This window comes from Pleurodeles waltl, chromosome 4_2, assembly GCF_031143425.1.
Source record: "Pleurodeles waltl isolate 20211129_DDA chromosome 4_2, aPleWal1.hap1.20221129, whole genome shotgun sequence".
Lineage (NCBI taxonomy): Eukaryota > Metazoa > Chordata > Amphibia > Caudata > Salamandridae > Pleurodeles > Pleurodeles waltl.
In genome coordinates, this window is record NC_090443.1 from 909317090 (window position 1) to 909461268 (window position 144179).

Consider the following 144179-nt stretch of genomic DNA (forward strand, 5'->3'; position numbering starts at 1 on the left):
ATCAGGCCCAAGAAAACATAAAGACATCTTATACTCAGAGGCATAGAAATGAGTCCACTGCCACACCTCCGCAGCAGGGGTCAGGAAATTGGGCCAACGGATGGCAGCAGCAGCCACAGCCAGAGAACCAGGCCATCATGGATTGGGGCCTTAACCGTGACAGGTAGAGATAAGTGTTTGCGGAAGCAGTGCTTTCGCGCAGACACAGACTCCCAAATGCACAGTAAGCCTTAGCACCCCTGATACAAGTTAGACATTTTGAGCACACCTTAAAGTTAATTGCAGCAGGATTCAAAATAAAAGGCAAATTAGAGTAACACTAGGGATTTAAACCTTTTACTTGTACTTGGGAAACTCAGGGCTGTCGACCGGGTGTCCTCGCTAGTTTCTGCCATCCCGGGCTGCCGCGTGGCTGTCAATCAAGAATCTACACCTGAAGTGCCCACCAGAGCCTGGGCCCCGCTCTGCTGCTGGTCCCCCAGGGCGAGGCTAGCCAGCCATCCCCAGGGGGAGGGCAGTCTGACTGAGGGGGATAGGGCAGCGCCCCAACCACTGCTTAAAGGGCAGGCACCCGAGGTCCTCAAACCCATAAGCAAGTGGGATGGGTTCCCCTTACCTGTTCAGAAGGTCTCCATTTTCGGACCCCCCAGCCAGGACCAAAGTGCCTTTGTTGCATAGCCCCAGCAGCAATAACATCCTCAATGGCCCCCATTTTTTGTTCCAAAACAAAACTGTTCTCCATAGTCAGGGGCCACGTCTTCCGTATGCTTAGGGCAGTAAAGACCCTGTAGGCTCACAGCGCACACATGCACTCCAGCGACTCACCACACGGCATCAAATCAGCACAGTCAAGACATCCAGCCACCCCAGTCCATCACCGTAATGCGGGCAGAAATTCCTACAAGCTCCCAGCCTTGCTCCTGACTCCCGACATGGGGATGTCTTTTGCCACCTCCTTACCCTCAGAGTACAGTATGCCCAAAAGGACATGGCCTGAGGGAGAGTGGGTTGCTAGGGAGGGGAGTCCAAAACATCCAACGCAGCCCCAAGCAGAGCAGAACGTAGAATTAAGCTCACACCTGCAGCAGATTTAGTAATAGGGTGACACACAAGGCCTCATACTGCTCAACGGAAGCAACAAGTCCGATATTGCGCTCAGCAAATCAGAGACACAGGGGTCATGGAGCCACACTCCAACCCCCACCAGCACACAATGGTAAAAGTTCAGCGGTCTGAGGAAACGCTCAAGAACAGAATGAAGAAGCCCAAAGCTAGCCCAAATAAAGTCAGGGACTAGTGGGGTGGACACGTGATCTCAGGGCACACTGTGTTCACCGACCAACATTCCCCTTTTGCATCCTCCACACATGTGTAGGTTAGAAACACAACCTTGTGCTGTTGGCCCTGCCCCAGGCTCACACCAGGGCACTGAAGGGCTGGCAACTCAAACATATCACAGATTAGAAGGTTAAAAATCACCTGTTTCAAGAAAATACCCTTGTAAAACACACCATCTAAATGTATACTTAGTTAATCGTGGAGGGGGAAGGGGGCGACAATGTGTAGAAATGAAATGTTTTATAAATAGCCCATTTCATCCAGAACCAGGTATCTCGATTGAGACCACCCCCTGGTGCCACACCAAAATACAGGGAGAGCGTTGAAATTCTTAAGGGTCAAGTGGCAACGTACAGATATGCAATGTTTTTTCTTTCATAACGACCAAACGTAGCTCTTGCCCATCAGGTCTGCAGTCAAGCTGTTAAGTGCACCACTGCTATACTGGATTTTCATCTTTTCGGCAGCCGCTTCTGAATGTACAACAGGATCAAGAGCCTCAAGGACTTTAACATCCATACCCCCAACGGGATCCCGTAGCACACCTTGCCCCAAGGACTCTTTCCAAACTGTACTTTCTTCAACTGTTTGTCCCGGTCACAGAGAAAGCTGTATGACATCTCAGCTGGAAACACCTCAAGAAGTACAATGATGCCCAAGGTATGTGTAATAATGTGTTTATATTTCTCTTGTTGCTAAGGATGCTACTGCATCCATGTATTTCCAACGTACAGTCTGATCTACTGGAGTCTGTTTAAGAGTTGTCATGCATATGCAGGGATCCCACTCCTATTACCTTTAAATACACTTCACTCAACACTAGTATCCCACATACACTACAGAGTGCTCTTTTACACAACACGTGGTATCAGCACATGACCGCTGTAGGCATTAAGACATCAGCCGAGTCATGTTATGTCTGTTCGCTAATACCACATGCAGTAGGCGCAGATAGATTGTACTTATCAAAGAGATAGCACCAGAAATGGTTCTTCAATCTGTCCCTGTGTAGAATTAGGGCATTAATGCAACCTACTAGAGCTCCATAAGATAGTAGTAAATATGACCCTTTATGAAACCAATCCTACACCACTATATTTTCTCACCGAGCCTAGCAACATCTGAACTGAGCTAGACAGGATACGCAAGAAAGGGGGCTAGAGGGAAGTACACCATTTGGCCCCAGGATTTTCATGAGAAGAGATTCTTAGAGGTAGCTAAATTACCTAACCGGTGCACAAACGTTTCTGCTCCCACTTCCGTCTGCGGTTCCAGGGTGACCCTTAGTGTGTCTGGGGTTGTCTTCATTAACAACAAATGGACCCCAGACATGGAGTTTCAGTGCAGGACCATCCCCCTCAATGACATGAAGGGAAATTGGTCTCGCAGGGGAGGGGTAAACAACAGCATAGACACCCCATGTCAGGAGATCTGGGACACTCAGGTAGACAGGTACACGTGGATAGAATGGAAGGGGCAACCCCTAATTGTACGGAAACTCACATTGTATTCCTTATGTTTCAGAGGCAAAGGAATCATTCCACTGGGCATGAACGAGCATGGTGGCACAATACTGCACATTCTGGATCTGCAAAGGGGCATGCCACGCTGATGGACATCTCTTGGCAGTGCGGCAAGTTTGCTTATACCAGCTCATCCCTGGATGGCATGGCCTCTGCTCCCTCGTCACCTTACACACCCAACACTGGTCATCTCCTGGAGAAGATCTGTCTAAACTGTTCCAACAACCGCTGAGGAAGGAAACAAACTTGTTGCATCAGACTCGAAGGAGAAGAACTGCTGATTATTTTGGTTGGGCTCAGTACAAGGACATTCCTGAGGTGTTTAGGCTGTTCACCGATGCTCGAGTATCGGCAGGAGGGTCTAAATCCTTCACCTCGCAGATAAAAGCAAATGCCGGTGGTTGCAGATAACACAGTGGGAGATGCTCAAAATGATGAACAGTACTTAGCTCGGCTTCCGTTCCATTAAAGAAGAACTAAGAGCCGTTTGCCTCATGATGATGCAACATCGGTGATGACTGCAGTGGAGGGTGGGGTGTGTGCCAAGATCAGCACATCCTGCTGCACCTAAATACCTCACAATGATATGGACAATGGAACTTTGATACTTGCCATTCAAGCATAGCACAGACTGCAGAGAGGCATGTGTGAGGAAGGAGGTGCCCCTGAGCTGGAGTGGTTAACAAACTGGTTCTCCTGGCTCCGGCGATGGCTGACCGGGTTATATTTGTCATTGTTGCCTGTTTTCATCATGTTACTGTTGTTGTGTGGTTTCCTACAATTGGGGGTTTTCTTCAGTAAAAATGCAGTTCCCAAATTGGGTAGTATACAAGTAGTGAGGGAGGTGAAACAGCAAAGTATCACCATTGTGACAGATGGGCTTGATGGTGTAGTTGAAAATTCAACCAGAGCGGAGAATGTTAACATCGGTGTTGACATCAGATCAATCAATACACATGACAAGAAAACACCATTATACACAAATGATACATTTTCATACACAAACAAAGTCTCATCACCCCTGTTGGATTCCCCTGTCACAAACTCTCCATCAACCCCAGCACATAGGTACATGTTCAGACAGGCTCTGCAGCCGAGACCTGAAGGTTAATGACTGACAGGTCACATGTGTGGTAACACTTAGCCAACAGCCAAACACACAAGCTCAGATTAGATCCCACAGATAGGCAGCAACACTACAGCGGTCCCTGGAGATTGGCCCCAATAAAGGACAAAAAAACAGTAAAGTCAGATACCACATGTAGTTAGGTACACTCAGCCAATTAGGACATAGCACACACAGTGACCATGTGCCCCTCAGGCCGGACATCTGGACACATACTCACTGTCCCACATGGTGTCCACGCCAGATCCAGGCCCTTCTGCATTCCTTATCTGGAAATTGTATCTATGACTCCTTGTCAATAGTTCACATATTTCACCAGGAGAAGAATGTTTACATGCTTATTACACTCAAAGAAATGTATAAAACATGGGCCATTTTATGTGATACAAGTGATGGTCCTCAGACCCCAGTGTTGTAACTGCTATCCCGGCCGTAATATTTAATTAAACTAACTGTTTCCTGTTTTGCCAGATGCTTCTTGTCTCTTGTTTTTTAAGGTAAAATGTCATTTGAACAACATCTTCTTTCAGTCTCTTGGTATTCGTTTGTGATAGCAGTTGAGACAAGTATTGTTTTTAATTTAGTTTCATAAAGCTCTACATTTCACTTTTCACTGGTCACTCATAGTGCTTGCCAGGAAATAGAAAAAGAATCTTAGAAATTCTGGTAACACGAAAGGACGAGCCCAGCCCTGTGCGTGAGATTAAGCTTGTAAGGATAGTGTGGGTAATTCTTCTAGAAATTACTGGTTATATCTCGTAGGATGGTAGATGATGGTGAGAGTGAATGAAGTATTTGAGTTAATAGTACTACATGATAGCACACTGGAGGGTAGAGAAACTCAGTAGCCGAGCATGAAGTGATAATGAGGTCTAAGACTCAGTGTCTCCATTTGAGTGCAGTATTACTAGTAGAATCAGACGCAAGCAGCATTTGCTCCCCATCTTACACTGATTGGTGTCACCCGAATTGCACTGATTTGGAGGGTCTTTGCAGCTGCAGTCATCAGCAAGCTATGCATGCAGAACATCGCTTGAACAAAACAGTGAATTAATGAGAATTACCGTACAGTGAAAGTGGTCACAAAAAAATCCTTATGTTATTCCTCATTGTGCAGAACAAAACCCGGATTAGAGCACAGAAATCAACCCAGTGCTGCTCACAAACAGTGTTTGCCAGGGCATTTTATGCACACTATGCTAACATCCAGATTGAGGCCATAAGAAAGAATTCAGTTTAAAAAGTCATATGCTTGGTCTCTCTTGTCTTGCAAAAGAAAATTACTGGGGAGGCTAAGGAAAGGGGATCTATTTTCAACTTCATCTACTGGTCCAGAGAGACCTCTATAACAATTTTGAAAGGGGGTGTTGTATGGACATCCTGGCCCTAAATAAATGTTGCATCGCTGCTTTGTCTGCTTTCAGCTGCTGCTGAACCAGTGAATACCTTGCATGCTCTCATTGCACTGGACTTAAACTGCATGATATATATGAATATTTGCGATTGCACATATGACATAAGGAGAGCACTCTATTTTTAAATGACTGCATAGCACTTTCTCAGGCTGCACTGGTGTGTCATTTAATTCTCATGCCTCTTCATATACCATAATTCCTGGCAACCACCAGCCACATCTTAATGACTACATGAGGCCCCTTGCTTCATATTTTCCAGTCCCAATATGCACTGTAATGTATGGAACATTTTAAACATGCTCTATTTTCCCATTAGGTATCACATTTATCACAGGGTAAACAGTATGCATTATATATGGGTAACTCAAAATATGCCATTACCAAATAGGTCGGTCCCTCGGATGCACAGCTCTATCACATTCATACTTGCTGATACAATATCAGTCCAGGCAACCAGATTCATAATTTTCAATTTACATTATTTTCAATTTTCTATTTGAATACCAATTTGTTCTTGCAGTCATCAGCAATGGACCTGCATGATGTACAGCTTTATTCATTTTCGCATCACATTGCTTGTTCAAAACTCTCTAGGGATTATGCTACACTGCATAAACTTACCTTTGCCCTCACCACCTTCTACCGCCACTGTATGGTTAAAAGCTTTTATAACTCTTTGGTGCAGAATCTCTATTTAGATTTAATTGCTGTTTTAACGTGCACCCAATCATTTATTGTGTACTTCCTGGGCATGCACCTTGTCTTCCTTAATTGTCTACACAATACTTTTCCTGCTTTTCCCATGCCCTTCCACAATCTACTTCCTTGACTCCTACCCTCACCCTACTTTTACCCCTTTAGCCAGGACACACTTTACTGTATGGAATCTTTCCTCTTAATAAGCAATCAGGGATTCAACTGGTGTAAAGTGTAGGGTAGTTCTATAATTCCATAGCATATTCCATATTTCTTCTTTCCGCTCCAAACCACTTTTTGTGTTATGTATGGTATGCGTGCCTTCACAAGCATACTGTCTGACTTAATACAGCAGATCAAGGCACCCTCAAATTCTATCAACTTCAGTTCTCGGGCCTTAGACGATACACGTCCTATAATAAAGAGGAAGCACCCTCCTGAATCCACAAAGTAGTCGCAATGTCAGCAAAGTCTATCCTCACAAAACAGAACGCTCCGGGGTAGGCAGAGGGACTCGATGTATTACAACATACACTGATACAGGTTGTGCAACAGACAGGAGGCTAGCAGCTACATGTCACACTATCCCGCCATGTGCAACACAAGTATATGTTGTACAGAGTCGTCACTGGGAGCTACACAAAGGACATGTCACCAGCTTCACTGTCAGACAGCAACTGCTAGTCCTAGAATGTAATTGTATTTATATAGTGCTTACTCTCTCTGGGCTTTGAAGTGCTTTTCGGCGGGTAGCACACTACTCCAGAACCCAAAGAATTATAAGTTGTTCATTTTAGTAGTGGACATGTGAGTCTGTTAGTTTAATTGAATAGGATAAAGTAGGGATAGAGGCGGGAAGAGTCTAGATAGTGTTATTTGGGAGTTCCTATTAGATGAGGTTTGGGATGAGTCAAAGGAGAGGTACAGGAGAGAAAAGTCTACTATGCATTATCTTGGAGATCATAGTAGTAAAATGAGGTTTGGGGTGGGTCAAGGAGGGATAGAGAAGGGTAGAGTCTAGAAAGGGTTATATGGGAGATCATAGTAGTAGAACGAGGTCAAGGAGGGATAGAGGAGGGAAGAGTCAAGTAGGAATCTTACGGCAATCATAGTAATAGAGTGAGGTTTGGGATGAGTCAGAAAGTGGAGGTAGAGGATATCTTGAGAGAGATCTTGGATGAGACATAGCATAGTACATTGGAGGGAGTTGAATATCTTTGTCTTTCTTTCTACATAGAGAGGGTATATATGTTTTAAGGAAAATAATAAAGAGATATAGAATTGTACTGCATAAAGTTCCATACGGTCAAGTATGGAAAGATAGTTAGAAATTCAGGCATTCAGGTGTTCCTGTACGTAAAAGCTATTTATTTGTGAATTTGTAAGAGAGATTTTTGTATTTTATTTTTATGTTTTTCTCATTGTTTCAATAGTGAAGCACTTATAGATACAATAGATCATATTGACATATTGTGATGGATAAATAACATAAGCAGAAACATATGTATATATAGTTAACTATAAGTAATATATACATTTGTTAAGTAGACATAAAGAAAAGAACATCTATATATTTGTAAACCACTAGTAGTATATATATTTGGAAAAAGAGATGGACATATCTAAATACACACATATAATCAAATTATACATAGTAACATACATAGGCATATGTTGTGCGTTTGTGTCTGAGTGTGATAGTCATGTAGGAAAGAGCCAACTCTTGAGTAGTTTTCTGATGATAAGATAATTATCCGTGTCTCTTATGTTTGCGGGTAATGAATTCCTTAGTCTGGCTGCTTGAACCAAGAAAGATGTACCCCCCCCCCCATGTTTGTTCTTGTGTGCTGAGGTTTTGAGGCAATGTGTCGACCGTGAGCAGAGGTTCCTTTGTTGTTTGCATTTAGTGATTTTATTCTGGATAAAAGTGGTTGTGTTCCATCTATTGCATTTTAAGTGATACAAAGTAGCTTGAAGGTGGATCTTCTGGCAATTGGTAGCCCATGCAGGGCCCTAAAGAGAGAGATGTGGGCTTGTTGTTTTATATGTAAGAGTAGTCTGGCAGCAGAGTTCTGAATTGGTTGTAGTTTTTTCATAGTTGAGAAAGATGATCCATGGTAGAGTCCATTTGTGTAATCTAGTTTAGACAGTACAAGAGAGATAGTAGCTTGGATCTAGTGTGATCCTAGGTGGGGGAGATGTGTCACAGAGTTTTCACAGTAATGAAGCTTGATCTTGCTAACTTGTCCACTTGAGCATTCATTGATAATTTTCAGTCCATGGTAATTCCAAGGCTTCTTACTTCCTTAGACACTTTAGGAGGTGATCCCAGATCGTCAGGCCAGATGCAGAGTGGGTCATAATTTTTTCAGTCACCACATGTGAGTATTTCAGTTTTGGAAGACATGATAGAGCCTTGAGGGACCCTTGTTTTTGTGAATATGGTGTGGATGAGAAAGGAAGAGTGTGGATGACATTTGTCATGTTTTAAAGGTAGGCTGTTATCCAGTCGAGAGCAATTCCCTGTTAACTGGCTTCACAGAGTTTTTCGATTAGAGTGTCATGGTCAACTGTGTTGAAGGTAGCTTAAAGGTCCAAGAGAAGTAGTGCAGCGACCCCATTCCTGTCTGTTGTGTTTTTAAGGTCATCCCAGATGGCAATGAGGGCAGGTTCTGTGCCTCCTCCTGGACAGAATTTTGTTTGGAAGGCAGAAAGCATGGAGTTATCTTCAATGATTTGTGACATCTGGGTGAATCCTGCTCTTTTTATCAGTTTGCCCAGGAAAGGTCCATTTGTAATCGATCTGAAGTTGTTTGGGTCATGCGGGTCCAGGTGAGTTTTCTTCAGTAATGGGCATATGTATGCCTTTTTTAAGGCTTCTGGAAAGATTCTTATAGTTAAGAAATTATTCCAGATTTTTCTTACTTATATAATAGACTGGAGCACTCTATTGCACACAGTTCCAAACAATGTAGCAACATTTTGTTTGCATTTATTACAATTTGTGGGATACTTAGGGCCTGATTCTAACTTTGGAGGACGGTGTTAAACCGTCCCAAAAGTGGCGGATTTACCACCTACCGTATTACGAGTCCATTATATCCTATGGAACTCGTAATACGGTAGGTGGTATATCCGCCACTTTTGGGACGGTTTAACACCGTCCTCCAAAGTTAGAATCAGGCCCTTATTGTTAGAAATTGGGTTTCTGATTGGCAGAGGTATGCACCCTGTCTAAGCAGGAACCACAGTACCAGTCAGGGTAAGTCACAAACTCACCCTAGGTTAACCTGTGCTCACCCTCTGGTAGCTTGGCATGGAGCAGTCAGGCTTAACTTAAGAGGCAATGTGTAAAGTGTTTGTGCAATACGTCAAACAGTAAAACAGTGAAAACATCACACAAAAATAATCCACACCAGGTTAGAAAAATAGAGCTTACTTTCATAAACAAAACAAGACCAGAACGACAAAGATCCAATAAGAAGAAGTTGCAATATGAATTTTTAAAGAATAAATGTAAAATAGTAGTTAGAAGCAATAAGTGCTTAAAAAGGCAATCTGGTCATGCTAGACTGGGGCAATTTAAAAGTTAAGATGTCCTCTAGGCACAACTTATACCTATTGTACCTTTTGTACTAATAGGTGAGTGTGAAAAAACCTCATCCATTGTGGATCGCAATTCGACCTACCTCATCAATATTTACGAGGTAGGTCACAAATTCCAACCCACTATGAATTACAGATATCCTAGGGATGGCTTCTGCTGCAGTCACAGAACACCATGTCTTTGATCTCTGTTAAAGAAAGCATTTTTTTCTTTAAATGCAGCCCGTTTTCCTTAAACCGGACCCACCCACCACTGCACCATGCAGTGCACCTAAGGGCACTGCTGCTCAAGTGGCTTTAGTGCCGCTCAAGTAGATTTTCTTCTCGAGCACAGCTTTCCCAACGCGAATGGTCACGAACAACCGCAACGTGAAAAATTCTCTGGGTGCTATTCTGGTGCCCAAAAATAGCGCTAGGAGACCCCAATATTTGCTCGCCAACTCCATCGGAGAGCTGTGCTCGAGAAAAAAACTCCACCAGGCGGTGGTCAGCAGAATTTGTCCAGAACTCTGCATTACTTGCGTAATGCGTAGTGGCAAAAACTCCGCAGAAGGAGCAGAGTTTATATCCACCCCTAAAAATTAGGTTTTATAGAATGGAAGATGCTCTCTGAATGCAAGATCTAACATTGTATTCTTTAAAATGTCTGGCATCACTCAATTGATGCTCATTAGAGAAATAAGGACAGTTAATACCTGTTACATTAGTTTTCATTCTTCTTGAGAAAGACATTTATATTTCTGAAGGTCAAAGAACCTCCAAAGAGATCTAGAGCTCTCTTGAAAGGAGGCACAGAAACAGGAATATTTTGCAGGCACCTTTAGAGAGGCTGAATTGCCTCCAGACTAGGAGTTTAGCCTAAAGTTGAGGTCTGCGTGAAGGAATGTCTGTTTTTTATTGTTTTTGCTCATGCCATGGGCTTTGAGAAGTGAAGTTCACTGGGTTTAGTTCAACAGCAATTTATTTTTGCAATTTGTATATAGTGCAAACTCAACCGAGGATATTGGATCGCTTCATATGAGCACCAGATACATTACACAAGGACGCATTCATGTGTTATGACATAGTTTTAGTGAGATAACTAGGGTCCGAGGCTAGAAGCTGGTTAACCATCTCCATAGTCGGCAGCTCAAGCCGTTACACCACATCCTGTCCCCAATTTTATCTTAAAGCAGGAAGCAAGGAATGATAGAAGCATTTGGTCTTGTTTAATATCAGACACAAACATAATATTGCAGTGTTTTATGTACAATATTCTGCTTTGCGATGTCTGGGCTGCAAGTGTACTGAAAATAGCAAAGACTGATGAATGGAAGTGTTTCACAATTTGACTGGTGCATTCCATTCCGAGCGGCACCTACTTGATGGGCCTCAAACACACCAAAGTGTGTCTCTCTTGGAACGGACTGTCCTTTGCATCTGGGACAAGTCTGATTTGCATATGCTTGGTTTTCTTATAATGATACACATACAGCATAAAAAAATGGAATGGAATGCAGCCTGAGTAGGTACTAAAGTTTCTCATTCATTCCATTATCTCCATCCGTTACTTTTTTGCAGTTTAATTGAAGTAACAACATTTTCATCAGGCTGAGTCTGAATTTTCAAGTAGTATTATAGGCAGGGCCACTGAAATTATGAGATTGTGCGGTAGCAAATTTCACATAATTTTATATTTATCGCATTTGCCACTTAATCCATCATCTGTTACATAATCGGCAGATTTTAACAAAAACAATTGTTTGTAGCTGAAACAGTTCAAAAGTTACTAAAAAGGCAGTGACATGTTGCCGTGCATTGGAAGGTCCTTTGGAAAGCTAGATTGGTCAGCTTTCTCTTGCTTTTTGCCCTATTTGGGTATTAAATATGAACTAATGAAGTGCAGCCAATACCCAGACAGTGTTACTAAATTAAAAAATGACTAAATAATGAAGTGATACTATTGCAAAATGTGCACCATTATACCGCATAATTAGTCTTTTCTTGCTACATATTTTACTCAGCCTTGCCACGTAATTCTGCCCAGTCCTGCCGCATAGTTCTAGTGGCCCTGACTATAGGACTAGTCAATTGCAGAACAAGGTTAAAATTGTCAAAGCAGAGCGGGGGTGGGTCTCTGAGGAGGGCTCATTTTATCAAGTGTCTTTTGTCGGTAAGGGGAGAGATCATACACAACGAGACTGTAATGCTTGGAAAATCCGTTGCCTTACTATCGTTTAACAGTGTTATTACACGGGCCCGTTTGAAAAAAGTGTGACCGCTTTGTAAATTGTTCTTGAATTATAATTTTTCATCTCTCACTGTTTTCTTGATCATAATGATGGCGTTACGTGCCACAGGAAGGCAAATATATTATTAGTCTGGCTGCTGAGCTGTGGCTCGAGTCTGTGACATTATCTCCAATCATGCATGATCAGTTTAATATCTGCTTTGTATGTGGCTAGTGCACGCTATAATTATTGCCAGCAGGCAAAAGAGGGAGCAGTGTAGGAAAGCTAAGAAACTCATGGGGGCGTGCTGAAGGAGAGAATTGTAATTGTAATTGCATTCATATAGTGCTTACTACCAGTGATGAGGCATTGAAGCGCTTTAGGCTGGCAGCACGCTGCTTCGGAACTCAATGCTAGTAGTTAGTCCAGTATTGTTGTTTATTCTTTGCTATTATTCTTATTATTGTGTACCCAAGCAAACCTTTCCATGCACTCACTGCAGTTTCTTGGTGGTGGATTAAATTAACAGGAGTTATTTGTGACCATTATTGAGGGTACGTGACACATTCACATTATTGGTGGCATTAATAGACGAGCTAGAGGAGGGTAGGTATTGTTAGGCTGCAAGGGCATGGCTTTCAGAGGAGGAGGGGTTGTAACCATATAAATGAGTTATGGGCAGTTTGCAGAAACTGAATGATAGAGATTAAAGTAAACATGCATGTAACAGAGTAGTTTGTGCTTAGAGAAAGGAGGCATGTAGAGGGGGAAGGGAAGATGAGGGACATTTGAAACAAAAATTTAGAGATGACAGAAAGACGTTTTAAAAAAAGGGCAGCTTTTAGAGTTACAGAGAATATCTTTTTAAGATTGCACACAATTTGAGGATGCAAGACTGTACAAACTAACAACATTATTTGCATGTCAGCATTAGGTGTTTTTGATAGGCATTGGAATCAGACAAATAGTCTATCCGCTGCTAGGCTTCTGCTAGACCACTGCTCCATGCTAAGTCATCAGATGAGCTCAAGGGTTGAAAGCAAAAAGTAATGGCTGGACACATGCAGGGAAATATCAAGAGTTTGGGCTGCATTCAAAGGAAGCAGTAACCTCAAGATCATAGCAATGTAAGAAAATATATGGGCACTGAAAATGCTGGAGCAGATGTTTTCTAACGTTCACCCTGAAGCGTGGCTCAGAGTATTACTTTTAAAAGCAAAGTTGGATCCATGTAGATGTATCTGGGTTGGCATGGTACAAAATGGAGGGCGACGACAGGTCTATTGTCTGCATTCCTGTGGCTGGAGTGTGCAGATCCAGACACTGAAGTGTAATGGATAAGGACTGGGTTCGCTTTGGAAATTCAGTGAAGGCTTTGATAGCAAAGGGCTACTGATTAAACTTCCTAAACCACTCTCCTTTTGTAAATAGTAGAGGTGAGAGGGTGGAACTGCAGATTCTGATATGCAAGGTGAGGGGGTCTTTAGGTGAGGTCGAGCCTTGTGCCATCCTCAATCACACTGTCATTTAACACATTGTGGGTGCTAAAGGCTGGAGACAACAACCAGCTGTGAGTGTCATCACTCAATAAATGCTGTGTCTGCAGAGCACCCTTGATTTTTGTGCACAAAAGTGATGTGCTTAGGAGGGCTGTCTGATCGAGGTGCTATGTGCATAGAGGGCTGCGTGCATAGGTACAGTGTGTTACCAGGAGGGAGGTGTGCACAAGCTATGGGCAGTGTGCACTGTGCACCATGGGTGGGGTGCATGCATAATTAGGGCCGTGTGTAGAGGTGGCTTCTGCGCAGAACTGACGTGCACGCATGGAAAATGTGTATACAGGCGATGTGTGCGCACAGGAATAGATGTGAACAACAATAATTGTCTGGACATGAGGGGTAGTGTGTATAGAGATGTGCATGCTCAGAGACTGCATAACAAGGAAACAAGTAGAGCTGTGTGCACATGTGCAAAGAGTTCTCTGAAAAGGACCACCTCACTCAGTACACGGGATGGGTGCAGTGCTCTCCTACATGGGAGCTTGCTTCTGTGTGGCAGGCACTGCTTTATAAAACCTAGTTTCCACCTTTGCAACTGAATTGTGCTGCTTTTTTATGTTTCTATAATGACGGATATTTTTAATTCTGTGGTTTGCTTCTGTTATGTTAACTCGTCAGTCGCATGCACTCAGCGAGCTGGCCACAGTGACTGGAGAGAAGACCTGACATGTCGGTGGAGGCCCCTCAACCTGTCACTGAAGACATAGGGGCATATTTAAGAGCCCGTAGCTCCACCTTTGTGCCGCCGTAACTTAATTTTTTTTTTACAGTAAAGTGGCTTTTCTGCTCCCCATATTTACAAAGTGGTGCAATGCATGCATTACACCACTTTGTTACCCTTTGTACCACATTATGCCAGCGCCAGGCATAATGTATTCAAGGGGGCGTTCCGGCACTAGGAGGCCCGCAAAAATGGCACAGTGAAATTTAAAAGATTTAGGCGCATATTTATACTTTTTTAGCGCCACGTTTCCACCATTTTTTGACATAAAAGCAGCGCAAACTTACAAAATACATTTGTATTTGGTAGTTTTGAGCTGCTTTTGTGTTAAAAAGTGGCGCAAATGTGGCGCTAAAAAAGTATAAATATGGGCCTTAATTGCACCATTCTTGGTGTTATTTTTAACACCTGCTCAGAGCAGGCATTAAAATGGCACTCCCATAGTAACCTATGGGCCTCCCTGCAGTTTGCTGCACTAGCGTCATCATTTTCACACAAGAAGACACAACTCAAAACTCGTAATTATCTGATCTTCGCCCTGTTGTGAGCTTCTTTAGCGTAATCTGCTGACATTCTGTTTGTTCTTGGGCTGGAGAGCGACATCGCATGCACGACTACAAGGCACGGTCTGGTTATTACGAGGGCTGCATCTTCATTACCGTTTTGTGGGCTTCTATGTAAAGGGGTTCCATATCAACCATATTTCGAAGCACATGGCGTGTCTTTTCTCACTTGGCGCTAAGTAAGTTAGATAATGTAGCAAAAGAGTGCGACAGCAGAAATATTATCTTTTCACTAAAGAGAGACCAAGAAAGAATTAGTTTTGGAGGCCTTTTGGTTTAGACATTGTCACAAGACTGAGTAGTATACTGATAATTTCTTTCCTTTGAACCAATGTCCAGATGACATGACGAGGTAGCAGTGACCACTTTGGCCCCCAAGTGCACAAAATGGGGCAGGTGTTTTCCCCAGGAAACAGAACAACCCCAAACCAAACATCCTGTCAAACAGAATGCTGGACACTTGAAATAAGCATTAAAAAGGGGAAAACACGATATAAGGAGGGTCCCTTTGAAATGAGCATCTGCATCGGTCGCGGTTGGCGATGGAACAAAGTGGCGAGGCAGGGGGGCAAAAACAACAATAAAAAATAATTTTTGACCCCCGCCTCACTGCCGCTCTTCTGCTCTCCGCTGCACTGCAGGCAGGCATAGGCTCCCAGCCTGCCCTGCGGCCAATCCTGATGCTGCTTCTGAGATGGCCGGCCAAGCACACATGCACTGAGGGGCGTGCACACCACTCCCCTCTATGGCTGTCATCCCCCCATGGCCCTGCCCCTTTATTATCATTTTATTTTGAAAGTTTTGCAGCTGCTGCTGCTGGCGGGCGGTGATGCTCCTCCGCCATAGCGGATGAGCCGCCGATGATCTGCATTAAAATGGTTACCCAGTGGAGGGAGCGGAGACACCGAAGACAGAGTGTTTGTTTAAGGGAGGAGTGAAAGGACTAACGGCTCTCTGGTGAGTAAGTGCACGTCAAATAACCCCACCCATCCCGGGTTAGGTCTGGCTAGAGCAAACCATTATCATCCTCTGGCCCCTTACGCAAAGGGAACCGGAAAGGGGGGCTCTAAAAGAATGCGGCTTCGGAATTAGAACACAGTTTATTTGTTTTCACCACTTAAAAACACGATCACTCCTGTTCCCTCATGGCAGCTTCATAGCGCCTAGAGTAATGCACAAGCTATTAATGCATAGAACAAACTGGACATCACCAGTGCTCCAAAGTCCAGTCAGCTTACACATAAAGGAGTTATTGAAGGACACACAGTTCTCTTTGTCCCACGGGACTCTTTCCTTGTCCCCCTAACAGGCAGGAGCAGCTCACCAAGTACAATCACACTGCCACCTGCCATGTTCAGGTTCTTCACCCAACAACCCTCTCCACCAGTTGGATTTTCAGTGATATAAAAATTCAAAAGCACAATACTGCTTTGCAGTCGCCGTGACAGTGTGGCATACCAATATCTGACTTACAAAATGGAGGGTAAGAAACTAACTTTTATGTCCTTGGCCTCGTTAAAACTTAAATAAACTGCTCCTTAAGAAAATATACTTGAGGGCTTATTCTGTGAGAGATAAGCAGATGGAAATGAAATCAGTTGAAAAGAAATTAAGACTAACCTGCCATCAACCCTACCTTTATCTATTGCCTTGATTAAAATTGTATTTTCTTCCTTTTTGTGTGAAGGGCTGCATTTTACTATTTTATAGAACAACAGACCACCCAAAGTTATGTAGCCCATGTGCCTCTGGTAAACAAAGACTCTCACTGTGTAAGGTACTGCCCAGGTTGCCTACTGGCTATGGGTTTAGGATATCGCACCTCGAATCACTGCACTCCATTCATTAAGTTGTGTTATCTTAAGCAAGTCGTTGAAAGTCACCATACCTTGTTTCCATTATTTGTCAGAGCTGGGAGTGCCTAGAAGCAATTTAGTTTGTGTTTGAGCTTAACTATCATCAACATATTGCAATAAGCGCACAAGGCAAAGTCTCTCCAGGAGGTGGAGGGTGGAATTTGCTCCCACCTCAATTTGGACACATGGTACCAAACCATGTAATTTATACCATGATTTGTAAAATAAATTGGCAATTAGGTTGCACAAATGGCGATAAAGGCATAATTTATGAACATTCAAGTATTTGAGGGGATGCCAGAAGCTTTATTTCTCAGCATAACTAATATTGGATGTGGCTTTCAGAAAGTTATGTGCTAAATAAAAACGGGTAATGCACCAAAAAATATATATATTTCTGCTGCAAAAACACACTGCCCGGTTTGCGTTCGTATTATTAGCTCCTTTCAAATTATTAGGTCCTGAGGATGTATAAACCCGAAAATAAAATACCATCAGAATTTGTTTTTATAGTTGTGTAGTGTTACATTGATATAACTTCTTATCACATTTATATCCTTTCTAAGCATTTTAAATAGCAGATGTTACTGCTACCTAATTTATGATGCTCAATTTAACAACCCCGTAAAAGTAAGGATGAGTGTGCTTTGCTGTGATACAAACTTTTGACCTCCACATCTCTGCATTTGTCAGCAGCAGCTGTTCTATTTACTAAGCTCGCCTCACTTGCATAATAATAGCAAACCTGGGGTTATGGTGTTGCAAATTCAGTCGCAGTATGATTGACAAAGTTTCAGACTATGTGCTGTGAATCACATTGCTATTGTGTGTGTGTGTGTGCAGAGCCTGTAACACACTCAGGGGCATATTTATACTCTGTTTGCGCTGAATTTGTGTCATTTTTTATGCAAATCAGGCGCAAGCTTAACTCTATATGTACGTCTAGCATCAAGATATTGGAGTTTGCACCATTTTTGGATGCGCAAATCTACCTTGCATTATGAGATGCAAGGTAGGCGTTGCCATTCAAAAAATGGCGCTATCCCCATACTGCCATATGTATCCCCCTGTGCAAAAATGACGCACGGGTGGGATGTGGCCCCAAATAATAGCAAGCAAGCACCATTTTTAACGCCTGGGTCAGACCAGGCGTTAGGGGACCTATGGACCTATTGCCATGGTCAAACACCATGGGATGGGCCCACAGGTGCCCACCCCAAACCCCAGGAACACCCACACCAGAGGGACACCAGACGATGGGGGACCCCATCCCAGGTAAGTAGGGTAAGTATGGATAATTATTAGGGGATTTTTTTTAAAGTGCCATTGGGGGCCCTAACAAGGGACCCCCTGCATGGCACTGGGGGCAATGTCCCCTGTGCTGGCCATTGGGGTGGTGGGCATGACCCCTGTTTTTTTTTTTTTAAGACAGGAGTCATGTTTTAGGATGGTTGTGCGCCTGGAAATGACGCAAGGCTGGTTATCTGCATTTTGTTTGCCGCTAACCAGCCTAACGTCATTTTTTGGTGCACAACCTCCTCATCCCATACCGCCACCCCATACTGCCAGCCTCGCGGTGGCTGTCAGAACCGCCGCTGCTGTGGTGGTCCGACCACCACATAAAGACCCTGGTGGTCCGATCACCAGGGCTCCGCCAGCACCACCGGGATCCATGATCCTGACGGCTTGGCGGTGGCGGAGTTCGTAATACGCCAGGGCAGCGTGCATGCAGCACTACCCTACGTATTACAACCTTTTTCTCCACCAGCCTTTTCATGGCGGTTTGACCACCATGAAAAGGCTGGCAGAGAACAGGTGCAGTGGGCCACAGGGGGGCTACAGCGTTGCCACCAGCATGATTATGTGACGGAGACAATGCTGTGGCATGTTTCCTGCGAGGCTGGTAGGTGGAAAACAAGATTTCCGCCCACCGGCCTAGGGGGACACTCCTAATAGGTCTGGTGGGGTGGTCACCACGAAGGCGGCAGCAACACTGTCAGGAGTTTGGCTTTCCTGTCTGCCAAGATCAAAATGAGGCCCATAAGTAGTATGAAATCAGAGTGGAGGAGAGCCTTCAGGCTGGGTGAAGGGACCTGAGCCAGAGTAGAGTGCAGGGTGATACAACAAGGTTTCATTTGCTGTAGGGTGCTGGGTGTGCTTACTTGGTTCCATGTCCTTCTCTCAGTCTATGTTTGAGAGGATGCTTGCCCATTCTCTTGCTGTTAGACCACTCTCCAGGATTATGCATGGGACTATCACAAAGACAGATGCAAAGGCTTCAGATAACCCAGGGAAGGGCAGCTACGTCACTCCTCTGATATCATATCATGTCCAAATAATCCCCATTAGTCACCAATGTACTTGATTTCAGAGCACCTCTCAGCCTCCTGTGAACATGGGCTGGAAACATCCTCCTTATACAAATATGTAGTGAAAATCAAGGTTACATCATATTCATCCATATTTGCCCTTGAATAAATTGTTTGAAACTAAGGTGTGTCCTTGAATTTACAGACAAGAGGTTTGCAATTTTTCTCCATACATAGATTTACTAACTAACCCATTGTGAATGTTGTGAATGTTGTGGATCTCTTTCTCAAAGGGCATAGTGTGGGGCCACATCTCGCATTGCTCCTAAAGTGTGGAATGACCTGCCGCTACACATAGGAGCCTCGTCCTCACTTCTTGAATTCTGCAAGAAGCCAAAGACCTGGCTTTTCAAATAGTCCCACTAGGCCCTATGTGTATCTAGACCCACACCTGCTCAGTGTCAGGATACCCTCCCAAGTCATAGTGCGCACCACAAAACTGCATACCATAACATTTCTCCTCAACCAGATACCTCTAAAGTGTTGACCATTACGTTCCCGTCCACAAGTGCCAAGACCTCTCCTTACTAACGCAATCCACTTTAATCTACACAACTTAATAGTTCCTGTAGAGACACCCTCTGACACATGAAATCATACTTCAAGACCAATATAATTGGCCACCCAGTAACCAAACAATCGAATCCCTGCATATTCAACGAAGAATTGACACCTGTTTGACCAAAAACCCTCTAGTGGCTCGAAAACCTTCACTCAGTTCAAAACAGCACTGGCTATTATTGTCTTTCACTGTTCTATCTGCGTTTTTAGGTTAGACGGTGCAACGCCCATGGGCGCTCATTTCTTAAGTATTCCATCCAACCACCTTCACATTTCTTACTGCAATTAAATAGGAGCTGTTTTGTTCGTTCCTTTATACAATTGATGCTGGGTTAGTCTTTTACAACTAGAGTATAAATATATCCTAAAGGATTGTGGTGTATGGAAGGAGGAATATGTAGGGAGGAGTGTGAACCGAGTTGCCACATTTCCCAGGTCCGTTCATGACTTTCTCCTCTAGACCAGGTTTTCAATATGCATTCTGGGACTTGTAGTCATGGTTTTTAATGAGCTAAACTGGACTACAAGTCTCAAAAAGCAGAGGAAAATCCTAGACTGGAGCAGCAAGGAACGAATAGACCTGGGAACTTGACAAGGCTGATATCCTGTCCCGCACACAGCAGTTACAATGATATGAGTGACCAATGACACAGCCCGAAACACAGACTATAATTTCATTCACATGTACCCTGAAGACCACAGGCTGGCCTCTGCATCAGATGCTAAACCCACTGGGCTATCTTACCACTTCTGAGAAGAGGACAGGCTGTGTATCCCCAGTTAATCATTGAGTCTGGGTTTGGTAGAGCCTGTTTTGATGGCGGTTTCCTAAAAGATTATGAGAACAAAAATGTAGTTCTGGAGCTGGCCTTTCTATTGTATTAAACCATGCTTACAAGAAGAAATGGTACGGCAAAGGAACTGCCTTTGAATGTAACACCCCGCACACCTGAGTATCGCATGCCTTATGAGGGCTTGTGCTATATCCATCGTGCTCCTACCTCAGGATATTCACCTGCCCAGAGCCACTCTCAGGTGGCAGCCGCATCCTCCCTATGCACAACTGCTGTGCCCTTCGATATTAGATGTGCTGTTAATAGCATTACGAGTGACATCTAATGCAGATTTCGTAGTGGCCTGACAGAAGGGCACTTCCTGGATCTGGGGAAGCCAAACGCACAGAGGCAATCTTTCTAATACGATTTCCTCCGTTGTTCTGCAGCCAATGCCTGCGGGTGAAAGTTACGAAAGACTAATGAGGCACAAAAAGTGAAAGTAGTAGGTGACGCACGCGCAGTGCGGGTAGACGAGTAGGCCTCGCTCCACCTCAAAGAGAACCAGCCCCCTCCGCCCTAAAGACTGTAGGAAGGAGCGCCAGCGTCCCATCCACCCTCCATGCCTGTGCCACACCCACCCTCCACGTCTGTGCCACAATGGTTGAGCGCAGCTGATGCTTCCATGTGGCGGTTGTGTGCTACGACATTGCACTTTTGCAGAGGGAGCTAAAGCGGGGCGTGGCTGCCGTTGGTGCAGTGGCACCGGCGCCCTGCGGGTCCGACAGAACCCTGATTATTACTGTATTTCACAGTTCAAACAGTGGCCAGGGGGCCATTTCCTTCCTTAGACAGGTCCTTTGGCACACTCGCTACGCCACTGACCTAAAGGGAACCCTCCCGGATGGAGAAGCCTGCCGCCCCGTTCACCTCTCGGGCTGCGTGGCCCTTTGTTATGCCTCTTTGTAGCAGAGTACAGACCGACAAGGTGGGACGATTTACCCACATCTAATGCGGAACAGCTCCTTTCCTGCTACCTCGTGAAAGTGTCCCGGAGTCGCAGCTCGAGCCTCTGCAGGGTCAAGGTATGACCCGGAGCTACTTACAAGCATTTGGCATCAATTCACTGATCATAAAGTGAGAGACTGTAAAATTGTCTAAGGCTTATATAAAGCAGTCACCAAATGAAACGTACAATGAGAGGGCTTGTATACTTTGAAACTGAAGATACAACCACCAACCATTGGCGAAGCCAATACGTCTCGCCCATGCAAGTTATTGGATTGGTCAATGTTTTTAGCCGTGTTGCACAGCAGCAAGGTGATTGTGAGGTCGAGAGTGGAGATCGAGGGGAAACAAGATGGAGGTGAGCTGCACTTTAGTGTAGGTGAGGTGAGGCTTGGATGATGCGGTTGAGGTGGGGATGAATTTTATTTGAGGAGGAAATGTTTGGTTGAAGTGTGGGCTGAGGCTGTGTGGAGGGTGAAATGAGGCCAATGTGCAGTTAAAGTGGGGATACAGTGATGGGAGGATGGATTTTTACATTAGAGTTGGGAGGCGAGGCTGAGATTAGGCATAGGTGAGGTAAGCAGGAAGTTGAGGTGGTTGGGGGAAATGAGTGGGTGAGATGAAGGTGTGGATGACGATGTTTAGATGAAGTGACGTTAGGGTAAGGGTCAAGTGAGAATGAGGTGAGTTTGAGTCTATGTATTGTTGAAGTAAAGGTGAGAAAATATGTGGTGTGGTGAGTTGAGGTGATGAGTCGGTGAAGTAGAGGGGAGGCTAAGGGGAGGAATAGGTCCTGATGTCTGGGTGAAGAGACACATCACAGCAGTCGTCTAAAGGACCAATTCCAGGTATGAGGCAGCGTGGGGCATCCGCACAAGTACAGCAGGGCTTGCTGAATCCAGCATTATCGCAGCATAGCAGGGTGCAGTCTGAGTCTTTAGCAGTCTCTCCCACGCCGCTGCCTAAAGCACCCTTCAGCTGCAGCAGTCCTGCCTGGACAGTTCCTGTTTCTCTTACAATTGATCTGCCCATCTGTGATTTCTGTTCTTAGACACTCAGTAGTGGTGGGCAGGCCTGCAGGGAAAAAGCAGAGCATTGCTAGGGCAGGCAGTTCTGAAGGGCTGCTGCTACTGTCTGCCTCCTTTATGTTGTTCGGAAGAGGCAGGAGAAGCGGTCCTTAACTAACTGCTACTGTGAGAGCGGAAGCAGGGGTCCAGGGGGACATTGAGCCCTGCCGAGTGGACTCCAGCAGCTGATGTCCCACTTTCTATCAGAAGCTTAACAATGCTCATGCACATCCTTCTGAAGTGCCTTTACAGCCTTCCTCTCACTTAAGTGCACTCTACGAATTGAAATGTTTTGCCATGCCTCCCTCAACTGACTGTAAGAGAGCAGAAACAGTCGAGTGACAGTCCAAAACATTTGACTGACTGATCTTGCCTTGCTCTGCCCTGCCTCATGCTCACACCACAGTCAGAGACACAGCAGGGGACAGCACCACTACAGTTCACACACAGCTTAAGCCCTCTTCTGCAGGGGATGACAAAAACTCATGTAGCTCACTTGTTAACTTGGCCATTCAAGCCTAACCCCAGGGGGCATTGCAGGCTCCTGCAGCCCATGTAGCCCCAATCCTTCAAGGGGCCCCTAACCTCCATATTAAGCCACTGCATAGCACACTAGCACAATATCTCACTCACGTGCCACCAGTTTACTCGGTATATCACACTTCATAGCTCACTCATCTCAGTTACCTAATATTGCAATGATTATCTCACTCCCTTATTCACCACTCGTTTCCTCAGTGCGTCAATCTCGCTTCCTCTCAAACTCAATTCATCAGTCATGTAGTGTCAGGGTCGGACTGGGACAGTAAACAGGCCTGGGCACCAAAATAAAAGCAGCTCCCTTTTGTGAAAGAGATCGCTAAATAAGTGGCCCACATTTGCAAGCCAGATTAAAACATCTACGAAGTACCTTACAGAGTCTACTCACGTGTGACCAAGGACTATCCTTTTGAGTACCACAGGGGTTTATGACGTTCTCCCAGAACCAATGGTGGATTAGGCCTTTGATTACCAAAAGCTCCATTATAGGGCTCTGTGGGAAAAACTCTAACACTTTCAGAACAGTAGTCAGTCAGTGAGATCCACCAGATAGTGCTGGGTGTGCAATCCTCATAAGTGAACTATAATATAGGTATTGTGTGGAAGGAAAAAAAAAACATTGAGGCCATGGTATATGGGGCACAAGGTGGCTGAAAGAGGAATTGATAGGGATGATAAAGGGATAGCCATTTCGTGGCACTACCAGGCCCAAAATAGTGAAACACCATAGGAGGCCCTTACCCTCTCCGCCCTATCCTGGAAACTGAGGCTGGGTGTACTTGGAAGACAGACTGAAGGACAGGCATTGACTCAAAATTGCATGGACGGTGCAGCAGTGAGTGAAGGGTAGGTGGTAGAAGAAAGACAGGGATGAGGCCAGATCCTGGGGAAAGCTTAAACACCTGCCACTGGGTGACTCACAGTACAAGGTAACACAATAAACTACATATATGATTAAAGAAAATGCCCCCTAGAATAGACTAGGGACACCACTCCTATATTAAATTTAATTGCACCTGAAGAGTGGGCCACTCTTATAAACACTGGAGCATGGACCAACTACAGATTGATTCCTCTTGATTAGTGTCCATCCGCTGTTGGCACTGTGATTGAAGTACTATTTCTTCTTTCATGTGTTGCACTGTGCACCTCCCACCCACACCTTCGCTGTGTTCCCTCTCATTGGTCCTGGCTTGTACTCCCACCCCTTCCCCCATCCTTGCTTGCTCGTCCCGCATGAAAAAAGCAGTATGACATGCCAGCTCTGGCCACGTCATTCTCGTTGGCGAGAGCTACTGCTTTGTCAATGCTTGTGATACATAGAGGACAAGTCATAAAGAGAGAACAACAGCATGCCAAAGACTCCAGCTTCTGTATGTTTACAAAAACTATATGTAAGAGAGTGGACTATTAGGTTGCCTCTCCTCTGCAGAATGCAAGCTGCACGCAAGTCACAATCCATTTACAAACACCCTTGAGACCATATTTGAATGTCACTCATACGAGCAATATGTGTTATGCAAAATATTGTTTGTACAGTATTGTCGCAATATTTGCAGTACTTTTGCTTCTGTTTCTACACAGAATGCAGCGAAGTGCAGACGCTGACATCTGATTCTTTTCTTTCCTCACAGTTATGCTCTGCAAGCAGTAATTATAACGTGCTAAACACACGCCTTACCAGATGCAGCCTCGTTGCACAATGAAGCAATACAGCACCATTCACACGCAACTCAGTGGGAGGTGTACAATAAATGGAGACGGTAAAAGACGTCACATATGGGCACTGAATATTAACACTTATTCTGTTTTTGCAAACCGACCAATGTCCTAATAAGTGGGTTGGCAAAATCCGATTGGCAGTTGGTCACAACTCGGCCTACCTCATGAAAATCAATGAGGTAAGTTGCAAATTGCAACCCACTTTGAAACGCTGCTGAAAGAGTGATAGCGGCCTGATGAGGTCATCAGACACCCATATCTCTGACTGCTTTTAACTACAGTAATCTTTTTTTTAATGCAGCCCATTTTCATTCATAGGAAAAGGGGAAGCTGTTAAAAAAAGTTTAACTGATAGGGGTAGGCAGTTGTCCCATGAACCACTGCCTACCCTTAAAAAATATTTTTTCAATATTCACAAAGGAAAAGGAGTTCCTTGGGTACACCTTCCCATTTTGAGATGCCTTACCACTACCTTTCAGTAGCTGGTAAAACAATAATGTTTTGCGACTGCATCTCAGTTGCAAAACATTAATACATCCCACTGCGATTCAGTATTTGGAAGAGATGCCCTAAGCATGCCCTCTTCCAAATGTCAAATCGGTATGTAGTCGCAAACACAAATTGTGAATTTGTAATATGTTACTGAATTGCAATTTGGGTTTCTTACATACCAAAATGTCTTTTTGCTGCCGTACACGGCCCTGTTCTGCAAATTCAGCCGTTTGCAAATGTACAAAGACTTGGTACATCTGGATCTTAGTTACAGTGATCATTATCAGAAAACAATAGGCCGAATGCAAGAATGGATTGGTTAAAGGCTCCAACGAATAAGATTCACTAATGATTTCTCCACCTGACCAGTGGGGGATATTTATCTAATTAGCCTGGCTCACTGGTCACTACCCGAACACTGCACGTAAGTGTTAAAAAGTTTTGCCTTAAAACAAAAGGTATGTGAAATGAAAATCAGAGCAATTGTTTTAACTATGTTTTCCCATTCAGGTGTTCATGCATAATTTCCTCAGTGCCATCTCCTTTGTTTCATAATTGTGATTTTTTAGCGCTGTTTTTAACTTCTTGTCCTTCACACCCCTTCCAGTGAAATACTTTGTTTGCCATACAAAGACCTTTTGCAATATTTTATGAATTAAAAGTGTTTGATTTGTTACAATTTATGATCAGTCTGGGTGGTTAGTTTGTACAAATATTATTTGATGTCGTTGATGTTTCCTTATATGTGTGGTGTGTTTCTCATAAAATGGCTATTTTCGACATATATTACAATGTAGGGATGACTGTTGCCGTACAGCCAAGCATGCATAAACGCAATACACTTGCTGGACAACAAACCATTGAGCTTATGCCAAGCACCAAAGTCAAGACTTCTGTGTTGCGAGGACACAGGTGCATGGTCTTAATGCTGATTATGACACTCTCAATACAAACATCTCTGTCACTGGTAACGAGACAAAGGAAATAGATGCATTGCTTATTGTCTATGGGATGTGAGAGGACTACATTTAGGGGGTCATTATGAGTTTGGTGGACGGAAAAGGCCGTCAGCCAAACTTCCACCGTCAGGTTACCACCAATAAGGTGCCCTTCCTGTGGGCACCGTTAAAAGTTTCCTGCTCTGTTTCTGCCTGCTGGCCCAGCAGGAAACGGCCTACAACATTGATGTTGGATCATAATAGAGCAGACAACAGGGCTGGCTGGGGGGTCCTGCACTGCCCAAGGTAAGTACATGGGCAGTGCAGGGGCCCCCTTGGGGCACCCTGCACCCCGTCCGCACCAGCCTTTACATGGCGGGGCTACCGCCATGTAATCGCCGGTGGAAAAGGGACTCGTAATCCCAAGGGCAACACCTCCAGTGGAGGAAAACTGGTGCTGCTGGCGGTCTGACCGTGGCACAACCGCCATGGACGTTATGTGGTGACGCTCCAACCGTCATCGTGGCTCTGGTGGTCTTAAGACTACCAGGGTTGTAACGAGGCCCTTAGTGTCACACATAGCATCATAGTATTAATGATGATACACTGACCACCCATCTTGAGGAAGTTACACTGTAACAGGTATCGATAAAATAAAGCCAAAGTGCGAAACCAGGTGGTCAAGAAAACGCCTAAAATAACCTGTATGTTTCAAACAACAATCAACATCATACTCACTCGACAACAGAACTCAATGAAAAATTGAAATAAAAACTTGTTTCCATTATAACATGTTGACTCATAACAGCACCACAGTGACCACAATATAGGACAATTGATCAACATGTGTGGACACATACCATGCAGAGGTGAGAACTGTTACCTATTCATGCATTTAAGAGCAGTACGCAGAAATACTCACAAATACATGCAACAACCAACATGAACGCTGCTATTTCAATGGAATTTCTCATGCTCACCAGATACGGATTCTCATTGCACATCCCATGCTGCTGGAGGATGAGTGCACAGCTCTAAAGGTTCATTTTGGTCTAGAGGAAGCTCAGGATAAGGCTCAACACACCTAAAATTACAGAATTTCGGCCCTCACAACCTATTGTTTTGACACAGAGACCTCACACGGTGAGAAATAGGGTTGCTGGTGGAAGAGGATGTAGGGCCTTCTCAAGCAACAGCCACAATACTTGTCAGGGTGAACCACAAAAGGTCATTAAATTGACCTGTGGTAACCTCTGTGGTAGCTTGGCACAAAAGCAATCAGGTTTAATTTAGAGGCAATGTGTACAGTATTTATGCAGTACTTTTACAGTAATACAGTGAAAACACAACACATGGACAATCCCATACCAATTAAAAAAAAAAAGTAAAATGTAATAAGGTATTTGACACCAAAACAACAAAAACTCAGTCAGTTGAACCGGGGTTATGAATTTTTAAACTTTGAAGAGAAAAATAGCACTTAAAAGATCAAAGCGCCAACCTCGGACATCTAGTTGTGTGAGACCTGGACAAAGTCTAAAGATATGCCTAACCACAAGGGGGTGCAGTTCGGACACACAAAGTGGACTTAGATCGGTCTCTGCTTACTTTGAGAATTTAAAGAAATTTTGAACAAAAATGTCTGAGAAGGTAAAGTTCAGCGGGGCAAGGCAACCTGCGGTATTCAAGGAGGAGGCTTCATCATCGTGGAGCCGATGGACTAAGTTGTGGTGAAGGTTTCTACATTCGGATTTACTCTCTCTTATGGGAGTCCAAATCTACATCAGGATGAAGCTGCAGGCTGTAGCCGATGAAGGTCCCACGTGGCCAAATACCTCCTTCTGCGAGGAGACACTGAACAGGATTTGCTGCTGCAGAGAAAAACGTAGCTAGAGCTACCACAAAGCCAGGACAACCCGCAATGCACTTTGGATGGATCGGCGAGCAGTTGGGTATCGATCTACTCTTGGTTCTTAGAGCACTTTTTGGCTTAAAAATGTTTAAGTCCCAAATTTTGGATTTGGGCTATCTGGGCATCTTTAGCACCATTTCCAAGGGTCCAGGACTGGAAAGGCACTACTGAGAGAATCATGACTCACTCAGGCTGGGTCTAAGTGTGGGTTCAAGATGGTTGAAACCCCTTCTGTCCCTGAGGCTCTAATCAGCAGGCCAGCCAACTTGTCCATGAAGTCACTCTGCAGGTCCAGTAGTCAAGCTAAAAAGCAGCTATCAAGCAACAGGGCAGTCCTTTAAGGGCACAAGGCAGGCTTCAGACAGCGGGGCATTCCTCTTGGTGCAGCAGGACAGTCTTTTGAAGTACACAGTAGGCAACAGGGAAGGCCTCTGAGAGTCCTTTCACAGGTGCAGAAGTGAACTGAAGAGTGAGTCTGAGGGTCCTTATTTTATACCTGGTGCCAACTTTGAAGTGGAAAAAACTTTGCAGGTTTTACCCTCACAGAAGTGTCTGGAATTTCTTGCCTCCCTGCCCAGGCTGCCTGCAGTCACAATAGGCTAGTGTAACTGTATTTGTGTGTGATCTGAGTCAGTGGCTTTAAAGTTCAAGTCATCGCCATTCTGCCAACACCTGGTGCCTTTTTATGGCCGTCTAGGAGAATACACAAAGGCAGACTGCCAACTACAAGTAGTCATGTGACCCAGGTAACAGGCTGCAGGCACCAGATGGTTAGAACAAGAAAATGCTAACTTTGTAAAAGTGCCATTTTCATTATAGTGACTCAAAATTCAAATTTATCATTAAAGAAGATTAAAAATATAATTCCTTAGACACCAAACATGGAATTTCTTCATGCACCCAAACAAACATCGTCACTGATTAAATATAATGAGGTAAGCCAGTGTTATCCAATGAGAGAGGCAGGCCTAACAGTAGTGAAAAATAGATTTGTGCATTTTTCACTACCAGGATATGTACAACTTAAAAGTAGACATCCCTCTGCACCCTGCACAAGGGCTGTTTGGGGCCTACCTTAGGGGCAACATATGTATTAAAAAAGAAGCTTTAAATTTGGAAAGGGGTTCATTTTGCCAGGTTGAATCGACAGTTTAAAACAGCACACAGGATGCAATGGCTGGACGAAAACATGTTTTAAGAGGATACTTAAGTGTGTAGCACAATAAGTGCGGCCGGCCCACTAGTAGCATTTAAATAACCAGCCCTGGTATACCACTTTACCAGGGACTTATAAGTAATTTAATATGTCAAATAGGTGTAAGCTAATTTTATGATTTTTTAGGGAGTGAGCACAAGCACTTTAGCACTTGTTAGCAGTCCTAAGGCCAACAAAAACTAATCCAGAAAAACAGGTGGGGAGTAGGCAAAAGGTTTGGGGGAAGACCACCCTAATGCTGAGAGGTCTAACATACACCTTATCACATCTGCCATTGGGCAGGTGCTTGAGCCAAACATTGGCATACAGACTGCCATACCTCCAAACATCACATTGCTAAAGAAATGCATTTTTGGTAATAGACTCATACCAGCTTACAGTCACATGGCACCTGGATTATCATTTATTTTTCAGAATATTTTCAGAAATACACTTGCAATGTGTGATTGCACTGGTGAACATAATTGACCAGCACATCATGTTTCACATGGGCACACAGACAGCTGATGCAGTGAGGACAAAGATTTACGTCATGTACAGTTTACCAGATTAGCTAGAGGCCATAGTTGCTCGTACACATACCTTTTCCTTCACAAGGACTAGGGAGCCAGTTTTACCCTTTACCCATGTGACGCATTATGCATTGGGGATAAGTCTCCTTGTTGAGAATACCCCACTTCACACCATGAAGTAGACATTGTTGAGCCAATCGTTGAATGTAATGTAATGCATTTGCTTAATTACCACATATGCGTAGTGCTTGTTTTATTGTATTATTGTTGAAATGGAATAGCCCAATTCTAATCAAAATGGCATTGTTACCAGAAATTATTTACAGTACTTTTACATGTGGGACCACATTGGTAGTGACAATGAGGAATCATATTCACTTTGCACCCCCTGTAAATGTGCTAGGATGTCATTCACCCATAGGACCCAGCTGTTGCTAAGGCGAAGGCGTACCAAATGGCACGTCAGAACCAAAATACAAGAGTGTGAATATGAACTACTGAAAGGCCATATCAGGTGTCTGGAAGGCTTTGGTGCAGGGCTGAAGTGCAAGTCAAATAAGATACCGAACATGGTACTTATATGTTGTATGCTGCACAACACTGCAGTAATATTTCATGTACCAATGCCCAGTGAGGTTGATTCTTGTGTAAGATGTAAAGAAAACCCTAATGACTGATGTTGAAAGTGACCATTTTTTGGATAGTGTACCCCCACATTTTTGCCTTGACTGTTTTGCTGGCTGTAGAACTCTGTGCACTTTACCCCTGCAAACCAGTGGTAAAGTGCCAGTGCTTCCCCTGATATTAGTATACTCCCTAATAGTGTATTTAATTTACCTACAAGTCCCTAGTGTATGGTACAAAGTGTATCCAGGACCTGTAAGTTAAATGTCACTAGTGGACATTGTGCACTCACTACGGTGGTGGTGTAAGCATGACTGCAGGCCTGCCATTTGTAACATGGCTGTGCAGGATTTAAATGTAAATGTAATCTGTCAAAATATCCTCTTTTGGCAGGCCTCAACCTTCATTTTTAATATTAATAAGTCAACCATAAGTGGTCCTTACTGCCCATAAGGCAGAGTGCATGGTGTTTAAAAGTAGGTAATGTAGACGTTTGATGTTAAACATGTCCATACAGTGAAAAGGCCCTAAAAGTATTTTCACTGTTTCAGGGTTGGATGTTCTATAGGAAGGTAATGGACTAGACTACTGAATTTAATATTGTTATCCCCTGCTAAGGAAACACCAACAACATTTATTTTGTTGGTGTTTCCTTAGCAGGGGATAACAATATTAATAGTATTTATCACAAGCCTGATTCACTGGTAAAGTTGTATTTGTAATAAATATTTTGGAAAAGGTACTTTTAAGAAGTTACCTTTTCTATGTCTTAAGCGTCTACAGTCCCATTTGCATGAGCTTCAACTGTCACCCAGGAGCTGAATAGCTCCTTTGTTGAGTTGTGAACTTGCTCCCAAAGCTGGGATAAAGACCTTGGGTGTGAGGAAGTGCTGTGTTCCTCTGGTATGATGACCATCTGGGCTGTGCCCAGGAATGTAATTAACTTCAAAGAGGGCTACTCTGTCACAGGTAGATATACCTAACATCTGACTCTGACCTCTCTTTTGTCCCTTTAGTCAGCCAGGCACCAATCCTAGTGGGAGAGGAACTCTCCCCAAAACGTTTTGAATGACTACAGAGGAGTGGTTGTTCATTTTTCTGACTATGGTGGGCACAGGAGCTCTTTACTGGGGAAGAAGGTTCTGCCATTGTTTTAGGACCTGCTCTGTGCCCTTCTGATGGCCTCTGCTGAAGTGAGTCTTGACCCTCCAAATGCTATCCCCAAAGGCCCTGAACCCTTGGCTGGTATCAAAGTGTACTCCTCCCAAGTTTTCATGAAACCTGGGACTTAGAAACTTCTAGGCTTCAATCACCTCCAGAGAACCAGGACCAACCTGCCATGCCAATCTGACAAAGGTGCATTGCTGCTTTGCGAAAGATTCAGGTTGTTGCCACTCACAACTTTTCAGCAGCAGCAAATCCATTTCAATGAGACCTCTTGGAGAAGGTATCTGTCCTCATTGAGCCCTCTTTGGATAGAGCCTGCATCCTTGCCTCACTGGAAGAAGCCGAGCTCCAAAGTGACTAAGTCTGAAGGTAGAAATCTTCACCAGACAAAGGTCCGAAAAGTATCGTCCGGCGAGGATTTTTTAATTCCATTTCAAAGACTAAGGGCCTCATTACGACTTAGGCAGTCGGACGAGCCGACAACCAAAGTCGCAGGGAGGAGCCTGCCGTCATGCCAGCAGCCTCCCCCAGTCACATTACGATATTTGTACGGGACTGACTGGTGGAAACATCTATGAAGACGTTTTGGTCTCTCGGCCCGGTGGAAACAGTGCCAAGTCATTGGCCTCAGCTCCCTTAAGTGAGCCGAGGCCAATGCTGTCGCACAACAGCACCCTCGGAATGCGCACTGTCTGTACAGCAGATAGTGCGCATTTCGAGGATGCTGGCGGGGGGCCTATACTGCCCATGTGATGGGCATAGGCAGTGCAGTGCCCCCTATGTGGCCCCCAGCACTGGCTTTCTTCCAGGCTTTTCATGGCGGGGACCCTGTCATGAAAAGCTGGTGGAAAGAGGACTCTTGATCAGCACATCGGTGCTGAACTCAGCGCTGACATGGCTGACCACGAGTCTGATCACTGCCACCCCGTCAGGATCCATAATCCTGGTGAGGATGGTGGTTCTTGGCATTTCGACCAACAGCCACTGCTGGTTTGGCTAGCCTCAGACTGCCAAAATCGTTATAGGGCCCTAAGTCCGAAGGCGAAACTTCCAACCGGGACGCACCTGTTTTCTGTATCCAACCCATGCTCCATAGCGGTTGGTCTTATCTTACTCCGAGGTGCCAGTCAGGTGCAAACAGATGACTGCTGTTGCTGCTTGATGCATTTTAGTGCCTTTTTCAAACTTAAACTTTAAACATTCATAACTCTAGTTTCCCTTTTTATTTTTATTTTTATCATATTAATGTCATTGTATTTATTAAAATTGGACTCTAATTTTCTAAGCTAGTTTGGGATTTTTCTCCTGTTGTAGTTTGACTTTAGTACTGTTTTGGTATTGCATAAATAATTTACATATTGCTTGTAAGTCATGCCTGCCTACTGTGTGTGATAGCTACCAGGTGAATGAGTTCAACTTAATTCAGTGACTTTAAGGGTTCACTCTGACAAGGAGTGAGGTTATTACTTGAGTTGAATACTTACTTCACTTCAACTAATACCCCAGTTTATACTGTTCCTATCCGACACAAACCAGCCCTCCTCCTACTGTGATTGACAGATCCATCCAGCTCCTATCCCAGACCTCACCTATCAGTCCCCTAGCTGCACAGTCTGAACAGTCCTCTGCCCACCCTAAGCCAAATGCACCTGGTGCCATTACAGCTCCATCCCACCGCCACACTGACCTCCGACTCCGACTCGACCTCTGTCCTAACCTCGATGCTCTCTGTTCCCCAGCAGCTCAATCTTTCACCTTCTCTAATCCCAACTGAGTCACCCTCTAGTTGTACAATCCTAACGCCCATCACCTAGTCGCACAACATTACCCCTGCTTTAAACCCAACACCCTCTGTGCTCTGACAAACATTCCCAAAGCATGAATTCATCACATGTGGTTCGAATGGTGCGCTCGAGAGTTGGGCTGAGTGCCTTAACTGGCTTTGGGACATTTAGGTCTAATGAAAGAGGGTGGAGGAGAGAGAACGGGGGGATGGTGTTGTATTGTTCTAAGCAGGGGCCCTAGGCAAATGTGGAATGGTCCTTGTCACCTAAAAAGCCAGTAGCCTTATAAGACTCTAAAAGACTACCTTTACCTGGTAATGCCCGTCTGATATCTACCAGTTTATGGTGAAATTAAAAGCTGTGAGCCGTCTATTGGAACTACCGTCTCTACCCCTGGTTTCAGTGTTATGCCCTGTAGTGGTGAGAAGATTCCACCTCCTCCGTCCCTGACAGCGGCCACCTCTCCTTTTCCATGCCTGCACAGATCTACAGGAGGTTGGTTAAAATGGCTACTGTTGACCCCTTGCCTGCTTCAAAGGTGGTCATTCTGCAGGAATGTTCCTGTGCATATTATGCTGATGTGTTAGTAGAGGTACACTTTGAGAAGTGCAGGTGTGACAGCAGGATGACAGCTGTGATTCATCCCTTCCCCCATCCACTGCTGCTGGATCTGTAGAGTCAACCCTTGTATTCTTTTAAGCATGACGGGCTCGTGCCCCCCTCACCCCATCCATACTTTTAAGATGGGTGCCATCTGCAGATGTCTGTGGATATGTTTGTATGCTTCGTATATGTGCGTGCATCTCACTCATGGTCTCATCGGATAATTACCAGTAAAAATACCCAGATAGAATGCCATCAACGCATGGGTGTGGTCTTACCTGGGTGGACTTACCACATGAGATTGGAGGACACTGAGCTGTAAAGGGCTTATTAAGTGGTGAAACGGGTCAGTATTCTCTTTTTCACTGTTTTCACTACAGGTAATTCCTGGCGGGATATAAGTTTGAAAAAACACTGTTGCAGGTGCCATTTGTGCTGCTGTTGCACCTGGAATTTTCCAGGTTTCAGTATCTCCGGACCAACCACAATGTGCTCCCTGCATGGTGAGCTACTTATAAAGAAAGTAGACATACCTTGGTATAGATGGCAGCTGCCTTCAGATTTAACCCTCCCTGTTACTCCAGCCAGCCAGAGAGGCCCTAGATGGACGTGACTCTCTCCTCCCAGGTTTGGAGGGCCGATTGTTGTGGGGAGCCATCACCTATTTCCAGGCTGCCCCGTCACTGTTTCCTCATAATCCTGCAAACTCAACACTTCAGGTCATTTCCGCTGTTTTTATGTCATTCACTGCCCTCGGGTTAGCGAGCACACTGTTTGCTTCATCTGTGATAGACTTTTGCAGGCTGGACCTCACGTTTGGAAGCATCATTGACATAAGGCACCAAAAGAGCTTGCCTCATCTTTCACCTCCTCCTCTACTAAGAATGCAAGCTCCCGGTCGGAGGATTTTTACTGCCACTGTGCAATTGTGGCTGCTATGGTACATTGTGATACAGAGAACATAGTTCTTGGTGTCTGGGTTCCTGAAAGCATAGGATGGTGTTGAATGTTTATTGTTGTTTAGACCTGTGCTGTGATCTGAAGGTGCTGGTTGTTGGGAAGTGTAGATTGGGGGTAGTATACACTCACCAGGCCTGCTCTAAGGTGCCATTGTTCATCTGCATGTGTTCAGGTACCTTTACCAGTGCTCCTACACACTTCTGAAATTTTAGAGGGTTTTAAAATTGCAATTTCTGGCTTCATCGTGCCAGCCCGGTATTAGTGCATATTCTACTTTCATGCAATTTTCCTACATGGTAAAATTGCACATGACATTATTGCACGTGATACAATATCGTGGAATATTACTTATGTTAGCACAGTTACTGTTAAAAAATTAAACAACACTTCAGGGAAGCCAAAAGTTTAAAATGCGTTTAATGCAAAAGAGTTGTGGTTTCTATGGACCAGAGCTGGCATCCAGTCCAGTTGGAGCATGTGAGTGCTGAAACCGATACATTTTTGAAGTTATTGTATACATTTTCCTCTCAATTCAAGTCAATGAAACCATGAACATGTGGTTGAAACAGTTCATTTAATGAAATCACCTAATGAGCAGGAGGCAGGATCTTCTCACAAGAACAAATGTGAGAAGACCTTGAAGGAAGATACAACTACATAAAACAAATGCTGATTCATTATTTCTGAAAATCATGCTTCCGGTTGCCAATTCTCATAACAAGGCTACGCTTTTTACTCAGTGCTAAAGAAGTGTGAATGTACCACGCCAAACAAAAAGCCTGTGGAGCCTCAGAAGTTTACAAAACTTAGCAAGCATGTTAAGCATATGTGAACATCAGGAATTGGCATTAAGATACATTTATTAATTATTCTGCTTTCTCACTGTACAATGCAGTTTTTCTGTGTTTCCTTTTTCCTAATTAGTATTAATTTTAGATATCACTATTACTGGATGTGTTTTACTGCTTAACTTGGAAAAAGCCTGTAAAACTGCACTACAGTTTTGTGTGTGGTACATGTGTATGTGTGTGGGCGTACACCCTGCTATCATGTAAGGTGACATTTAAAACAGTTTTTCTTGCTGGAGGTGCACGTGTTGTTCTTTAATCTTGTATGGTTGTCAGCTGACTATGACTTTCAGTGGAGCGGTGGGAGGCAAACCCTGCATTGTTATATCAGTTTATGTCTGCATATGCCAGTCAGCATTACAAAAACAAAGGGATCTCTATTTTGTATTAAACAATGTTGAACAAAATATAATCTCAAGGATATCATGAGACACAAATGCCATTTTTTAAATATTTTGATGTAAAAAATAACTTGGATCAGAATCTTGCAGGTAAGAATATTGTTTTTGTAATTTGTTTAAATACCATTGCAAAAAATATTGTTGTGCATTTGTATAATGTACATCTAGTTTAACTATATTTTGTGTATGTTATTCTTGTATTGATATAGTATATTTGTTTTTAAAATGTCGTTATTTTTTGTATAATTATTTTGGCAGTGACATGTTGGGTTTATCAAGGAATATGTTGAGAAGTAAATTATTTATTTACTTTATGTGTTTGTTATGTTTAAAATTGGTGCGTGAATCATTTTACATTTTTGTATATTTCAAAATGTTTTCATCAAATGCTATATGTAAATGAAGAAATTGTAATTTAAAAAATGTTGTCATTTTAAAAATGGATTTAATTATTTTTTTAATTGTAAACAAGATTATGATCTCTGCCAGCACTGTGCACCAGCACCCTTGCAATGTTCACTGTCTGCAAAGCATGCCAAGTGCATGGGCAATGCAGGGGCCCTCCTGGTACGTCCTGCACCTGTTCTCCGACAGACTTTTCATGGTGGCGTGGTGGTGAACAAGATTATGATCAGGCTGGCAGGCTGGTAGAGATCATAATCTTGGTCCCCACCACGCCACCATGAAAAGTATGTCGGTGAACAGGTGCAGGAGGTCACAGGAGGGCCCCTGCATTGCCCATGCACTTGGCATGCTTTGCAGACAGTGAACATTGCAAGGGTGCTGGTGCACCCTGCAGCCTACAGCATTGCCGGCTGGCTCGATTACAAGCGGGTGACAATGCTATAGCCTGGTCCTGTTTCCTGGCAGTCTGATCGCCAGGGTTTTAATGTGGTGGTCGGACCGGCGCAACAGCAGCAGTCTAAAGACTCTTGTAATGAGCCCCTTAGTCTCTATCTGCTTGCCACTAACTTCTTTCTTGATTACTTTGCGTAGTCTTGTCTCTCTTTACTTAGTATTGCCTTTGTCTGCATGCATTTGGCACTGACTTGCCTCAGTGTTTTTACTTAATATTGTCCTTGTGTCAGTGCTGTTGGTATATTACCTACCCATGTGCAGAGGTCGATGTGACTTTCTCTGCGAGGCATCAGCTCTGTCTATTTGTGATATCATCTGGTCCTGTCTCTCCATACTTTACATTGAATTGTACATAGTCAACTTTTTGCTCTGCCTCTCACCCACTGGTAGGATATTGCTGAAAAGAAGTTTGAATGAGATGCCTGGTTCTCCTGTCCTCTACCTCGACAAGTCAATGAAGGTCACATATGTGCTATAATGTGCTAAAAAAATACCATCCTGCAGTCACTAATGGAGGAAAGAAAAGAGTCTATGACAGGATGAGGAAGAAGGAGCTCCACTTATCCCTTCAAAAATGAATTGCACTGCCATTACTGTGCCTGTCTCAGGAGTCACAAAGGCAGCAGCATAAACTAAAAGCAGACAGGCTCAAATCGCTATGTCTAGATTCAAGAATTCCTGTCCATATTGGTGACTGGAACTCCTCAAAGCACACATAAGGCCGTTTAAGCATTGGAATAGGACTTATAGGTGGATTGTTTAAACTTCAGTGGGCTTACAGCCCATACACAGAATCCCATCAATTTTTTTTATTGTCTGCCTTGTTTTCAATTTTTTGGTTGCTTGGGTCACGTTGGCTTCCCTTCCTTTCTTTCATTGGAGAATGGACCAAGGACATGTGTTGTTCCTCATCTTTTTGCAACACACTATTTTCGGTATTATTACTGGATGTGCAATATGCTTTCCTACTTTTAATGCAGGTATACACCTTCTTATTTATGTTGCTTTCATCCTATCTTCCATCTCTACTGGTGCTTTAGTTACTTAAACCCAAAACTATACTACTCTATGCCACTCTACTCTACTCCATCTGACATCACTCTACTCTAGCCAACTCTACACTCTATGCACTCTACAGCACTCTACTCTTTGCTACTCTACTCTGTGCCACTCTACTCTACGCCACTCCATGTTATGCCACTCTACGTTACACCACTCTTCTCTATGCCACTCCACTCTACATCATTCCATGACAATCTACACCACTCTGCTCTATTCTACTCTACACCATTCTACACATACACTCTACTTCATGTAATCCACTCTAAAGTATGCCACACCACTCCACTCTATGCTACTCCACACCATTCTACACCACTCTAGCCTACGCCAGCCTACTCCAGTCTCCTCTATGCCACTCTCCTTTATGCCAAGCCACTAACGTTTAGCCACGCTGAACATTAACCATGCTGCTGCACAACATGGCTAAAATACATTGGTAGATCCAATTACTTGCCAAAGATTGTTTGTGAAATGACATCAAGGTAGAGTAGACTGATAAGGTTGCAGTTCGAAAGTTTCCCATTGGTGAATCTGGTGATTCATTATATTTATTGGTTTATTTGCCTTGGAAAGGCTTGTGAGTTGCTCTTGCAGGCAAAGGCCCTAATGTTCTAAGGACTGCAACATTCCAAATTTAGATGCCGCCAAGGTGACCATGGCTCAGGATAATTGAAAGGCAAAGGCTGCTGTGAGTTGTGAAATAATTTCTAAACACACTTGAAAAACAGATTGTTGGTTCCATGTGAGCCAGGACCTTTTGGCAACAGCTGCACTAGATCGAGAAGACTTCTGATCTTATGGTATTCAGGCCCTGATGTATACTTTTTGACGCAAAACTGTATTGACACAAAACTGCGCTAATGCAGTTTTGCGTCAAAAACTATAGCGCCGGCTTGCGCCATTCCAGGACACCAGCCGGGCACCATATTAATGGAATCCCACAAGCCAGCGCAAAGAGTGGGCTAGCGTCAAAATAATTGATGTTAGCTGGGTGGGGTTGGTGGTATGGGAGAAGGGGGTTTTGCACCAAACAATGACGTTAGGCTGGTTAGAGTCAATAAAAATGACTCTAACCTGCCTAGCGTTATTTCTTGACACAAAACCTACCATGCCACAGGACTCCTGTCTTATAAAAGACAGGAGTCATGCCCACCACCCCAATGGCCAGCACAGGGACAAGGGTCCCCTAGGCATGGCTATTGCACCCAGTGCCATGTAGGGGGGCCAATATCAGGGCCCCCAATGGCACTTTAAAAAATAAAACAAAATACTCACCTCTGCTTACCTATACTTAACTGGGATGGGGTCTCCCATCTCCGCTTTACCTCTGGTGTGGGTGGGGGTGTCCCTGGGGCCTGAAGAGGGCACCTGTGGACTTATCCCATGGTGTTCAATCATAGAAATGGGCCCACAGGTGCCCTAACGCCTGCCCTGACCCAGGCATTAAATAATGGCACTAAGCATGCTTAGCGCCATTATTTAGACCCACCTCCCTGGGTGCACCATTTTTGCATGGGAGGATAAATAAGGCGCTAGGGCCTTAGAGTCATTTTTTGGGCGGGAATGCCTACCTTACATCTCATTGACGCAAGGTAGGTTCACGCATCCAAAAAATGACTTTAACTCCAATATGGAGTTAAGTTTGCACTGAATTAGCATCAAACAAATTGATGCTAATTCAGCGCCACCAGAGTATAAATATGTCCCTCAATACCCAGATGGACAATGAAAAAATGCTCTCGCAAACCTCTTTTTGATCACCTCTGGCAATCTGATTATAAGGGAGTGCTGAAATTATCGAGTGGCCGTGAAAACCACATGGACACCATTTATGGGTCACCAAGGTTTCCAGCTGTGACTCCTGGCACTGCCTTTGTATCTCCTGGCCTCAGAGGTGGCAAAATCAGTGTCAAGAACACAGAGGCGGCACTGCATTCACGATTACCTGCTGGGTTCTCATTATACTAATAGTGAATAATATTCTTTTATTCACCATTAGTGCACTAAAAACGAAGCTCACATGGGACTTTTAGTGGTACTGTGATAAGTAAAAATGGTTTTACATGTATATTGTATGCATGCTTGTGGGTGAGAGTATGTTTAAGTGAGAGAGAACATGTGTATGTGAGCAAGTGTGCCTTTAAGTGGAAGCATGTGTGTTTGAGTTCAAGTGAGTGAGAATCAAGTAAAAGTAATGTGTGGATTGAAGCCCAGATTTTCTATTCTTTGCTGCAAGGCAGTACTGCACCAAGATTGTTGTGTTGCCTTTTGTCACGGTGAGAGAGAAAAACTGCACCTTAGCTAGAAAGATAGGGTGCATTTTTTTCTCAACCCTATGCCCTGGCTCACTTTTGGCAGCCATGCGTCAACGCTCATATCCTTGGGCCATAGTGCAAGGGTATGTATGTTCTCTGAAGCATAGTTTTTACACTGGAAGGGGTCCTGTTCAGTACAAAAACTACGTTGTACAGTCCTGCTCACTTTGGATGTGCGCCGCATAATGCAGGGTCAGAGTCCATGATGGGAATGCTCATGCACCAGCCAGGGAACACTCCCTTGATACAAAATAACGAAAAGCAGTGCACAGCAGAATGTTTCATTACCTTGGGATACTATTCAGCACAGATCATCAATTGTTGTAATGTCAGGGTCAGTTGACATGCCTCCTGGAAAAAATCAGGGTCAGGGGTCATATTATGTCACTTCCTGTGATGTCATTAAGGTCAAACGGTATGTGATGTCACCATCGTTACCCCTGACATTGTGGTCATTCAGCGCCCATGGAAAGGTGCAGCTGCACTTCTGACCACATATGAAACCATTTTTGATGTAATTAACTAGTGAGCAGGTATTTTCACGTTGCACGTTATGTAAGATAGTGCAAGTGAATGGCAAAAACGCCTCTAGTCTCGTGTTGTGTGTCATACTGGTCGCGGGTCATTCTTAATAAACAATGGAAGTACAGAAGAAAACCTCTTTTCTCCCCACCTAGACTCATTTTAATAATGTCTGAAATTGCTTTTGTATAATGCAGGCAAGATTAGTTTTCTTCATTAAATGCAGTGGGCCTTTTCCTTAAAATGAATTACATGATAGTACTATAGGAAGCGTCTGCTAAGAAAGAGTCCAAAGTGTAATAAAAATAAGCCATTTATATCGCAGAGTTAAATGCGTTGTAGATAATTTCCATGGATACCTTAAAGTCCTTCCGGGATTAGCATGTTAAATTCTAAGCAGTATACATTTGAATTCTGTTTATGCATGGAAGAAAGGCCCATCTTTATGCCATGGGAATTGACTCATTTTCACCCTTTTCACAACTGGCCGGAAATGCAGTCTAAGAATCTGTTGCTAAAATGCCAGCGGGAAGACATAACACACTACAGTGACAACACCCAATAGGAGCCCTGCTTTACTCTATCAGTGTTATCTTTCGAAAGAATGTGGCAAACAATCGATTGAAACCTACAGGGGTTCAAGTAAAATCAAAACAATGCTTATTAATGGGGTTCTCGATCCTAGGCCTCTGTCAGCTTATGCTAGATTCCAAACTAAGAACTAAGAGGCTTTTCTACTAAACTTTCACAGAGCGCAGCAAGGGAACTTGCTGTGCTGCATTGCGTGAAAGGGAGAGAGCAGAAATGTGCCACATTTACTAAGAAATGGCAAATATCGGCACTCTCCTTGCGCTGAGCACTTGTGTCAGGCTAGTGTCAATGCAGGCAACCTTGCGCCATGCTGTAAGAGTGCTTGCATTGTGGTGAGAATAGTTTTTGTGCAGGACGGGATACCTTCCTGCACAAAATCTATTTTAGGGTTTTTTTTCATGTGTCATGTCACTAATCCGTGCGATTGGTGGAATTTGGTGACTCCACGTTGCTCTTGTAACACAAAGCTCCTGCCAAATCATGCCCATTGCCACATGGCGGATGTTTTTCCTGCAAGCCTCCAGAAATGCGAGAATGAGCATAATTTGGTGTCCCCTAGCACAATTGTCTAATGCGGGTGGTTATGAGGGAATGGGATCAGAGGGCTGCTTCTCCAGTAGATATGCTGCCACTTGAGTAGATTTTCTACTCAAGTGGCTGGCTGTAAAATCAACATGAATGGGCGTGCACTCTTGTGTACTGCATGGTGCCATTTGTGCTGATTTTTCAGCACTGCTCACGCTATTGATGCTAAATTTCAGCACAACATGCATGTTTTCTGCCCGTTGGCGGAAATCCATTGAGTTTTTCTGTAGCTCCGCAGAATTTCTTGGAGTGAAACTTCGCGAGTTGGGCCCATCCCTACCTGTCATCTCTCTAGTGTCCCTTTATAATCCCAAATGGATCCCTGAATCTGGAGCGCGCACAATAAAAGACAGCATTCAAAATACTGTGACCATGAACGTTATAAAAGAAACATAAGGGCCAGAACACACACCCGCTAACATAAACAGTGGAAGATCCTCCATCAGCCCCAAACAGTCCGCAATCAAAAACAGATAGACATCCACTAGGACAGTGACGCTTACACCATAAAGACACAAAGAAAATGATTCGTTGATAAACACCTGCAAGGTTTTCTGGAGATCAGTAGATACAATCCCCACTCATATCCCTACAACCCAAAAGGCGCACCAACTCACAACGGCCTCCAAATTAAAGCTAAAACACTGATACTTTCACTGTAACTACAATTAAATGCCCATTTACAATCTGACTTGTGTGAGTGCAAAGTTACAAGACCACCCAACCCTGTTGAAGCTCTTAATATTGGAAAAACCAAAAACTAGCAGACAACAATCCAGATACTAATGACAGAGAAACACTGGCAAGCAACTAATTAAAACAGAAAGCCCATAGAACACAGAATAGATAGTGGAAGTCCACAAACCTTGGAATTCCATCAGTAATTTGCACGAGGCTCCTTTCTTGGTGTTGCTTCTGATATGGACCATAGGATAATTGTGCACTATATGTATTCATATGTAGAACATAACATAATATAGCATACCAAGAGCGACCTAGCCCCTTTTGACACTCCAATTAATGGAAACATCCACAATGAGCAATTTGCAAACTGGGAAACCCCACACTGGGACGGAGTTAGGACTGGTGGCGCCCTGTGCAACAGTTTATTTTGGCGCCCCCAACCCATGACCTCCTCCTCAGTTTCACTCACTATCACCCAGCAAATGTGCCTCTCATCTCTCCATCGCTCCCCTTTTGCATACACTGATGTGTTTTAAAGCACTTGTAAAGACTGGCTTTACTAATCCACTCAGCTAGCCACTTAAAATATAGGGGAATATTTAAGAGCCCCTAGCGCCATTCTAATGCCACATTAGCATCTTTTTTTAACGCTAATGTGGCGGTATAAGACCAAAAGCGCTGTGCCATATTTACAAAGTGGCGCAGTGCATGCATTGTTCCACTTTGTATCCCTTTGCGCTACATTATGCCTGCGCCAGGCATAATGTATGCAACGTTGGCATTCCCCCATTAGGGAGGCCAAAAAAATGGTGCAAAGACATATGACAGATTTCTTTGCATCATTTCTTCCGCCACATTTAATGCCTGCTCAGAGCAGGCGTTAAAAGGAGACATCTGTCGGTTACAGTGGGCCTCTGGGTGCTTTGCAGGATTAGCATAAAAAATACTTACGCTAATCTTGCAAAGCGCCGGACTAGTGTAAAACATTCTGACGCTAGTCCCCTAACTACTGCCGTGCTGCGCCGTATTTTAAATACAGCGCACACATGGTGGCATTAGGGGAGGGCTAAGAGGCGCAAGAAAAGTGGTGCAGCAATTTGTTTTAAGCTAATGTGGTGTTAGAAGGCCAAAAACGCTGCGCTATATGCATACATTGCGCCACTTTGTAACCCTTTGTGTTACATTATGCCTGCGCCAAGCATAATGTATGCAAAGGGGACATCCCCCCATTAGGGTGGCCCAAAAATAGCGCAAAGAAATCTGACACCACTTTTAACACCTGCTCACAGCAGGCATTAAAAGGAGGCTTCCATTGGTTACAATGGGCCTCTGGTTGCTTTGCAAGCTTAGCGTCAACATTTTTTATGCTAATCCTGCAAATCGCAGGACTAGCGTAAAAAATTCTGATGCTAGTCCCCTAACAAAAGCCATTCTGCGCCATATTTTAAATATAACGCACACATGGTGGCATTAAGGGGGCGCTAAGGAGTGCAAGAAAAGTGGCTCTGCACTGTATGCAGCACCACTTTTCTTAAATATGCCGCATAGTTCTGCTTTTTGCAGCAGGCATATTAACCCTCTGTGCTACTTTATGTTGAGTCAAAGCTGCCACTGGATAAAACTCCCATCTCTCTCTCTCTCTCTCTCTCTCTCGCTAGCAGGAACATTAATCACAAGAGGTATCTTGACAGTTTGTTTCTTGAAGGCTAAACACACAAGGAACTTTTTAGCAGGTGCTTTTAAATCGCAAGTTTCGTAAGTAATTGCTAAACAAAGCGCCCCCCTGAGGTCAGCGCCTGGTGCGGTCGCACGGCTCACACCGCCCAAAAGACGGCCCTCGTCCCCACAACCCACAGGTAAGAATCTCAGATTAAGTAGAGGACACACGCACATGCACACACTAGCTGTGCCCCCGTCACACCTCACGCTCTTGATGACGCAGAAAAAGAAGGTCCGACATATATTCATGTAGACCGTGTAATCGATACATATAATGAAGTGTGATTTTAATAAAGAAATAATGTACGAGGGAAATTGTGCCCTCGGGGTAGTTCGCCATCATTATAAACGAGCTTTATTAATCACGAAGTATTAAAAAAAATTTAGTAATCCGTCATAATCGCAAATGTATGCCATAATTTCTTGTTTGAAAAACTGTTTTGCTTAGCTTAAATTTAGTACAGGCTTTGGCCTAGTTGCTTGGTTTCAAATTCTAACTGCATGATTTTTTTCCTTGAACTAATGAAACATATATTCTTGCTTGAAGTTGTATTTTTCCAGTAGAAACTGGCTGGTACACTTATCTCCAAGGTTTCGTGCTAGGCCGGTTACATCCCCTTTGATAAAAGGTCAGTCTCTGCAGGTGCGGACAATGAAGGTACAGATAGTAAAATAATTGGCAAACCATGTTACAATTTGTGTTCCAAGGCTCCAAGGACAGTGTATGCATAAATGGGCGCTAGTAAAAGACAATTTTTGATTGGACAATTTGAAGCCAACCTATGAACCCTCCAATGGAAGACCCTGCAGAATTTGGAATGTTTCTTACTTAAACCCACCGGACAAAGAGAAGTCAGCCATTTTCCTCGATGCCAGTTTGAAGCCTGATGCCAGACTCCATTTTGGACGACACCCTGATGCCCTCTTCTCTATCTGAGAGAACAGAGACTTTAAGAATTCTCACCCTAGAGACTTTAACTTTGATTTGACCCCGTCTTGCCCATGCAGTAACTTTGCCCCATTCTCCTTGCCGCTGCAAGGAAACTTGCCTTTAACTTTGCCCCTTTGAAACTTGCCCCATGCTGATCAACCGGTACCTGAAGGACGAAGACTTTTCTTGAATGCTGATTGTATTTGGTAAATATGAAAGGATAAATGTATTATGCATTGTGTTTTTTTTTTCCATTTAGGTACCAACTGCTAATTTTGATAAGGGTCCTAGCTAGAAGTTTTCCAAATTTGTGTTGACTAAATTCGTTTTGCATGAAGTCCCACATGCCAATGCTAGAGGTTAGTCGAGGTATTCATTCAATGTATCATGAAGAATTGAAATCTTGTTATGCTGACCGAATGTATGCAATTAGTCAAATACAGTTAGTCACATTAGTGATTTGCATTGCTATAACAGAGTGTATTATTATCCAGATTTTACGTAGATTGCGTTTCTTCCGCCGTTATGGACAGCTAGTAATGTTCATATACATATATCAATTGGTTTTGAGACATATATACATCGTGCTAGCTTTGTTAATATAGGGAAATAAATTCACTAACTTTTAATAAACTGGTGTGGTTATTCATGACTGAAAGGTCATGGTGCGTCGAAATACCAACTGTTATTGATTTCTGATGTGTTATATTGATCTATTAATTGAGTATTAATTACCGATTTCAGTAGTTATTGATTATTGATCTGAGTGACTTGACTAATGAGGATGAGGAGAGCCCGACTCCGTTAAAAGATTCACCGACCTCCTACGTGTCCAGGTACAGGTAATTTATAAGGGCTGGACGCGTTATCAGTAGATGGTAGCAGAGATTGATGGTTTAGCCCTTTGGGACCCCATCCGAACAATAGACAGAGTCAGGTTAGAATTTTCTTTGATAAAACAAGTTGGAGAGATGATGATGCCCTAAGTCCCCAATGACTTTCCCGGGATCTCGGAGCTTGCGAATGAGGAACATGGAGGTATGAGAATGGTCTCAGCATTTCTAGTGACGGTATGAGTGAAGTTAGGGTTTCGCGCTTGCACAGCTTATCGCCGCAGATTAATTGAGAAGTTTGTGAGGATTTAAGGAGTTAAAAGATATTAGAGGAGTGTTCCTCCAAAGGTGTGAGAGTAGGGAAGTCGTCGCACTTCACGTGTGTGTAGCGCTTTGAGCAGAAAAATTGTCCACGTGGTTGTTGATGTTGAGACGGGCCCTGCGAGGTCAAGAGACTCCGGAGTATGTTGAAAAGTGTATGTGACACTTGTTTGATGTTGTGATCTGGTCGGTTAAATAGGTTGATCGGGCGTGGTCAACAAGTCGGTATGAATGTTGCAGAGTGAAAGAAAACTTTGACTTTGAGATTTGACGAATTCTAAAGTGCACTAGAATAGTTCATTGATCAGTTGAGAGTAAAGTTTGCGGGTCAAATTTTGCTTGCGAAAGTGGGAAATCGAGAAAGATGGAATAACTGCCGAGGCTAGTGAAAAATCCCTAAGGTTTCTGAAGCGATTGTATTACCTTTCCTGTAGTAAACCGACAGATCTGTTTTACTCTTTTGGTTAAGTGCTCGCGTTGTAGTGCAGAAATTAGTTTATGAGTGAAGCCGAATGAAAAGAGGACAAGCCGTGGGACTTTGTCAGCCGCAGAGTGTGAGTGTGACGTCACTAGGAGCCGCGCTGGGATAGGTCGGTTGGTGAGAAGGGTCGCGCACGGATTGGACGCAGTCCGTGAAGCGCAATTGGAAGGGGAAAGGCAAGCGAAGAGTATTCCGGGAATTAAAGTCACTTATTGATTACATATTTTAGAAAAACAAAAGACGGAAAGATGAAATTTTCAAAGCATTTAAGAGTGCCATGAGGGGAGATGTTTATATTAAAGCAAATGTAGGAGAAGAAACACCGCCTGAGGGTACACCAGCTTACATCGTCATTGAAGAAAAGGGTGTAGCGCCATGTCTATGGTTAAAACAATGGTGCAAATTAACAGAGAAACATGGAAGTGTAGCGTTCCCTATCCACGGGTCGTTTAATTTAAGGGTTTTAGAAAATCTGAGATTTGCGCTATACGACATGAAAGTACCCCCAAGGCCAGCACAGTTTGAGGCATTAGCAATTTGGGAGCTAATAGCTAGAAACCAACAACAAAAGAAATTTGAGACAAGAATAAGAAAAGTAGAAAAGACACTAGCGGATGCTAGATGGGACAGCACACAAAAGGTTTGGAGATCAGACGTATTGCAGGGAATTAAATTGTTTCCAGCGATTACCGAGGAAGCGGAGATGGAAGGAAGGAAAGCCACCTGTAAGACAAACAGGAGTCAGTCCAGAGAGGGAGAGAGCAATAGAAACTCGAAAAGGGGAGACGAGTCAGATGATGAGGAGTTCATTATACAATTGCTGAATGATCGCCCACCGCCATATGTGGAAAGCGAAAAAGGCTCAAGCATTAGTACTGCCCCTCCAGAACCAATACAGGGTAATGTAACACCAAATTTGAGAATATCTCAGAGGCCGAGCAGCTCTGACATGCCTTTCTCACCACGAATACCACGGATTCAGAGAATGTACCCAGACGTGCCAACATTGAAACCTGCTGATAACTATCAGCCACAGGTTCAAAGGCACTGTTGCAATGAGCATAATGTGGGAATGACTTCCGATTCAATGGCGCAGGGAGGACAAAACTATCAGAGACCGACATCGATTCAAGCTGAATCAACACAGTTCTCGATGCCCCAAAAGCAGACACAAGAAGTGCAAGTAATAGAAAGCCAGTTAGGTATGCCAGCAATGATGAACCACAATGTGGGGATTAACATGCCACAGAATTCGGGGAACAGACAGAATCCAGACGCGATATCTCTACCTATCACTGAAGGTCCACCAGTACCACTGTACATACAGGCAAATTCAAGCACCAGCGACCAAGGGTTAATGATATAGAATGGGACAGGGAGGAGATGCATAGAAACCACTCCAGAGACAACTCCGATAGCGGCACTGCCAAATGGATCTGGGTCCTTGTCGGAATTTAGTCCAATTCCAATTTGTGCTCCGTCAACCGTGGTAAGGTCACATCCACCACTATTAGTACCGTTAACCTCACAGACTGAAACATTACAGAAACCGTCAATGGCAGTTGATGTAACTGCTACATTGATGGGACTGAACGTACAACAGTTAACACAATGGTTCAACAGCCTGAACCCCCCACAGAGTACATCAAGCGGGAAGGGAGAAGAATACCTGAATAAAATAAGGTTGGGTATGGAGGCAGATGAACTGGTAGAGGGAACAATGGGTTTGAACAGATTAGAATCATACACAGAGGAAGAACTAAGATACATGTGCCCTAGGATTACAAGAGAAGTGAGCAACATACATAAGAAGTTACAAGAAATTGCAGACAGAAACAAGATGGATATAGGTAAGACCAAACACCTGAGCAGAAGTTACAGGTTAGACTTTGAGACAAAAGATTTTGAACACATGAGATCCGCAGGGATGAAAACACACCTTAAAGAGATACTGCAGAGTGCACAGGTTTGGAGATGTTTAGACAAGTGGGAAAGCAGGTGGGTTAAGAAAAAGGACAAAAAGAAAGAAAATACTTCAGAACGAAGTGAGAAAAACAACAGAATGACGATCTGATAACCATGTTACCAATGAGAGAGACAGCAGGGGGAAAACTTGTACATGTACCATGGCACAGGTGCGATATTCAATCCTTTACGGATGACTTTCCCAAATTAAGAGAGAAGCCGATTGAGTGGTATCAACAAACGGATAGATTTGTGAAACTCGCGAAGTGTCTCTGGGAAGACCTGAATACCTTATTTGAAATTGTGGTTCCGGCTGATTTGTGGGAAGATTGTAAAAGGGCTGTAGGTTGGCCAACGAGTGAACCAGAGAGAGATAGGGACACAGGTGCGCCATCACCTACGGTAATGAGTTTGTACCACAAGGTGATCGAGCACTTGAAAACCAAGGTTGCGTCGAAAAATGTGGATTGGCAGAGGATTGACAGAACAGCCCAAGAGGTTAAAGAGTCTATACATGCGTACTACGAGAGATTGTTGAAGGCGTTTAAAAATTACAGTGGCACGGAAACAATTGAGCCAAAGGACATGCTCCATTTTGTGTTCAGGTTTGTGGAAGGGCTGAGACCCGAAATTAGCCAGATGATTAAATCGCATTTGATTTGTTGGCAGTCAAAATCGATCGATGAAGTGTTGAATTATGCAAAATACTGCAGTGATGAGATTGAGACAAAGCAGAAAAGATTGAAGGAAAAGGTGATGGTGATGCAGCTCAGAGCAGCTCAGACAGGTTTACAAGGTTTGCAAGGTTTTCAACAACAGATGCCACAGCAGCAGCAGCAGGGAAATGCTATGTTTTAGCCGCAGATGAGAGGCAGAGGCCGAGGAGGTTTTGTGAATAATGGTCCTGATTTGAATACCGTTATGATTCCAAATCGTATACAGGCAATGAAGAAGGTGATGCCATGTCACACGTGCGGAATTGTCGGGCATTGGAAACGGGAGTGCCCAATGATGGTGCAGGAAGGTGTAGGTCAGCAAAACAATGATGTCAATGCATTTCAGACTATGAGAGGACCGAAACTGAGAGGTCCGAACCCAAATTTTCAAAACAATATGAACCAGATACAGGGTCTACAACCCATGCAACCGCAACAGGTGCAAATGCCTCGTGTGCAAATGACACAATTGCAGCCAATGCAACAGCAGTTTCCTATGGTACCTAATCAGCAAATGCAAATAACCTTAGCACCAATGAATCAGCAGCAAGCAATGCTTCCTCAACAGGTCACGGGTCAGGGAATGAGTCAAAATGACACAGTACACCAATTCCCACTACACAGCGAGAATGGAATAAACGATGTATGGGAGAGTGGAAGTTCAGATGAGGAGGGAAATTGTGTGCTTGCAGCATCTTTGGAAGTTGATCAAAAGGGTCCGTATGTGGAGGGAAGAGCTATGGGTCATCGCGTTTCATTCTTGGTTGACACAGGAGCTACACGTTCCACTGTTAGGAGCATTGAAGTGCCAAATTTGCCACTTTCAGGGAGAACAGTTCAAGTAGTGGGAGTAGCAAACAGGTACCTGACGAACCCAATCACAGATCCAGTACAAGTCAGAATTGGCAACTATCAAGGGTCACATAATTTTGTGGTATGTGACTCAAGCCCGATATCACTGTTAGGGAGAGACCTATTGTGCAAATTGGGATGTTCGATTATGTGTTCGAACGATGGAATTAGAATTCAGACGAGCAGTGATGGGGAAGAAGAGGACAGTGTAGAAGGGGATGAGATGGAGACTGTCGATGAAGAGTATCCTCTGATTACCCTTTTTCCGATGATCACTGAAGCAGATATTCCAGCTGAGTTGCAGGAAACAGTCGGAAAAGAAGTGTGGGATATGACAGGAAAAGAGGTGGGATTGGTGAAAGGAGTGGAACCAGTGAAAGTGACCGTAAAACCCAATGTAACCTTTCCCCAGACCCCACAATACCATATGGCCCAGGACACCCTCATGAAAGTCGCCCAACTCATTGATGAGTTTGTAAAGCAGGGAGTACTGAAAGAAGTGTTAAGCAGTCCATGTAATTCACCAATTATGGGACTAATAAAGCCAAGTGGAAAGGTACGAATTGTGCAGGACTTGAGGAAAATAAATGACATAATAATTAAATGCTGCCCTGTAGTACCAAATCCAGCTGTGATAATGTTTCAAGTCCCTTGCGATGCCGAGTGGTTCTCAGTCATCGACTTGTCACAAGCATTCTTTTCGGTGCCTCTTCATGAGGACAGCCAATTTCTCTTTTGTTTCAAATTCTTAGACAGAGTTTACAGTTGGTGTCGAATTCCTCAAGGGTTTTCGGAGTCACCGTCAATTTTCAATCAGATTCTAAAGAAAGACTTGGAAGCGTTAGAATTGCCATTCGAGTCAACCCTAGTACAGTACATTGATGACTTACTGATTGCATCCAAGACAGAAAGTGACTGCACAGCCGACACCATTGCCCTATTGAACCATTTGGGAAGGAATGGACACAAGGTGTCTCCTTCAAAATTACAGTTCTGTCAGAAGAAAGTGAAATATTTGGGTCACCAAATAGAGAAAGGGTCACGGAGAATAATGAAGGAAAGAATAACAAGTGTACTTCAAATGAGTCCCCCAAAGACGAGGAGGGAGGTGAGGAAGTTTTTGGGAATGGTGAGTTACTGTCGCCAATGGATTCCCAACTTCTCAACCCTAGCAAAACCTTTACTGAAACTGACCAAGAAGGATGCATTGGATGAAATTGAACTGAAAGGAGAAGAGATGGATGCTTTTATTGAATTGAAAGAATGCATGTGCAGGGCTCCAGCTTTAGGTATGCCTGACTACACAAAGCCTTTCACATTGTTTTGTCATGAACGTCATGCATGTTCCTTGTCTGTCTTGACACAAGCCCATGGTGGCGTAAACAGACCAGTAGCGTATTTTTCAGCTACTTTGGATCCGGTCTCAGCAGCACTGCCAGGGTGCTTGCGCGCCGTAGCCGCAGTTGGTATCAGCCTCACTTAGAGTGAAGGAATAGTGATGGGACACCCTTTAACAGTCATGGTCCCTCACTCAGTCGAGATACTTTTGACACGTTCCCGAACACAGCACATGACTGGTGCTAGGCTCACAAGGTACGAAACAATAATTCTGGGATCACCTAATGTGCAGCTGAAAAGGTGCACTACGTTGAATCCAGCAACCTTGTTTCCCAGTGAAAATGCTGAAATTGAGAACGCTGAAGACATCGAGCACGACTGTCTTCAGGTGACTGAATTTTGCACCAAACCAAGACCTGATATCAAAGATACCCGATTGGAAGAAAATGATCAAATTATTTTTGTCGATGGTTCATGTTTAAGAGATGCACTGGGTGTATTGAAAGCAGGGTACGCTGTATGCACGGTAACAGGTGTTTTGGAAGCATCTTGGGTTCAAGGAGTTTACTCTGCACAGGTAGCAGAATTGGTAGCCCTTACTAGAGCTTGCCAACTCTCTGCATTGATGAAAGTTACCATTTACACTGACAGCCAGTACGGGTTTGGAATAGTGCATGATTTCGGACAATTGTGGTCACAGAGAGGCTTCATGACCTCTTCAGGATCGCCAGTGAAAAATGGCGAAAGAATAAAAGAATTGTTACATGCCATCCAACTACCAGGAGAAGTAGCAGTGGTAAAATGCAGTGCACATTCGAAGGGACAAGATTATGTTTCTCTGGGAAATGGATATGCGGATCAAGTCGCAAGGTTTTGCGCATTGAACTGTATATTGCTTAGGGATGAATGGAATTTGATAAGTGAACCAGAACTCGAACCAAGCGAAATATTTGCTCTAAAGGTGATAGATACGATGGACGAATTGAAATCCTTACAGAATGATGTCAGTGAGGATGAGAAACTTTCGTGGACCAAATCACAATGTGTAAAGAGACTAGATGAATTATGGGTTTCAAGTGAAGGGAAATTCGTTCTTCCAAATAGCCTTTTGACACAGATAGCCAGATTTTACCATGGACAAGCTCATCTTGGGAGGGATGCCATGATTAGGTTGTTTAAAACTGATTGGTTTAACCCCAAATTCCGTCAAGTTGCTGAAGCAGTTTGCCACCGTTGCGTCATTTGCCAACAGATAAACACAGGGAAGGGAACCGTAGTAAATTTGAGCCACATTGGAATGGCAGGGGGGCCATTCAGCAGGATGCAAATGGATTTCATTGAGATGCCTGTGCATGGAGGCTTGAAATATGTGTTGGTGGTTGTGTGCATTTTTAGTCACTGGATTGAAGCATACCCTACACGCAGAAATGATAGTCTCACGGTTGCAAAACTACTCTTGAGAGAGTTAATACCACGTTTCAGATTCCCGATCTCTTTAGAATCAGATAGGGGAAGTCACTTCAATAATGAAGTAATAAAATTGCTTTGTACAGCACTGAACATTGAGCAAAAGCTGCATTGTAGCTACCGCCCTGAAGCATCAGGTCTAGTGGAACAAATGAATGGCACATTGAAATCGAGAATGGCGAAAATATGTGAATCGACAAACTTGAAATGGCCTGACGCATTGCCTTTGGTACTAATGTCAATGAGAAACACCCCTGACAGAAAGACTGGACTGTCCCCACACGAGATTCTCATGGGCAGAGCTATGAGACTTCCAGCAGTTCCTGCAAATGCGCTTTTGAATATTACAGATGATATGGTGTTAGACTACTGCAAAGGTCTAGCTGATGTGGTTCGATCTTTCTCTCACCAGGTGGAGGCAACCACCTTGCCACCGATCCAAGGTCCAGGACACGCCCTTAAAGCAGGTGACTGGGTCGTGATAAAGAAGCACGTGAGGAAGTCGTGTTTGGAACCCCGTTGGAAAGGACCTTTCCAAGTGATTTTGACGACTACCACCGCTGTGAAGTGTGCGGGAGTTCCCAACTGGATTCACGCCAGTCACACAAAGAGGGTGTTGTGTCCCACAGATGAGGAAGTTGAAGCGCTGAAGTTACCCGACCTGATAACAAAGTACCAAGCGCTGAGGCAGAGCGAAACAGAACTAGAAGCGAACAGGCAGAAATAGAGGAGGGAGAAATATTCTCTGAGGACGAAGCAACTGATTCACTTGGGGAAGGCCAAGGAGGAGCCTCAGACAGCGACGAAGCAGCTGAAGGTAACAAAGAGCCTGAAGCAGCTGAAAGTGACAAAGAGCCTGAAGAAAGTAACGGTGACAAAGGGCTCGAAACAGGTGAAGAAGCAGGAGAGCCTGATCAGAGGAGGGCTTTCCCAGAAGCAGACGATACAGAAAAAGAAAAGGAAAACCTGATTGACTCCCCAGAAGGAGGGGACAAGGCAGAACAGAACGAAGCTGCTCAAACTCCTTCAGAAGAGATTGCAGGTCCATCAAATGGACACAGTGCAAAAAGAAGACCAAGTATATCGCCAGTAAAATTAAGAACTAGAGAAACGTTGAACGACAGTGAAGGGCCAAGAGTGAAAGAGAAAAGAAAGGAAGTGTCTGTTGTAGTACCAACACCAAGTGAAGAAAAGGACTTGGCTAAAGAGGAAAGTACCAGTGAGAAAGAATCAAAGAGAGATGCAAAATTGAAAAGAAAAAGGATACTAAGCAGGAGGTATTCCGGTCCGGAGTGGGCGTACGTAGCCAATAACGATTGGTCAGACGAATTCGTATCCCTCAGTCTTGAGAACGAAGAGGCAGAACTTCATTTTGGAAATAAAAACTTTATGGACTCTGTTGATTGAAACCATTGATCACTTGATTGACTTTTCAACCGGCTAAGACATTGCTAACTTGATTGACTTTTCAACCGGCTAAGACATTGCTAACTTGATTGACTTTTCAACCGGCTAAGACATTGCTAACTTGATTGACTTTGAAACCGATTTTGAGACAACGCTGCTAACCGATAAGAGACTAAGCTGCTAAAGAAACTGTGTGAACTTTGAACTCGTTCAGCTTTGTAAATACCTGCAAACACGCTTTGATAAAGTGTCTTCAACTTTCTGATTCTATACAGATCATGACTAGCTTCACTACACAGGGGCGTAAAATGAAGTATTGTAGATACATGTGTATAGGCTTAATAACCGCATGCGTACTAATAATCGTAGCAATAGTTCTTGGAATGCATGGTAAAAGTGAGAGTGAGACGAATGATGCTTCTACTTCTAAACCTATTATCGTTACTGAACTAACAGCTCTGAAGAGACTCGAGCAAGACGAGAGACACTTGCATGATAAGAAGGAACTTTCATCTAACGTTTTCTATCGCTTACTGAGTGAGTATGTTGAGACCATGGATGCGAAAGATTGTTATGTGTGTACACAAATACCTACCTCAGTAGTGGAAGGGGTGACGTATCACAGCATGCCTCTTACGTATGGAATTACATGTAGTATAGTAGCTTCCAGATTTTATGCTCAAAAAGACATTCACTATTTCTATACTAATTACGATGTTACTTTTGCATATGTCCCCATAATAGGGCATTTAAGTAAGATAGCTCGAGATTATTATGCCAAATTAATGAGGGAATTCTTCGAACCGATGTCACCTTTTCACATAGCTCACGCACATAGAGAGAACCATACATGCTTGCTTTCACCAGTAGAAATAGAATTTTTAGACCGCACTGATGATAGGAAGAATGAAATGAAGGAGAAATTAGAGAGGGAATTACACGAAAGGACGTCTGTAGATAATTATGCTTTTGCTGCAATAAAGACACAAGGGAAAATAGCTTTAGATACATTGCATGTAGGAAGATTTTGTATACATAGATTTCCATCATATTATGACACAGTTTTTGTGGGAACGAGTGAATGTAAACATACATATGCATTTCAATCTAAGTGGACGTTCATGCTGAATGGACAAGACCCAGTTATTCCTGGAGTCTATTATATTTGTGGACTCAACGCCTATTATCGTCTTCCTAAAGGATGGTATGGGAGGTGTTATTTGGGAATAGTGTTCCCAAAGGTTTACCAACTAGACGACTTAAAGAAATTTCCAAGGCTGTCTGAATCACATCGTGTTCAGAAAAGGGAGACAGCTTCTGGTGTGGTAGGAGATATATTTGGAGCATTGATTCCTTCAGTAGGAGTCATATTGAATTCAATCAAAATACGAAAGTTGTCTACTATTGTGGATAACATGCTGACAAAGTTTTCAGGAGCTATAATCCTGATGGATGCTGAACTCGCTGCAGAAAGAGCTATGACTCTTCAAAATCGGCTTGCCTTAGACATTCTTTTAGCAAAGGATGGCGGCGTTTGCAAAATGCTTGGCACGCGTCACTGTTGTACATATATACCAGACAACAGTGGAAAAATTAGAACGATGCTTACAAATTTAACTAAAGAAAGTGTAGATTTAAAGGAATTGAAAGAACCCGGAGTTTGGGAGAAAGTTGGAAAAGGATTTGCTTCCGTGGGAAATTGGCTCAGCAACGTTTGGAACGAATTGTTACTAAAAATAGTAAAGGGAATATTGATAATATTAATTTGTTTATTAGGCTCTTGGGGAATATGGAAAGCTTTCAAAATGTTAAAAGCAAGGAACAAAAGAAAAAGGGAAGAGAAAATAGAGAACAAAATGGTGGAAATATATAGGGAGAAGTCAAAAGGGATTAAAAGAAAAAGGGAATTGACTGAAGTGCCAAATTACTATACAGAATTTTAATGGAATAAAATTTGTGGGTAGATTTGATGTGATGACATAATTAGTCATCAGAGGAGGGATTGATGACGCAGAAAAAGAAGGTCCGACATATATTCATGTATACCGTGTAATCGATACATATAATGAAGTGTGATTTTAATAAAGAAATAATGTACGAGGGAAATTGTGCCCTCGGGGTAGTTCGCCATCATTATAAACGAGCTTTATTAATTACGAAGTATTAAAAAAAAAATTGTAATCCGTCATAATCGCAAATGTATGCCATGATTTCTTGTTTGAAAAACTGTTTTGCTTAGCTTAAATTTAGTACAGGCTTTGGCCTAGTTGCTTGGTTTCAAATTCTAACTGCGTGATTTTTTTCCTTGAACTAATGAAACATATATTCTTGCTTGAAGTTGTATTTTTCCAGTAGAAACTGGCTGGTACACTTATCTCCAAGGTTTCGTGCTAGGCCGGTTACATCTCCTTTGATACAAGGTCAGTCTCTGCAGGTGCGGACAATGAAGGTACAGATAGTAAAATAATTGGCAAACCATGATACAATTTGTGTTCCAAGGCTCCAAGGACAGTGTATGCATAAATGGGCGCTAGTAAAAGACAATTTTTGATTGGACAATTTGAAGCCAACCTATGAACCCTCCAATGGAAGACCCTGCAGAATTTGGAATGTTTCTTACTTAAACCCACCGGACAAAGAGAAGTCAGCCATTTTCCTCGATGCCAGTTTGAAGCCTGATGCCAGACTCCATTTTGGACGACACCCTGATGCCCTCTTCTATATCTGAGAGAACAGAGACTTTAAGAATTCTCACCCTAGAGACTTTAACTTTGATTTGCCCCCGTCTTGCCCATGCAGTAACTTTGCCCCATTCTCCTTGCCGCTGCAAGGAAACTTGCCCTTAACTTTGCCCCTTTGAAACTTGCCCCATGCTGATCAACCGGTACCTGAAGGACGAAGACTTTTCTTGAATGCTGATTGTATTTGGTAAATATGAAAGGATAAATGTATTATGCATTGTGTTTTTTTTTTTCCTTTTAGGTACCAACTGCTAATTTTGATAAGGGTCCTAGCTAGAAGTTTTCCAAATTTGTGTTGACTAAATTCGTTTTGCATGAAGTCCCACATGCCAATGCTAATTAGAGGTTAGTCGAGGTATTCATTCAATGTATCATGAAGAATTGAAATATTGTTATGCTGACCGAATGTATGCAATTAGTCAAATACAGTTAGTCACATTGGTGATTTGCATTGCTATAACAGAGTGTATTATTATCCAGATTTTACGTAGATTGCGTTTCTTCCGCCGTTATGGACAGCTAGTAATGTTCATATACATATATCAATTGGTTTTGAGACATATATACATCGTGCTAGCTTTGTTAATATAGGGAAATAAATTCACTAACTTTTAATAAACTGGTGTGGTTATTCATGACTGAAAGGTCATGGTGCGCCGAAATACCAACTGTTATTGATTTCTGATGTGTTATATTGATCTATTAATTGAGTATTAATTACCGATTTCAGTAGTTATTGATTATTGATCTGAGTGACTTGACTAATGAGGATGAGGAGAGCCCGACTCGGTTAAAAGATTCACCGACCTCCTACGTGTCCAGGTACAGGTAATTTATAAGGGCTGGACGCGTTATCACTCTCAGATCCCCAAACACACTAAACCACTTTGATATGGCATACTTTCAGTCACATAAACTGTGCTTCATTCTGTTCCACAAGCTTGTAACAAAGAATTGTGAACATATTACACGTATCACGTATTGAGTTTGAAAGTTCCACAAGGAACTGAAAAATGACTTTGAGCAGATGTCCAACAGAGAGGGATATCCAGCCGCGTCGCCTTCTTTCTTTGCACTTTTTTGCTTTTTTTTAAAAAAAAACGGTAGAAAAACGGAAACATGCATCTATGAATTTCATAACAATTGCTTCCTCCAGCCGAGGCTTTGCTTCATCTGTATTACTCTATCTAAAATCAGCTTCTCCTCTAAACTCGAGCTTCACCAGGAATATAATTGCTTCCGACACAAACAGGGACGTTAACACTTTCATCACAGTGTGATGTGCACACTGCTAGAATGTACATCTCATTACACCCCTGCCACGTGAAGAAGTGTTGAAACCACTCTGCCCTCTGCGCTCCAGTAATTCAGCACACGGTGGGGAACAAACATTTATTTTATCACTCCTGTATCCTACCCACCAGTTGTAAAATATAATTTTAGAGACGTATCCACTATATCCTTCCTTAACACTAAAATAGATGTCGGTTACGTACAAGAGTGCTGCAAAAACAACCAGTGCTTAATTTTGAATGCGTAAATAAATAAGTGAGGGGCCCAAATGATGCACATGCTGAATATGTAGGCAGCCTTTTCAATTCCCCTTGTGCGTGTTTCATCCATCACTCCACAGTTCCTGCCTATTCACCTCCCAGTGAAAGATTCTTTTTCATCGTCCCCGCTTTCTCACTTTGTCACTGTTTTCCTATCGTCCTCTTCTCCCTGCTTTTTTTCTTATTTTCTCTCTCTTGCTCTGTGATAAGGGCTGATGAGGAACTGTGATGGTTGGTGCTTGCCTCCTGCAAAGACTGGCACAAATTAAGCGCTGATAACAGTCTGAGGTCCACTGCATGTACACCAATTAAACAAGCTTTCGGCTGAAAATCCATAAGTTAAGTGGCGATGCAGTATGATCTTAATCACTTATTTGTTGTAATGTCATTACTGACACTATACTACACCACATCCACGGCTAAAGTAGGCTCTGAGACGCCTGAAAAAATCATGTGACAGAGGAGAGGAGGGTGAGCGGCCATAGACCTTTGCAGTGTTTCAAGAAAGCCCTTGCCTGAAGGCTCCTGAAAGGAACAGTACCACAGGGCCAGCTCCAGACCTGCTCTCAAGAAGGTGTTGAAGTGGCATAATTATAAAGTTTTTCCTTCTATGTATTCCCCTTTTTGAGCTACATATGTTGATCATTTAGATGCAGGTGACCAATACAGAATGCACGTCTGTTAATGTCACGTTTTATTGCAATATGCTGTTGGTTAAATTAGATTCACAGTATTTAATCTCAATTTATTTCCCTGCTATAAATAATTAATTTTGAGTTACAAACAAGGTACCATGGAAGTTGATAATCTAATTTAACGATTATTATTATTAGTATTCAGTGGGCCTACTACAGGGACCTAGCTGGGCCTGCTGAATAGAGTCCCTTAAATCCTAGGTTTCCGACTTTACGAGGATCCACACCCAAAATGAGTCACACAGCCGAGGCGTTGCATCAGTTCCGAGGTGCGGCGAGGCTGCGAAGAAAGGTCCTGTATCATAATTTTTAAAGAGCCCATTGATGAGGGCTTGCGATGTGAAGTCTAACATCCAGAATGCGTTGGGCAGTCAGGACGAAGTGTTGATTCTTAGGAGCTGCGAGGCTGCAATGCAGAGTTCAACGTCATCGTTGAAGCTGACCTCAACAAGGGATATAAGGGTCTGCTTTAAGGATGTGTTGCCCAACAGCAGTTTCAAAGCTGTTGCAGGCTGTGGCAGCGATGCAAGTCTTTGTAACTGGTCCAATCTACGCAGCAGTGGTGATGTATCAGTTCTGCTCTGGGTTGTGCCATGAAGCAGATGAAATGGGTCGGTTCTGCTGGATCCACAGAGGCCGGCAGAGCACCTTTGGCCCACTTCCAATGGTACAAGACTGGGGTGGTACCTCTTGGCAGAGACAACTCTCAGATGGCAGAGTCCAGGTGTAGGTGCAGGGCTGTTGGAAGCCTGTTGTGTCCCAGAAAGCCAGCCAACTAGCCCTTGGAGTCACTCTGGGGTTCTGGGTTCAGGAGAGGCACTTCCAGTCCTCACTCAGGCAAGAAGGCAGCAGGTCAGCAAAGCTGGGCAGCAGTCCTTCAGAGTAGTGGTCCAGCAGAGTTACAGTCCTTTCAGCAGCACATGAGTCCTTCTTCCTGGCAGAATATCCACAAGTCCAGAAGTGTACTGAAGAGTAGGTGTTTGTAGTCCAGTATGTATCTCCAGTTGTGCCTTTGAACTGGCCAGAAGCTTCTACAGGCATGCCTTTGAAGTGCACAGGTGCCCTGCCTTCCCGGCAATGGCTCAGGCACACTACAGGGGGTATGGAGCCCTTTGTGTAAAGACAAGATACATCCTATAAGTGGAAGTGGGCCTGTGCTCAGCTTTGCCCTCCCGTCATGCCAGTGATGGCCCATTCAGGCACATCTAAGTTCCATATTGTGTGTGACAATATGGAACTTAGATGTGAAATAATACAAAGCCCAACCATCAAATACACACAGTCATGTTATCCAGAGACAGGCTGCAGGCACCAAATGATTAAGGCGGGGAAATGCCAACTTCCTAAGAGTGTCATTTACAAAACTGTAATTTAAAATCCAACTTCACCATAAGTTAGGATTTTTCATTACAGTTCCAAAGACACCAAACATGAATAAATGACCTGTTCCCATTTGGAAATTACATCTTATTAAATGTAATAAGGCAACTCCAATGTTATCCCATCCATGGGAGAGGTAGGCCATGCAGTAGAACACATTTTAGAGTTTTTTTTCACTACTAGAACATGTAAAACATAGAAGTACATGCCCTGCTTTTTAAATACCTTGCACCCTGCCCTCTGGGCTGTCCAGGGCCTACTCTAACAGTGACCTATATGTATTAAAAAGGAAGGTTTGTATCTGAAACATGTTTTAAGTGCTTCTTATGTGGGTGGCACAATCAGTGCCCGCTCATATCATTTAAAGTACAGGCCTTGGGCTAGTTAGTGACACTTTCCTAGAGACACACAAGTAAATTAAATATGAAAGTGGGTATAAGCCAATTCCACCATGTTTTAAGGAGACATTGCAAACACTTTAGCAGTGGTAAAGTGTGCAGATTTCTAAGGTCAGCAAAAACCAAAGTCAGCAAATCAGAAGATCTGAAGGCAAAACGTTAGGGGGGGACCACACCAAAGAATGCAAGGCCTAGCACAGTACAACTGACTTTCTGTCTAAGGTTGGTACACTGACAAAGTCCTTCGTGTCAGGGGGTCTGATTTCTGGAATATTGCCCAAAAACATATTGAAGGGTGCAAGTCTCAACACTGAAAAACAAAAGCAATGCAGTTAAGAAAATAATTGAGTGGCCAGGTGCACTAAACACTTTCACAAAATACTGGTTACAAATTTGCAATCACTGTGAAATGTTGCCAACACACCTATGTACTAATGCTGGAGATTCAAATGACTTTAAAACACCATTGTTCTATATCCAGATTGTTAATGAATCAAAAAAGACCTTATTAATACTCTGTCTTCTTAAATCTAGGTCTGAGAGCTTATAATTGTTCATGAATATTCGCAGAGTTTCTTTATCAAAGTGTTGATGAAAAAATATTTTCTCACCTTCCACCATTAATGAAGGGATTTCTCTTGCAGCTTTTCAGATGAAAATGAGGGGATGATATTGCTATATTTTGAAAACGACTTGGATAGGTTTGGATCAATTAGCTTTCTGATGTGAGAGGGTGTGATGGTCTTTGTCTATTTCAATTTTTGTCAGGAAATGTTATAATGAGAAGCTTTGGAAGTAAAGTCTTGAAATGCATTCTGCAGCTTTGACCTTTCACATTTTCTGACAGATTAAAATGTGCAGGTTATAAATAGGAGTGTGCAAAATTTGCATAATTTGCTTTCACCTGATTATGCAAAAAGTTTAGAAAATGACACAAACTTGCACGTAATTGCACAAAATATAATCTGTCAATTAGTGCTATTTTAGCACAGAAAGCATCCTTGTGTCAATATTTAACACGAAAAGTCACTTTGCTCTTAAACATTAGTTTGAAAACCAAAATTACCACGAAGAACAGCTGCTCACATTCTGGTTTTTCTCATTGTTACACCACACCTATGCTATAATTTTATTGCAAAGGTCAGTGTTATGAAACTTCGTATAAAGACGTACTTTTAGGAATTTGACGTAACAATCTGTGAGAACCTGAGTTTTGGTTGAGGGGGGTGAAACCCAACTCAAGCAGCAGCCACAATCCTTGTGATGGTGAACCACAAAAAGTCCCTAAATTAACCTGAGCTTAACCCTCTGGTGGCTTGGCACAAATGCAGTCAGGCTTAATTTAGAGGCAATGTGTAAAGTACGTATGCAGCATTTAAGCAGTAAAAAAATTAAAACACAAGAAAAATTGCATACCAATTTATAAAAATAGAGTACAGTTTAATACATTATTTGACAACAGAGCAACAGTAGAAATAGTGATAATCAATTTTAAAGATTTCAGGTAAGTATAGCGCCTAAATGTACAAAGCGCCACTCGAGGTTATCTGTTTGTGTGAGACCGGGTGAAAGTCACACGTTCTGGCTGACTTCGAAGGAGCTAGGCCAGCTACAGGGTCAAGGTTAGTCCGACTGAAAAAGTTACCTTCTAAGTCCAAGGAGAATAGTTCTGTTTATGTTGAAGGAGGATGTGAGGAGAAGAGAGAGCGTTGTGGATGGTTGTCACTGTAGCGAGAAAAACAGGCTGGGATCTCGTGTTGCCAGTCATCACTGGCAGTTGCTGTAGCATGAAAAGTTGGGGTTCACCAGAGCTTCACCTTGGTGGTGGGCACGGCGGCAGCATCTTGACTCAAACAGGCCTTATCATGGTTGCGAAGAAACCAAATATCAGTATTTCTTCAAGGAGGAGTTCAACTGATGCCACTCTAGGGTTCCAGAACCTGGAGGCACCACTTAGAGATCAGGAACTCACTCATACAGAAGCCAGCGGGGCTTAAGCAAGTCCATCTGCAGGTCGAAGTGCAGCAGGTCAGCTGTGCAGTTGCAGAGAGCCCTCTGGGATCTGTTGTGTTCCTTTAGCTCAGGACAGGAGGTCAGTCAGATAACCCTTGGAGTCACTTCAACCTGTGATGAAGGGTGCAGATCCAGTTTTCCTTTTCAGCAAGCAGGGCAGGCCTCAAGCAGCAGGGCAGGAGGGCATCCTTCTTGTGTAGTATCAATAGGTCCAGGAGTGAACTGAAGAGAGAGTCTGAGGGTCCCATTTTTATACAGAGTGCCTACTTTGAAGTGGGAGAAACGTCTGGCGTTTTCCTCCTACAGAGGTGTCTGGAATTTCCTACCTCCCTTCTTGGTCCCAGTCTGTCTGGAGGCACAATAAGCTAGTGTGAAATCCTTTGTGTGTGAGCTGAGCCAGTGCCTTTGAAGTGCATGAGTAGTAGGTGACATCCCCCCACCCCCCGATCCTGCCAACACCCAAACCCTCTGGGAGAAATACAAAAAGGCCAACTGCCCCATGTCATGTTACCCAGGAGCAGGCTACAGGCACTAAATGGTTAAGACAGGACAATGCCAACTTTCTAAAAGTGGCATTTTTAGAATTGTGATTTAAAATATGACTTTACCATTAATGGGGATTTTAAATTACAATAAATCAGCCACCAACTATTACCTTTCTACCTGCTCCCAATCACAAGTTATCAGTTAGTAAGGGCCAGATGTAGCAAATAAAAAATTTGCGAGTTGCAAAGTGCGAGTCAATGCGACTCGCAATTTGCAACTCGCAAATTGGTATGCAGTACGGTGTCTCAGACACCGACTGCAACTCGCTATGGGGTCGCAATGACCCACCTCATCAATATTCATGAGGTGGGTCGCAAATTGCGGCCCCATAGCGAGTATAGGCACTCGCAAACATGGAGGCCTGCTGTCGTCAGCAGACCTCCATGTTCGTGACTGCTTTCAATAAAGCAGTTTTTTTTTTTTTTAAGTGTAGCCCGTTTTCCTTAAAGGAAAACAAGCTGCACTTAAAAAAAAAAACGAAACCTTTAGTTTCGATATTTTTTCAGGGCAGGGAGTGGTCCCTTGGACCACTCCCTGCCCTGAAAAAATATTTTGGGGTCCATTCACAAAGTGGAAGGGGTCCCATGGGGACCCCTTCCAGATTGCGAGTGGGTTACCATCCACTTGAAGTGGATGGTAACTGCGATACCATTTGCGACCGCGTACGCGGTCACAAATGATATTGCATACCACTCAGACTCGCAAATAGGAAGGGAACATCCCTTCCTATTTGCTATTCTGAAATGCATATTGCGAGTCGGTCCCGACTCGCAATATGCATTTCTGCATAGCAAAGAGGCATTTGCGCCTCGCAAACGGCGATTTTCGCCGTTTGCGAGGCGCAAATCCTTTGCTACATCTGGCCCTAAGTGTAGTAAGGTAAAGCAATGCTATCATATTGTAGAGGTAGTCCTCACAATAGTGAGTTTTTCACTACCAGGATATATAAAGTTTAGAAGTGCATGTCCACATTTTTAAATACAACACAACGTGCCCTATCGACTGTTTCAGGTCTACCCAGGGGTCACTTATATGTATTAAAAATGAAAGTTTATGCCTGGCAAGGGGATTATTTTGCCAAATTGAATTGGCAGTTTAAAAACACAGCTAGTCCCACTAGTAGCATTTAACTTACAGGCCCTGGGTACATGTTAGGTGCAAGCCAATTTACCATGTTTTAGGGAGTGAGCACAAACACTTCAATTTAGCACTAGTTAGGAGTGGTAAAGTACTCAGAGTCCCAAGGCCAACAAAAGTAAATGAATAAAAAATAGAAAGAGTGAAGCCAAAATGTTTCGGGATGACCTTGCCAAGGGGTCCATTCCAACACAAGCACAATGCAAAATTACAGAAATTATACAGATGCAATGTCATTTTTGCCCTAGGCCTAGTTATATATTGCCTTTTGTGTTCCCTGATCAAGCTGTATATCTTTGAAGAGATTTTATCAATCATAGCAGTGATATGCTTGAGTGCCATCTTAATATGTCTTATTTTATTCTCATTTTCAACTACCTTTGTCAATAAACTAGTCATGTCTTCTCCACAGGTCAGAATAAGAAGTAAAAATAACTCTTCTGCTTCATGCTGAAGTAGTTGTGAAATCATTTTCGAACAAAAATGCTACAAGGCTTGAACACACAGCTTTTGTATATGTACATTCTCAAAGTGCATTTTACATTAACAAAGCCTTATTTTACATTAGTGCCTTCATCTATGCCTGATGAACTTAGGCTATCACTGCTAGTAATCTTGCAAATGGTTGTCACTAGTGCAATCTTGTTTTACGTTGTCAGTATTACAACACTAACAATATTAGTAACTCAGGATGATTTTCATTGATCATGCCCTTACCCTAATACAGGTGAAGTCTGAACTAGACTTGTGTCTGTGTTCACATACTTTTTAATTTAATGGAAAAAAGAACTGGGTAATGTTCCCCTGACATATTATGACAGAACCCTAATGTAGGTGAAATATAAAACAGACGTTTGTCTGTCTTATGTTTTTATATTTATCACGTGGTTATTATGAAATTTAAACAATGTCAATTATTGTGATGCTATCAGGGTTGAGGCCATGAAACATCACTTCCTGGGAATACTCTGGGTTAAAGGTCACATGAGATTGCTTCCTGTAATGTCGCTAAGGTCAATGGTTGCATCATGTAACTTTCAGGACTCCAAGCATTTTGCTGAGTCGCCGTGCATGGCAGACATTTCATGATCTATCGTGGGCACCTCTTTGGCACTTGTTTTACTTTATTACGGTGGCAGTTACAGCGATTGCAGAACTGGGCTGTCAGATCTGTGTCCCTGCTTTACTTAAATGGTGGCACCGGTCCTACGTCCTTTCTAATGGTTTCCTCTTCTAAGCTGTGTAATTTTATATTTATATGTAGACGCTGATTTTTTTTGGGGGGGGGTTTCATTTATGTTAGTGCCCTGCAATGCCGAGTGAGTGTGAATATTTAAATAGCACATTGATTGCACGCTAAAAGTCTCTAGTTGCTGTGCAGAAAACTGCCAGGGCATGATTGATTGCTGGCTTTCTACTATTTGGATTGCTTAAATCACGCGTGATTATTACAGTTTGACATCCATGGATTATTCCACACGTTTTGCATATTGAAAGTTATGCTTGCAGCTTTCTGAGTACTTCAGTTTTTTGGCTGTTCGTCTTCCTGTATTTGTGCTTCGCTGTAATAGATTGGGTTAGTGTTTTGTAAAATTCCTAACAGCATGAATGCAGCATTTTGGTTTAAAATGGACGCTACGTAGGCATTCGCGGAGTGTCTTGTGCTTGCAGTCAGCTTACAAATTCACGTTTCTGACAGATTATACCTTCGATCTTTATCTTTATCTTCATCTCAGTTTAGAGGACATTTTCTTCATTGGTTCGTAACCTGCGGTCCAGGAACCACCGAAGATCCACAAAATCTACTTAAGGGATCAACCATTGCTTTGAAAATTTAATTATATTAACACAAAAATAAAGTTTATACAAATAAAGAAGCAACATTGCATAATTTAGAAAGCTCTGTAAATGTGAATAAATTTAAAATTGCGGGGAGGCACAGCTTACTTCTAAGCAGACCCACCTTTCCAAAACATCAACAGTTTGGTTTCCACAATGGTATGGTTTCAGCTGCAATTCTATATTATTCCGACATTAAGGGCCATTGCGGCAGTCCAACCACAACATTACAACCCTGGAGGTCGGACTGCAAGCAGCACTGCCTTGGGGATTACGACCACCATGAAAAGGGTGGTCGAGAACAGGTGCAGTGGGCCACTGGGCAGTACAGGGGGCCCCCTTGGCCAGCACCGTCGCTTCACAGACCGTGAACATTGCGAGGTAGCTGGTGCATCCTGCGGGCTACAGCATTGCCGTCGGGTTGATTACGAGCTGAAGACAATGCTGTAGCTTGTTTCCTGATAGGCCAGCGGGCGGAAACTTAGGTTTCTGCCCGCCGACCTAGCAGGAAACACATAATAGCTCTGGCGGGGAGGTCGCCGCGTAGGCGGCAGCCACCCTGTTGGGAGTTTACTCATAATGGGGCCCTAAATCTTTCCTAGTCCTGATGATAAACCCATGATTATTGCTCCAAGTTTGAAACATTGACTCTTTGCAAGTGGGCAATACCAGTGTTAATGAACCTTAGAAAATCATAGTTATTCCTGGTATAGACCCTGAAGAAGGCGCTGGATGGCACCACTCTGGGTCATCACTCTGGGCACTGCTACCTGCAGAACAGAATAGGTATCTAAAGGCAGATAGGATTGAATGTGTGCCTTTGATTGCAGGTGTTTGTGCCAGTGTTTGCTTGTGGTCCCCGACAAGCCCCCAAGACAGGATGAGAAAGAGAGACTCCTATGTTCCAGATCTGAAGTTGGCTGGCTCAGCTCAGTGGGTCGTGCAATGCAGGACAGGCTGGCATGTGCGCACTGTTTCTCTGGTGCTGATGTGTGTTGGGCATCCTGGACTTGAGTTGTGAGCTGCACTCTTTAAGACATCTTTTGGCACTGGGGCTAAATCCTCACAAGTGTATCTCTCTACTTATATATAGAATGTCTGCCTTTTGATGGAACTTCTGGATCAAACCATACTGTAGGAAACAGCCCTCAGCCAAATCACCAACAAAATGGACACAATCTAAGCAAGGCTTTGTTATAAATAAAATGTTAAAATAGAGGCATTTTCTTATTAACAGAAAGTTCTCATTTATCTTAAATGATTTAAAAGAGAAGTGTTTGTCATAGCACACACTTCATTTCATTCTGTAGTGGAAATTCAAATTTCATGGAAGTGATCCCTACTAGTGGTTAATGCTTATCACTGTGCTTCAAAACAGGCAATACATATATCAACAGCAGTATTCCAGCATGCTCTCTGATAATTGCCACTTGATCAGAAGGTACATTCTTGTAACTTGGAAACACAGTAGACCCCCACAGATTCCCCCAGTAACTACTGCTGCTGAAAGTGATGAAATCCCCATGTGATAATCTGGCCTGAAATGAAGAATAGATAGCACTGGGAAATGGATTTGTTAATCTCATTCTTCTGCTTATTCCCCAGTCCTAAGTGGACCCTATGGACCCAAATTATAATGACCCATTTTTTCAGGTCCTGAAGACATCGTTCAACCACTTAGCGTTATTGTGGTAGTCAGAAAGAATATCAAGAACAACAATATTTAAATTCACAAATATCGCAAATACTAATCACAGAATTATCCTTATCCTACACAGAAACAAAAAAAAACATTAAAAATATCTAAAATACACAAATATCGAAAACAAATATATAGAAATAAGCAATATCGAAAATATAATTATCGACTATCAGAATATCATTGACAATAAAACAAATATTAAACATGTAAATAAACTCCACTACTATTTTTAAACACCATGAACTACTAACACATTAAAGTATTTTAAATATTTATTTTGCATGTAAACAAAAAAATAAATCTTAAACAAAATATTTCAAAGTAATAATAAACTACAGGAACACAAAATAACATTAAACCAACATTAAAGCAAAATTATAAAATTAAACCAACCAATACAACACCTAAATTTTTTTATTTATTAAAAAATTTTATGCAAAAAAGTTTAATAACTAAAACTTCAATACATATATAAAAGTTAAGTTAAACTTAAAACAAACTGAGTAATTCAAAGATTCAAAGACTTTACTAATTAAGTACCCACCAGGAAGGATACACAAGTGTACATTCATTTACAGCAAAAATACCAACATGTCAAGAAAGCAACACACTGTCAGATTCTACATAGAAAGAAGCTTTGGCACAACCAGTAGATCTCGCCTACGTGAGAGCTATTGGCTTTGCCAATGTCTTTTGCCCATGTTGTACAGCAGCGTGGTGTGCAGCATGGCTGAAAGAAAAGTTAGAAAAAAGGTGTTGTAAAGAAACCAGTGCTGGCACTGTCACAGTACTTTTTTTGTCTTCTGGCAGGTGGTGGTGGGCAAGACAGAGAAGGGGAGAGAGGGAAGGCGGTAGGGAATAGGGAAGGAATGGGGTGGTAAAACAAAAATGACACAGCCAGCACTTGCCATGGCGGAAGGAGGGGAGGCACTGCAGACAACAGGAGGGTGTAGGTCAAAGCGATAAAACAACACAAACAACGAGGGCAGGTAGGCCAAAGGAGAAGAAGCGATGGGCAAGAAGCAACAGGAGCACAGAAGGGGAAGGGGAATAAGCAACAGGAGCATGGAGTGGGAGGTGAAGAAGCAACAGGAAAACAGTGGGTTGAAGGGGAAGAAAGAAGTAACAGAGCACATGTTGGGAGGGTTAGACAACTGTTTGGGGGGTGGGTTGGGGAGCAAATAAAGAAAATACTACCTGAATCACAGCCTGAACAGTGGATGGACAGCGTTAGGACACTAATCAAGCTAAATCAATCAGTAGTTGGTCCATTTTGTTCACAAAAGAAGAGGAGGTGAAGCCAGCTTGCACTGGGCAATTAGGCGGCAGAAAAAAAAGAATAACAATGAAACCAACAAATGGTAATCAAGGAGGTCTGCAAGATTCTTCTAGTAAACACTACCCCTTACAGTGACAGCATACATGCCATCGGCAGGCGAAATAACCACCCCAAAAAACAAAGGCCAAATCTGAAAAGTAAGCAATATACCCTAAATACATTTAACAAAATTACACCAACAGCCAAACATATAAATCAAATCGAAAATTTAATAGAATGGTTTCTAGTTATTTTTCCCTAATAGCAAACACCAGCTGAGCATAGCTGAAAATTAGAAGATGAAAATAAGAATATATATTTCTAAACTCTAAACTTTACAAACAAACTTTGACAAGTAAGTAATGAAGAGCAACCAAAAACACCATTTCATTTAAAAGTAAAATAAAATAGAGGCTAAAAAAAGAGAAAGATTATTTTTTAAACACTTAGGCTCATTTGTATGGAAGGTTAGTGCTTCCTTAGCGTCATTTATTTTGATGCTAAAAAGGCGCTAACTGAACTCCATATTTATATTTTGCCGCTAAACCCGTCTAGTGTAAAAATATTGGAGTTAGTGCAATTTCTAGGCAGCGCCAACCCACGTTGTGTCAATGAGATGCAATGTAGGTGTTCCCTTCCTAAAAATGGCGCTAGTCCCCCATATTTAACTCCCAGCACAGAAATGACATACGGATGGGAAGCGGACCAAAATAATGGCGCTAAGCACTTAGTGCCATGATTTTTAAGGCTTGGTCAGACCAGGCATTAAAGTGCCAGTAGTCCCATTTCCATGGGGAAACACCATGTAATGGGCACAAAGATGCCCACCCCAACCCCCAGCAACACCACCACCCACACCACAGGGACACTACTGGAGGAGGGAGCCCATCCGAGGTAAGTTGCAGGTAAGTGTTTGTGTATGTGTGTGCCACTGAGGGCCCCTTACATGGGCCCCCCTGCCTGGCACTGGCTATGTAGGGCTTGCTGAGGGGACCCTGGTCGCCTGTGGTGGGCACTGGGGTGGTGGTAATGATTCCTGTCTATACTTAGACAAGAGTCATTTTTTGGCTGCTTGTGCGTCAAAAAATGACGCTGGTCTGATTAGTGGCAGAACTTTTGCCGGTAACCAGCCTAACGTAATTTCGGATTCACTAGTGCCATTTCCCCTAGTGCCATCCCCCAAAGGTAGCGTCGTTTTTTGTGACGCTAGCCATGCCTTAGCGCCATTGTGCATAATTCCATAAATATGGCGCACCAATGGCTTTAAGGAATGGTGTTATCCGACATAAAAAAAAATGACGTACAACGGTGTTAGCGCATTGTGCACCATTTTTTATAAATATGGGCCTTAATGCCAACGAATGTTGTTTATTAAACAGGCAAAAATCAAGAACCTGACCCATTTTGTTACCAAATGCCTCAGTAAATATGGTTACAAAATAACGTAATATCAAATCTGTAATTCATATTTAAATAATAATGCTTCGTTAAAATTCTTACTACCAACATTCAAATATTGCATAGTTCTAAAACCCTCAGAAATATGGCCTGATTACGACCTTGGCAGATGGGATACTCCGTCACAAATATGACAGCTTTACCGTCCGCTGTATTACAACTTCCATTATATCCTATGGTACTTGGAAAACAGCGGGCGGGATATCTGTCACGTTTGTGACAGAGTATCCCATCTGCCAAGGTCATAATCAGGCCCATAATGTTGGGAAAAAACAATTACATGTACTCTTAAAAAGGCAAAATGTTATTGACTCACCTGGGATATACTTACAGTCAAAAGAATACAAGCACAGAAAATATGCATTGCAAATGCACAATGTATTATTTGAATACAGGTTATGGGAGGGCAGTGACTAGAAACAAAATACAATAAACAAACAACTGAAACCCCTGCTGACTTAAATATTTTGAAGACATAAATATCTCCAATAACTTAACTACACCACATCGCGAGGAACTTCCTTATGTCAACATTATGAATGACAGAAGAAGAAGAAGAATGTATGCAACTTAAAACTACCTGCAAAAGATTAACACAAAGGAACATGTGGATGATCTATGGCACATTTAAATCATGCCCTCCACCTTTCACTCAAATATACACAATCCATGATGATTATCACAACACAAAAATTCCTTTTTCCTAACAAAGCGCAAAATACCACAAACTAGTAAATCAAAGAAAACTCAAAACAGCCACCATCCCCAAAAAATTATCACTTACTTCACACAATCAATGATGAGTTCCAATAAGAAAATATATCCACATGCAGCTAATCCAGGCCTTTATGACTATTTTAACCAGAGTATATCGCAACACCTCCAAAAATCTACACTGGAGTGCTTATTTACAAGCCCCCTGTGCTGCTGGTGCATCACTTTTTGTGACGCACCGGTGGTTCATGGCGCAGGCCCATATCTACAAGGACACACAAAGGCACTTTGCTTGGCTTTTTGCATGGCTTTTCGTGGCCTTGCAGATATGGTGTAAGTCAATGCAGCGCAAATTACTGTGTTTCCTTACACTGCGTCAGGGAAGAGTTCCATGGGTGTTGTGGTGGGTTTTCCCACGCTACCCCCAGGAGTCTTGCTGCATAGCCAGATTTAAAAGGCAATGTAAACCTGGGGCTGCGTCAAAATCTTATACCTCCCCAGGTGAGGTGCAACGCAGAGAAATATCTTTATTTCTCCTGGTACTTTCCTCTTGCTATGTGTGCTGCAAATTTATTCATAAACATTATTTTAATAATTTTCAATAATCAGTCATAAATTTACATTTTCTTAAGAACAAAATCCAGTCAGACTGAAAAGTAAAAATCCCGAAACTAACTGTTAATAAATAGATTAATATACAGTGAGCCAATATAACACATAGGACCTCATAAAAACACAACCGCTAAAACCAGTTTACAAAAACAATAAATACATTAAAAAAAATCACACAACAAAACATTATAATACAGTGAGCCCATATAACACGTATTGAAAACACAACTATTAAAACCAGTTCGCAATAAATAAATAAAAAATGTAACACATAACAAACCATTATAATGGGAGAACTATTTTAAAAGAAATAGACATGCCCCATCTGTTAAAAATAAACTAAAATATTACTTACAGTTTAGTTGGTGATGTCCACAATCTTGCAGGAATCCAATTAAAAAAATCCAAAAAAGAGATAAAACAAATCCCTCCTAAAAATGCAAAATATGCTAGTATTAAAAATATATCCATGAGGAAAAATTGCATTCCTCTGAAATTATCCCAAACTCAAAAAATAAAGTATAAAAACAACTGCAGGAAAACCAAGAACAAATAGAAAATAAAAATAATATAACTTGCAACCAATAATATTTCCCTTATAATATAAAACACATCCGAAAACTCTGAAAGATCATCAGATCTGCAAAAAATACTCATACTCACAACACAAATAACCCTTTAAACATAACAAGTAGAATAACATTGTGTACATTAAAATAAAATATACATGATACATAAAGGCCTACCATACAATTGAAACTAAATCTACAAGCCAACACTTAACCACTAAACAACAACATAAAACTAAACTATAATAACTCCAAACAAATCCCCCAACAACACAATCCCTATAAAGTAACTTAAAGTTACTCCTACCTGATCTGTATAACAGCAACTGGAAACTACAACCAAATGGAAGCTGGAAAGACCCAAAAATTAGGTTGATAGTTTGGAAAATAAAGGTAGCAATAAAAATGTTTGCTAAATGAACATCAAAAAGATGCTTCAATATATAAAAATGCATGTATGTAAAATATGCACATTATAGTTACCTTAGGGCATGAGTTATAGTTACTTGAAATAACTCTAACAGCTGACTTTATATGGTTTTGTTCATATAAAATCTGAACCTATTTATAACATGCCTGTAACCTTTGGTTTTAGTGAATTTCTAGGTTTTTGTTAATGTTAAGTAAAATGCCCACCTCAATGCACAGTGGGGGTGGGTTGGATGCAGAGCCTGGCATTGTTCTGTGCTCCCCAAGATTGCAGCTCCTTCCTCCAACTAGTACTTTGCCATCCATTGTCGAAGTCCATGCCCTTGCGCCCTCATTACAGTCCTGTGTAGCAGTTGTTCTGCCACTGCCCTTCCCGCCTGCCCTGAACAGTTAGCTTACTGCCCCACCCACCCACCTCCTCCCTACACTCTGTTGTCTGAGTCCATGCAGCAGCAACCCTCCCTCCCGCCCTGCATGGTCCGATGTGCTGCCACTGCCCTCCATTTACCTTGATATCCCTGCCCACTCGTCTTGACCTCCTTTGCCCAATTCTATGCCCCATCATTTCCTTCCTACTTAGCCTCTGTGCTTAGCTTGCTGCCTCTACCCTCCTTTCCCCTTCCCGCCATGTGCATACCCCTGCTCCTTTCTATTTACTCACCATGGTCCATGGACCTGCCACTGCCCTTCCTATCTACTCTGAGTCTTATATTGAGCTGCCACTGCCCCTCCCACCTGCCTAGTGTGGTCAAATGGCAGCTGCCTTTCCCTGCCACCTCCACCCTGCCTGCCCGAGTTCCATCCCCCTCTCCTTCTCCTGTCCTTCATGGTCCGTTTTGCTGCCACACACTTCTGCCCTCTGTGCTTTGGTATGTTGCAACTGCTCCTCCTGTCTGCTTGTGTGGTCTGTTGTGAACCCCTTCCACTGCCCTCTCTTGTCTGTGTCCAGTCCGTGATTCTTTGTGCATGCCCCAGCCGTTGTGCTGCCACTAACCCCTGCTTGCCATGCATGGTCTTCTGGGCTGCCACAGCCCCTCCCACTTGCCCTGTGTGGTCATCTTGCTGACTCTGAACCCTTTCCATCGTCCTTCCGTTGTCTGTGTGTATGCCATTACAGTCTCACTGTTGCCCTCCATGGTGTGTGGTGCTTCCAGTGCCCATCCCGCCTGCCTGCCCTCCGGGTGAGCTTGCTGCTCATGTGCTGCCCCCTCGCTCCCTGCGCTCCGTTTTCCAGGTACAGGCCCCTATCCTTTCCCTCCCACCTTCGCTGGTCCATTGTCATGTCCCTGCAGCCCCCCTTCTGCCCTTCAAGGTCAGTTATCCTGCAACTTTCCCTCCTGTCTGTCTGGTATGGTCACCTTGCTGCACTTGCCTCTTTCCCCTCTGCGCTCTGTTGTCCATGTGTATGGCCCTGTCCCCTCCCTATCACTTTCCTTGGTTCGTTGTGCTGCACTACTGCCCTGATTGCCCTGTGTGGTGTATTGTGCTGCTGCAACCCCTGATGCCTCCCCTGTAAGGTCAGTTTGTTGCCCCTGATCATTTCCCTCCTGCCCTCTGTCGTCCGAGTCCATATTCCTTACCCCTATCCTCCTGTCCTTTTTAATCCAATGTACCATACTTGTGAATATTTTGAGTTTGGTAAGAGGGAGAGTTTGAAATAAAAACAAACCTGGGCAATTGATTTTCCCTATTAACTTACATTGAAAAAGAGGAGATTTTAGGCAGGAGCCAGATAAAATAAATCCCTTCTAGTTTAAAAACATCAGGAGTCTCCTGCCTGAATCTGGTATGTTGGCATGTATGACAGTACTGCCACTGCCTCTTCCTTCTGCCCTCAAAGATCTGTTGTATTGCCACAGTTTCTCTTGCCTGTTCCGCATGGCTGGTTCATTGCCCCTGCCCCCCTTTCCGAAGTGATGTAATATGTTAGATCATTGCAGGGGTGTAAGTTATAGTTAGCTCAGGTAACTATAACTGCTGCTGAATTTCACTGGTTTTGTATGATGAATGTGAGCCTAACTATAACTTCCCTTCAACCTTTGTTTTTTCAGTGAATTTCTAAGGGTTTTTTAAATTCTATTTCCTAACTATAACATCCCTTTAACCATTGGTTTTTTTCAGTGAATTTCTATGTTTTTATGTTATTTTCTAACTATAACATCCCTGTAACCTTTGCTTTTGTTACTGAGTTTCTAAGGTTTTAAAAAAAAAGTAATTCCTAACTGTAACCACTAACCTTTGACACTGAGTGTGTGAGTGAGGGCATAAGTGACTCAGTAGGTCTGGGAGTGGGTGTGAGAGTGTCTAAGTGAGTCTATGAGTGGGTGTGTGAGTGATTAAGTGGGTCTGTGAATGGGTGTGTGAGTGTCTGAGTAGGTCTGTGAGTGGGTACATGAGTATCTGCGTGCGTCTGAGTGAGTGCATGAGTTTCTGAGTGGGTTTGTGAGTGAGCGAATGAGTCATTGAGTTGGTCTGTGAGTTGGTGCATGAGCCTGAGTGGGTCCGTGAGTCGGTGCATGAATGTCTAGTGAGTCTACGAGTGGGTGCATGAGTGTCTGAGTGGGTCTGTGAGTGAGTATATAAGTCTCTGAGTGGGTCTGTGAGTGGGTGCATGAGTGTCTGAGTGAGTGTCTGAGTGTGTCTGTTAGTGGGTGTGTCAGTGTGTCAGTGGTTGCATGAGTGACTCAGCCACAAAGGAACCACACCTGCCTATTTATCCAACAATAGTCCACAGTTTTGCACAACATGTCTACCCAAATGAAGTACTTTCTACTGGTTAGTTAGTGAGTGCTACCTCATTGAGTAAATGCCCAGTGTGTTTTACACACTCCAGCTGTATAATGGACCACAAGGAAATGTCTCCAGCAACCTTGTGTGCATTTGGCAATGTGATTGTTCCTTGTGCATCTTTTTCCAGAATTCTGTGATAACATGAATCCACCTACAGAGAGGCCAACAAGACTACAAAGACGCAAATCTCAATCAAACTAGGGTCCTTCCACTTAGCTATATGATGTAAGTGCTCCTTTGTTTGGTCGGGAGGTCCTCATTTTCCTCAGCATCAAGAAAGCACCCCCAAAATCAGCAACAAATGCACTGGGGGGGCCCTTTGGTAAGCTGTCCATCTTTCTGGCAAAATGCGGGAAGACCTTTGCATACTGCTTAGGTGGATGAGGATGGGCCAATATAATGGGGGAGGGCGGTGGTGACCACCACCCCCTAGGGCAAATCTTTTAAAAAAAAGAAAGTGGGTCCCTATTGGACCCCCAAGCCCTGGGTACCACCACCCCCCGGGACTGCTATATAGATACATGTGTGGGGACCATGCCCCCGCACCTGGGGACCACCCCCCCGGGGCAAACAGAAAACAATTGAAAGGAGGTCAGTTTCGGACCCCCACTAGCACTGGGGACCCCCACCCACCACGTGGCCCCACTCGTGGAGCCACAGATGTCACTGGGGACCGCCACCCCCAGGGCTGGTTCCTGCTATGTCCCGGGGTGTTCACTCCCGGGATATATCTGTTTGTTGTGGCTTGGCTGCACTGCTGCAGTTGCAGGCAAGCCACAGCAAACACTTTGTTGTTTGACAGCGGGACCTTTAAAGCAGGTCCTGCTGTCAAACAGCAGAGCTTTCATCTCTGTCCTCGGCACGCGGTCAGCGGACAGAGATTGACTGCTTCAGCAAGCACGGAGCTGCTGTCAAACTCGCACCCTGGCTATGCACTGCCAACTACCCCACAAATTATGGTAATAATGCCATCTTTAATAACATCATTGATAACATCAATGTAATATCTGCACTAAAATGTTTGATGAAAAAACTGTGCATGGCGAGGGCGTGGATTATAGTTACCTTAGGGCATGAGTTATAATTACTTGAGGTAACTATAACTAGTGAATTTCTATGGTTTGGTACGGTTAAAATCTGAGCCTGACTAGAACATCCCTTTTTGAGTGAATTTCTATGTTTTTTTTAATTCTATTTCCTAACTATAACGTCCCTGTAACCATTGTCACAGGGACGTTATAGTTAGGAAATAAATAGAATTTAAAAAATAAGGAAATAGAATTTAAAAAACATCGAAAACGCATTATTAATAGTTTGCCATACAGACTAGTTTTAAGGATTATGAGAATATTACATGGTTATGGTGGATGTAATTAAAGACAGATGCCTGAGAGAGTGCAGGAGTGTGGCTATTCAGATGACAGAGAAAGTCACTAGGAAACAATTCCTTGGGAAGAAAGCTATGTATTACCATGGTTACATACCACTTTCATCTTAACACATATCTATGAAAGAGTATTACTTACAATAGGAGAATAAGTAAACCAAACCATGTTTTGAAACATTCCTTGAAAAACAAACTTGTTTATCTAAATACATCTGAACGCATCATAAAAGTCAGAAAACACTTCACATAAACAAATATGCCTGACATCATTAAAGAAAGGAACAGGCCATTATCATATTTGCAAATACTGTAATAAGTGATAGGGTGTCGTTTTACACCCAAGAGCACACATAGCTGGATTTCTGCACTTTTTTTTTATTCTGTAAAGAAATTTTGTTTGTATTCTTTCCATAGGTCTGATTATGACCACCAATGTTTAAGTAGAACACTGACCATTTATTTAAAGGTTAATGGAATAAGAAAGTGCATTGACAACAGAGACTAAAGAAGAAGGAGAAACAGAGTGGGCAAGTTACAAATTAGTTCAAGTGTATGGAAGACACTACTTTAAGAAGATAATGTGGGTAAATGTGAGGAAAGGGCACATTTTACTGACAGACAATCCTGGCTCCTATTGATTGAAGGTCTTCAAATGGTGAAAGAATTCAGGAGCACAAACAAACCCCTGTCCCCACCACGTCATTAATCTTGGGAGCAAGGTGATTGGCGACAAGCTCAAGAAAGACCTGAGCAGCTCCATCACTTCAGCCTCCCTTCATAAGGACTAGGACCACGCTGACGTAGGGCCCCTCCTGAAGAAACCCCTGCTGACCTAGCCGAACCCAGGAACTACCGACCCATCTCCTTGCTCACCTTCCAGCAAAGGTTCTTAAAAAGGTAATCAACCAGCAACTCACTGAACACCTGGAGCGCAACTACCTCCTGGGCCCCTTTCACGTCTTCACTGCTAAGCCTTCCCCTCCACCCATGCTAGGCCTTTTTTGGCTACTTGGTGTAGTTCACGCTTAGGCCTACAAACCTTTTGTCCACATAAGGTATCCATGCCAAATTTTCCTCCTTATTTCCAACATCCCAGGAATTCTAAAGGTACCCAGGGTTTGTCGATTCCCCTGCATGAGACTGAGAAATTAGACAAAATACGGCAAAATTTTGTTTTGTTTTGGAAAAATGGGAAAAAATTGCTGCAGAAGAAAGTTTCTGGTTTTCCCCTGCAAATGGCATTAATGAACGGTTTTCAGTTATAAAATCACAATCTTCCCAGCTTTCAGGAACAGGAAGACTTGAGTCAGAAAATCACATTTTTCAACGCAGTTTTACCATTTTACTGGAACACAGCCCATTTTTCCTATTTTGTGCTTTCAACCTCCTTCCAGTTAGTGGTAGAAATGGATGTAAAACCAATGGTGGATTTTGGAAAGCTATACGTTTCTGAAAAGTAGACACAATTCTAAATTCAACAGAGAGACAGAGAGTCATTTGTATAGATCCTTCAGGTTTTCCCTATAGAAAGTAACAGTTGAAATTAAAAGATTTTGAAATTGAGTTGGGTAAAACAGCCTTTTGTGTCTACGTTTTCATCTGTAACTTCTTGTAACTATGGCAAATTCTCAAAAACAATATACCATTACGTGCGCTGGACCCTTCTGGTTGCGGGGATGTATAGGACTTGTAGGTTCACCAAGAACTGGAAGTACCCAGAGCCAATACCTGAGCTGCACCTTACAATGGTTTTTCATTGTGTACTGGGTATATAGCAATTCATTTGGTAAAGTATAAAGAGTGAAAAATAGGTATTAAGGAAACCTATGTATTTCTGAAATTGGCACAATATATTGAGTTTAGAAGCAGTAGTTATTTGCACATCTCTGTATTTGTGGGTACCCATACTAGCATGTGAATTAGAGGGCATTTCTTAAAATGACTTATTTTTTACACACTGTCTTACATTTGGAAGGCACAAATGCAGAGAACGACAATCGGCAATAACACTTGTTCTACTATTCTGTGTTCCTCTAAGACTTCCCATAAAAAGGGTACTTCACTTGTGTGGGTAGGCCTAGTGCCCGCAACAAGAAATGACTCAAGCCACAATGTGGACACACCACATTTGTCACTGAAAACTGACCTTTTATTTGCAATGTGCGTAGCTGGTGCTTTTGGGCCCTAGCTCATCCTGCACCTAGGGAAACCTAGCAAACCTGTATATTTAAAAAAAACTAGACACCCAAGGGAATGTAGAATGGGGTGATTTATGTGGCTACCACCAGGTTCTGTTACCCAGAATCCCTTGCAAACCTCAAACTTTGTCTAAAAAACATATTTTTCTCGCATTTCTGTGATGGAAAGTTATGGAATTTTGGGGAGCCACAAACTTCCTTCCACACACCATTCCCCAAGTCTCTCTATAAAAATGGTACCTCACTTGTGTAGGTAGGCCTAGTGCCTGTGACAGGAAATGGTGCAAAACGCAACATGGACACGTCACATTTTTCCACTGAAAACAGACCCTTTACTTGCAATGTGCCTAGCATGGATTTTAGGACATAGCTCAGCCAGTACCTACAGAAACCTAGCAGACCTGTACATTTTTTAAAACTAGGCACTCAGTGGAATCCAGGATGTGATAGGGTGACTTGTGTGGCTCTCACCAGGTTCAGTTAGCTAGAATCCCTTGCAAAGCCTTAAAATATGTCCAAAAACATATTTTCCTCATTATTCTGTGATGTAAAGTTCTGGAATCTGAGGAGAGCCACAAACTTCCTTTCAACCAGCATCCCCCCAAGTCCCCAGATAAAAATTGTACCTCACTTGTGTGGGTAAGCCTAGTGCCCGCGACAGGAAACAGTCCAAAATGCAATGTGGGCACATTACATTTTTCCACTGAAAACTGACCCTTTGTTTGCAATGTGCCTAGCTGTGGATTTTGGGCCCTAGCTCAGCCATCACCTAGGGAAACCTAGCAAACATGTACATTTTTTAAAACTAGACACCCAGAGAAATCCAGGATGGGGTGACTTGTGTGGCTTTCACCTGATTCTGTTACCAAGAATCCCTTGGAACCCTCAAAATGTGTCTACAAGCACATTTTCCTCATACTTCTGTGATGTAAAGTTCTGAAATCTGAGGGGAGGATCAAACTTTCTTCCACTCAGCATTCCCCCAAGTATCCTGATAGAAATGGTACATCACTTGTGTGGGGAGACCTAATGCCCGCAATAGGAAACGACCCATAATGCAATGTGGGCACATCACATTTTTCCACTGAAAACTGACCCTATTTTGCAATGTGCCTAGCAGTAGATTTTGGGCCCTAGCTCAGCTGGCACCTAGGGAAACCTATAAAACCTGTAAATGTTGGAAAACTAGACAACCTGGAGTATCCACAGTGGGCTGACTTGCTTGGCTCGCAGCATGTTTTTTTTACCCAGAATCCCTTGCAAACCTTAAACATTGCCTACAAAAACACATTTTCCTTACATTTCTGTGATGGAAGGTTCTGGAATCTGAGGGGAGCCACAAACGTCCTTACACTCAGCATTCCCCCAGATCTTCTGATAAAAATGGTACCGAAGTGGTGTGGGTAGGCCTAGTGCCCGTGACTGGAAATGGCCCAAAATGAAACACGGACGCAGTGCAGTTATTCACCGTAAACAGACACATTTTTTCCAATGTTGGTAGCTTGAAATTTTGGACCCTAGCTCAGCCGGCACCTAAGGAAACCTAGGCAACCTGTACATTTTTTTTAAAGTAGACATCTAGGGATATCCTGGATGGGCTATCTTGAATGGCTCACACCACATCTTTTTAGCCAGAATTCCTTGCAAACCTCGAACGTTCACAAAAAAAACACATTTCTGTAATGGAAAGTTCCGAAATCTGCAGCTAGCCACAAACTTCCTTCCACCTGGCATTCCCCCAGGTCGCCTGATATAAATGGTACCTCACTTGTGTGGGTAGGCCTAGTGCCTGCGACAGCAAATGGCCTAAAGCGTATTGTTGAGACATCAAAATTATCTATCACAAAACAACCTTGTTTTGCAAGGAGGTAACCTGCGTTTTTGGTCCCGGGCTTGGCGGCCATCTAGGGAAACCTACCAATCCTAGACATTTCTGAAAACTAGATACCCGGAGGAGTCCAGGGAGGTGTGGCTTGCATAGATCCTTCAACGTTTTCTTATCCAGAATCACCTGCAAACCTCAAGTTAACCTAAAAATAAAAATCACATTTTCCGCACATTTCTGTGTGGGATCACCGTGCTGGCACAAATTTCCTACTACCGAGTCTTCCAACAAAAACGAAACCTCACTTGTCTGGGTGGGCCAAGTACTGTGACAAAGAAGGGCCAAAAACATGTAGAGATTAAGAGGGCACCAAAACGTGTTCAAAAGCACAGTTTTTTTAATACACTTTTAGGCTGACTCTTCTTTGGCCACCAACACAAGTGAGGTATCATTTTTAATAGGTCACCTCTAAAACCAGGAAGATCATCAGGGGCATCCCCCAAGGATCATCCCACAGCCCCACCCTTTCCAACATGTACAAGACCTCCTTGGCCAATATCATCAAATTTGTCACTGCCTGACTGAGCAGGGGAGCGATGCTCCTCCACTGTAAGGGATGAGCCGCCCCTGTTAAAACCTCAATTATGAATTCTATTTATGTATTAAAAGATGGACTTTAAATTAAGCCTAAAAATGATAATCTTGAAGGCCTAACCTGCAAAGGGCAAGTGGCAGTGACGAATAAACGTTAACCTACACGAACAGGGATGCACTGATTTCCCTTAACACCAGGCCTCTTCAATCATCAAACAGAAACTAATTTAAAAGGCTATTTTTTTCATAATGTTGTCTTTGATGAGCTCTATGCACACATTCTGTGATGCTAGTCAGGAACACATACCACTGCCCTTAGGCTAACATAAGTGCTTAAGGCTGCCTAAAGCGGGATTCCAGGTACATCAGCTCTGTCTCTCATAAGAACGTCGCCCGAACTGCAGCTGTAAAACACAGGCCTGGGAATTCTGAGGTTTAACTGCTTTGGACATCGGAGATGTAGTGAGGAATTTATGCAAATAAAATTATCTATTATTGTTCTGTATGTCGAGAATTAGAAGAAAAATGGATTATGCAATGCAAAGCTACTGTCACTTGTTTTGGCGAGTGTCACTGACTACTCTGAACATGCCATTTGGTGGTATGCTACCTTGAAACCCTGAGTAACAACATAAGATGGATGACAATTCCAAAATGGATGCCTTGTCCATTCTTCTTTGGCCAATTACTGGCTAAGAAATGTTCCAAAACGTGGACATAAAGTATTGTGCCTCACCCAGTCAAGAGCCTACTTTCACATTATAGGCCATCTAGGCCTGCGCAAAGAAGCGTGGCTAACCTCTCTCTTCATTTTTGATTGATCGGTTCAGATCAGTTAGACCATTTGCCCTACTGGCCCGTCATATGTTCAGATCTGAGGAAAGCTTAAGTAGCTTAACTTACATTTGGAGCCTATGTATGTAAAACACAGAATACAGCTAGGGAACACCAGGGGGAGGGCTTGTGGAGGAGCTTGTACAGAAAAATGATGCAAAGACCCACCTTTTTTCTTGAAATTGTATCTAGAGAGTAGACCAAGTGCCAGAGCAACATGGTGACCAGAACTGAAAGCAGAAAGGAAGGAGGTGAAACTGAACCACAGTAAACAAACAGAAGCATGCTCAATTAGTGGAAGGCAGAGGTTAAGATATGGGGAACCCTATGGAAGTGAGGGAAAAGTCCACTGAGAAGAGGACAACTTGGGCAATGATGTAAGTAACTACTATGACTTTCCAAGGGGCCATGGAAGACATTGGGGATTTTGAATGTGCATACCTGGCCCTTAATGCAATCCTGATAGTTAAGGCTTTCTAATACAGATTTAGGGCTGAGGGCCTGTAGGGCAAAGCCTGTGATGTGCAAAAAGACAGAGTTTGTGACAGCAGAACACCTTTTTGCAATGGACCAAAGCCCATCATACTTTGGACTCCAATGTATTTGAATAGCATTCCAAATTGTATATTGGCAGACACATAAAAAGGGTATTCCTGTCATATTTGTGTATTGCAAAGGGCTAAATCAATGGTTTTGTGAGCACAAATTATGTCACAAACACCGTCGAGTCCAGAAGTGGGGTGTCGGTGCTGATACGATGCTGTAATACTGTGACTGATTTGGTGCCCATTATTTAAATAATAAAATATTTCAGCAAAAAAAAGAAACATTTTTCTCACAAACCATTAATCTATGAGCAGCCATCGAGCTGGGTTGGTAACTGATTTGCAGATGAGAAGCACTCTCCATGATCTTCGCTCTGATGTCTCGGTGGGGATTCAACATTAGTCAAGAAGGAGGCAGTCGCATGCTCCCCTTGATGTACATCCTGGCAAGAAACCCTTTATTTATAAAAGAAGCACCGATCTCTTTGAGGGACATGGGTGGCTTTTAAAGGAGAAATATTTTCCTGCTAGTAATATGAACTCAGGGGATAAAGTTTGCTGTACTTTCCAGGCCTATGTTCCTGCAGCAGCAGGAATCCACAGGGGAAGGGGGCGCAGAATGCCTCCTGTCCGTTTGATATTCATAAGAAAGGAGTTTGAATCAGTGCTTTAGGTGGGTAAAAATAAGTGAAGGAACTCACCAAATGATGCCATGGACTGAGGATGTAGTTTGGGGCGGAGCTAGGGGTGGGGCTAAGCGGAAAGGACTTATAAACAAGATTAAGACTCTCAGGGGCATATTTATACTCCGTTTGCGCCGGAATTGCGTCGTTTTTTTTTACGCAATTCCGACGCAAAAGTAACTCCATATTTATACTTTTGCGTTAGACGCGTCTAGCGCCAAAGTCCATGGAGTTTGCGTCCTTTTTTAGCATGGACACCTACTTTGCGTTAATTATATGCAAGGTAGGCGTTCCCGTCTAAAAAAGTGACTTTGCGGCATGTGCGCCGTATTTACACTCCCGGGCAAAATTCACGCCCGGGATTGGGCGGGTCAAAAAAAATGACGCACGGCCGCTTTTGCGCCGTTTTTTAGCGCCTGCAAAAGGCAGGCGTTAAGGGACCTGTGGGCTCTGAAGGAGCCCAGAGGTGCCCTCCCATGCCCCCAGGGGCCCCCCCTGTCACCCTTGCCCACCCCAGGAGGACACCCAAGGCTGGAGGGACCCATCCCAGGGACATTAAGGTAAGTTCAGGCAAGTCATTTTTTTTTTTTTTTTTTGTGGCATAGAGGGGCCTGATTTGTGCCCCCCTACAAGCCACTATGCCCAATGACCATGCCCAGGGGACAGAAGTCCCCTGGGCATGGCCATTGGGCAAGGGGGCATGACTCCTGTCTTTGCTAAGACAGGAGTCATTTCTATGGGGGTTGGGAGTCGAAAAAAATGGCGCAAATCGGGTTGAGGCGAAAAATTTGCCTCAGCCTGACTTGCCCCATTTTTTGGTGCCCAAGCTCCATATCCCCCTACGCCGGCGCTGCCTGGTGTACGTCGTTTTTTGTCACGCACACCAGGCAGCGCCGGCGGCTAACGCCGGCTAACGTCATTGATTAAATACGGCGTCCACATGGTGCTTCAGAATGGCGTTAGCCGGTGCTAAATTTTTTTACGCAAAACTGCGTTAGCGCAGTTTTGCGTCAAAAAGTATAAATATGGCCCTCAGTGCACAATTGTGCATGAGGATACAGAAACATTACTGCTATTATTATTATTTCTGCACACGCAAAAGTGCAAAAGGATACATTTAGCAATGTTTTTTAAATTTCAAATGCGTGCAGATTTCTTCTGTACTTATGGCGTATGAACAACATTTGAATTTTCACTTATCCACTATAATGGATACTGTGTGCAGTCTGAGAAAGAAATCTAGACGAGGACATACCATGACCCGGTTCTTGCTGACAGATTGCGCCTCTCCTTACCTATATTGTTTCTGTTTATTCAGCTATTCTGCTTTCTTTGAAGTGCCTTTTATAATTCCCTTGAATTAAATAATAATGTTTATTCACCTAACATGGTAGTTGTTGGTTTAAAGGTTACAAAATAATTAAGTACATTGATGTAAAGTATTTGAAGAACAAAAACAAAGGTTACGAACTCCATGTTCTGACTAAGAAAATAAGCATTGCTGATTTATTTATCCTATTTTGTTGCAGGCCCACTGACTTCATGGCAAAGCTGAAATTGTATTCATCGTTCCTCCATATTTCAGGGCCCAAAAGCCCCTTTTAAATATTTACCATGAATATTCATAATTATTGTTTCCGTTGTTTTCCTTCATTTCAAGCATTTAACATTGTATGAGGACAAATAGTATTTCAATGCATTTCGGTGCCAAGCTTTTTCAGAAAAGTGGAACCCCCTTAAAGTGATGCACTTTAACTCATTTTTAAATTTAAAAAACTGCACTTTCCCCATCTCCTTTTTCCTCCTTCTTATTTCTGCTCTCTCCTCCTTTCCATCAGATCCTTCCATCCTCCTTTCTCTAATTATATTTCTGGGACTCTCTGCCTGTATCCTCCTGTCGTTTACTTAATAATGCTCTTGTTTCACCCCTCATTCTTTCTTCTATCACTTATTCTATTCCGTGTCTCCTCTCTCTTTAGTACCTTCCCTTCACTTTCTCCAACCCTTATCCTCATTCCTATTCCTCCCTTTCACCCTCTCTCCAGATTGTTTCTCTTTTCCTTTCTATCTCCTTTCAAATAATCTAAAGGTGCACATGCAAAACTCAAGAGTGACATTCATACAGATCATACACCAGAAAGAGCTATCTGCCAGAGAATCAGTGGCAAACATTATTAGTCTTGTCACAGCGGTCAAACACCCAGCACATGCATTTCAGGGCCACGTATGCGATTCTGCGGTCCAGGCATTTTACGTGTAGCAATGGAATTGCTGCATTTACCACATAAACCATCATCTGCTGTATAATCTGTAGAGTTTACCCAAAGTAATTGTTTCCAGATTAAACAGATAAAATGATACTAAAAACATGACTACAAGTATTCCTGTGCAGTGGACGGCCCTTCGCAAAAGTTTGCTGCCCATCTTTCAGTTTCCTGTCACTGTATCGGGGTAGTAAACTGGTACTAATAAAGTGAAATCTTTTCCCATACAGCGTTACTAAATGAAAAATGGCAAAATAATGAAAAAATACCATCATAAAATATGGCGCATTAGGCCTCATAATTTGTCTTTTCTTGCTGCATAATTTAGTCAACTCTGCCACATAATTTGGTCCCCCTCTGCCACATAATTCCATTGGCCCTGGCTATATTGCAAAAATTCCTTAAACAAAACACTAGTGCTGGCACGACCGGACAAGTGAGGCAGAATGAAATGCACCATGCTGCAGCAGAACCGATTTAAAGCATGAGCATGGCTTATTTTGGGGGCAAGTGCATCGCATGGATAAAGTTCGAAATATCTGTAAATAGAAGAGTGGTGCTGGAAGGGAGCTTAGTTGATAATTTTACAGAGAGTTGTTGTTTGATTAAATCATGCTTTATTAAGCGTTTACAAATTCCATCACTATGGAATGTGGCCCTTTCGAGTATATGAATGTCTCTTGCTCACTCTCCTGGTCTTCACTCTCCACAATTTCTTTCTCTTTCTCCTCTCATTCTCCTTGCTCACGTTTCCCTCTCCTTTAACTTTCTCTCCCTCTCTTAGGGCGCACTGAGAAAAACTAAACGCAACTTCATTATTTGCCCTTGTAAAACTGAGTCCACACTGAACTCAAATGTTTTTTCACACTGCCACTGGCCTTCCAAATTCTATTGTAGCACAAACTACTTAGATCTGCTAACAAAAAAACATTACTTTACAGAACTTTGATTTAATGTTCCATTTCGCCTGGGACAGCCAGCTGGCCCTGCATCGCACACCTGCAATGGGATTAACTGCGCTGGGTCACTGGACCCAGTGCTGAATTTTTGCTTATTGCTTCCGGTGCTGAGCACTAGCACTTATTTTTCAGGGCCGGGGCTTATTTTTCTCCCTGAAGCATTTGCTGCGAGCAAAAGACACATATGGGAAAGACGAGGAAGAGAAAAACAAAAAAGTGTCTCAAAGGTAGAAAGCTGCAAAAGTGAGCTGAAGGGGCAGGGAGTGGCTGTAAATGGATTAAAGAGGCCCAAGATGGCTTCAGGATTACGCTCTCTCAGTATTCCGTGTTCCCACATTCAAATGCAGCTGCCTCGTGTTTAAGAGGAGGGCTTTGGGCACCGGCACCTTTTTATTTACAAATTAAGCACTGACTGGACCCCGCACTGTGATAATACAAATGAGTGGTTCCTAAGCACCTTTAGAACAACAGCAATGCAAGTGTGGCGCTCGGGCACTCATGCAATGGATCCTGCTGTCCTGTTCCTCTAAGTACCAGTACTCTTCTTGGGGAAGGAGAAGTTCCGGTACTCAAAGGGTGAAAACGGAAAAGTACCGGGACTTAGTACCCGGTGAGTACCGGCCCCTTTAAAGCACTGGTTTGAATACACGTTTTGCAACGCAACTCATCAGTTCAACTGTTGCATCGAAAAATGAAGGCCAGCTCGCAAAACAGACTTTGTGCGAAAGCCCACCGATTGCTTTGCGAACTCGCTTTAAAAAGTCAGGCTTTAAGAACTGTACACGATAAGAAAAAACACAAGTACTCCTCCTCTGCTATTTTTGTCAGAAACACAATGACTTGGATGAAACATTTTAAAATTGTGTTCTTGTTGGTTAAGCGTAGCTCATTTACAAAGTCACTAGAATCCTGCGATTTTGCGGCCGTTGAAGTTTCCGCATTTGCCACATAAGCCTTCATCTGCTGAATAATTTGTATTTGCAGATTTAAAATACATGTTTCCAAACAAACGAATCAACAGTTACTTATTACGCAGTGACACGTTTTACCGCCAGACCCTCCACAAATGTTCCTTGGTCACTGTTGCGTTGCTCATGGCTACATTCTGGGTGTCAAACTGGTACTAATGAAGTGGAAACCTTTTCCCTGATAGTGTTAACGCGTAAAAATAACAAAATAATGAGGTATCATAGATCACAAAATGTGCCGCATAATGCCCGCAGCATAATTCGGTCCTTCCCTGCTGCAGAATTCCAGTGGCCCTGCTCATGAACAGTGTCCTGTATTGTCTCAGTTTCACGTTTCATCAGGTTCAACAACATCCAAACAAGAACCCTCTTGCCTGTTGCGTCTTCTGATTGGCTCATGGGCCTTGCCCTTCTCCCACCCACTAGGCCTCAAACAGAGGGTGGTGGACCACAAGAAACAGCTCGTGAAGCAAGGGGGGGTGTTCTTGTGCACGCTCACAGATGCTGCTTTATGCTTCACTCCAGTGTGAAAAAGCCCTGGTCACAAAGCTTACAACAGTTGTGCTCAGGCACAACGCCACACTTCTACTGAATAAAATGTAAATGCTTTTGTAAAGTAGTCCTTTGTTACCTGAATTGTTTGACAGCCCTCAAAGTAACAGTGCACTTCAGCACCTGGTAGAGCTTCCTAAAAAAACATAAAATGAGTGACATTGTCGTTATTGCCAAAGAGATGCCCGCGTCTGATCTTCTTCAGGAATTCAATAGCGTTTTTCTCAACCAAACGTTTCTCGCTGAAGAACAGCAGCAGAAGTGACACCTCCTGTGCTTTCAGATCGCCCTGTGAAGTTCTACTGACAAACCCAAAACCTGCTATTAGAGTGATTCGACTTGAGACTGGACAGGCTCTTTTAATCAGCACCAGGCACCACTGAGGCCTGCTGGAGGGAAGCAGAGCGGCGGGGGGGGAGGGGGTTGGATGGCTGCTATTACACCCAGAGCGTGCAATTATAGGCATAATAATTCGTCAGATATTGCTGCGTGTGTGTATGTTATATTTAATAATCAAGATAGGACATATCTTAAGCTCACATGTTATCACAATATATTGTATGCTTTAATGGAACACTGCAAAATATATAAGTGCATTGCAGGCACTGGGAAATCGGTTCCCTTTAAGGTTTTGTGAGAATAAAACATTTGGTTTAACGCATATCAGTTTCATGAGTTTATTAAGTTCGATTCAAGCCCTAAATGACATTAAAGTTCTGTAAAAGATGGATAAGGATTAGTGGGGGCGGTTTAGTTTGAGATGTACGTTCCCGTTCCCTGAATAGCTGCGCTAACCCCTATTCCTTTCGGTGGCCCTTGGGACTGCTATCTCAACCGTCTTCCTGGTGGCGACTTGGGAGAGGGCCTCGCAGGGAACCGTGGCACAGGAAATGAAGGCCCGTATTTATACTTTTTGATGCTAAACTGCGCTAACGCAGTTTAGCGTAAAAAAAATTAGCGCCGGCTAACGCCATTCTGAAGCACCATGCGGGCGCCGTATTTATAGAATGGCGTTAGCCGGCGTTAGCCGACCGGCGCTGCCTGGTGTGCGTGAAAAAAAACCACGTACACCAGGCAGCGCCGGCGTAGGGGAAAATGGCGTATGGGCGTCTCAAAATGGGGCAAGTCAGGTTGAGTCAAAAAAATCGCCTCAACCCGATTTGCGCCATTTTTTTACGACGCCCATCCCCCATTAACATGACTCCTGTCTTAGCAAAAACAGGAGCCATGCCCCCTTGCCCAATGGCCATGCCCAGGGGACTTATGTCCCCTGGGCATGGTCATTGGGCATAGTGGCATAGGGGGGCACAAATCAGGCCCCTCTATGCCACAAAAAAAAATACTTACCTGAACTTACCTTAATGTCCCTGGGGTGGGTCCCTCCATCCTTGGGTGTCCTCCTGGGGTGGGCAAGGGTGGCAGGGGGTGTCCCTGGGGGCAGGGGAGGGCACCTCTGGGCTCATTCTGAGCCCACAGGTCCCTTAACGCCTGCCCTGACCCAGGCGTTAAATTCAGGCGCAAATGCGGGTTTTTTTGCCCCGCCCACTCCTCATTTTTTTAGACGGGAACGCCTACCTTGCATCTCATTAACGCAAGGAAGGTGTTCACGCCAAAAAATGACGCTAACTCCATGAACTTTGGCGCTAGACGCGTCTAACGCCAAAGTATAAATATGGAGTTAGTTTTGCGTCGAATAAAACGACGCAAATTCGGCGCAAACGGAGTATAAATATGCCCCGAAGAATTTTTAAGGCGCCATCCTCCTCACTGCAGCACGGCCTAACGCGATATTCGGGGTAGGACATCAGCAGCCGCGGTGCACGAGACCTGCCTGTCTTCCGGGGCTGTTCCACCTGGGGCTGTGGTGAGGGAGGCAGCTGGATCCCTAAAGCTCTTGGGTGGGGACGGGGTACAGGCCATGCTACTGTCACTACTACTCCGGCTCCCGAGTGCATTCCTTGCCGGGAGTGCATTAGTAAAGCTAACCTCCGAAGATTATTAACTCACCACTAAGGCTAACAGGTCACTGGACCAGCTTCTAGACGGAAATGATTTCATATCTTGCGAACTTGGTTATATTGAAACCAGGGAAGGAAAGGTCTGTCTTGGAAACCCCAGCTGCTCCATAACCCCCTCTTTACAAACTCAGCCTACTTTACAAGTGGACTGGATTGGAATACCAATATTTTCCCAGTTCACTGCAGAAGCCAGTGGAACTGAATGGCTTCCCTCACTTCTTTCCTATGCTGGTGAATGAGCACTATGTGGGAGCTCCATTTTGCTACTGATTTGAGACCAAGTGCTGAAGAACACGCAAGCTTAAGGGACGAGGCAGGTTGCTATTTTTTTCAGCACATTTCCATTGCTTTCTGTGATATGGACTGTTCTCTTGTGAAGTCTGGGATTCTGTAAGATAACCTTTCTTCTTCTAAATGTCGACACAGTCTCAGCCCTGCTTATCTTAAGGACAAAATAATGTTTTTGTCTATAAAACTCAAAATCTAGAAATTGCAATGGGGAATCAATGGAGCTCTTCTATAGGAGACATTTCCTACTGGAGCATGCATACCTGCTCTTGATGGTCCCCAAGCTTGTGGCCCCCAACACTTGTTCTCTGTCAGCCATTTCATGGCGGTTGAACCACATTGAAAAGGCTGGTGGAGAACATAATTGTTATCAGCCATGTGGGTCTGATTTCAGTGCTGCCATGGCTGATTACAACCACGACCGCAGTTATCCTGTCGGGATCAAAGATCTTGGCGGAGATGGCGGTCTTTTAGCGGTCCAACCACCAGGGTCGTGATGTGGCGATTTGACCACCACAGCCGTGGCAGTCCAACCTCCACCACAAGTCTGGCAGACTTCAGACTGCCAGACTCGTAATAGGGCCCTTAATTATTTGCTGATCAACAACATCTTTTCATGCACACCTCAACAGGTGTACTTGGTTCAGTTTGCAGAGCATGGACTCCTGGACACCAGTGCTAAATGACCCAAACCAACATGGTTGGGAGGAAATGTGACCTAGTAGCTAGAGCTACTGACCTTGGAACCTGTGGACCTATGTTTGAATCCTAACATTGGTGCTTGGCTCAACATTGTGTGTATCTGGGCAAATCGCTTATGTTCCCTGTGTTCTGTTGCTTCCTAGCTAGGGTTGAGCTGTATGCATATCCACATATACATGCAGATGGTTGTGGAATTAGTATACACAGTCTGTCCTGTGTCCCCTGAATTGGGTCCAACTAGAATTATGATCTGTAAATTCTGAATTAAGAAGTAGTGTGTATCCTTGATTCTGAAGAAAAGGTGTGTATGCAAAGGTGAGAGGATCCCATAATACTCAAACCAGCCTTAAGGAAGAGGTTAGAAAGTGCCTTCTTAATGAGGGACACAGCATGGCTGAACTCAATTTAGAGGAAACATTTCACACTGGTGGTCCAGAGGACCAAGTGTTGGTGGGGAAATTGTTCTCTTAGTCGGTTTACAGCACCCACACAGGTGAAGAAGGTTTATTTTCATTAATTCCTATCATCCCACCTGTAAGGAGGACCAAAATCCTCAAAATATGAAAGCGTTCCTGACAATTATATTAAGATGCCTCTCTTCCCACATGTGACTGAATTTGTCCACTGGTAAAATCTCACATCACTTTTGTGGTTATTTATATATGTACAAGTGTCCATTGAGTGTATTCTTAGATTGGCTCACAATTAGGTACAGGGCTTACACTCGAGAAAGAGGTACCAGGAACTATCCTATATCATGTGCAACATGTTTAAATAGTTTCAAAATCTTTAATCATTACGATTTACAATTTTGGATCTTCCACTTTTGCTTTTCTATAATAAGTATGGACCTACAAGTACTAGCAGGGCAGTTCTTACAGTCTGAAGGGCAGGACTGGCTGAAGGTATCAAGCATGACATAGAATCACTTGGCAGCTTTGTGCTAAATTCCACTTCTCTTGGGGACAGATGTATCAAAGATTTCTACCCATTCTGTGTCTATGGGAAAATGTGTTTGTACACATGGCTCTTAGTCTCACTGTTATCACAATGGAACACCTCACTTCAGTTATTCCATGTGAGTTGTGAGTCATTCACCCTGACGTATGGTTCTGCCTAATTATAGTGCTGGTAGACAACTATCAGTCCAGTAGTATACCTGCCCCCCTTTTCCTAAGGTCTGGCATATTTACTTACAGTTCTAAGTTAAACTTAAAAGCTTTATGCTGTCACTAATTCTCCTGCTTCAGTTTCCTGCCTCCACTTCTTAAAATCAATAACATTTCAAAAGCAAATTAAATTTGTGTTGCATGCTACCTAAACTATGACCTCGATTAATTGATCAACCAGAAAACAGTCAAATTAATTTCTTGTGTGTTTTCCTGCTTTTTAGTTTGATCTCATTCTGTAGCTACATAATTTGCTTCACCTTTTTCATATAATATAACCAGTGCTTAATTGGAGCTGGTGGTTGCATGTTGGACCCATCTGCACTTATTTTGGGGGCGAGTAATTATTTTTCCCCAAAAAACATTGATCTGATGAAAATTACAAAAGAGGGAAAGAAGGAGGAAACGAAGGACGGTAAAACAATGTCAGAGAGAGAAAGCAGGGATGAAAAAGAACCTGAAAGAGTGAGATAAAGAGACAATGACTGTCTGGTGATGAATTAAGGAGCCATGAGGCAGAATCAAGACTAAGCAGCCTTGGTTTTTGGCGCTCCAGCCTTCGATAGCACTGGCTGAGGCCTTCTGAACAAAACTTTGTACCACAACACTTATTCTTCACAAAATATGCACTGTATGTAGCCATTTGAACTGTAGTCATTCAGCCTGGAAGGTGATCCTCTACACCATAATTCCTTTTCCCTGTGTTCCCTGTAAAATCATTCAGAGGCTTTCTTTTCTGCTTTAGTTTAGTTATTTCCCCATTTACTTTATTATTTCCTTCTTAGTTTAATGTTTACTTCTTTTTGTTTCTTCTTTGTATCCCTCGTTACTTGTCATACTTTTGCCTTGTTTCCCTTCCTTCCTTATTTTCTCCCTTGTTCTCCTGCCTTCCACTCTGTTTTTTCATTTTTTCTGTTTCCTTATTTCCATTTTCACTCGTTTTATCTCTTTGTTTCTTCCTATCTTTTTCACTTTTCATCTCACTCTTCCTTTCATCTTTCCTTCTGCCTTTTTTCTATTTCCTGCTATCCCTCTTTATTATTTATCAGTTTAATATTCTTTCTCTCATGCTAGCCTTTTCTCTTTCTTTTTTTCCCACAATTTTGTATGGTTTTACATATTTTCCTATAATCAACTGGGATGTCAGAATACATTCAAGAAACAGGTGATGCAAGCAAATCAGAGTGGCACTGGGGCCAAGCAGCAGAATTCAATCCCTTATAACCAGATAGAGGCTTGTCGGGTGGGATATGTGGAGGACCGGTCCCTGGCAGCTAGGGCGCCGTAGGCATGAATGACCGCTTAAACCACAGAGCTACAAGAACCTCAGTGAGTGGTCTGAATTCATCCAATCAGAAAAAGAGTGAAACACTTCTGGTTTAGTTTAAGTAGAGGCAGCAGGCAGAAAGAGATGCTGTGGAACTTTCATTAGAAATAGAGTTAGCTCTACCACTAGTATTTCACTCATTATTTAGCGTCTTTTTCACATTGTTGTTTTTTTCCCTTTGCGCAATTATTGTTCCTTTTACAACTGCTATGAAGTTTGTTTTGGTGGGCATGTTAGAAAATAGTTTCACTTAAAAGCAGTTGAACTTAAGATTCCTGCATAAAGACAGGCCCACCTTTTTATGGGCAGAGTTCTCCCCACCCCGACTGTGGAGTCTCCACAGCCTCAAACATACCCTTAACTCATAGGTTGTGAATACCAAAAAAAGAGAAAACCTACACAAAAGAGTACGTTTACCTTTGTGAATCAATCCCTATGAATATAGGCCAGCAACAGGAACTGCTGTAAGTGGAAACCTAAGTTCAACTACTTTTAAGTGCAACTCTGTTGTGAGATGGCCACTTGACATGAACTTCATTCTAAGGTGGGCATTGAACATGAACAACATTTCAGTGGAGCAAACACCTTCTTGTCAGGGGGTTCCTGGTCTCAGACTATCTCTGACCTGTCAGGGGGTTCCACTTCTACAGAGACTTACAGGACCTTTGATCAGTGTACCACTCTGTCGAAAGAACTCCAGCTTGCTCCTGCTGTTTGACTTTAAGCTCCTGTTCCTGCCTCTCTGAGCTTCTGCTTTATATTTTTTATAGATTGATTGGCCGGTGAGGGGTTCACTGTTGTCACCTCTAGTGCCCTTGACATCTTGCTTTCATTCATGTACCTCGGCGTACACTCTCAAGAAGACTAGTTGGTTTCAGGTTTACATGGTTTACATAGATTGTTCATCCATTGATTTCCCACTCAACAGCTCTTGCTCCCCACCAACCAGTGTTATCTCTTTTGTGGTATGTGTTTTGATGCAATGTGGTCTAAGGGAACCTTACGCTGCTTGTTTAATGTATTTTTATATGACATGGAGTAAGGGCAAGTGGGAAATTATCTGTCGGTATTCGAGTTATACCTAATACGGAAAATCAATAAAACTGTACACCTAATATGGAAAATCATAAAAACTATGTTTACAAAAAATCTTTATGTACACTGATATTTATAAAGCATAAAGCTAACTGGGTAGCCTCTGTGCATCAGTGGGTACCATCAAATGTGGATTAACAAATTATGCATTTCAGACTCACATTTCACGTATTTACAAATGCATCACATTTCATGCATATTTATAATTATAGTCAAAGGAAGATCAAGTGTGTTGCCTAGAATCACGAGTTTCTTTCAAAACAGGGATTAGAAATCAGATCCCAATGTTCCAAAGGCAGCAGTTTGCCCACTAAACCTCATGTCCTCTGCTCCAGTCCTGGTAACACCAGCTCTGCTCCACTCCTGGTCTTACCTGGACCTGACCTGAATCTTTAGCTTCCAAAAAGTGCCTTGCAAACTGGCCCAGCACATTCTAGATTTTGGTGGCATTGTGCGTCATTCCTCCTGGTGCAGTCAGGCACTACTTTTCAGGATGCATTGACTCTAAAACCTGTATTTCACCCATGGCTTCAGAGCCTCTGTGAGTTGGAGGACTGATGCCAACTTTTAGACCTTTACAGAAAACATCTCTTACAGTATCCATCCATGCATTGTTAAAATAGCTTTGTTAATCCACAGCTTATTCTTAAACATGCAAAAGCAGGACAACGCGGAGCTCTAGAGAGACAGAACCTTTCTTAGCACCATTTTCTTAAAAAACACAAATATATGCTGATGCAGTCAAGACAGTTGAGGTTTCTCCTCACGGTGTGTTTTGCAAGACATCCATTTCACAAATAATGAATTGATAGGAATTCAATAAGGATTCAGTAAGCCTGGCTTATAGTCTCTTTTTTCACTAATATCCTGCTTGCGGACAATATGTTCTCATTTACCTTAAAAGAAGTCTTGAAGCCGCTTTCCATTCAAAGTGAAAAGGCTTTAGATTTGAAACTAGTTTTAAGAAACTATAGAGGGCTGATTCTTGGTGTTCCCAGGAATGCAAATTTTTAAAAATGCCACTGTCTCACAGGGAGGAAACATTCTTCTCGAAGGGGACATTTGTCTTTGCAGTGCAGCAACAAACCTGCGATTTAGGGATTTGTTACTACAAAGCAAACGAGAAAGCCAAGGGGCTAATCAAATTCAAATGGGCTGCTCAGCTTGCAACAGTAATGAAAGTGCAACCACCGCACTGGGGATTGCACTTTAATGACAGGGTCCCTGCCAGAAGTTCAGGGATCTCTAAATATGGCAGGTGGTCCCCTTCCAAGCTCACTGTCTGCTAAGCTGCCCTAAAATGTTTAAATGACTCGATTTGACATGAATATTGTGTATAAGAAATGAGTTGAAGTCATCAGAAGTTCATCCAATAGCCTGCTACTCTGCCAAATTTGCTATGCACTCATTTACTAAAAAGGAATTGATTGGTTGATTGATTTCACTTATAAAGTGAAAATACACTACTAGGCTTTGTGGCATAAAAAAGAGAGTCGAAGGATGTCGCGTTTGATGGCATCAACCACTTAACAAAAACATTATGTTTTCAAGAGCTTACGAAAGGCCAGGCTTTCAGCAGCTATGTGTATGTGCAGCAGGAGGGAGGTCCAAAATTTGGGCCTGATTACCATGATGTCCTGTCGCTCTCACAAAACTCTCCTAATTCCAGGCAACTGTAGTAATATTTGGAAGCTGAACAAAGGGTCCTGAGTCCTGACTAGCAAATGAGTGGATCTCTTGTAGTAGTAAATGGTTGTCCGTCTCGATTTCCCACAACGTAACCCTAGACAATTTTCAGAAATAGACCAACTTTTTTTGTTGATCGAAGGGAATGATGCTGAGGGTGGGATGCAGCCACATGTTAAGAAATGGCAATACAAAATTAAGGAGAAGAAAGAAGGAACTACTCTCTGCAAATCACAGCTCTGTCCAGCTAATCGAGCCACTGGTAGGGGCAAGTCTCTATTAGGTACGGCTACCCGCTGTTCCTCACTGTTGTCCAGCAGACATAGTGCTATCATTACTACATACACCAGACATGATTGGCTCTTGTTCCACAAATAAAAGCCTTCTGGTTCCACCCATCTCAGCTTTGCTGGTATATGTACTGTTAAACCGCCATGTGATGTATATGAAGGTGACCAAGCAACTTGTGTGAAAGATGAAGCTGAAAAACTCGAACCTTAGTATAGTTTATCACTTGCTCCCCATGTGAGGCAATAATTCAGACTCGTAGCTTAATAAAACCTTTTTAAAATAAAGTGTCTTATCATTTTTTTTCTCAAATATACATCATTTTTAAAATGTCTGAGGTTCTGAAAAAACACAATTTTCCAGTTCAATTATCCTCGAAAATTTAAATCTTCTAAAATGTCTCGAAACTCAGTTTTAAGAAGATCTTGACTCACAAAATACCTAAAATAGAAGGGACTGTTGGGAGTTTAAAAAATCCTGAGTTCTGGGAACTTTTTGTGTTGTTACCCCGCCCCTCAACCTCTTTGCCTTGCACTGTATGGAGATTAATGTCCTTCTGCCATCTAGTGTCTTCTACTACACTCTTCATCTTTCCTACAGGGCATCCAGCATAGCATCAAGGCATAAATCAGAAAGGTTAATGGCATCGTATTGTGGTGTCTTCCTTTTTATGGCATTAAAGGGCCTGGGGGGCAGAATTCCTCTGGGATGACCATCAGTGCTTGTGACTAAACTCATCACACACCCATCTTTCTACTGAAAACTAGTACCTTACATCCACAGGACAAATGAATGATGCCTATTAACTGGGCAGAGTGTGACATCTATCCCTTGGGTTCCACTTCTACCACCCCTGGATGTATACCACAGACCCACTACTGTCGTGTTTGTGGCATTTCTTGGGGTCTCACTTCCACTACATTTTAGGGAACAACCTAGATCCAGTACTGTGGTGTCTGAATTATTATTTGGGTTATAGTCTCCTCCACTTCTAGGGGGGGCCTGTGGTTTTCCATAGGTTCTTATTTCCACTGCTACTGGGTGGATAACTTGGATCCACTAGTGTGGTGTCTGTGGTATTGCTTGGGTAACCTCTGTCACTGTTTCTGGATGGGTTGCACAGGCACACTGCACTGATATCTCTGGTATTCATTGGTGTCTGCCTCCACTGGTTTTGGGTAGACCTCACATACCCACTACTTTGGTGATGGTGGTGTTACTGGTATTCCTATCGCCAGCACTCTGGGGTTGATCCTTATTCCCACAAATGCGGTGTCTGTGGTATGTCTGGGGTTTTGCTTCAACCTTTCTTGGGTGGACCCCATAGGCCCAATCATGAATTATCCATGATATTCCTTGGGTCACTTATCTACTTCCTCATGTGGTCCCTTACAAATCTCTTGGGCCTTATCACTATTGAGATTCCCTAGTCCTGCTGTTTATTAGGTTATATACTCCCTGATGATGATAAGCCTTCCAAGGTAAACATGGCAATCATACATGCTATCGTTGCTAGTCCTCCCATGTATCTGCTACATGGCATGCGTAAACTCAACTCTACTTTTGCCACAACATGACTGGAGCACATCTCTCAACCTCTAGCATGACATCAAAAATGTTCCCTCGTTGACCACATTGAAACACAAACTCTGGCAGCCATGCTCAACAAGAAGACTAGCCTTATACCGGACCACCGGACTGTTTTTAGGGCCTCATCAAAGGAAGGAAAGCACTATACGAATACTATGTTACATCAATACAAATGTTTACATGTCACAGAAGAATTTTTAAAACTATTGTAAAACGCATTAAAATTATATCTAAACATATTTAATATCCACGTGCAATCTGTGATATTAAAAACAACTGAAATGTAATAACAGGACAAATGGAAATCTTTTAGGAATTGCACACCATCAACGTGTAAGGATCCAGTGAGACTTAAATAGCATTGGAATTTTAGAAGCATCTTATTTATAGAATACTTCAGTTATAATGCACTACTACATACGTTGCAGGTTCAGGAACGTAATGCATATATTGAGAAACACTTGAAATATGAGAAGTCTTGGGTAAGATGAAAATATATTTGTGGTGCCTAAGCACATGTCTGGAAAACAGTGACTGATATGTGTGTTAACTTCACACAAGTATCTGATTTGTGATGTGCAGCCTTTTAACAAATATACAAAACAGTTTGCAGAAATAAAGAGAGAAACAACATAAGACAGACATACAATGTGGCACAACACATCAGCAGGTTTGAGTGGCAGGTCTGTAAGCTTCTCTGTAACATTAAATAAATTAAATAAAAAATAACTTAGTGCTCAGTTCACGCCATGTCATAGTTTGCATGTGTCATCCAAATGCATCCTGGGTGATGAAGTATTGGTTTGCTTCCACAGAACTAGTCAGAACACCAACCCTGATACTAGTAATTTGTAGATGAAAAGGACTAGAAGCACTGCCTATGATGGCATGGCGTGTGATGGTTACCCTCATTGGGAAGCTTCTTACTCATGAGCAGGGCCGGCTTTAGGCCCTGTGTTTTCAAATATCTTACAGGTTGAAGAGCACCTGCTGCAGAGTCCCTTGAACATTCTGCAATTTTCAGGCAACAATAAAATGTCAAGATAACTCTTGTGATTAATGTCGTTGCTGGTGAGACATGGAGTTTTGTCTGGTGGCAGTTTAGACTAATATTAAAGTAGTGCAGTCTGGTAATATGCCTGCTGCAAAGAGTGTCTACCATTCAGATCACAGAATTGTATTTTATGTAGATAGGTGGGGAACTGATTTTGCCACTGAGTTCTTTTTGTTGTTTGCAGTTCATATGTTACAATCCTAGTGTAGCACACTGAGCTGTGACCTGTCACCAAAGGACTGCATGGAATGTAAAACATTATCTGGTGTGTTCAATAACAGCACCTCTGTCATTTCATGATTGATATTATAGCCACCTATCTTCATAAACTGATAGTTCTCTCGAGTGTGTCCTCTATATCATTTATTTGTCGTAAGAAGCAAATCAGCCTCCTTACTACTGTATAACGCTTACATTCACCTGGCCCAAAAAAAGGGGGTGCCAATTTTTCATCTATACGAAAAGAATGTGGCCAGGGTCTATAAAATGCAAATTATATAAGTTACACCAGGCGCCCCTGGTTTACATTGGAGGTGTAGGTCCTCTTTATGAGATGATGGTGCATTGAATTAAAAGGAAGCTGGATTTGATAGCTGGACGGCGATGTTGCTAAAACTTGTGATTCCCCATCCGTGGGGTTCTAGGGGATGCACAAATTATACATAAGACACCAGTCTTGTCCTGGCTTTGAGGACGATGTCAGATATGTTAGGAATTTAAATGGCTCTTTAGGTTCTCATTTGTGTTTTCGCCTGTGGTTGTGGTAGAGCATGGAAAGAGTGAGCTGATGTTACTGTGAGAGTACGTTGAATGGGCTCAGAGGAGCTTGTGTGTTCACCTAGTATAATGAGTTCCAGTATGCAGTTCTTTGCTTGTGTGATGTGTTTTTTAATACAACAACTTAACCCTAAATCTCTCCAACATAAGAGATATGTTCCCCAATTCTTCATCAGAGAAATACAAACATGCAATTACCGAAATACATTTTTCATTAGAGCAAGTCAGTTATCCTTCTAAGTAGTTGATTGGTAAAGTAGATATGATTTAAAGACAAATACTCTTAAGGGAAAGGTTCTTTCCAAATGGAGGTTTGGCAAAAAATAATGACATTCTGTAGATTTGATTTTAGGTATAAGGGTTATGTAGGTTTGAAGGTAATCTGCCTTGTTCCTTCCTAAGAGAGTCTTTCCTGCTGAGGCATAAAGGCTGCTGATGAAGGTGGCTGTGCTGGGGCCCTGTGATGTAGACCCATCAATCCTCATGGATAGCTGTTCTGCTCCCTGATAACCGGCTGCAATGGCAAAGTTGGAATAGGGGAGGACATGGGACAGGAAGAGAAATGAATGAAAGGAGAGGGGGAGGAAGGAAGAGAGCAGGAGTGAAAAAGGTAAAGCAATAAGTGGAGGAAAAAGGGTGATTTAGAGGGAAGGAGTTAATTGGAATGGCACAGTAAATAAATGACCAGGATGGGGTAGCAAAAGGATAATTTTACAAAAAAGTAGAGCCAGAGTGAAAAAAGACAAAGGGGGTCACTACAAGTCTAGCGGTCAGTAGACCACCATACTCGCGGATGGCAGTCGGACTGCCGCCAATGTGGCGTTCCGAGTGCCACATTACAACCCTGGCAGTCAGGCTGCCAGGGAACTGGCAGCTCCGACAGGATCAGAGATCCTAGCGGTCTGGAGGTGGTGGCGGTCCTAACCTGCCAGGGCAGCACTGCAAGCCTGCAGCATTACGACCCCCTTCTCCATCACCTTGTTTCATGACAGTACCACCGCCATGAAAATGCTGACGGAGAACAGGTGCAGGCCCCCCTGGTTTTGTAGACAGTGAACATTGCGAGGGTGCTTGGCACTCTGCAGGCAACAGCATTGCCGCCGGCTCTATTACAAGCCGGAGACAATGCTGTAGCCTATTTCCCGCTAGGCCAGCGGGCTGAATCTTAGGTTTCCTCTCACTGACCTAGCGGGAAACTCTTATTACCTCCAGTGGGGAAGTGGTGGCCACCCTGTCAGGAGTTTGGCAAATGGAGTTTTCTGTCCGCCAAACCCAAAATCGGGCCAAAAGAGACAACCGGAGTACAGCTTATTCCTGCCCCTTAATGATTCAGTCAGTAATAGGAGGGGAAGGCTGTGAGACTACGGGAGAAGCAATGTCACAAAAAAGGACTACAATAGTATGGGTTCTTTACCTGCTAAAATATCTCTTATGCAGACAATGTGGCAAATGGTTAAATTAATAAGGACAGCTGATCCGTGCTTATACCAATATGCACAATGACATAATGCACTGCAATTGAAGCAGTTCCTTTGAAAAGCAAAGCAAAGCAAATGAGGCAGGATATTTTATGCAATTTGTCACCCTGTCTATCTATACCAACTTTATTTCCTAAAGTTTCTATTTGCCATTTTGCTAAATCTAAAAGTAGATTGAAGAGGTGACAAACTAACCATAGAAATGCATAGTAACAGAACATACAAACTATTCCATCACATCTGGCCAGGTGGAAGATCTACACCATAGTCAAATTAGAATGGATTTGCTGCCTCTGAAAGCTTAGAGGTTAGAACTTCTAAAGTAAAATTGTGGACCTAAAAATATACCTTTTACTTTGCTCTCCGGTCGTCAGCTACCTGCACCACTTCTTGAAGCGTCATGTTTTAGGTTCCTCAAAAGTTCTCCCTGTCTCATAAGCAAGGCTGGCTTTATCGCTAGTGGCGCCCTGTGTGCCAATCATAGTTGGTGCCCCCAATGATCTCCTTCTTGACAGATTACCTCACTACCACCATAAAAATCATAGTTGCTAAGTCAATTATAATGCAGAACTGGATGGATGCCCTGCCTCTAATGTTTGACAATTGGTTAAATAAGATGCACATAGGTAAGAAGCATGAGTTACTGTACACTCTATAAAACGGATCAAGTAAAACGTGTAGGCAAATTTCTGCAGTTTTTGATGAAAATTCATGAATGTATGTAGTTTGAAATATATGTTTGTATTCCAAGCGGTATTTTTAAATGATGAAATAATATTATGTAATAAATGCAAAGATATAAAAAGGCACAAATATTAATTAACTTTTTATTTTGAAAAGTTGCACTCAAAGTAGGGGAATTGCACATTGCACTACTTTGAATCAAAGCAGTGTTCCATGGTAGTAGTTTGCAGCACGCCTGCAATGTGTGAAATGTTTTAAAGTTTTTCTAAGCATACAATTTTGTACTAGGCAACCTTTTTGTGCACTAGCACAGAGGAACAGAGCAGCAGCAGTCCATAGCACTTAGGCACTCATTATGAGTTTGGCAGACGGGATAGCCCGACAAACTCCCGACAGGGTGGCAGCCGCCGTAGTGGCGACCACCCCGTTGGACCTATTAGGAGTTTCCTGCTAGGCTGGTGGGTGGAAACCTCGGTTTCCGCCCACCGGCCTAGTGGGAAACAGGCTACAGCGTTGTCTCTGGCTCATAATCGAGCCAGCCGCAATGCTGTAGCCCGGAGGGTGCATCAGCAGCCTCTCGATGTTCACTGTCTACACAGCACAACATTGCGAGGGTGCTGGGCAAGGGGACCCCTGCCCTTCCCATGCCAAGTCCATGGACAGTGCAGGGGCTCCCTTGTGGCCCCCAGCACCTATTCTCTGCCAGCCTTTTCATGGCAGCCGCCATGAAAAGGCTGGCGGAGAACAGGGTCGTAATCCTCATGCAGCAATGCCCTGGCAGATTACGGTCTCTGCCACCACCAGGCTGTCAGGATCACCGATGCCGGCGATGCTGGTGTAACTCTGGCAGTCTGACCACCAGGGTCTTTATGTGGCGGTCAGATCCTCACAGCAGCAGTGGTCCTGACTGCCACTGCGGCCACCCTGTAATGAGGCCCTTAATCCCTACCAACTCAAACAAGTATGGTGCAATCTCAAGTTTACAATCTCCAGTAAAAAATATTGGAACACTTGGTAAACTTTATATCACCAGCCAGCTGAGTCTGTTGTCTTAGAGCTAGCAGAGGAATAAGCCAGTGCGCCTTGTCCCTGGTGAAAATCTAGTTGAGCAGCTGCAAATGATCTCTGTTGGATGTAGTTGTGAGGTATTAGTTGTTGTCATGGTTATTTTTCTTTGAATATTAACTGAAACCAATAAATAGCATTAGTGATCTATGAATTCTCCCACGAGACTACTACTATCGACTGAGGCATGATTATTTGCTGTGTGCAAATGTTTGTGCTCAGCATTGACTGCAGCAGCGATCCAGGGGTGTACAACTGTGGGTTTTAAGTTCTCAGCACAAGTATGTTTTGCAGACCACCAGCTTCGTAAAAATGGTTTTATAACTGAAGTCTAACTCTTTCAGTTTGGATTTCGTAAAACAATTGTACTTGCGTACACATATTTTTAAGACTTTAATAAGTGAGCACGTCATGCTGAAATCCTGTGAGTTTTTCGCTGCTAAATGTGTAGCACTTCAGCATTAAAATAGTTTCTGGGCCAAAATGCAGCATTTTGTTTGTACAAATTGCACACTGAAACAGTCATATTCTGGCCACGAAACAAATTTAAGAACATTGTTGGAGTGCAGCATATTCTGGCGCTTTTAATGTCTTGTAAAGTGAACACACCACAAGCAATATGGTGAGAAAATATCTTACCCCTGTGAGTAAATAATTGAGCAGAGCATGTAATCCAGCCCTTAGTATTTTCATTTTAGTATCTAAACATATGGCCAAAGTTGTCACCGACCATAGTTATTATCCGAGAAAAGCACTAAAAGGATGAGAAAAACGGAGATAGCACAGACACTGCTGTCTGACTGAAGGCAGCTGCTCCTATTCACGACTTCAGCAGTGCACAGATAGCTCTCTGCACTGTCGGTTATCGTAAGGGAGCCACCCAGTGGCATTGCAGCATTACAGTCGTACTAGCTATTACATAGCAGGCTCCATGGACATCTTCTCAGGCAGTGCAGGCTGAGTGCCACAGCGAAGGAGAAAGATAGCACTGCTGCCCAAAGTGAAAGTGTGAGATGCGTTGTTTTGATTCTACACACACTTTCCTAACAGCGATGGAGGGCCAGTCAGCCAACAAAATGCCGATCAACAAAGCTCTGACTCGAAAAGGTGAAAATTCTATTGCAAAGCATGAAACCCCAGCTGGAGCATGCCCATAAATGCGATCTGTGTGTGAGTGCCGTGCACTCATGCGTACACCATCTATGCACCCATAGTTGGGAATTGGCTTTAGACAAGTGAGCATTCCCTTGGAGAGACTGAGGAGGAAGGAAGTGCAATATATATTAGGAAAAGTCTTGCAGAGGTGTAATTTTGTGAGAAGCCACAAACATTTTGCAAGTTTTTTCCCATGCCCATCTGCTGCACATCTAACTTATGTATGAAAGGTCCAGGCTAAGATGGTGTAGAAATTGTGGAAACGTGTACCAATATACTAGCAGTTCTTACATGGTTTGTGAAATGACCAGGCATTCATAGGAAGCAATCTTTTTCATTTAACAAAAAAAAATTGCAAACAAAATAAAAGAAAATCCGCAAATTCCTTAGCGATATGATTCATCATGAATGCAAGCATTGCACACTAGCTGGGGGTAGGCAAACAGCCAAGCACCAATGTGCTTCATCTACAACATGACTGTTTTATGCATGACTTGGGCAGGCATTTTTGTAACATAAACAAACACTTATTCATCACAAATAGTAGGGAAAACTTCTATATAAAAGTGCTTTTGATCTGGGCGATTAAAGGCTAAAATTCAAACATTAGTTTAACATTAGTTTAACAACCTGAAAACAAAAACTTCACCCATTTCACCCCTTTATAAAATTGTTACATTATGGGATATACTACGTGATTGTAGATAAATAGAATGTTTACTTCAGCTAATACATTTCACACTTGAGTGTTGCAAAAATATAACAACAGAAAATACTGCTTGCAACACAAAATCACAAGATGCTTACCTTTTGCCTTAGTCATTCTTTCTGATATCATTAACATCCAACGAGGTAAGGCAGGGTGCTGTGGCCTTGAGACACCCCAAAAGGCTGCATACTTTAAAGTCACAGCACTGCTGAAGCACTGACTTTTATTAACAATAGCCTCAAACACAAGAAACCTGAAAACAGAACCCTTTGTTGATCTTCACAGTATGCCACCTTTCCCTACGCTTGAGTTTGACATTGCAACCTAGTGCGTGAAATTATTCTGTGGGGAAATGTTGAGAGCTACAGGTGGGCATGGGTCGGCAAGATCTAATCCCTGGTTGGCATTCTGCAAAAATATCAATGAGAAATAGCGTTAAACAAAAATATCATTGCAATAAAACCTTAATGTAAAAGATATTGTTGATGTTAATATCGCAGGCAAGAATACAATTTTTTAAAGTTGACTCTAAATATCAAAATTAATAATATTGGTGTTTATTTGTGTTTTATTGTCTTTTTTAATTAGTTTAACTATTTAGCAGTGGAATGAGTGGTTTATAGGGGAATAAGTAGGGGAGTATTTTTTCTAATTGTTTAAAAAATATAAAGTTTTTGTTTTTTGTGTACTTTACTGTTAACATTTTATGTCTACTTACTGTTTATTTTGTGGTGTTTAATACAATAAAATGTTTTAGGAGGGGAGTGCAGGGGTTGAATGGAAACTGGGTGTGGTTTTGATTTTTTTAATGTTTTAATTTTTCTTTTAATTCTTTCGTATAAATACATTTTGCAATACTTGTGTTTACTTAATGCATCTGTAATTATGCTTTTTACAATTGTAAGCTATTTTTTAGCATTTATATCTCATCATATACAAATGATGTTTCATTTAAAGTTCAGGAAAGTATTTGTATTATTTTACTGGCTGTTTATCTGTTGTATTCTTTTTAGGTATTAGTTGTTACTTAAAATAATGTAATTTATATTTTAATTACTTTATAATTTATTGAATTTTATTTTTAGAAATACGTTTATTATTTAATTTGTATGTAGTCTTGTAAAATATGTAGTGTATGTATTAATTACAATTTTAGAATAAAAGTTTTGTAAAGTTTCAATGTACTTATTTTTTTGCAATATTCTAACTTTGTTCAAACATTTTATTGCATACAATTATTAATACTTTTCCATATTTTTTTAATTTAAAATTATGAGTGTTATGTTACTGTTTTTCATTATAGTCATTTTTTTATGGTATATTATATTCTTATCAACACTTTTGCATTGGATGTGAAATATATAATAATATGAGATTGGAGTGAGAATAGTATATCTACACCCATCAAAGTCCAATGCTTTCTCCACTATGGATTAAATTGGAGTGGGAAGAGTAAAACTACCACCCTCAAAGTCCTACGCTTTCTAAATGTGGTTTAGATTTGAGTGGGAATAATAAATCCACACCCTGCAAAGTCCAACTCTCTCCCCATTGTAGCTTAAAATGGAGTGGAATAAGTAAATCTACACACCTCAAGGTCGAACGCTTACCCCAATGTGGCTTGGGTTGGAGAGGGAATAGTAAATCTACACCCTCAAAGTCCAAAGTTTTCTGCAAGGGTGGTTAGATTGGAATTGGAATAATAGGCCTACACCCATCAAAGTTCACAATTTTCTCAAATGTAGTTTGGATTAGAGTGGGAAAAGTAACTGTACACCTTTTAATGCTTATACTTTTTTATAATGTATTTTTATTTCAAGTTGGAATATTTAATTTATACCCTTGTGTAGTTTGACCAATGTTATTATTAATTTCTTTGATTTGTTTTGTGTTTCTAGAGCATTTTTGTTTAATTTTCATTTTTTGGGTTCTGGGCGGTCTTCATCGATTGATGTTAATTTTTAGAATTTTATTTTTCTTTATATTTCACATTTTTGTGGGAATATTATCTTCTAATTATGGATTGTTTTTGCCCTTTGGAGTATTATGGAGAGTGATGTCTTCAGCTACAAAACTGTAAGTAACCTTTATCTTAAATGTTAAAGGGGGAAATATGTTATTGTATTTTATTATCTGTTATTTATTGTTAATTATATGTTTATGTTGTGTATATTTCACTCTGTATTTTGTATCATGTGTTGTGGTTTTCAGGGATGCCATTTGTGATATTTAATGTTTATTAAATACTTTTGTATATTTATTTTTTAATGAAGATTTAATAGTAAAACAAATATACTAATATTAGTAAAAAATGGTTAGTTGTTTATATGTTTGTTTAGGGCTGTATTTGGCTGTTTAGTTTAGACTGGTTAGTTCAAGTAAGGTTCTTGCTTTGCAGTCTATGTGTTGTAGGCCTTAATTGTTAGCAAAGAGTTGGACTTAGTTTTGTAACATGATTTGCAATTCTTTGGTTTGTTTTGAGACATTAGATTTTAGATGGGTTAGTGATTGCTCTAAACTTCATTGTTGATAGCTTTGTTCCTGTTTTATCATTTCTAAACATTTGTAGAATGTACAGTGCTTTGCATTACAGTTTGTTGGAAGGAATTGTGCAAGCCTTCCACTGTGTTATTGGGTTTTGCCTGTTATGCCATGGCACTGTCATACACATTCCACAATGGTATCTGATATGTGTGCTGGCAGCTGTGGCTAGAACAGTACAGTCAGCCAACCCAAGTTTCTTCAAAGTAGTTTATTAAGAGGGGTTAATTTTCCTTCATGTGTATTCTGTTAATATGTTGTAATGTTTTGCTGCTTTGGTTACAGTCATGTATTTTAGGGCAATACGTTTTTTAATTTTTGGGGCAAATTCAGCATTTGTGGCGTATTCTAGAGATACTGCCAATTTCTGAAGTTTTGAAGTCTCAAGGATCTTTGTTTAAAGTGGCAATAAACCCCTTGAATGGCTGTCTGTAGGTATATATTTAAAATTATTTATATATTTGCTTGCTCAAGGATGATATTTTTTTACTCTAATTGTTTGTTTTGTATTTTATGTCATTTAATAGTTCTTGATATGTTGCACATATTTATTATGTGGAAGTGTGTAAAAATCAGGGCATGGTGGTGCCTTAGTATTATCCATGGACTGTATAGATTTGTGAGAAAGTTGGATGGCAAGATTTGAATATGCTGTCCATGTTGCTCTGGGTAAGTTATAGTAGGTTAGTGTAAGTAGCACATATAATTATTCTGTCCTAATTGTTACCACTGTCTTATAAAAGGCAAGTGGTATTTATATGCGTCACGGTTACAGTTTTTGGACATTTATATAATCAAATCTTTTTGAAGCAGCATGTGTTTTTCTGGTTGCTTTTCTAGTGCTGGCTCCGAGCAATTGCAACAGCTGGCCTATAGTATAATCCGGAACTCTGGGTATGAAATATTTTAAAATTGTTCCAGTAGGCTTATATTAGCTTCACTGAGGTTTTGCAACACATTCTGTACTTCAGTTTCTGTAATGTTGTGGAGATGGTTATATTTAATAACATTTTCAACAATTTCCATTTTTATAGTTGCCCTCCAATTTCGTGCATTAAAGTAATATTTCGTACATTTCCAGTGCATTCTCTCACTGCTTATAAATTGTTGGCTGTATGTGTATGCCTTGTGGTTTAATGATAAATTTCCATTCTGAGATCATGTGTGTGTGGCTTTGTCAGACCTTTTATCTGTGAGTATACAATATGAGATTATTAATAAATAGTATTTTTACAAGATAATTATCTATATATTTGTAAAATATTTCTGTACATTTTTACACTTTTAATTTGTTAGTTTTTTGAATTTTCTGTATATAAACAGTACAACAAAAAAGGATGTGTACGCCATCAGCAGTACACATTTTCATATCTTATAACACATTCATGCACAGACAAAATCAGTTCGCATTTATCATATTTTGCATTAAATCAGGTGGGTCAACCTATCTCCTGTGTAGTGGGTGGGAGAATATTAGGATGTCCCAACAAGTGGGCAGTGAAAGGGCCCAAATATCTCTGGGCGAGATGAAGCTTGCAGTTCCTCTGCATAAGTCTCCAGGGTTACATGTCTTGCAGCTCTCTCACCACTTAGGGTAGGAGCACTGTCCCCAATGTAGGGCCACCTGCCTTTTAGCTAGCAAAAGCGCCACTGCCACAAATCTGCATCCTCATGGCTGAATCGACTTAACTAAACCCAGCAGGCACATCTGAATCGTGCATTCAACAGTATCTGCCATCATGGCACACAGTTCACTCACCATCCACCCCCTTGAATCTCAGCACAATTCCAGGCAAGGTGGAGGAAACCCACATCGGCATGCCCACAATGGATGCAGCGGGTGTCCTCCCTGAATCCATACCGATGCAGCCTGGAGGGTAGGTAATTCATCTTTCTCCCTTTGTGACGCTTTTTTGTTTTTCTCTTCCTCCGTCTTTCCCATATGTGTCTTTTGCTTGCAGCTAATGCTTAAGGCAGAAGGATAAGCACCGACCCTTAAAAATAAGTCCTTGTGCTCCGCACCGGAAACAACAAGCAAAAATTAAGCCCTGATCCACACCCCCAAGTACTTCACTGCATCTTTACACTATTCAGGGGGATTCTCGGGGATACATCACTCTGTACAGTGCCAGCTGTAAAATCAGTGATTTGTCCCAGTTGATGCTTGAGACTAGAGTGGCACTCATACATATTCCCTAAGAATGGGTTCTAGATTCAGAGTGGGGTGCCTGATATACACCACCATATCATCAATGATACACCAATGGGCCACAGTCTGAACTGGAGTGCTGCTGCAGCATGACACTGCCTAGTTACCCCAGTCAGGGGCTCCAGGGCCAGTGTGAATAGGAGTGGGGATAGGGAGCACCCTGCCTCGTGCCGCAATATATAGTTACCAGTGCTGATGTATATCCCTTCTCCTGTACTCTCGCCATTGGGTTTGTATACAACAGCTGTACCTACTGCAAAAAGGCACCTGGCATCCCTATTCGTCCCAAAATGGTAAACATAAAGTTCCATTTGATGGAGTCGAAGACTTTGTTGGTGTTTAACAGTATCCCCGCCGCCTCCAGCTCTGGGTTCAGTTGGTGTAGGAGCGCAAAGATTGTGTGGAGGTTGTGCATGGTGGAGCGATTCGGGACAAAGCCCGATTGGCCCAGAAGAATGGGATTCGGCATTAGAAGTTGCAGTCTACTGGCCAGAATCTTCACCAGGATCTTAACATCATTATTGATGAGCAGTAGGGGTCAGTATGACCCGCTCCAGTCCGGTGGTTTGTCCAGCTTTAGAAGGGCTGCTATGAGGGCCTCACGCATGGTCGTTGAAAGAGTCTGTTTTGCATACACCTCTGTGTAGATGGCGTGGATGTAGGGCCCTAACTGGGCAGTGTATGTCTTATAAAATTCACTAGTTAGTCCGTGGGGGCCTGGTGCCTTATCATTTGGCAGCACCTGTATCGTCTCCCAGACATCGTCTATCTCTATTGTTCTCGAGAGGGAGACTTGCTTCCCATTGGATAGCCACGTCTTCTAGGTATGCCTCTGCATCTTGCGGCTGAGAGGCATACAGAGCTTCATAGTAGCCCGAGAACACCCGCAGAATCACGGGGGTATCGTAGCAGTCATTTCCATCCCTAACTTTGATTTGACCACATGCTGGGCGCCCGGGGTGGACCGCAGCTTGGAAGCCAGAGAGCGTCCAGGTCGGCCACCTTCACCATATGCCCGTGTCACAGGCCGATAGGACAAATAGTGCTGCTCTCGCTCCAACATGTCCTGATAACTAGTGATATGGGCTCGTAAATTAGCCAGGATGTCCACTATAGGCGAGCACTCAATCTTTTTCAAACTGTTGCAGGACTTGTTCTGTTTTGTGCATTTGTGCACGTATGTCCCCGAGTATCCCCACACTGGTGCCAATGCAGATGCCCCTTATCGTGGCATTAAAGGCCTCCCAAAGAATGCCCGCTCCCTCCACTGAGCCCTTACTAAGTACAAAATAGTCCTGTATAGCACAACCAATGGTCTCGTTATAAACTGGGTGTAGTAATGCAGTAGCATTAAAACACCACAAGGGTTTGAAAGGGAGCGTGGGGATGGTAATGTCTAGTCAGACAGGTTTAGGATCCGAAAGGGTTCTTGCTAAGTGTTGGACATTCATTACCCATGTGCTCACCTCTTTGGTCGCCAGCCAGTAATCTAGGTGGGCCCAGGATGCTTTCACAGTTGATATATAGGAGTCCTATCACATGTCTGCATTGCGTATCCTCCAGACATCCACCATATTGAGCTCCTCCATACCATCCCTAAGCACTTTAGAAGATTGTCTATCATGGCTATATGTCCCTGTGAACCTGTCCTGTGTCATATCAAGACTCGTGTTCGAATCTCCCCCATATAATTTCTGATTGAAGCAGGAAGTGCAGTGTATTCCACAGATTAGTTTAGAACGCGGGGTCATCCATATTTGGACCATGGATGTTTACCAAGGTAACCAGAGAACCTCCCAGTGTCCCCTGTAGTATTACATATCGACCCTGGTCACCTGCGAGTGTATGACTTACAATAAACGACGTGCCTTTTTTAATCAATATCATCACTCCCCTAGAGTATGACAAATAATAGGACGTCACCCTAACCCCAGCCCATCTTACAACAATTGTGTTCTCTGTGTCGTTTGTCAAATGCGTCTCCTGGAGGAGAACAACCTGTATGTGGTATCTGTCGAGGTATGCTAGGACCTGCTGTTTCTTGAGGAGGTTATTAAGACCTCTTACATTCCAGGTCAGAAGAGATATAGACCTGATTTGTTGGGCTTGACTCATCAGCATTTCAGGGTTAAGCCTGGGATTCACCCTCCAGGCATGCGCAGGCGCGTGTGTCAATAATTAGGTGCAGTAAACAGCTGAGGCAATAATTTAGCATAGCATTGAACCATTCCAAAGATTACCCAATAAAACAACAGAGCAATTAACCAAAACAAAAATAAACTCCCACATTCTTCCGTCTGAATCTAGTGGGCAACTTCAAGTCTACTTCAGGTGCACCCACGTGGGAGCAGCTAGAGTCCCAGTTCCACGCAATGTGCGGGGTGGCCATGAGACTCGGCCAGGTCTAGAGTGTCTAGTACAGTAAGTGCGTTGGGCCAAGCACCAGCCACAAGGGGAGATAATGCATCTGTAGCAAGGGTCGGATCTACCAGTCGATTACACCCTGCATCCAGCAGCATGCAATGGATTTTCAGGTTTGGTCCTTGAACCCACCTACCATATCCACCTCCATGCATTCGAAGCCCCAGTACCAGCTGCAGCAGTGGATCCACAGAAGCCCCCCCCCCCAGCAGCAGGGCAGCATCCACATCAATCAATAGTGTCATAGCTGCAAATCATGTTTATTCTCTAGCTCTATCATTTTCAGATGTACAGAGTTCCATGTGTCACTGAAGTAGTTTGTTGACGCTTTCCATCGCAACCTGTGGCGAGTTGAAAAGCTTTGTCTTGCGTTGGTGTTCTATCCTGAGCTTCACCGGGTAGAGCATAGCTTAAGCGATCCCTGCTTTTTGAAGCATCTTTTTTACCAGTAAGAATTCTTTGTGTGCAGCTTACACAGTGGTCATGAAATCTGGAAAGAAGGATAGCGCATTTCCCTCATACGTGACTTCACCTTTCTCCCGGGCCAGCCGTAGCACCGCATCGAGGTCCCTATAGTTCAGGAGTATGGCCAGTATTGCCCACAGAGGGATCCCCAAGGGCATGTACAGCACTAGGGTCCTTTGGGCATGCTCCACCACCAGCACTGAGGATAAGGCTTCAGCTCCAAAGATCTCAATCAGTAGTCGCTCAATGTACAGCTTCAGTTTCCCATGGTTCGTCAACTCCGGGATACCCACTGTCTGTAAGTTGTTGTGCCTTGAGCGTGCCTTCAGGCCCTCATTGTTGGCCTTGATGACCCCCAGTGTTGAGCAGCTTGCCAGCCATTGTGTGCACACTATCTTTGGTATTGGAGATCCGCTGCCGTCAAACAAGTTACATGCTGGTCTAATTTGGCTGAAATATGGTCCATATGGAGGTTGAGCTTATCAATTTTACTATCTATAATGTGCAGACTTTGCTGCATCACCAGCAAGGTACTCTCCAGAGATCCAGTGTCACGACTTGGGCCTCCCTTGTCTGTTTCTGCTCCAGTCTGAGTTGGGACTCTGGTGATTTTATTGGACTCAAAGGTGAGCCTGGCTTGAAATTTCTCTGCTATACCTATGGAGGCTACCAGGTATCAACGATCTGCTCACAGTGGGGTGAAAAGTATTCATGCTCCACAGCAGCTCCGCAGGGGCATCCACAAAGTGCAGTAATCAGTGCTGCAGGTCCGGGTCCCACTATGTAGGGTAATCAGGATGGTACACCCCCCTAGCAGCCACCACCAAGGCACCTCTGAATCCCATCCAGCAGCTCGGGGGTGGTGGAGCCCAGCATCTGGTCCACACAGCTCCATGCAAGCAGGGCACCAGGTGCTTTCCAGCTTTTCCCCAGTGCGCCTGTAAGTGTAGCCTCAGGGATCAACGCTCTTCCTATTGTTGACTTCACTCACAGCCTGGGTTCCTTCATGTGATCCGCCTGAAAGAAATCTCAGCCAAGCCCTTCAGTTAAGCTATCCACACAGCAGAGCCCTCATACACTCAGAGTGTAGCTAAAATCTGTGCTGGGGCCTTTGTGGCTTCAAGCAGTCAGCACTGGGGCTCACCCTGCCACAGCCCCCACACTACTCTTATCAGCTGTAGTTCACTGGAGTGGAGATTTCATCCATCAGACCACGGCTCCAGCAGGCGAGAAGATAGGCAGGAAAACTCACTGTGTGTCTCCGATGTAGTGGCAGACACCTCGGCTAGCCGTGGACCAACAATCCCTGTCGCACGCAGCTCCCTCCAGGCGGAGGTCTAATCCTCCCCACATCACTGACCGCTACTGCCAAAACAGTGTGCAGGGGGCCCTCACCATCTGATCGGTTCTTCAGGCTTCACAAGTCATTCAAGGGAGTGCTTCCATCCTCCCTCACACAGGGCTGCACCGGGGCCACAATGGGGGCACACCAGCTACGCCACGGCACCTCTCCTCCCCACTGCAGGCACTTGCGTCCGCACCCTCCAAGGCTGCACAAATTTGTTGGAGAAGCTGCTCCACCAATACGGGGGCCCCCGCTGAGAGCCAAGCACAATCTTCCTGCACTGCCCCAGATTGCAGGATATTGCTGGATTATTTGCTCACAATGCTGCACTACAGTGTGTCCATCTTGCCATGGGCTCTCTAGTGCCCCTACATTTTTACTTATGATGCTTTAGGGATGCATATGAATGTCTCTAATTGTTCATTCATTTAGATGTGTTTTTGCCACAGGTTTTTCGTTTGAATTATTGAAAAAAATAGAATTAGCTTTACATCATAAACAACTATTTTTGTTTTATTTTTTAAGTGAGGGTAGTCTTAAAAATAAGTTGTTTGTTAATTAGTTTTTTATTAATTTATTTCCTATTACCTACTTTTTATATGTCGTTGTGATGTTTGATTTTGAAATATACATCCAAGTTTATTTTTAGTGCTGTTTATTCTGCTTTGGATCTGTTTTTTTTAACTGTATTTAGGGAACATGGAAAGAAATAGATATATCAAGTAGTTTGTAAAATTGAGAATTTTTAGTTTTTATTTATTTATTTTAGTTTAAGTTTAGTTTATTAAAATTACTTTTATACAAGCTGTTTGTTTTCTTTTGAATTTTCCTTTTTGTTGTGTGTCAGCTTTTTAAAATACAGGGTGTTTGTGAAAATATTTTGAACGTGTGTTACTTTTTCTTACTCTATTTTTACTGTGCTGGATATTTTTGTGAGAACAAATCATGCAGTCTAGTCTTTCTGGGGGGAACAGATATAAACAATGGCAGCTGTGTTTGAGATTCCTTGCTACTACTTTACTTTTGCTGCTATTATTCAGCACTTTGACTTCTTTACTGCTCCTCTCTAATACACTTAGGGGGTGATTACAACTTTGGCGGGCGGCGGAGGCCGCCCGCCAAAGTTCCCCCAACAGAATACCGCTACGCGGTCAGAAGACCGCCGCGGTTATTCTGTGTTTCCCGCTGGGCTGGCGGGCGACCGCCAGAAGGCCGCCCGTCAGCCCAGCGGGAAACCCCTTCCCACGAGGAAGCCGGCCCCGAATGGAGCCGGCGGAGTGGGAAGGGTGCGACGGGTGCAGTAGCACCCGTCGCGATTTTCAGTGTCTGCATGGCAGACACTGAATATCTTTTAGGGGCCCTCTTACGGGGGCCCCTGCAGTGCCCATGCCATTGGCATGGGCACTGCAGGGGCCCCCAGGGGCCCCACAACACCCCTCACCGCCATCCTGTTCCTGGCGGTTTGGATGGCGGTGAGGGGGTCGGAATCCCCATGGCGGCGCAGCAAGCTGCGCCGCCATGGAGGATTCCTCAGGGCAGCGGAAAACCGGCGGGAAAACGCCGGTTTTCTGTTTCTCACCGCGGCCATACCGCCGCGGTCAGAATGCCCTTGGGAGCACCGCCAGCCTGTTGGCGGTGCTCCCGCGGTCGTTGACCCTGGCGGTCAATGACCGCCAGGGTCAGAATGACCCCCTTAGATTTCTTCCATTGGCTGGAAGGGTTAATAATACATGCCAAGACCATCTTCCTTGAGGTGCTTGGCACTTTTGATTCATTGGCATATACTATTAGACAGCCGTGAGAAAATCAAGTGCTAAACAGTTTAAACACCCATGCCCTCAAACTGATTATAATCTTCCCATCCGTCACAGATTTGGCCACACGCTGAATTTTATCCTTGCTACCTTTGAATAAATCAAATTTGAAACTGTTAAGGTCTTACCCTGGAATGTCCAACACCATGAAAACACCATTCAGGTAGGCATAACATTTCCCTCAGAAATTGGAAACACATCTAGCCAGCCAGATTTGGCAACATTTCCAGTATTCTCCACAAACTAGTGACATTCAGTCTGCCAACACCCTAGTAACAAACTTCAACCAAAAATTAGTTCAGACCCTCAATAAACCTGCCCTCAAGGAAACCAAACTTGTGAAATGGAAATATAGCCAGAAACCATGGTTCAATAAGGAAAAGTCTTACAGCGTTGCAGACAAAATTAACCATCAGAGACAAATGCATCAATACAATCACCTCATTCGGACAGCCAAGAGGAATGTTTACTCCCAAAAAGTTCTGTTGGCCCCCAATATCTTCTGTGCACTCATTGCAATTATTGAATCTATATATAACCCTCAGAACACTAACTCGAATATGACTCCATCACAGGATATAGTTCATAAACTCTAATCCTTCATCTATAAAAATTGATGTCCTTCCAGAGAAGAACACAACAACACATACCTGTTCCTAATCAGCACCTTAGAGAATCATCCATTTCTATAAGTCTCCCGACCTCACAATATTGTCTCACTCATTCCAAGAATTGCCCCGTTACCAAACTAGATTGTCTGACTATCATTGCCACAAAAAGAAACCACTCGTCCCCTCTTGGACACTTGCCCATCTTGTTATCTGAAATCAGTTGGTGGTCAAATTGCTGAGGACACTAATCATGTCATCAACATGTCCTTAGATGGTAAATTCCTAGATGAGCTAAAAACAGCTTTTGTATGTCCTATCTTAAGAAAGGCCAATCTAAACCCTATCAAACCTGCTAAGCTTAGGCCTATATGTGTACTGATTTACTTCTCTAATATGATAGAGAAAGTAGTGACAAAACAGCTTCAGCACTATATAGAGGAATAAAAATGTCTTGAATCCACCCAGGCCGGTTTCCACCCTGGTTATGGTACTAAGCTGGTGAAGTAGATGATCGCAGGCATATGATAGGCAGCGGAGGTCAGGAGCAATATTAATTCTCAATCGCTCAGCTGCCTCTGACAACATAGTTCATTCCATCCTCCTTCAGTGCCTCCTGGAAATTGGAATAATCAATGAAGCTCACTTCTGATTAGAGGATTTTCTATGTGGAAAAATGCAACAAATTCAGTTGGTGCCCTTCTTATCAGCTGCTACCTCATTGTGGTGAGGAGTTCCACAACACTCTTTTCTGCCCAGTTATGGTTTAATATTTGTGTACACCCACTGGCCAATCTGGTAAAAAGTCTAAATATTATCACCTACCTATACGCTGATGACATACAGATCCTCTTCAGATTTCAAATAAGATGGCACAATCTAAACTGCCTCTCTCCCCACCATTCTTACTACCATCTCTACTTGGATGAAAGCTAATTTTTTAAAACTTAAAATCTCTAAATCTGAAATTCTCCTGCTTGACAATCATATCATCCAACAGGACAATATTTTATGGCCCTGTTATGGGACTACCCCTAAACGCTCCCTGTGGTATGTAGGTTTGACTTCTGGTTAGACATGGACTTTAACCTAGATCATCAAATCTCCAAGGTCACACGGCTTAGGCGATATCAAGTCCGCCTCTTACAACATGTTTCCTTTCCTCAGTCTTTCTCATAAAAATCATGTGGCCAGTGAGTTTGTACAATTGCATCTCGACTATGCCAACTCAGTCTGTTTGGGATTACCTCTTAAAACAATAAACTAAAAAGATAAAAAATACGCCAGCTAGGTCCATATATGCCTTAAAAACATTGAGTCAGTGACTACCCACTGTTAAAAGTTGGGTCTCTGGTTGGCAGAGGTACACACCCTGTCCAAGTAGGGACCACAATCCTTGTCAGGGTAAGTCAAATACACAACCTGAATTAACCTTTGCTCACCCTCTGGTAGCTTGGCACAGAGCAGGCAGGCTTAACTTAGAAGGCAATGGGTAAAGTATTTCTGTAACACACATGCAGCAATCACAATGAAAACACCACAAAAAGACTCCACAGAGGTTTGTTAAAAAAATAGAGATTATTTATCTGTGTAACTCTATACCAAAACAATAAAAATCCAATAAGTATATCACAAGCAATTCACTTTACAGTTCCTCAAGACAAAAGCACCTTTCACAGTACTCATTTTAGAGGTTTTACGTGCTGAAATCACGCTTCCCCTACTGTGAGGAGCGTAGTGAGGTATGGCCGGGCCGTTTGGATCCAACCTGGGTATGGAGGTAGCAAAAATTCAACTGTGCTTTTATCCTTCCAAGACCACTTGGGTCTAATCTGACGGGTAATACACTGCTGCAGCTGTGGGCCATGAACCCAGAAACACCTGGGACTGGTGCTGCGGCAAGATAGCAGAGTTGTGTGGGGGTGTAGCATGCCATCCGACAGATTGCAGCGCATCACTGTTGCTAAGGCTACCAGGTGGGGCACTGCAGGTTGCAACGCCAGAAAGAGAACATCCAAAGTTCCGCACCCCCAAGAGATCCCTTGGCGTGTGGCACACAGGCCAGGTTGGGGCCGCACTCCAGCTGTGTGCACCTGAAAGTGCTGCTCACAGAGCCTTAGGGAAGCGGCAGGCTGGAACAAGCCACTCACAAGTCTTTGGTGGCTGGGGCAGCAAGTTAGGGCGAAGCCGCTGTTAGTGCTTTTGCGAAACAGGGTGGCAGCCTCGAACAAAGCCACTCCCAGCATTGTGGATGAATGGGGCGACAGGCTCAGATGAAGCCACTTCTGGTGTTGTTAATGAGCGACAGGCTCAGATGAAGTCGTCCCAAAGTTGTTGATGAATGGGGTGGCAGGCTCAGATGAAGCCACTCCTGGAGCTGTTGCAATTGGTGCAGTAGTTCCACAGAGCTGCTCATGAGGTCTTTGATGTCCCTGAGACCTCGAGGGAGAACAGGGGGCCAGCCAGTATGCCCTTGGAGTCACTCTGCATGCAGTTTGTTGTCCCTCTTGGTGGGTAGAGGTCAGCAGGCATCAGGGCAGTGTAGCAAAGCAAGGCAGCAGTTCCTGAGAGCAGTCAGCCACAGCAATGGGCCACTCCTTTCAGCAGAGCAGCCTTTACTCCAGCAGAGGATCTTCCAGGTCCAGGACTAATCGGAATTTAGCTGGTCAGAGAACCAGTACGTATACCAAAAAGTACCTTTGATATGGGGGGTGAATACAGAAGGTTTCTCGAAAGTGCACAGGTCCCCCTTTCTGCCCAGCCCTGGCTCCAGACTATCAGTGGAAGGTAATCAGCCCCTTTGTGTAGGCTCAGTCCACTACAGTTTGAAGTGTAAGTGAGAGCATTTCCCAACCTCCACCCCAGCAAGACCCATCAGTTTAGAGATGAATGCAGATGCAGTTGAGTATCCTGTGTCGTGGGTCTCTGAGGGGAATGTACAAGTGTACCTGTCACCTAGCCCAGGCAAGACGTGTTTTGGAGACAGCCTGTGGACACACAGGGCAATGAGAGTAAAGAAACACCCACTTTCTAAAAGTGGCATTTCTGAAATAGTAATAATAAATCCAACTTTACCAGTAGAGTGGATTTATCATTACCATTCCAGTGATACAAACATGCTGTGACTGCTCCTCTCTGATGAGGATTTACAGATTAAAAGGATTTTAAGGAATTCCCAACGCTGGTCTATGAGAGGGGCAGGCCTCACAATGTAAAACTGAAACTTACTTGGCACTCTGCCATACGGGCTACCTAGGGCCTACCTTAGGGGTGACCTATATGCAAGAAAAGGGAGTTTAAGGCTTGGCATGAGGGTTTTAAATGTCAAGTTGAAGTGGCAGTAAGACTGCACACACAGGTGCTGCAGTGGTAGGCCTGAGAAATGTTTACAGGCTACTTAACTGTGTGGCACAATCAGTGCTGCAGACCCAATAGTAGCATTTAATTTACACGCCCTGGGTATATGGTATACCAATTTATAAGGGACGTAAATGTAAATTAACTATGCCAATTGTGGATACACCAAAGTTTAGGGGAGAAGCACATGCACTTTAGCACTTGTTAGCAGTGGTAATGAGCTCATAGTCCTAAGGCCAACAAAAAGTTACAGCGGCAAAATAGGAGGTGAAAGCAAAACGTCTGGGGTAAGACCACGCTAAGGATGCCAGGTCTAACACCCCCCTATAAGCAATTCCATTGGCTGTTAAAGACCCATGCATTATGTATTGGATGTACAATAATGGAACTCCGTCTCTGCTTACCAAAAACTCAATTAATATACTCCCTCTCGTAATCTAAGGTCGCTTGTTAACTAAACTTCTTGGTTCCTCATTACAAATGCAAGAAGTGGGGTTTTGGAAATTCTGTTCCTGTTGAAATTTACTCCTTGCCATCAATGTTGCATTTCAGGGAGTACACAGCACTGGCCCTCAGGGCGCATGTATGTCTGGCCGGACGCCTCGGGCCAGCCAAACATAAATGCACACTAGGCTCTGTTCAACCCGGCAACACAGTGCTTGACTGGAGAGACCAGGAAGAGGCTCCTACTGTGCCTCGTAGCGCTGTCCAATCCTACCACTGCTTTCAAGCTGTGAACAGCATGAAACCAGCGTTAGGACCGGAAGCAGGGCATGCTGCGAGCCTGAGCCTGTCCCAGATGAGAAGCGGTTCGGAGGTGCGCGGCATGGCAAAACAGGTATGTTTTTTTTTTGTTTTTGGTTGTTCCGTCACCCCTGTCCCCCGCCATGCACTACCCTGCTCCTTCTCCCCCCCCCGCTAGCCGCGACTGACATACATAGAAATTCAGATCTAAGCATTTTAAGAAAACATGAAGTCTCGTGCACTGCCTCAAACAAACACTGTTATGTGGTGATAGTATACGAACAAATACGTGTGGGGCAAGGTGCAGTGTCTCTTTTTTCTCTGTTGCCTCTTGGTACCTTCAACTGCTATAGTGGTGGGGCAGGACAAATAGAGCTGGGCACGGGTCCAAGATGGTCCCTCTTTAGTGATGCCATTAAACGTACACAGCTTTACACTTCTGAAAAATCTCCATACTTGCTAAATTTTAGGACACTGGAAAATACATTTTGCTTCAGAGATATGGAAGATTCTGCTTGTCTTCTATTTGTTGTGGACTGGTGAATGATTTTAGTGGGAAAGGCAAAAACGGCTTTTAGGTCTGGGTATTCACAGCATAGCTGTCAAACAGACCTTTGCTAACAATATTCTTAAAGTGGGCTTTGACCCCCCCCCTCCCCCAACCATTCTTTGACCAGCCTCTTTTAGCCATTGGCTTGAAACCTTGTCTATCGTGTTTTGGCTCACTGGAGAGGAGTATTCCCCTCTCGCCTAATGCTATTGACTGTTTGGGTGTATTCTACTTCCACTTGAGTGCTTGGATCGAGTAACATAAAAAACTACCTCTCTCTCCACCCCTGCTGGCTCCCTCTCATGTGTCTTGCTGTCATGTGCTAATGCTCCTGCTAACACTTTAAATCTAGACCTATTGGCTTTGCTGGTCCATGTATTTTGGTGTAAGCGAGAGAATCTCTCCAGTAAAAGGATGCTATTGCATCCTTGTGCTTCTGATTGTATGCTGTGAGCTAATGAAATTATTCTATTTAGAAGCTGAGTGGTTTGCTTTAATGGAAGCATTTTATGGCATCAACCTGTCGATACACTGTGATCAATTAAAATGCACATTGTATGATATCAGACTGACAAAACCTGGGAATCATCCTTCAGTTACCTCTGAGGAGGATGGGGCAGCGAGAGACCCTGGGCGTTGCTGTTATTTTCAATTAATTTTATTCTTTCTCACTCTCCCAGCTCCGCAGCTGTCACTTAAAGTTTTTGACTTTTGACTTATTTTTTATAATGAGCTGGTTCATCATTTTATGTTGCGTTATGCTATGTTACCTTAGGTTATGTTTTTATTAGAAAAAATAGTTCATAAAAAGATGGAAAGCTTTTCTTTTTCTACCTTAAGTACAGCAGTAAGGGGAATTCATAGCATTGAGTAATCCAATGTGATGAATACAGACAGAATCGATTCATGGACCTTCAAGGAAACGGAGAAACAAAGTCCATTACTAATCAGGACTGGACCACACACTTCCCGTAAAACACAACGACATGTGCAGGATCGACATTTCTAGGCCATGAATAAAGACGAATTGCCTCCGCCATTCTCGGACAGCTGGATGGTCAGGTGGAAGATATACTCTGCCAGTGCCAAGTTTAGCACTAATAATGGCAATATATGCAAACCCAGCCTGTTTGGGCAGAATGTTAGGAGCATAACCTAGAAGTACTAATGAAGGATTTACGGAGTACCCGGTTCCGCATAGGGCAGTGGTCTTCAAACCCTTTGGTGTCGGTCCCCCTGCCCCAGTGGGAAAAAAAATCATCACCACCCTTCAAATTTTTCACAATTATTCTATTAAATCGACAATATTTAAATGTCTAGACTTATTTAAACATTGCAGTTAAGTTCTGTTACTGTTTTAAAAATCCAATCAAATACAGGATGCTAAACATACTATTAAGATCATACAGGTCTTACAAATGTGGAAAAGTGTCCACAGTGTGTATGTTAGAAGTGGGGGTGGGGGTTTTGAAGAGTATTTGAAGTCCCTTTTGACACATACTCCCAGCTTGGATATGAATAAGAAAACATGTTAGTGATGGCCCATTACAGAGCAGTTTACTGCTGCTCAATTTTTCAGCTTAAAAACAATGCCCTGTTATCAGTATAATGCTTTTCTTGGCCAGAGCCTGGTGCCCACCATGAGATCATTTGAGGCCCCCCTAGGAGGGACCAGCCTCCATTTTGAAGATCCCCGACAAAGGGTATTAATTCCCTTCAAGAGTTGGCCCCTTTAATAATCATATATAAAATATATGTAGGTATGGGATTCTGTATTTTTGCTCTACAAACATAAGGGAGACTCTATGTCCCCATCTACGCAATCTCTTAGATGTGTAATAGAAATTTTGGAGCATTTTGTTCTGATGTCCTTCAATATTAAAATATTAAGAACCCTATGGCCCATACTAATACTGCAAGAAAAATCATCTAAGGTCACCTGGTCTCCGACCTTAGTGGCCCATTTTATGGCAAGACTATTTAGATTATCTGGTTGTGCTTCTATACCAATTTTGTATTTCAAACAAATAGACCCTAGTTTGGGTGTGTTTACCACAAAGTCAAGAAATTTGAACAAATCTAGCACAAAGCTCATTGGGTGATACTTTTGAAAAGATAATGGTCCTCATGTGGACCTCGCTGCCGGGATGAAGACCGCCAGAGTAGGCGGTTTTCCGCCCAGTGTATCATGACTGCTGGCAGCCCTCCGCCCTTTTTCGGAAGGAGCGCTGCCAGCAGCCATACTGGCGGTCAGTGGTGAAGTGGAGGCTACTCCTCCTCCACGTCATCAGAACACTGCCCACCGAATCACGTCCCAGGATTCGGTGTGGCGGTGTTCTGGTGACGGGGTACTGATGGCGGAGCAGCCCCCATGGATCCCGTTCCCTCCCGGAGGATCACCGGACAAGGTAAGGTGATCGTCCGTTAGGGGAGGGGGTGGGGGGGTTTTGTGTGCGTGCATGGGGGTGTGCGTGTGAGTGTGTAGAGGGGGTGTGTGAGTGCCTGTATGCATGCAAGGGGTGTTGTGTGTATGGGAAATGTGAGCAGATATGTCTGTGTGTATGTGTGCGTGTATGTCTGCGTGTATATGTAGTAGTTGTGTGAGTGTGTCAATGTTTTGGGGGGATGGGGAGAGGGGTTCTGCCACCTTTGGGGGGTGGTAGGGGGTTGTGGGTTTGGGGGAGGACTCTGGGGAGGGAGAGGGGCTGGGGGAGACCCCTATCAGTGCCAGGGGACGAATTCCCTGACACTGATAGTGCCTACCGCCATAGATTTCGTGGCGGTACAGAACCCAGCGAAATCCATGGCGGTATGCGGGGTCGTGATACCGTCGGCAGTCTAGTGATGGCTGCCGGGCTGCAGACTGAAGTCTCCAGCCCAGCGGTCATTACCACCCTGGCGGTCGGAGTGTAGAAGTGGCGGTTTGGCATGGCGGTAACTGCCATGCTTTTAATTTCATTTTTTTTTACGCCAGCCTGTTTGCGGTATTACTGCCATTTCTACACCGACCGCCAGGATTGTAATGAGGGCCAATGTCTAAATTTAAAGATATATTTTTTTAAAAGGCAGACAATATGACTTAGAAACAGCATCCAAAGGATGCAAATTTGACCTTTTATACAACTGACCATCCCTGACAAATGACAAGGCAATTAATTCCATCCTCAATGAATCACATGAAAATGCCAGTAAATCTGGGTTTAGCCAGAGGAAAGTGTACTTGGTAATTCAAGGAATTTACTATCAGCGAGTCAGAGCCACCCAAATTATTGAAAGACAGACAAAGTGTACTGTTTTTGAAGTTGGCTTGATCATATTAGCCAATAGAAGGTGCATAACCAGGACACAGGTCCTGTAAGGGGCAGGGTTTCTGTACTAAGCCAGAAACCCAGACAGTTTAATAATGATACTGATGGGATTTATAGAGCGCACAGCTACTCAAGAGTAATGGAACTAGCAGCCAAGAAATACATCCTCATACAAGGAAATATCCACCTTTTTTTCTGTGTTTAGTTGTGAATAGGATAATTCTCTGTGTGGTTTTCTATACTTCTGTACAAACCAAGACGAGGCGGCCTCAACTTTTTCCAAATAAGCTGTAAAAAGTAGGTCAGGAACGGCTCGAAAGAAGTACATTAAGCAAAAGGGACTAATCATTTTAATTGGATTGAAGCACCCTATCAGCCCCAAAATGTAGCTGGTCCCATTTTCGAAGCACCGTGGTTCATAATTTAAATGAATAATTTCTAAGTCTTGAGTGGCGATTTTAATGCCAACATTGGTGCTTGAAGATGATATAACCTTCTTTTTAGATGGTGTATTACAGAATATTTGAGTTTTATCCAGATTCAAAACAAAACTGGCTATCTGGCCAAAGTGTTTACCAAACCTCTCAAACATATTAATAGCAGTGAGAGGATCTGACAAGAAGATATGTATGTCCTCTGCACAAGCCAATATATTAACGTCTACCTCATGACTACTTACAGGTTGTATTAACAACGAGCTTTTAACAAGCTGCAAAAAGGTCTCCAAATACAGAGCAAACAGTTGTGGATAGAAGGGTCAACCTTGCCTAATACCTCAGCTAATGTACAGTTTTTTATAAGATTTGCCCCATGCATATAATTTGGGCCGAGATCTCAGTCTAAACTTGATGACTAAACAAACAGCCAACACGTATAGCCCTTAGCACATGCCTGATACTGCGAGCAGGCACTATTAAATATCTTCTCACATACAATAGTATCATCCTGGCTGACATCCTGAGTTCTTGTGCGATACCAGATACCAAAGGGCTAAATAAATATGCACAGTTGTATCCTTCTCAGGGACAAAACTATGTTAAATAGGGTCTGCAAGACAAGGCATGTAGTTGACAGTCACATAGCCAAGATCTGAGAATAGATTTTCGAGTCACAGTTTATTAGTGATATAGGTCTGTACGACCCACAGCACTTAGCATCCAGGGGCATAGGAGACACTAAATTTCTGGGGGGAACAGGGACAACCTTGAGGTGGGCCCCCTGCACAAAGTTTGCACCCAGAAGGGTTGCCGTGGTGGGGGGAGATGGGGAAGGCGGTCGCTTCCAGTCGAGTCCTGCCTGTGTGGCCTGCAATTCCCTGTCTGCTGGGCCCTTTGCTGCCTTTTAGGCAGCGACAGGCTCTGTGATGCTGTTCGCCTGTGTGAAGTCCTAAGAGGCCTGTACTGCCTGCTGGGCGCAGTGCTTCCTGTCGATTCCTGTGCTGCCTGCCATGCACTGTACTGCCTGTTGGGAGCTTTCTAGTCAGGCTGTGTCAGTCTCTGCGCCTTCGCCTGCCTATGAAGGCCAGTGAGGCCTATGATTGCTGCTAGGTCCTTGTCTGACTGTCAAGTGGCAGTCTCTGTGCTGCTGTGTTCTTGTGAACTGCTGTGCTGTCTGATAGGGCCGGTCTTAGTGCTGGTGGCGCCCTGTGCGACATTGTTTGTTGGTACCCCCCAGTGACCACCTCTGCCACGGATTCCCTCACTACTATCCATCCCCACTCTCTCTCAGATGCATTTCATTTGTCTTATAGACCACTCATACCGGGAAATATCCCTTACAACGCAATCAATGCAATGCAATGCATTGACCACGCTGCCATTTCCACAAATATGGGTCTAGCACGCATGCCTTTACCACACATATCTTTACCACACATATGCGTGGCTACAGCATAGAGAGCGGTCTAGCTGTCCGGGTGGAACAGGAAGAAGCAGAGGAGAGAGAGGTATGTAGGGCTGTGGCCGGGTTTAGAGTAGGAGGTTGGGGTCATTTTTAGGGCAGGGTAGGGTCGGGGTAGTTTTTAGGACAGGGTGGGGTAGGATTTAGGGGTCAGGAGGAGTGCATGGACTTCAAGTATTTTTACCACAGTGTGGGGTAGGTTTTAGGGTACAGGGTGGGGGTCATGTAGTATTTAGGACAGAGCGGGGTAGGTTTTAGGGTTCATGGTGGGGGCAGGGGCATCAAGGTAGTTTTTAGAACAGTTCAGGGTAGGTTTTAGGGTTCAGAGTGGGGGTCGGGGTAGTTTTTAGGACAGGGCAGGGTTACTTTTAGGGCTCAGGGCAGGGGGGTTTAGGGCTCAGGGCAGGGGCAGTTTTAAGTGCTTGGAGGGGTGGAGTATTGTATCAGGTGTAAGGGGGCAGGGTAGGGAGAATTTACCACACATGTTCCTTTACCAAACATGCTTTTACAACTAAATTCGTTGTAAAGGCATGCGTAGTAAAGACACGGTCAAAGTTGAGACTGCGATGTTAAGGCATGTACGATATACGCATGTGTTGTTCCATCATTCATCCCTCATACCAGTCTAGGGTGTCAAAGCACTTTACATCACACAGACATTACGCAGAGACAATCATCATATATGTGTGAATCATTGTATATGAAATGTTACATAAGACAGGACTACAAGGTGTAGGTGTCACAGGCCATCCATACTGGTAGCAGGTATAGTTTCAGAGTGCTTTATCTGGAGAAGCGCAAACTCAGAATTTAAAACATAACATCATGGTTGGGGGCTCTCTTTAATAATAAGAACTGATTTGTGCTCAAATCAACTTGTTTTGCAACATTAAGTTAATCAAAAAGTGGGGGGAAATCATAACGCTCTAATCTATACCTTGATGTTTGCATGCAGCTCTTTGATGAGTTCATTGCTCACTGTTCTATATTCAGTTTTCATTTATAAATTGCAGGGGACAAAAAAGGAGCTCTCTGATTTAGGAAGCTGGCCTGGTGTGTGGTGAGTACCTATGGTATTATCACCTTATACCAGGTCCAGGTATCCCCTCATTAGTGAAGTGTAGGCAGTATCTAGAAGCCAGGCTCTCTAGAGGTAGCTGTGGATGATCAGCCAAGACGTATCTAGGACACATGCAAAGATCATGCAATACCACTGTAGTCACACAGCACTTACACACATGAAAGAAACACGCGTTGTAAAAATAAAGGTTCCTTATTACAGTAACACAAACACTAAAACACTAGATAGGCAATACTCCAATAGGATGTAAGTAACACACTTTTATATGTACAGCAGCAATCACAAAATTGGCATAAAAAGCAATAGAAAACAGTGAAAAGCAATAGGCAATACTGAAGGCCTAGAGGGGACCAGACCATATACTAAGAAAGTGAAATGCGAAAGCCGGGTCCCCACCCAAGGAAGTGGAATTGGTAGAGGGGAGCTGGAGGAACTAGGAAACCCCAAAGGTAAGTACCAGAGTGCCCCCCAGCAACAAGGAGAAAAGAGGTAAGTTACTGTTTTTTCCCTGACCCACCAAAAGAACTTCAGAGAAGGATATTGCAAAACGCAGACAAGACTGCAAGAAACTAGAGGTGGATCCTGAAAGAGTAAGACCTGGAAAAGAAGGGCACCAAGTCCAGTTTACGTAGGATGGTCCGGTCTTGGCAGGAGCCCCTACCCACCCATCTGTGGATGCAGGAGTTGGTCGACGGAGAGACGAGATGGTCAGCAATGCAGCACTGGAGCAGATGAAGAGTTCCTAGGTGATGCAGTCGACGTCCCATGCCAGATGAAGAATTGCAGTCAGTCTGTGGTGTGGAAAACCCACCAACAAGCCTTGGCAAAAGCAAATGTCGCAGTAGGAGAAAAGTGGAGCTGCCAGGGACCAGCAAGGTCCAGGGGGACTCAACCCATTGAGGGGAGTCCCAGGTGACCATCAGCAAGGCGGAGAGTCTGGAGGAGGAGAGGCTGCCCCCACAGAAGACATACAGGCAAGGAGCCCAGGAGCTGCAGAGAGGCCCACAGCACACCTGAAGAGAGGTCCCACTTCACAGGCGAAGCACGTTGAGGGCTATGCTTCACAGAGAAGAGTGCCGGGGGCTGAGGCTACACGGAGCCTGAAGATCCCTTGGAGGAGGTAACAACAAGCCTTGGTAGCTGCAAGAGATGCAGTGCATGGGGGTACTATCCTGCTTGGGAAGGCAAGGACCTACCTACTCCAAAGTTGGGCAGCTGGTAGAGAGGACCAAGGAGACCACTCCAGACTACCACCCCTGATGCAGGATCCACGCAGCTCAGGAGGAGAGGAGATCCACGCAGCCGGTGTTGTTGCAGTTGGTGCCTGCAGAGGCAGGTAAGTGACTCCTTCAATCCGAGGAATTTTCCTTCTTTCTTCTCATGCAGACTGAAGACTTGCTTCCCTCAGAGGAAGCACAGCTGGGCAAATGTTGCAGTTGGTGGAAGGAGTCGGAGAAACAATGTTGCGTGGCGAAGTCGTTGCTGGAGCTGTAGATTGTAGGTTCCTGTGAAGTCCAGTTGCAGTTCCAGTGGCCAGAAGTCAAAGTAAACGTTGCTGAGGAATCCTGCTGGAATCTTGCACGTCAAATCTGAGGACCCACCCAAGAGGGAAACCCTAAATAGCCCAGAAAGGGGGATTGGTCACCTAGCCGGGTGACCACCTGGGAGGGGGCTGTGATGTCACCTCCCTGACCTGGCCCCTCAGATTCTCACAGAGGCCTCTGCCAACCTTGGATTCAAGATGGAAGAATCAAGTGGCCACCTGGAGGAGCTCTGGGCACCACCCCTGGGGTGGTGATGGACAGGGGAGTTGTTACGCCATTTCCATTGTCCAGTTTCATGCCAGAGTAGGGGCTGAGGTCCCTGAACTGGTACAGACTGGTTTATGCAAGGAGGGCACCAAATGTGCCCTTCAGGGCATACTAGTAGCTTGGCGAGGCTACCGCTCCCAAGCCTTGTAACAGAGAGGGTGTTGCCTCCCTCTTCCAAAGGAAATCCTTTGTTCTGCCTTCCTGGGCATGAGCTGCTCAAGCAGCAGAAGGAGGGCAGAAATCTGTCTGAGGGGTGGCAGCAGCGGGGGCTGTCCGGAAAACCCCATAAAGCTGGTAGGAGCAATGCTGGGGATCCTCTAAGGAGCCCCCAAAGTGCATGGAATCATACAATCAATACTGACAATAGTATTGGGGTATGATTCTGACATGTTTGTTACCAAACATACCCAGGTTTGGAGTTTCCATTATGTAGCTGGACATAGGTAGTGACCTATGTCCAGTACAAGCGTAAAATGGCATCCTGCACTCACGAGGTCCAGGAAAATGGAGCTGGAGTTCATGGGGGCACCTCTGCTCCTGCAGAGGTGCCCTCACACACAGGTACTTGCACCCTGCCCTCTGGGCTAGGAGGGCCTACCATAGGGGTGACTTACAGTGACCTGGTGCAGTGACCTGAAGTGAAAGGGTGCAAGCACCTTTTCACGCAGGCTGCAATGGCAGGCCTGCAGACAGTTTACATGGGCTCCTATGGGTGGCATAATACATAATAAATGCTGCAGCCCATGGGGAACTCCTGATCCCCCAATGCCCTGGGTACCTGGGTAACATATACTAGGGACTTATAAGGGGCACCAGTATGCCAAGTGTGGGGTTTGTGTGGTCCAAGCAACCAAATTTAATGGGAGAGAGCACTGGGGTCCTGGTTAGCAGGATCCCAGTGAACACAGTCAAAACATACTGACAACAGGCAAAAAGTGGGGTAACCATGCCAAAAAGATGATACTTTTCTGCATCTGACAAAAGCAGTAACCCACTGACCTATTCACATTAGGTACACTTTGTGATCTGCATGTAGACCGCCTTTGTAGCAGGCAGAGTAACCCTGTATGTTATGATGAGTCAAAACTTCCACTAGACAAAACTTCAATCTCTCTCCAGAATGACCATTAATCACCGGAATTATCTTAAGATTTTTATTGTTGCCTGAAAACTGTTGGTGGCAAGGAACATCCAGCAGGTGCTTTTAAAGTCACAATATACTTGCAAACATAGCACCCCCATCCTAAGTCAGCACCCAGTGCGGCAGCACCGGTTGCATCACCCTAGCTGCCTTACCTAGCCCTGTCCATCTGGTTCTTCCTGGGACCCATGCTGTGTGCTGGTCTCTCCGCTGTCTATCCAGCAGTGTCAGGCTCTGTACCACCACAGCCTGTAAAGTCCTGTAAAGCCTGTGAGCTGCCACAGTGCTGGCTTCGCATCCACAGGCCATTGGCAGGAAATGAGATTTACAGACAGCCCTTGCCCTTCAGAGCGGGCTTTCACAAATACCAGGAAGGCTTAGGGAGAGACAGGGGACCGAACTGTTGGGGGGGCAGGATGTCAATTTAGGGGACAATAATTAGCACTGGGGCAGGCAAGCTAGAGACAGAGGAGAGAAGAGAGTGAGAGAGAGGTGACAGAAAGGGGGGCCCTAACAAACATTGTTGCATCAGCGCGCTAAAGCCTGCCCTGCTCATATCTCACAGTAACTCAACAATACTGTTTTTAGAAAGGGAGATACTCTGCAACACAGCACTGTATTTAAAAAGAAAGGAAGTTACTTAGCAATAGTTTATTTAACTACCCAAACCTCCTTACCTTCTTCAAACCTTGCTGCTGTCTTCAGGGTTCGTTCTTCAAGGGACAGGAAGGGTAGGGCTCAGGAGAGACGGGATGCAGACAGCAATCAACAAAGGGCCTCTCTCGTCTTCCTTTGTTCTCAGAAGTGCAGACTGCAGGGGGCTGTGGGGCAAGGTGAGAAAGAATCCCTTGTGTGCTGCAGCACAACAAAAGGGCAGAGGGCGAGTGTCCTGGAGCCAGGTCACAGGTCGAGTGCAGGGCCAGTATAGGTAGCGCTTTCATGCGCTAATGGCCCTGCGAATTACAGGAGAAGGGAAAATTCTTCTGTCCCCTCGTCCCCCACACCCTTGTCCCCTGTGTCCCCCCCCCACTCCAAAATCTGGTGGGGACATATCCCCCGCGTCCCCCACACTTCCTACGCCCATGTTAGCATCCTCCCCTCTGTTCAAGAAAACAGCGATGTAGGTCTTTCTCTAAGAGCTAGGAATCCTAACCCCTTCAGCAAGTGAACTGAACAGCTTCAAAATAAATTGAATCAAAATCTGTTAGAAGGTTTTACAGACCTCCAGCAGTACTGAGTCAGGCTCTCCTTTTTTTTACAGAATGGCGAATTCATATAGTTCAGAAATAGTAATTGATGATTCTATTTTTTTTTGTCTGTTAATTTTTTAAGATTGACACAAGATAGAAAGTCCAACATTCCCTGTTGCATTGATCTATCATCTTCCTTGTACAGGGTTAAATAAAACGAATGAAAAGCCTTAGTAATTGAATCATTAACAGTTGCCTTATTCACTTAAGAATCTACAATAGCTTTTATCAAGTGGCTGCTAGCCTGTTCTCTAATCTGGAGGGCTAGCGATTGGCCCACATGCTCACTGTTTTCAAAGCAAAGAGTTTGTCAATGAAAAGCTGCACTAGATGCATTATCCTACATCCTTTTCCTGATTATAATTTGTAAGGCAAATTATAAAATTTAGGCCAGTGTTCTTTCAGACAATTAGCATGCATAAATCCTAAATTTAAGAAATGCTGTCTCAAAAGCTCTACTGATGTGTTCTCTTCCCTATTTTTTCTTATAATGAACCTTACAGTAACTTCCCGTATTGTGGTATTAAGATGGAAACTTATTTATCTGTGATAAAGTCCGTAGGAACGTGGGACATATAGTTAACATAATCTGGGTCTAGCGGTAATTTATGATCATAATTCCAGAATCCCCCAGTAGAATGCTGGTTGGGTAGATAATGGACTCTATAATGAGAAATAAGGTTAGGATCAGAAATTACTCCCAGGTTTTATTTTATGGATACAATTGGTAAGAAGTCCACACCAATAAGGACCAAATCAGCCTCCCTCAGAAGAATGATACCTATACCTTTGCTCCACTGCCTGGAGGTGCTGCCCAGTTTTTAATAAAACTATAAGTGTCCATAATTGGCAAAAGTGCATTTCTTGACCTCTGCCTGTGAGAATGAGATTAATTACCAGTTTAATGTTTTAAATGATTTAGTGATAATTTGAAGTAGTCAAACAATATAAGTAGACCTGTCCAAAAATAAAAAAGGTAAGCAAGGGAATTCCACCCTGACTACCACTCATCCAAAAAAAGAAAAAGTCAAGAAAAAAGAGAAACTTTTTAAACTAATGTTTTCCCTTCCTTTCTACTTTACTCATCTTTTCCTTTTTATCCCCCCCCCTTGTAAAGTGAGCTTAATAAGTACTACGGATAAATCAACAAACTTAAGTCAAACCTGAGGCGTGACCTCAACTCCTTTGAGTTAGATATTCTTTTGCTCTGGTGTCCCTCCATTATAAATAATTTTCGGTTTGGATGGCTCCTGAAGATAAACTTGAGCACCTTTATTTTGTAAGAGAGGAAACGTCTGCTGCAAGTGCCAGAATTCAGCTCAGACAAAGAATTTAGGGCCAGATGTATCAAAGCTTTTTGCATTCGCAAGCGGTGCGAACGGCCATTTGCGAATGCAAAAATGGCTTTCAGTATGTATGAAAGGCATTCGCTATGCAATTTTAAGGAATCACTAAAACAGTGATTCCTTAAAATTGCGACCCCATTTAGAGAATCGCAAAGTGCAATTCTCTAATTAAGAAATCGCAAATAAAGGATCCTTATTTGCGATTTCTTAAGCACATGCATCAAGCTTTTCCTTAATGCAAATTGGGTATTAAGGAATCGCAATTACCACCAGATTGTATTTGGTGGTAACCATGTGCAAATTTTAAAAATGCATTACAAATGCATTTTTTAAATTGACATGTAACGCAAACATGCCCCTTTGGCATGTGTGCACCTTACATGTCCTAAAATAATGTATGGGGGTGCAGCAGAGGGGGCCGGAGTCCCCCAGCACCCTGGGGATTGCATTTCCAAAATTGCAAATTCCAGTTAGGAATTCGCAATTTGGGAAATGCAAAAAATTCACAAATATGGGGCTACAGGCCCATAGGTGCGAATGGGGTCAGAATCGCTATTTGCAATTCGGTAATAGCATTTGTGATTTTTAAGAAATCGCTATTACCGAATCGCAAATATGATACATACCATTTTGCGACTCTGAAATAGCGATTTCTTAAAAATCACTATTTGAGAATCGCAAAATGGATTCTTGATACATCTGGCCCTTAGTGCTTCCATCCTTCTCTGGGTTGCTAGGGCAAACTGTTTGGTAGGCCTGCTGGTAAAAAAGTAAAGCCCCTTATGTCAACAAGTATGAAGGACGAATATTGATTCACCCTAGGATTGTGTAGTTTTCGAAAAGTAACCTAGCAGTCAATATCTCATTCAGAGAGTTAGGGAAAAGCCAGCAGAAATGTTTGAACCCTGAAGTACAGTGCTTGACCTCTTTCCTAAAGATACCCACAGTCCCACCTTTTTAGGAATTTTGAAAATAGTAATTCGTGTCTTCAAACGGGATGCCTTCAAATTGACACAATCTTTTTTATACTATTCCCTATGGAGGCTTAATAGCTCATAAATAGGAGGCAGAGTGGTTTGCTCGGAAGTAGGATAGAAATAAGTACTGACACTTCTTCCTGGATGCTCAGGAGAATAATATCACCTCCATATAATCCCCCTGCAGCTTGTTCATGCTTCCATTTGGGAGGTATGACTCCAGATCATGGTGCACCGGAGATGCTTCTTGCATTATTTCACCCCAAGGGCTAAGCACTCGTATACATCCTATTTTCTTTTATGCAGTAACTTGTGTGGGCTAAAAGAGTATTTTCAGCATCACTTCCAGGAGAGGTTAAGCCCCTCCCTCTGATAGATCTGAATAAAAAAAGAAGGCCTGTTCCTGACCTCGAGGAAGGTCCTGCAAATATTCCACTGCTGCGACACACCAAATAGCAAGTATTATTTATGGGCTCCTCGTCCTTGGAGCAGTCAATGATGCTTTTATTTTGGGCGTGTTCCAAGCCCCTTCTCTCCTGTCGCTTTTCACCATCAGCTATAGCTGGATGGTAATTTGCAGACCATTAAGACTAGGACTGTGACTCCTTAGACGAGGCAAAAAAAATAATTTATCTGCAAATTTCTTCTTTTATTTTTTGACTAATTTAAATCACTTACATGGAACTTGGCTAGTTGTCTTGAGCTGCTACAAAGGGGGGAGGAGGACGGGCTGAGTACTTACCTGTGCTGAGTCCTTTGAGAGCGCTGGACGCCCCTGCAGCCCCAGGAAGTGCCTTCTGATCCACCCACCTTGGCACCATCCTGTCCTGCAGGCCACTGGTCAGTTCTTCCACCTGGAACCATCAGTTCAGTCAGTCTGATTAACACCATGACCTTCATTTTGTGGTTCAGTGGTGGCTGGTGAGTTAGTGTGTGAGGTAAGCCAGAAAGGGTGTTGCGCATGTTATGCAGACAGCGAGCATTGTGAGGGTGCTGGTGCACCCTGCAGACAGCAGCATTGCCACCAGCTCAATTACGAGCCAGTAACAATGCTGCTGCCACTTTCCCGCATGGCTGACAGGTGGAAACCTTAGTTTCCATCCTTCAGCCCAGCAGGGAAGCCGTAATGGGCCCGGCAGGGAGCTAGCCAGTATGGCGCCACCTCTCTGTCGGAAGTTCGACGGACAGTTCGTCCCATCCACCGAGCTCACAACCAGGCCCTTAGTCTAGCTACACTCTGCTCTGGCTGTTTCAGTGGTGCCCTAGTAAAATAGGTCAATAACAGTCCTTGTGGTGCAAAGGGTACTGCAGTAGGAGGAACAATGTTGAAACATAACTACTTATGATCGAAGGGTTGCATGAAGCTCAAGTAGTTGCAGCTGGAGCATGAAGAGACAACCACACCAACATTGGCAAGCATGCATGAGAGATATTTTTTAATAAATGGGCAATGTGGGCTCTGGCCCAGGGTACCAACCTTTCAGGGGGGCCCCTGACATAACCAGCTCTTTTGTACTGAGTCTCGCCCTCATGACTTTAAATAATTATTAAACAGATTGTTTTAAATATCCCTTTACCTTTAATTTATTTTTAATGTGGGTGATATGTGTGTCTATGAGAGACATTTTGCAAAGGAAGGTTTTTTTTATGTTTCATGCAGCATCCATAAAACAAGTTTCTTTTAGGTCTAAACAGGACTTCACATATTAGAAATAGGAGGGTGTCATAGAGATTGTTTGCAGTAATGTTAGTGAGCTGCTGCTGTGTTACAATATTGAAACACACCACAGACTATGGAAATTAGATGTAAACACACTTAGAATTTGGATGAGTGTGCCTATGCAGTGTCAGTGACGTGCCCAAAGAAGGCATGCAAGAGCTGAAATTGGATCATACATTCAAAGCTGTTCTGAACAGGGGCCCCCAAAATATGTCTCGCCCTGAGCCCACAAAATCCTTAAGATGTCCCTGGCATGCATGAGCCTTCACTGAGCTCCAGAACATCGAGCGCTGGTCCCTGCCAGTCATTGCAATCACAGCCAGACACTGGGGAAAAGGACTTGGACTGCTAAGGGCGCTTCCCTTTCAACCAATTCGGAGTGCCTGTGAGCTAAAAAAACTAGATAGGTAGGTTTATTTGTACAATACAGAACAACTGCAAGGAACGCTGCCAAAAAAAGAAGAAAAACTGCATTTTCTTCCTTTTTTCTTTAGTTCGGTACATGCTTCCATTTTCTTACGATAATGGCATTACTCCTAGTCCTACTCCCTCGCCTTCCTTTTAACCAATGAGGCCTCCCGCCTCCCCTCTAGACCCTCCCTTCCCCTTTCAAAAACCCCCCCCACCCTTATCCCCTCCTGTACAAAAACCAAGCCCAAGCTGCAACTCGGACAGTCCGTACCGGGAGGGTGGGAGGGAACGGAAAAGGAAGGCGAGGGAGTAGGACTAGGAGTAATGCCATTATCGTAAGAAAATGGAAGCATTACCTCCCGTCCCTCCCTCGCCTTCCTTTTAACCAATGAGACATAGCAAGAAAACACACAGGAGACGGACATCGAGTTGCAAGACCTTTATTTAATATCCTGCACCAAGAACATCCCAAACATTATCTCATAGAGGATAAGACCCGGTGACCTAACACCGACTCCAAACTACCCAAGTCCGACAGCCTATAATGACGCACAAACGTCGAAGGAGAAGCCCAAGTGGCGGCCCTGCAAATTTCCACCACGGAAGTCCCCTGAAGCTCCGCCACCGTAGCCGCCATGCCTCTGGTAGATCTCCCCTGAATCCCTTGAGGAGGAACCACCTCTTTCAAGGAATAGGCCAACAGAATTAAAGATCGAACCCACCGACTCAAGGAAGCCGTGGAAGGTTTTTCACCTTTGCGAGCCGGACCAAAATTAACAAACAGTGAATCCCCTTTACGAAAAGGAGCCACCACCCGCAGATACTCCAACAAAACCCTGCGCACATCCAACGAATGCAAACGGACCTCCTCCCTTGAGGAGGGATTCGGACAAAATGAAGGAAGGATGACCTCCTGCCGGGAATGGAACGAAGAATTGACTTTTGGAATAAAGGAAGGTACCGGAACCAGAACCACCCGATCGTGAAAAATCTTACAAAAAGGAAAGGAACAAGCCAATGCCCCCAATTCCCCCAACCGACGAGCCGAAGTAATGGCTACCAAAAAGAATGTCTTCAAAGATAGATGGCGCAAATCACAGTGCCCCAAAGGTTCAAAAGGGGGCTCCGTCAACACATCCAAAACCAAGGACAGATCCCATGAAGGAAAAGAACGTACCGGGCGAGGAAATAAATTAACAAGCCCTTGAAAAAATCTCGGCATCAAGCGCCCTTCATCCTGAAGATTACGCCATGGTCCTCTGAATGCCTGAATAGCCGCCCACTGCACCCGAAGAGATACCACTGACAACCCTAAATGTGCACCGTCCTCCAGGAACTGCATCACCTCAAAGATAGAAGCGCAGGTAGGATCTAACTCACGACTTAAGCACCATGACGAAAACACCTTCCACTGTCTACCATAAGAAAGCAAAGTGGAACGTCTCTTCGAAGCCAGCAATGTAGAACTCAAAGCTACCGGCACCCCCAGACCTGTCAATCCCCGTCGTTCAACTTCCAGGCCGTCAAGTGTAACCTTCTCAATGACCCCAATGGGAGGCAGGGAAACTCCAGGGGAGACGGACAAAGAGGCAGAGGCCACATCCTCCCCTCCGCCATCAGCCTCAACAAGGGGAACCAATTCGCCCTCGGCCAAAGTGGCGCAATTAGGACAACCCTGGACCCCAGATCCCTCACACGTAACAGAAACGCCCTGAGTAGTTGAAAAGGAGGGAACGCATACAAAAGGCCCTGCGGCCAAGGACATGACATCCCGTCCACCTCCCATGCTTGGGGACATCGAAACCGGGAGCAGAAGCGATCCACTTTCGCATTCCCTACTGACGCAAACACATCCAGCACTGGAAGACCCCAAAGCCGAACCAGATGCTGAAACAGAGACTTCCGGAGAGAGAAAAGTTGAGAGGAAGGAATCACTCTGCTCAGCAGATCCGCCGGAAACATTCACCACCCCCCGAATGTACGTAGCCCTGAGAGAAGGAACCCACTCCTGAGCCCACACAAAAATCTCCCTGACTAGATTGAACAGAGCCCTTGACCTGGTCCCTCCTTGCCGATTGACATAAGCCTTGGCCACTAAGTTGTCTGTGCGAACCAGAACCGCCGAACCCCTCAGGGAATCCTGAAAATGGACCAGGGCCAGGAATACTGCCCGCAATTCGCGCCAATTCGACGACCGACTCGCCTCCCGAGGGGACCAAAACCCCTGAATCTGAGCCGACCCCATCCATGCCCCCCAACCGGAGAGGCTGGCATCCGTCGTCACCACCACGGGTCTCAGAGGCGATAAAGAAACCCCTATCCTCAGGTGGTCTGCATCCAACCACCATTGCAACTCTCTGTGAATCAATCCGGACCCTGGAACCCTGTCCTTCAGAGAACCGGACCATGGTGTCCACCTTCTCAAGAACCATGTCATCAAGCACAGGAGATGGAAACGTGCCCAAGGAACCAGAAATATCACCGACGCCAAATGACCCTGCAGACGCAACCATAGAAGAGCTCGGGGAGCAGACCGCAACAATACCTTCTTTACCAAAGCCTGTAGGACACCCAACCGTTTTTCTGACACAGTCACCAACCCAAGAAGAGTCTGAAACCGAGCTCCCAGAAAAACCAGATCCTGGGACGGCACTAAGTCTGACTTCTCCCAATTGATTAAAAACCCGTGGTTTTGCAGGACCCCCAGAACATGGACCACCTGCTTCTGCAAAAGGTCTCGTGATTGGGCATGAATCAAAATGTCGTCTAGATAAGGATGCAGAAATACCCCTTCTGAATGAAGCAAAGCCACTAGAGGAGCCAGCACCTTTGTGAAAATTCGAGGAGAAGATTTTAGACCGAAAGGCAGAACGCAAAACTGATAGTGGTCCTGACCCACAGCAAACCTCAGGAACTTTTGAGAGGATCTTGCCACCGGTACGTGTAGGTAAGCGTCCTGCAGATCCAGTGACACCAGAAAGTCCCCGTGTCTGACAAATGGAAAAATAGTCTGAATGGACAGCATGCGGAAATGCACTGTCCTGATCCAGGTATTCACCTCCTTTAGATTGAGCACCGGCCGAAATCCCCCTGAAACTTTCTGCACAAGAAACAAGACCGAATAAGTGCCCTGACCCCGTTCGTCTAGCGGAACGTGGGAAATGGCCCCCTTGACCAGTAAGTCCCGCACCCAATAATGCTCTTCTCCGTGACCCCTCTGAAGGCAGAGGTGTGGGACGTACCCCTGAATCTGGAGGAACCACCACAAAATCTATGACATAACCATTGGCCACAATGTCTAGTACCCAATGATCGTTTACACTGTCCTTCCAAGCCGAAAGAAAGTGACTCAGTCTTCCCCCAACCGGCCCTCTGCCAGGCCCACAGTGATTGTCAGGACCCCTTCTTGAAACCACCCCGGGTCGCAGGAGCAGACTTCTTAGTTGAAAAACGCGGCTGAAAACGCCGTTTCCTAAATGAAAAGGATTTAGCATCCCTAGTAGGAGAAGATCTGGAATGTTTCTTCCACCCTTTACCCGAAGAAGAACCCCCTTTATAAGGTAAGGCATGCTTCCGTTCCTTAAAAGCCTTGGAAAGCATGGATGGCAATTGTTCTCCAAACAAGGTACGACCTTCAAACGGCAGTCTCAACAAGGCCGCCTTTTCCCCTGGATCAGCCTTCCAGGAACGCAACCAGAGGGACCTACGAGCCCCAATCAAAGACCCAGATGCCAGAGCCGAAGTACGGACCACATCCGAAGACACATCAGCCAACAATCTGGCCTGTTGCTCCATACCTGCCAGGAGCTCCGAACATTCCGCCCCTTCCTGTACAGCCACCGCCAGATTATCAAAGTCTTGAACCAATGACTGTGACGCATAAGCAGAATAAATCCCTGCCCTCAGCGCCAGATTCTCCGCAGCAAAAGCCCTCTTAAGACCCGAATCCACTTTACGGTCAGTAGCATCCGTAGGCACACAATCCTCCGGATTGACTGCCGTTTTGCCAATCAGAGTAGCCAAAATAGAGTCCAGGCGTACTGAAGGAGGCAAAACCTCCTCACCCTCAAGTAAGTAAAGTTTCTGAAGGAATCGTGGAACCTGAGCCTTATCCACATCCTTCCACTCACGAAACACCATATCCCTCACAGGTCCCTGAAAAGGCATGGCAAACTTTGAAGGTGTCTTATATTGAGGAAATAAATGAGAATCCGAGTTTGCAGGTTGAAACACTGGGAAACCCAAATTGTCCCGAACATGTGCCATCACTTCCCACATATCTTCTCTGGAAACATATTTCCCCCCAGATGACGTCGATGGGGCCTCATCCTCACTCTCCGATGAGGATTTCCTAGCTGCTACCGATGAGTGCGCACATTTAGACTGACCAGTCCTGGCCACGCCTGCTTGTAGTGCCCTGGTCACCGCCACCTCAATCATATCCTGAACCTCCTCTCTGGACATGAGGGGAGTACCCCTGCCAGGTACCTGTGAGTTCTCAGGAGTAGTAATGCTAGCCTCACCCCCCTCCTCCTCCGAGGAAGAAGAGACAATCCTACGTCTCTTTGCTGGAACTTTAGGCATGGTAAACAAATAATCACTGACTTGAACCCCAAAAAACTACCCTCTATATAGGCACCTGGTCCTCCCCCCAATCAGGGCTCCACCAATCCCTAAAGAGGTCACCTATTTCATCAAATACATAAAAACCACGGGCCGAACGCCCGTCCTACCTGAGAGCATCTCAGAATTGAATTCCCTCGGTTCCCCGCGGCTCCGCGGCGCTGAAACCCGGAAATCAACGTCCCAGCCACAGAGGGCCGGCTGACCCCGTCAGCCGGCCTCCAGGACACGCCTCTCGAGCAACCATGCTGCTCGTTCAAGACGCGCCCCAGCCGTAGCACTCCTCGCGGAGCTCCGCGTCCCGAGGAGTGCCTCCATCGACGACCTCCAGGCCCCGCCGTGCAGGTAAGAAAGGGAAAGAAAACCGTCTAGCGTGGGCTAGACAAAAGAACAGGAGGGGATAAGGGTGGGGGGGGTTTTTGAAAGGGGAAGGGAGGGTCTAGAGGGGAGGCGGGAGGCCTCATTGGTTAAAAGGAAGGCGAGGGAGGGACGGGAGGTAATGTTTAATACTGTCTTGGGTCATTGATAAAGAGACCTTGCATATCCCCTGTAATCTACTGTGTAGTGGTGTGAACCCCGTCACCCCCATCACATACATCTACTCTCTATCAGCCGCCATCTTTATCCTCTACGTTATGTTATTGAGATTCGTATAGCACAGTGATGCGATTAGTATAGTTATTAGATCCAAAAAAATAATCATTTATATGTTATCTATGCAAGGTGGCCCAGTGAAAATATATAGATGAGCTAAACAGTAAGCTTGTAGACACTCGTATATACCGTATCACATGTATTTACTTTAATTTGTATTACTTTCATAATAATACAATATGTATTGGTCATACTTCAGCAGAATCCACAGGGTGGCTCCTCCGTTAGGGCAGAGGAGCGTTGCCCCCTCACCCCCACCAGCAGCAGAAGCTGCAAAAGTTTCACAACGAAGGGATAATAAATCATGTTTATTATCCCTTCGTTGTGAAAGGGGCTGCCAAGGGGGTGACGAGCAGTGAGGGGAGTGCACTGTGTACTCCCCTCAGTGCGCATGTATGTTTGGCCGGCTGTCTTGGGCCGGCCAAACACACATGCGCAGTAGGCTCTCTCCAGCCCAGAGGAGCGGGGTAAGTTGTTATTTATTTATTTAATACATTTTTAGGACCCCCCCTTCCTCCCCCGCGCACTGCACTCGCCCCACTCCTTATGAGCGAAGCGAGCTGCGACTGGCAATCCAGTATTTCCCAAATGAAGGACACGTGAATGAAAAAAGTCAGAAAGCATGAGTTAGACAAGGTGAAATGAATAAATTATTCTGCAGCATCTTAATGCGTTAGTGAAAATGTACAGTGCCCACAGAACAAGATATTTGTAACATATTCTAAGTGAGTATCAGTGCACATTCCAATTAACAGCAGTTGTATATGAGCTGACCTGGGCAACCTCATCTTGTCCCAGCTCTTCATCGGTTAATTTTCACATTCATCTTCCTGCATGGCTGTCACTTAAAATTATACTATGCCTCCTAGTAAAACAAATATTTATATGACATGATATGAGATGGAAAATATGCATATTGCACTGGCTTTCTATTAAAAATGAATCCAGAACTAATCAAATTGCAACAACATGCACTATAGTGCCCAGTAAGACTAAAGGCAGGTTTTTACTTTCGTCCCACCAAATAAGGTACCTCAGAGTCACCTGCTTTGGAGTCACAAGGTCTACAGGTCTACATATTTTTCTCAGTGGCACTTCAGCCTGAAGGCACGGGGTTTATAAGAAAAAAGGTTTCATATCTTAAGCCTAACAGAGAAAATTAAAGCACTTCAAATAATGCTAATTGAGATTCAACCAAACATCTTGAACAATGAAACATGAATCTGCAATAAATTCAGAAGTTTGATGAACCTCGAAGCACCTGACAATTTGGGTGATTTGAGTAAGGTGTAGATTCGGTTTGATCCGGTTTATTCAGCCAGAACGTTTAGAGGAAAACAAAATACCACATTGCAAATA